Source organism: Carcharodon carcharias, chromosome 5 (genome assembly GCF_017639515.1).
Source record: "Carcharodon carcharias isolate sCarCar2 chromosome 5, sCarCar2.pri, whole genome shotgun sequence".
NCBI classification, from domain to species: Eukaryota; Metazoa; Chordata; class Chondrichthyes; order Lamniformes; family Lamnidae; genus Carcharodon; species Carcharodon carcharias.
In genome coordinates this window covers 172253578-172397756 of record NC_054471.1, presented here as the reverse complement: position 1 = coordinate 172397756, position 144179 = coordinate 172253578, and positions in this window count along the sequence as shown.

Below are 144179 nucleotides of genomic sequence, written 5' to 3'. Positions count from 1 at the left end.
CAGTCAGGCTGCTTTGCTCTGAATGGTGGAAAGCTTATTAAGTGTTGTTGGAGATGCATTCATCCAAAACACGGAGAGTATTCCATCACGCTCCTTACTTATGCCTTGTAGATGGTGGACTGGCTTTGGGAGTCAGAAGGGGAGTTAATCGCCACAGAATTCTTAGCTTCTGACCTGCTCTGGTAGACACAGTATTTATATGGCTGGTCCAGTTATGTTTCTAGTTAATGGTAACTCCAAGGATGTTAACGTGGGGGTTTCAGCAATGGTAATCCCATTGAATGTCAAAGGGAGATGTTTAGATTTTCTTTTGTTGGAGATAATCATGGTCTAGCACTTGGTCGTGCAAATGTTACTTGCTATTTATCACCCCAAGCCTGAATGTTGTTCAGGTCTTGCTGCATGTCTGCTGGAACTGAGGAGATTGACCGACAACCAGGATCATCTTCCTTTGTGCTAGTTCTGGCTCCAACCAATGGAGAGTTTTCCACCTGATTCCCATTGACTCCAGTTTTGCTAGGGCTCCTTGATGCCACACTCAGTCAAATGCAGCCTTGAGTTCAGGAGCAGTCACTCTCACATCACCTTGGGAGTTCAGCTCTTTTGTCCATGTTTGAACCAAGGCTGTAATGAGGTCAGGAGCTGAGTGGCCCTGGCGAAACCCAAACTGGGTGTCAGTGAGCAGGTTATTGCTAAGCAAGTGCCACTCGATAGCACTGTTGATGACCCTTCCATCACTTTACTGATGTTGGAGAGTAGACTGATGGGGCGGTAATTGGCCGGGTTGGATTTGTCCTGCTTTTTGTGTACAGGACATACCTGGGCAATTTTCCACATAGCCAGGTAGATGCCAGTGTTGTAGCTGTACTGGAACAGCCTGGCTAGGGCTTCGACAAGTTCAGGAGCACAAGTTTTCAATACCATTGCTGGAATATTATTAGGGCCCATAGCCTTTGCAGTATCCAGTGTCTTCAGCCATTTCTTGATATCACGTGGAGTGAATCAAATTGGTTGAAGACTTCCATCTGTGATGATGGAGACCTCCAGAGGAGGCTAAGATGGATCATCCACTCAACACTTCTGGTTGAAGGTTGTTGCGAATGCTTCAATCTTATCTTTTGCAATGATCTGCTGGCATCTCCCATCATTGAAGATGGGGATATTTGTGGAGCCGCCTCCTCCTCCAGTGAGTTGTTTAATTGTCCACCACTATTCACGATTGGATGTGTCAGAACTTCAGAGCTTAGATCCGTTGTTTATGGAATCACTAAGTTTTGTCTATCACTTGCTGCTTATGCTGTTTGGCATGCAATTATTCCCATGTTGTGGTTTCACCAGGTTGACACCTCATTTTTAGGTATGCCTGGTGCTGCTCTTAGCATGCTTCATTGATTGAACCAAAGTTGATCCCCTGGCTTGGTGGTAATGATAGAGTCAGGGATATACTGGGCCATGAGGTTGCAGATTGTGGTTAAGTACAATTCTGCTGCTGCTGAGGGCCCACAGTGCTTCATGGCTGCCCAGCCTTGAGTTGCTAGATCTGTTCAAAATCTATCCCATTTAGCATGGTGGTAGTGCCACACAGCACGATGGAGGGTATCTTCAATGTAAAGATGGGACTTTGTCTCCATTAGGGCTGTATGGTGGGCACTCCTACTGATACTATCATGGACAGATGCATCTGCAGCACACAGATTGGTGAGGATGAGGTCAAATGTGTTTTTCCATCTTGTTGGTTCCCTCTCCACCTGCCACAGACCCAATCTAGCAGTTATGTCCTTTAGGGCTCGGCCAGCTCGGCCAATAGTTATGCTCCCGAGCCACTCTTGGTGATGGACATTTAAGTCCCTCACCCAGAATACATTCTGCACTCTTGCCACCCTCAGTGCTTCCAGCAAGTGGTGTTCAACATGGAGAAGTACTGATTCATCAGCTGAGGGTGATGGGGGTGGGGGGTGGTTGGGTGGGCACACGGTATGTGGTGATCAGCAGGATGTTTCCTTGCCCATGTTTGACCTGATGCCATGAGACTTCATGGGGGCCAAGGTGGATGTTGAGGACGCCCAGGATAACTCCCTCCTGACTGTATACCACTGTGCTGCCACCTCTGCTGGATCTGTCCTGTTGGTGGGACAGGATATACCCAGGGACGGTAATGGTGGTGTCTGGGACATTGACTATTCCCCCAATTACACCGAACTACCTCCGTCGACCACCCAACTACCACCCCGATGCAACCCAACTAATCCCAGACCCAACTACCATCTCACCCACCTGTCACCTCATCCACCTGCCACATCACCCAGCTGCCATCTCACTCACTCTATCACCTCACCCACTTATTCCCCTATCCACATACCTACCTCACCCACTTACCTTCACCCACCTACCCATTCACGCATTCACTCACCCACTCACCCATCCATTCATTCACTCACATTCAGATTGGATCTTGAAGCTTCCCATAGAGCAGCTAGTACTGTGAAAAGGGGCTTGTCCTAATACGAACATACGAAACAGGAGTGGAAGGAGGCCATTTGGCCCCTCGAGCCTGCTCCGCCATTCAATAAGATCATGGCTGATTTGTTTGTTTTGAATTCCACATTCCCATCTACCCCCGATAACCTTTGATTCCCTTGCCAGACAAGAACCTATCCACCTCTGCCTTAAAAGTGTTCAATATATATATACTTCAATCAAGTCACCCTTCGCTCTTCTAAACTCTAATGGAAACAAGCCCAGTCTGTCTAACCTTTCCTCATAAGACAACCTACTCATCCCAGATATCAATCTAGTAAACCTCCTCTGAACTGCCTCCAATGCACTTACATCCTTCCTTAAATAAAGAGACCAAAGCTGCATACAGTGTTCAAGGTGCTCCTACATGTTCACATTTTCCTACATTACACTCCTGTCTTCCCCTGACACTACTCTGCTTTGACGGAATTCCCTGAGGGTTGCTGCACTGTGTATTTCTGGGAAGGCTGGGCTCGGAATTTTCTGGCAAGTATGTGCAGGAATTTTCGATCGCAATGGCAATCTGATGATCATTGCTGCTGCTCGGAATTTTCCGGGCCTTTATAATAAGGCCCCCATTCCCACATGTTCCCTGGGATACTCACCTTTCACCTCTGTGGTAGTTGGCGTACATTGGCTCACAGTTTTTTATAATTCTTCCATGGGATGTAAGTGTTGCTGGCCAGGCCAGCATTTGCTCCCTGATTGCCCTTGAGAAGGTGGGGGTGAGTCGCCTTCTGGAACCGCTGTAGTCCATCTGGTGTTGGTATGCCTACAGTGCTGTTAAGAAGGGAGTCCCCAATCTGACAATGCCTCAATGTTCAAAATTCTCATCCTTCTTTCAAATCTCTCCATCATCCTTTCCTAACTCTGTAACCTGCTGGCCCTCCTATCGCCTTCTGAGATCTCTGCACTCCTCCAATTCTGGACTCTTGTGCACCTCGGATTTTCATCACTCTCCCACTGGTGTCCCTGTTTTCACCAGCCTAGGTCCCAAGCTCTGCGATTCATCCTCTAAACATCTCTGCCTCTCTATCTTCTTTAGGAGGCTCCTTAAAGCCTACCTCACTGTCCTAATATCTATTTCCTAATGTGGCTCAGGACCAAGTTTTGTTTGTTAATAGTTCCGTGAAGTATCTTCGGATGTTTTAATACATTAAAAGCGCTGTGTAAATGCAAGCTGTTGTGGGGCAAGGACACAACGATTGTTATTTTTGCTATATGAATCATTGCTCCAGATTGCTGTGATACGATCAGCATTGAGTCTATTAAGACTCCTTGATTCTCACATAGCAATTTCAACACCATTCATGAGGTATGCAAATCATCTATTTTTATTTCCTATCTGTAACCCTTTGTGCTTTTCTGCATTGAGGTCTTCAATTACAATTCAAGAATTTTCATTTCTCTTAACCATTAAGGTAATCAGTTTTATTTCTGCTTTACCTTCTGCTTTACTTCACCAGAAACTTGTCCATGCAAATCATCTTCATTCATAAGTCACAACAAAATGGCCTTAAACCTGTTCCTTCACCATTATCATTCCTATTTTATGACTGACTGATTCATGGATTGACTTAAAGCGGGTGGGTTACCTCTCTCCCGTGAGGTAGAATGCTCTGACATAGTATGGTGCTCCATCTAGTGTACTGAATAGGAACTGCTGAAACCCACTCCCAAACAATAGTAAATCACAACCATCTTGCTGATTTACAGCCTGTGATACTAGGCAGCCATATAAAGTATCATAGATATAATAATTTACATGTAAACTTGTGGAAGTTTTAAGATTTACAACATTTCATGGACCAGAAACTCCAGCAGCAGATTGCTTAGGGGCATATTGGAATGTAGGTATGAATGCAGTATAGGCAGCCTGTCGTAATGGATTTAGCCAGCATAACTGAAAGATCAGATATTGAGCTGTGTTGGAATGGCCACAAGTATGTTCAAGAGTTCCCCCCCTCACTGTGCAGTATCAACACAATACCTAAAAATGAGGTGTCAACCTGGTGAAGCTATAAAACAGGACTACTCATGTGCCAAACAGCATAAGCAACAAGTGATAGACAGAGCAAAGCGATCCCACAACCAATAGATTGGATCTAAACTCTGAGGCCCTGACACATCCAATCGTGAATGATGGAGGACAATTAGACAACTCACTAGAGGAGAAGGCTCCACAAATATCCCCATCCCCAATGAGGGGAGAGCCCAGCACATCAGTGCAAAAGATAAGGCTGAAGCATTTGCAACAATCTTCAGCCAGAAGTGTCAAGTGGATGATCCATCTCGGCCTCCTCCAGAGGTCCCCAGCATCACAGATGCCAGTCTTCAGCCAATTCAATTAACTCCACATGATATCAAGGAGTGCTTGAAGGCACTGGATAGTGGAAAGGCTATGGGCCCTGACAATATTCCAGCAATAGTGCTGAAGACTTGTGTTCCAAGACTTGCCGCAACAATAGCCAAGCTGTTCCAGTACAGCTATAACACTGGCATCTACCTGGCTATGTGGAAAATTGCGCAGGTATGTCCTGTACACAAAAAGCAGGGCAAATCTAATCCGGCCAATTACTGTCCCATCAGTCTACTCTGCATCAACAGTAAAGTAATGAAAGGGGTATACAACAGTGCTGTCAAGTGGCACTTGCTTAGCAATAACCTGCTCACTGACGCCCAGTTTGGGTTCCACCAAGGCCACTTGACCTCATTACAGCCTTGGTTCAAACATGGACAAAAGAGCTGAACTCCAGAGGTGAGGTAAAAGTGACTGCTCTTGTCATCAAAGCCGCATTTGACAAAGTGTGGCATCAAGGAGCCCTAGCAAAACTGGAGTCAATGGGAATCAGGGGGAAAACTCCACTGGTTGGAGTCATACCTAGCACAAAGGAAGATGGTTGTGGTTGTTAGAGGTCAGTCATCTCAGCTCCAGGACATCACTGCAGGAATTCCTCAGGGTAGTGTCCTCAGCCTGACCATCTTCAGCTGCTTCATGAATGACCTCCCTTCCAACATAAGGTCAGAAGTGGGGATGTTTGCTGATGATTGTACAATGTTCAGCACCATTCGTGACCCCTCAGATATTGAAGCAGTCCATGTCCAAATGCAGCAAGACCTGGACAATATCCAGGCTTGGGCTGACAAGTGGCAAGTAACATTTGCGCCACACAAGTGTCAGGCAATTATTATCTCCATCAACAGAGAAGCTAACCATTGCTCCTTGATGGTCAATGGCATTATTATCACTAAATCCCTCACTATCAATATCCTTAGTGTTGACATTGACCAGAAACTGAACAGGGCTAGCCATGTAAATACTATGGCTACAAGACAGGTCAGAGGCTAGGAATCCTGTGATGAGTAACCTACCTCCTGACTCCCCAAAGCCTGTCCACCATCTACAAGGCATAAGTCAGGAGTGTAATAGAAGTCTCTCCACTTGCCTGGATGAGTGCAGCTCCCACAACACTCAAGAAGCTTGATACCATCCAGGACAAAGCAGCTCAATTGATTGGCACACCATTGACAAACAATCGCTTCCTCCTCCACCGACGCACAGTAGCAACAGTGTGTACCATCTGCAAGATGAACTGTAGGAATTCGCCAAGGATCCTTAGACAGCACCTTCCAAACCCACAACCACTGCCATCTAGAAGAACAAGGGTTGCAGATAGATGGGAACACCACCACCTGGAAGCTCCCCTCTAAGTCACTCACCATCCTGACTTGGAAATATATCACTGATCCTTCACTGTCGCTGAGTCAAAATCCTGGAACTGCCTTCCTACCAGCACTGAGGGTGTACCCACACCACATGGACTGCAGTAGTTCAAGAAGGCAGCTCACCACCCCCTTGTCATGAGTAACAAGGGATGGGTAATAAGTGCTGGCCCATGAATGAATAATTTAAAAAACACATATAGTACTGTTAGGAGAGAAATAAAGGAATACAGTAATGGACAAGAGACTTGACTTAAAATATCCCAGCATGCAAAACCACAATTGCTAAGTAGTTAACAGTTAAAGGCCAGGCTAGGACCGAGAGAATGCTGAACCTTGCACATTCTCAGGGCTTGAGTAACAGCAAGGCCATACTGGATGCAAATATGATAGATTGGGTGTTTTGGGAGTCAGTCTGGAGTCTTAGATTGAAAAACAACCAAGATTGGGTCTGTTTATAGTAGACAGGGGAAGAACAGATGGTCCTAGTAGAAATAGGAGGGAAGATCTCTGCCGGGGTGAAGGCAGCCATAGATGATGTAACCTTTGTGACCAGAGATTTGTCTGCTTAACGTAAAACTACATGTTGATGAGATCGGAATCCAAAGGATGTTCTTGTACGTGACCAATAATGTATAAATATGTTGAACACTTGTAGCTAAGCAGAGTGCTGTCTCAGGCTGTATTGAGACAGTGTTCTCTTTGCAATTGCTCGAATAACCAATTGTAACCTGTGCCTGAGTCTCCTGTGGATCATTTGTCAAAGTGACCACAATGAGCACAATGTATTAAATCAGCACTCAAAAAGATGCGAAAGGCCAGGAGAGTGTGGAGTATTATAAATGATTGAGACATACACCAATATTTTCACCTAGATAAAAGCAAAATACTGTAGATGCTGGAAATCTGAATCAAAAACAAAAAATGTTGGAAATTCTCAGCAGGTCTGTGGAGAGAGAAACAAAGTTAACGTTTTGAGTCCATATGACCCTTCTTCAGAGCTGAAGAGAATTGGAAATGTGATGAAATTTATACCTTTACAGGGGGGTGGGACAGATGGAGCTGGATAGAAGGCCAGCGATAGGTGGGCCAAAGGAGGCATTGACAAAGATATCATGAACTAAAGGACAAAGGGATTGTTAATGGCAGTGGGTAGTGCTAAAAAAAGGTGCTGATACTGGCATAAAGTTAAGAAAGGAGAGTGTGATTATAGCAGAACAAGGGTAGCATTGTGTGAATGAACAACATGGAACAAGTGACAGATGGACCTGTGGTGGGTGGGGTGGGGGGAGGGGCCAGTGGTGGGGAAAGAAAAGGATAGAAAATGGGGTAGAAGTTGGGATAAAAATGGTGATAAAACCATGGAAAATGAATAAAAATAAAAATTGAAATGGATAAAAATTAAAAATGAATGTTGAAAAAAGGGGATTAAAAAATGAGGATGAGGATGGAGGCAAGAGTTCATGGTCTGAAGCTGTTGAACTCAATGGTAAGTCTGGAAGGCTGTAAAGTGCCAAATCGGAAGATGAGGTGCTGTTCCTCAAGGTTGCGTTGGGCTTCACTGGAACATGGCAGCAGGCCAAGGATGGACATGTGGGCATGAGAGCAGGATGGTGTGTTGAAATGGAAGGTCTAAGTCATGCTTGCAGACAGACTGTTCTGCAAAGCAGTCACCCAGTCTGCATTTTGTCTCCACAAGATAGCGGAGACCACATTGGGAGCAGTTGATGCAGTAGACCAAATTGAAGTAGGTATAGGTGAAGCGCTGCTTCACCTGAAAGGAGTGATTGGGCCCTTGGATGGTGAGGGGGGAGGAAGTAAAGGGACAGGTGTTGCACCTTCTGCGATTCAATGGGAAAGTGCCATGGGAGGGGGATGACGTGTTGGGGGTGATGGAGGAGTGGATCAAGGCGTCCCAGAGGGAATGGTCTCTATGGAATGCCGACAAGGGGGGGTGAAGGGAAGATGTGTATGGTGGTGGCATCATGCTGGAGTTGTCAGAAATGGTGCTGGATGATCCTTTGAATGCGAAGGCTGGTAGGGTGAAAAGTGAGGACAAGGTGGACCCTATCATGGTTCTGGGAAGGAGGGGAAGGTGTGAGGGCAGAATGTGGGAAATGGGTCGGACATGGCTGAGGGCCCCTGTCAATCACAGTGGGGGGGAAACCTTTGTTAAGGAAGAAGGAAGACATGTCAGCAGGTCAGAAGTGCCGTTTTGGAAAGTGGCATCATTGGAACAGATGCAACGGAGGCGAAGAAACTGAGAGAATGGGATGGAGTCCTTACAGAAAGCAGGGTGTGAGGAGCTGTAGTTGAGGTAGCTGTGGGAGTCGATGGGCTTGTAATGAATATCGGTGGACAGTCTATCACCAGAAATAGAGACACAGTGGTCAAGGAAAGGAAGGGAAGTGTTAGAGATGGACCACGTGCAGGTGATAGAGGGGTGGAAATTGGAAGCAAAATTGATAAATTTTGATGAGAACATGAAGCGGCACCGAAACAGTCATTGATGTACTGATAAAAGAGTTGTGGGAGGGGGCCTGAGTAGGACTGGAACAAGGAATATTCCACATATCGCATGAAAAGACAGGCATAACTGGGGCCCATGCAGGTACCCTTAGCCACACTTTTTATTTGGAGGAAGTGAGACAAGCTTAAGGAGAAATTGTTCAGTGAGAGAACAAGTTTAGCCAGATGGAGGAGAGTGGCGGTGGATGGTGATTGTTCAGGCTTCTGTTCAAGGAAGAAGCGGGAGCCCTCAGACCATCTCTGTGGGGGATGGATGTGTAGAGGATTGGGCGTCCATGGTGAAGAGGAGGCGGTTGGGGCCAGGGAACTGGAAATTGTTGATATGACATAGGACATCAGAGGAATCAGCGGATGTAGGTGGGAAGAGACTTGTCAAGGGGAAACAGAACGTCGTCAAGATAGGAAGAAATGAGTTTCGTGGGGCAGGAACAGGCTGACATGATCGGTCTATTGGGACAGTCCTCTTTGTGGATTTTGGGAAGGAGGTGGAAGTGGGCTGTCCAGGGTTGAGAGCCTATGTGGTTCAAAGCTGTGGAGGGAAGATCTCCAGCGGAGATGAGATCAGTGACAGTCCTGGAAACAATGGCTTGATGTTTGGTGGTGGGGTCATGGTCCAGAGGTATTTTCAGATATTTATAGATATTAGCTATCATGCTGATATCAGATATTAGACACTTTCACTTATCTATTTTAATGTATTTTGAATGTAATTAGCTTTAATTTATCACATTATAGATGTTCAACATAGGAACCGTTTCAACATATCTACTTGGACTGGTTTGAGTCAGTAATAAGTTAATAATGATTGTTTACAAAGGTGGTGTGATTACCTGTACTCGGACTGGTTTTCCTTGTGATAATTGAGCTATTGAGTAAATTCAAGAACTATTTCTCACACTCGTTTGAATCATTTGTTTTGTGCTACAGCTGAAGACTAATTTCATCCAAAAAAGGTTTGGTGCTGCCAAACTCTTTTCATCTCTGTGGGTTAGGGGATAGGCTATTAAAATTCAGAACACAGAAACCGAAAAGACATGCAGCAGCAGCAGGCTGTCAGGAGGGAATATCTACCTTGCTGACAATTGTAGGAAGAATATTCCCATTGCAAATCAAAAAAAATTATTTTTTTAAAAATGCCACAAATTACAACAAAGTATATGTTTCTGCCTTGTCTTAATTATAATTAATATTAATTAGATTTTCTAGTAATACTCTTGTAGAATGACAGAAACATAATGAACTGTAATTACTTCAGGAGGAAGAAATATTTTATTGCATTATCAATGTTATTTAATGTTTATATTTTATGCTTATTTCTACTTGGTGATGCACTTAAAGAGAAGCAACATGGAGAGCCATAAAGATCTAAATGTTACTATTTTGAGATAGATGCAAGAGCAGAGGGACTTGGGGTGCATATTCACAAATCTTTTCTGAAGCCTGCCTGTCTTCCTTTGATTCCTGATCTCTTCCCCAAGCACTGTTCCCAGATTAATTAGTTCCACAATCTCCTTCCTGGAGAGCAGTTCTGACTTTCCCCTACTCCTTGACTAATCTTCTTTATAGATTTCTCAGCACACTTAGTGAAATCAGGATGCAGCTTTGAAGTATGAAGTATCATGGAATTTGTAATTTAGTTTCCAAAATGATTTAGTTTGTCCCGGCTTGCATTTTAAAGTTATATGTTTCACTGACTGGAAGTTGGAAAGATTTTGTACTAGTTATAAATAACTTTGCTGATCATGGAACCACTAAAATAAGTTGTTAATAAAAGCCCATGCAATAGCCTTTGTGCAGAAGCAATTTTTAAAAGTAAGATACATTCCAGTTATAATAACATTCAACTATTTTGTTTACATAAGAAAGATCCTGTAAATGTATCTACACCATAAATAAGCCCAGAAATGCATTTGTGAAAAAAGGTTTTGTAAAGAAACTGTTTCTCATTTAATATTTAGATTTGTAAAAGTTACACCAGTAACCAAGGAAAAATTTGTCCATGACTATTCATATGCTCCTTTACAAATGTCAATTTTTACTGTTCCTCTTTCGTAGGTGCTATCATCTAATAGACAATAGTAATTGCAAATGAACCAATATCATTTCAGAAACCATGGAATACAAATGCTGTAGGAAATAGGAAATAGCCATTGCTCCTAGATTTTTTTATATTAGATTCTTATCAAGTATTTAAGCAGCATGCATTTTTTGATAGAAGGCTCCTCTCAGAGATAAACATGGTTTTTATAGGACATATTACTGTCATTGATTTATTAAGCTCATTAATTTTTATAAGCTTTAACTCAGATCAGTGCACTGGCAGATGTCTCTGAATGCAACCTGAGGAGATTTTTATTTCATCAAACTCAAAATATGGAAAAATTGCATCTTAACTATTGATTTGCTATAAAGGTTCCTGGGGAAGTTTTTAAGAGAAATCAATGAAACACACTGTCTAGGATGTTTTTCTGTTAAAAGCAACATTTGGTAAAATATGAATTACTAAAGCTGTTTGTTCACCAGCATTAACTTCTGATTTCCTAAAGGAAACATTTTTGCTCACCACATGAAGTAGCCCAATTAAAAAATATAACAACCAAAGTTAAAACAGTAAATACTTACAAGAAATATTACTTCAATGGAGGAGAATCTGCAATAAGCTCACTGTTGTTTTTGACCCTATATAGTCTATAGCTTGGATGGTTTGCTGGTACCTATTGCTCATACCATGGTGCAGTGGGTAGTGTCCCTACCTCTGAGCCAAAAGTTCTAGTTTTGAGCCCAATCCCAGGACTTGATAGCCATAATGCAGACAAACAAGTTTGAGTATCAATCTGTAAATAACTTCCAATGCATGCCTAGTGTAGGTGTTAAGAGTGGGAGAGATACCTGGTCAGAGATGCTATCACAGGCACATCAATGCCATCCACACCAAATATATGCACTTGCTTTCAGCAGAGAAAAACTTGTTTTATACTCAAATGTTTTATTTTTTTCCTCACTCATGTTGACAACTAGAGAAAAATATACTGCTTATTGTTTTTATAACCCGGATAACTCCTAGATTCATAAACTATTTGTTAGACAGAAAGATCAAGAGCTGGTAAAGAAATCCATTTTGTAAAAGCTCTATAGTTAAAAGCCAATAGCTAAAAGTCTGCAGTACCATGTCCAAGCAGAAGGTGGGAAGATCATGCTTTCTAGATCAGGTTACACATTGTTTAGATTTGAAATTAATTTATCTGTGTCTAACCATAATAGTACATTCTATACCTTGCTAACCCTAAAAAGCAGCCTACTAAACTTGGGACCATGAAAACCAGAAGTGAAGCCTTGGGTGATACATGCTTTGACGGCTTGGAACTTCTTAATAAAATCGGTGAGGACTGATGTAAACTGCTCCAAGTTCATAGAACATAATGTGGTTAGAAAGATATAAAAATGCTGAAGTTGTAATATGAAATTAGGAGAGTGGAGAGAAGATTGAGTTCAACTGGTTGCAATGTGTATTCATCAACTGCAAAGCATCATTTTTAATTGATTTTGGCTGTGAGCATATATGTTCATTTAACCCTTAATAAACCTGCAAGTGCTTGACTCCTGAATCCAGGCCACTATTTCTCATATGTGATCAAGGACTCCTGGTTTTGTCTATACTATTACAAAAAGAAATATTAACATATTGCTGCATGAAAAACAAAGCTGTGACAGCATTTGAAAGAGAATGGCAGATGAATATCCTTCAACAGAACTAAAGCAGCAAGATTGAAACAGAACATTTTATACATGTACCAGGCAGAAGTCTGGACATCCCAAGGAGATAAGGAAGAAGAGGAAACAGGTTAATGGTCAAAAATATAAGTCTATGTAATGACTTGATGGAGCAGATAGATTTCAACAAGAAACAGAAAAAACATTATTACAGAGGGCTTTACAGGGGCTACAACCTCGATCAATACTCGCGTCAGTAAGCCCCACCCCGGATTACCTGTACCTAGGGTTCATTGGTTGCAGCCTTCAAGAACACCACGTGACCCCTGACAGATAGCAGGAGGGGCTATACCTGCAGTTACTACATTTCCTCGCCCTTTAGTTTTTTACAAAGAACATTTGAATACCCAACAACATATACATATATACAACTTCAGGTGGTTAAAGATTAAATCTCTGAGGTGCTCTCCTAATTCACTTAGAGCGAGGTAGCTCTACTGCTTGAGGTTCCTCCACAGGATCGACATGATCAGAAACTACAGCACGAGTTACACCATTGGAAGGTGGCAGTTCAGGGTTTGGTAACTCTTACAGAGATATCAGGCATGTCTATTCTAGGTCAATCTGTAACCTCAGGAATTGATGGTTCAACATTAATCACAAGCGGAAAAGGCGGTTGTTGGAATGTCTCTTTATCATGAATATGGTCCATGTGTTTTCAAACAATTCAGTCTTCCGCTTCCACCTGGAAGGATAAGAGACCTGTCTCTGAGACAATAGCTCCAGGAACTCAACAAGGTCCACTTCCAAAAATTTGCACAAGTACTGTGCCTCCAACAGTGAATGTGTGAGCTTTGCTGTGAATATCATGATTCAATTTTTGGTTACTCTGATTCCTCTGTACCTTCCCCTCTAAGTTTGGAAACACCAGCCTTAACCTTGTACATAGGTGGCATTTAATCAATAGCTTAGACAGTGTTGAACACATAGTCGAATGTGGCATTGTATGATAACTGAGAAGAAAGTGTGAAAGTCGAGATTCTAGAATATCTTCTGATAAACTCTTCATTCCAGATTTCAAACTTTGCACAGCTCTCTCGGCTAAACCATTTGCTGAGGGCCATTTTAATATGCCTGATTCCATTTAAATTCATGAATCTCTGAAACTGTACTGGTAAAGACTGTACTGTTATCAGAAATATATATGTTAAAACAATGACACAGCTTCTCGATTGTTGCGCTTGATGTTGGTGATTTGACTTTGTAGACATCCATCCATTTAGAATGTACATCTATGATCAACAAAAACATGGCACCTGAGAATGGTCCTACATAATCAATATGTAGTCTAGCCCAAGGTCAACCAGGCCATTTCCACAGATGCAGTGGAACTGAAACAGGCAACTTCTGTTGTTGCTGACAACGAAGACAGTGCTTGACCATGCTTTCAATGTCACTATCAGTGCCTGGCCACCAGACAGTTTCATGCAAGCATTTTCATCTTCGATATGCCTGGATGTGCACTGTTAAGTTCTGTCAAAAGTGGTCCTCTCCCTTGTGAAGGGACAACAACTCTTGATTCCACAACAAAATTCCGTCTTGACTACTAAACTCTGTGTTATGGCATTGAATGGTCTCATCTCTTCAGGTATTGGCGAATTTGACCATCCTTGCAAAACAAGGTCTCTGACTTTTGACAAAATTGGATCTCTGTTTGTCCAATTGCTAATTTGCTTTGCACATACAGGTGAAGAATCCAAGAAATTCTGCACTAGTACAATTTCTTGTGGCACTGGAGCATGTACAATGCTATCTGGTAATGGGAGACGACTGAGTGGGTCCGCATTTGCAATATGTAAGCCAGGAAGGTGCATAAAAATATATTCATACACAGATAATATCAGAATCCAATGTTGTATTCTTGTTGATGCTGTTGGCAGAATGACTTTATCCTCACTGAATAAATCAATTAATGGTTTATGGTCCAACACAATGGTGAAATGTCGTACATGCAGGCACTGGTGGAATTTTTTCACTCTGAATACCATCGATAAACCTTCCTTTTCTGGCTGGGAATAACCCTTCTCAGCTGTGGATAGTGTTCTCGAGCTGTAGCTAATGGGTCTTTCTGATCCATTTTCCATTCAATGTGATAACACAGCTCCTACACCATAAGAAGAAGCATCACATGTTAATGCCAATTCTTTCAATGGGCTGTAGTGTACCAATAAACACAATGAATGCAACAATTTCTTTACTTTCACAAAGGCTTCTTCCTGTTGTGAATTCCACGACCAACGGTGATTCTTTTTTAACAACAAGCGTAATGGTGCCAACACAGTTGATAAATTAGGTGAGAAGCTGCTATAGTAGTTGATCATATCAAGGAAGGATTTGACTTCGGTCACATTGGATGGTGAGGGTACATCTTTTATTGCCCAAACTTTCTCTTCTACCGGAAGTAAACCCATAGCATCCACCCTGTGACTTCTGGCACTTGAAATGTACATTTTTCCTTCTTTAACCATACGCCGGCTTCCATGAACCTTCTTAGCACCTCCTCAGATTGGCCAAGTGTTCGGTCTCACTTGACCCTGTGATCAGAACATCATCCAGGTATACTAGCACTCTAGGAAATCCTTGCATAAGACTCCCGAACGTCCTTTGGAAGATTGTGCATGTAGACGATACTCCAAAGGGTAGGCCAATAAGGACCCCTGTGTGTGTTAATAGTTACATATTCTCTCGATATGCTCTCCAGTTCTAATTGTTGGTAGGCATGGCTCATATCCAATTTGGTATAGGATTTGCCTCCAGCTGGCTTGGCGTGTCTATTCTTGGAATGGGGTACTTATCTAGTTTGGCTGCCTTGTTTACGGTCAATTTATAACCCCACAAATGCATATGGTTTGGTCAGGTTTAACCATTGGAACAATGGGTGCTGCCCATTCCAAGAATTGGACAGGTTGGATGATGCCCAGCTTTTCTAACCAGCACAGTTCTGTATCCACCTTCTCCTTCGATGCATAAGGCACAGGTCTGGCCTTGAAGAAACATGGTGTCACCTGAGGATCCACATATATTTTTGCTTGCAAGCCTTTTAACTTCCCTAATTCATCCCATAATACGCTGTTGTATTTCCTTAGCAGTTCAGGAACTCCTCCTGTTTTCAGATGGAATATTTCAGACCAGTCAATCTTGATTTTCTGTAATCGGTCTTGGCCCAGAAAAGACTAGGTCCTTTTCTTATCACTGTTATCACCAGATGCTGGGCTGTCTGTTGCCTGTAAGACATCGGGACTGTGGCTATGCCCTTTACCTGAATAGATTCTCTGGTGTATGCCTTCAATTTAGTGGTTGTCTGGTCCAGATTTAGTGGCTGGGTACCTTCATTTAGGTATTTAAATGTGTGCTCTCCCACCATTGTAGTTGAGGCTCCCATATCCACCTTCATTATTAGTGGTTTCCCATTAACTTGGATTGTGACAGTGATAGTTTCAGTTCTTACAGCAGTGACATTATACAGGGAATAGATGTCGGTGTTGGCAGCTTCAGGTTCTGCTGTATTTTTTAATTCAGTCATGTTCATAAGCTGCTTTTTGGACTGTCTCGGCTTTGCCCTGCATTACCTTACTACGTGACCTTTCTTATGGCAGTTAAGGCATTTCTCCTCCTTAAATCTGCAGGTGTCCAGTACGTGGTCACCCCCCATATCTCTAACAAATTAAGCTTGGAGTCGCTGCTGAAGTGTTTCTACTCAACCTTTTCATGGTCCTAACAGTGGACATTGCCTCTCATTTCGCTGCTGTGTCTCTGGTTTTCACACACAACTGGTGATAGGTTCGCGACCCACATGAAGAAATGCGTCATGTTGTTTGTGCTGCTAAGCACATGCCATGGCGAGGGATATTTCCAGGGCACGCTTCAAATCGATGTCGACCTCAGTGAGTAAACAGCGCTGAATGGCATCGTCCTGATCTCCACAAACTAATCGGTCCTGCAGCAAATCATTGAGTGTGTCTCCGAAGTCGCAGTGTTCTGTCAACTGCTTCAGCTTTGCTATATGGGTTGCGATAGACTCTCCCAGGGCCTGAACTCTGGAATTAAACTTAAACCTCTGCATTATTATGGATGGCCTCAGCTGGAAATGCGTTTTCACGAGGTCCATTAATTCATTAAAGGACTTAGAATTGGGCGCAATCGGGGCCATCAGGCTGTGGATGAGATTGTCTGTCTTGTTACCACATACACTCAAAAGGATTGCTTTCTGCTTTTTCTCTGCAGTAATTTCATTCACTACGAAATAAAAACCAAGGCAGTCTGTATACTGTCACATCATAGTCGCATCATAAGGATTGATTCTGCTGAAGAGTGACATGGCTGGTGAGTATCCTTTTCTTTTTTCTTAAGGTTTGATGTTCTCACGTTAACAAGGCAAGGTGCAGCATAGGAGTTATCTTATCCTCGTCGCCAAATGTAATGACTTGACAGAGTGGACAGGTTTCAACAAGAAACAGATAAACTTTATCACAGATAGATTTTTAAGTGCTACATGCTCAATCAGGACTCTTGTCAGGGAGCTCTGCCCCCACTCCCCACCCACCCCCCAAACCCCCCACCCCTGGATTACCTGAGCCTAGGGGTCATTGGTCGGAGTCTCCAACAACATCACATGACTCCTGATAGACAGCAGGAGAGGCTTTTCCTTCAGTTGCTACAACCTAGTAACTACTTTTATAAAGAAGTAACTGATTATTTCAACAGCTTATGATTAGATTTTGAAATACTTGAAGTAGATGTAAAGTCCTGAAAAACATTTTGAGACTTTTACCTATCTTGCCTGGAAGGAATTTTAGTTTAATTTAAATATGTTTCTTTGAAGTTAAATCAGTTCCGAAAGGTAAACTCCTAGAGACAAAAAAGTGGCCCAGGATGTTGCTGAGGACAAATTAGCTGGAATACCTGGTGTAACAGCTGCTTTGGGTTTATGTATTCTCAACATACCACATTCTTAGATGAGGGACCATTGAGTACATTCAAGAACTGTTTTCAATTTTAATGTTGAAATGCTCCTCAGTTAATACTACCTGACTGTAGAGAGAAGAGACAATATTATTGCCATAACTCCCACATTAGGGGGAAGGAGGGGTTTTCATTCAAGGTGGTTGTTTTGCTTGTCAGCTGGCAAACACAGTTAAATGAGGAGTCAGAGGTCAGCAATTTCCCCTTGGTCTGACTCTGGAAATGATATTTTGCTGCTTGTATTGGTGAGAGAACTTGGAAGATTTGTTTTCTTTCTGGTTAAAGAGGGACACTGAGAGATTCGAGGCCGAGGCATGGGTGATTTATCAGAGTTAGGTTTGTGTCAGTGAGTTGAAGGACTATTGACAGAAATAAATTCACTATAAAACAAAGGGGAAAATCATGCTTGAGAAATTTGCTGGCTCCTTCTTAGGAATCCAGGGCATGCCTGACATATTCTAAATGGTAATAAAAATATTTAAGTAAGGGCTCGACATTTGTAAGATCCTTTCATGAAATTGGGCCACTTCCCTGCCTAACTTTCCACATGATAAATTTGCTCAATAAGAACCTTTCAGTAGCACTATTTAAAGGACTGCATTGACTTACATGCAGAGTAGTTGTTAGTTTGTCCTTTTTAACCTGCTGGTTTCTGACTTCTGATAAGAAACTTTTGCTGATGCTACACTAGTTTTTGTTTCTTTCAAAGCAGTTTTACTGCAGTCATTGATGGGCTATTAGGGCTGCCTTTCTGACTGAAGGACAAGGGGGAGCAGTTGTGAGAGTAGAAGAGAGCAGGAACACCTGGGACAAGGAGGAGGAGGAGGGCAGTATGCAAACCGTCATACCCCCATCAGGTCTTCAGAGAGCACTTCCCCTACCTGAAGTTCACTGACAAATGATCTTGGGCACCTTTGCTTCTCCAAGGAAGCTGTTATCGATAAACATCAATTGTGCAGCTACAGTTAAGCCTGAACCAGGGCTGTATGGCTGAGAAGGTTAATGTCATTGTAATATGTGTTCTTTCGATGTCTCAACGATGAGATCTTGCGAATTGCATAGTTAAACATGAACCATTTATTATTAGTCTTTAACTATTTACAGATTAATAAATTATGGTATTAATGCATTAGAGAGGGGTGGCCTAGATTCAGGAAACCTGCATGTAGAACAGTTTGGATTGAGACAAGAAATGATAAAGGCAAAAAGTCACTTGTGGGAGTGGTGTACAGGCCCCCTAATTATAACTGCACAGTAGAATAGACTATAAAGGAAGAGCTTGTCAAAGCTTGCCAGAAAGGTATAGCAATAATCATGGGGGATTTTAATCTACAGATAGACTGGAAAAATCAGATGGGGAAAGATAGCCTAGATGAAGAGTTCATAGAATGTTTTCAGGATAGTTTCATGGAACAGCATGTTCTGCAGCCAACCAGAGAAAAGGTTATATTAGGTCTGGTGCTGTGCAATGAGATGGGATTAATTGATAACCTGATAGTAAAGGCACTCCTAGGTAGCAGTGATCATAATATGATTGAATTTTACATTCAGTTTGAAGGAGAGAGGAGTGGGTCCAAGACCAATATTTTAAACTTAAATAAGGGCAATTATGAGGGCATGAAAGCAGAGCTAGCTAGAGTGAACTGGCAAATGAGGTTAAGGGATAGGCCCATAAAGATTCAGTGGCAGACTTTTAAAGGGATGCTTCAGAATACACAGAATAGATACATTCCAATGAGAAAGAAAACTTCCAAGAGGAGAGTCCACAAGCCATGGTTAACTAAAAAAGTTAAAGACAGTATCAAACTTAAAGAAAAAGTATGTACTTGCGTAAAGATGGGTAGCAGGTCAGAAGGTTGGACAGAATATAAACAACAGCAAAGAATGAGATAAGAATAATAAGGAGGGAAAAATTAGAGTATGAGAGAAAGCTAGCTGGAAGCATAAAGATGGATAGTAAGAGTTTCTATAGATATTTAAATAAGAAAAGAGTTAACAAAGAGAGCATTGCTCATATAGAAAATGAGTCTGGGGAATTAATAATGGAAAATAAGGAGATGGCAGATAAATTGAACAGGTATTTTGCATGAGTTTTCACTATTGAGGATTCAAGTCATATCCCAGAAATAGCTGTTAATCAGGTAATGGAAGGGAGGGAGGAACTCAGGAAAATTACAATTACAAAATTACAATAAAAGAGCACAAGGAGAGCAGAGACACAGGGTAAAAGAGCATGAGGAGAGCTGAGACACAGGATAAAAGAGAATGAGGAGAGTGGAGACATAGGATAAAAGAGCACAAGGAGAGCAGAGACACAGGGTAAAAGAGCACAAGGAGAGCAGAGACACAGAGTAAAAGAGCATGAGGAGAGTGGAGACACAGGGTAAAAGAGCACAAGGAGAGCAGAGGCACAGCGTAAAAGAGCATGAGGAGAGTGGAGACATAGGATAAAAGAGCACAAGGAGAGTGGAAACACAGGATAAAAGAACGCGATGAAAGCAGACCTGCATGAGAAGGGCAGTGATGGAGGGAGATAAAAACTATTGGCAGAGAGCCTCTTTAACCTGTTTCTACCTGTCAGAGCCAAAGTGTGGCATCATAGGAAAACAGGTAGCTGATTGGTGGGTATCTCTTCTGTCTTTCTTTTGATTGGCCAAGTGGTCTAAATCAGGACACATTATTACAGCTGAAGAGTACAATCAAGAAATTCATGTTTAAAATATTTAATGCCAAAATTAGTTAATTAAATAGAATCGAGATGGCTGGGCAGGTGAGGTGTTGCAGTGTTGTGGTATGTGGGATTTGGTCGTCGCCAGTGCGATCCACGGTGACCACATCTGCAGCAAGTGTTGGCTGTTCGAGGAACTTGGACTCAGGGTTGATGAGCTGGTGTCAAAGCTGCTGACACTGTGACACATCAGGGAGGGGGAGAGTTACCTGGGCACTGTGTTTCAGGAGACAGTCACACCCCTTAGGTTAATTATATCAAATTTGGACCGTGGTCAGGGATAGGAGGGTGTGACTGCGAGTGACGCAGGTAAGGGGATCCAGAACTTAACTTTGGAGGAGCCTCAGCCAGTGCCCTTGCCCAATAGACATGAGGTTCTTGCTCTCAATGTGGACAATGGCACAGACTGCAGGGAGGATGAGTGAACTGACCACAGCATTGTGGTACAGAACGCTATTCAAGTGGGGGGAGAAAAGAGAAATGTAGTAGTAACAGGGGATAATATAGTTAGGGGAATAGATACTGTTCTCTGCAGCAAAGACAGAAAGTCCCGAAGGCTGTGTTGCCTACCTGGTGCCAAGGTTAAGAACATCCCTTCTGGGCTGGAGGGGAACTTGGAGTGGGAAGGGAAAGATCCAGTTGTCATGGTTCATGTAGGTACCAACGACACAGGTGGAACTAGGAGAGAGGTTCTGCTGAAGGACTACAAGCAGCTCGAGGCAAAATTAAAAAGCAGAACCACAAAGGTAATAATCTCTGGATTACTATCTGAGCCATGTGCAAATTGGCGTGGGGTAAATATGACTGGAGAGGTAAATGTGTGGCTCAAAGATTGGTGTGAGAGAAATGGGTTCCAATTCATGGGGCACTGGCACCAGTATGGGGGAAGGAGAGAGCTGTTCTGTTGGGACAGGCTCCATTTGAACCATGCTGGGACCATTGTCCTAGCGAACCGTGTAACTAGGGTTGTAGATAGGACTTTGTCCTTGTCCTTCATTTTGGTTTCACTATGAGCCAGGTCTGTCTCCAGCGAAGTCTTAACTTGTTTCAGTTCAGTAATTGTGCAATTCATGCCTTCATTATCCACTCGCAGGTTGGAAAGTTCATTGGTTTTTCCTTTCAATACTTCTCTTTTCCATTCAACTGCTTCTTCAGCTCTTTAGCCTGTTTCTTGTAGCTTTTGGCTTTCTCCTGGCATATAGAACATTGATGGGTCGTCTCTGCCAACTGGTCCTTCAGTTTGTTCAGAGTGACATTAAATTTGTTTTCCCTCTCTTCATAATTTTCCAGAAGAATAAACTTTGATCTAAGGGATTCCTGTAGCATGTGAAGGTCTTTAAACAGGTTTTCCTTTTCTTTGCAAAGCTTGCTTGCTTCATCTTGAGCTTTCCTGTAATTCTGCATTGTCTCCTCAAGCTTCTTCTGCTGTGCTTCTATTCTGCCTCCATTAAGACAGTCTTCATTTCTTCATGTTGCTGAATGGTTATGTATTCCTTTTGCGCTCGATCTTGAAGGACAATCAATTGTTTTTTCAACTGTTTACTTTCTTGTTGAATTCTTGACAATTCACTCTGGGCTTCAGTGCATCATTTCGTTGCTACTGATAGTTCCAATGCAGCTTTTTCTGAAGTACTATTCAAAGTCTTTTTTAGCTCCTTGTGTTTTCCCACTGCTACATATTGATTCCTCAAGGAGTCTTTCAGGGTCACAACTTGCCTGCATGTCTTTTCTGCCTGCTGCTTTGCCCAGCTGTGCATCTGGTTGAGTTTTCCCAACTCCTGCTTTGATTTGCCAACTATGGAGTTGGGGGTCATTATCTCCTCCTGACACCTTTATGCTGTCTCTGAAATTTGTTTGTTCAGATCTTGAACAGTTTGGCTCATTGAAGACTTCAGCTTGTCATGTGCTTTCAAAATTTACTCAGTGTGAATCTTGCACTTCGAATCTTCCAGTCTACCTCTGAAGCAAACATTTTCCTGTAGAAAAGCTTAATTTACTTTGTGCACATTTTGCTTCCTTTGAGTTACCTCAGATAGCTTTTCTTCATTCACAGCCATCTGCTCACTCTGCACTGCCATCTGTCTCCTTTACTCTGGGGTCTTTTGGCTCTCTCTCTCTGCAGTTTTCCATTGCCCTCACTCTAGAGTCTTTTGGTTCCCTCACTCTGGGGTCTTTTGCTGCCTTTGCTAGTGAAGATCACTCTGTGATCTATTGTTGCCCTTGGCACTTTATTGGGAATTGCCCTCTCTCTGGAGTCTCTTGTTGCCCTCAGTGGAGTTGCTCTCTCTCTCTGAGGTCTCTTCCAATTTTCTGTCCATGCATGAACCTGGAATTGTATCCCAAGGAATGAAATATTAAAAACAGCTGAAAGCAAACTAGTACTAGCACTAGTTTCTTGTAGTTACAGCTTTAAACGCATTGCCTCTTTAAGACTGTGAGTAACCATTTTTCTTTAACTCTAGCTGCAGTTGCTAGGATACAGTTGACTTTCCCCCATTGTTTTTTTTTAGTCTTGTTGCTGGGGAGATTTTTCGCTCAATTTTTAAACAAAAACTGCTTTGCAGGTATTGCATTTTGCACCAAATCTATCAAACCAGATTCAGAGTGTTCCAGCTAAACCTTTGCTTTTTTTTTACTTGTAGCTCTCTTTCAGCTGCCTTCTGGATGCTGAGCCCTTGGGACTGCCACCTATTCTAAAATGTAAGCGCAGCTATTTTTTTGTATTTTTGCTCACCATCTCATGAACTATGTCACTCAGGTTCTTGCAATTTTCTGTAATGGACCTCCACTCACTCTGGTGGATTCCTCACTTCTAAGTCTGTAGTGAAGCTTCTTCAATTGTTTCTTCAATTTTCTTCTTAGTTGCATGTCTCTCTAGTTTGGTTTCAGCTATTTTTAGTGTTTCGTTTCTTGGGATACTGTTGGGTTCATGTATTTAGCAGCCACCTCATATTACTGTGGATTACCATGTTGGATTGTGGTACAATCTACGATATGGCATCTTGTAGAAATGACCACCGCTGCCAACTATGTTATACTATGCTGATAGCGGGTATCAAGCATGTTGTGCAGTGGTGTCTCAGTGATGAAATTGAAACTTGCATATTTAAACATGAACCATTTATTGTTAGTCTTTAACTATTACAGATCACAGGTTACTGTCATGCAAGTTGGTTCCAGAGTGTTCTTTCTAGACTGTTCTCTCAGTCTATTGCTATGTGACTCTTTACATCATACCATGGGTGGTGCTATACTCAAGTCCCACATTAACCCTTGCTCTGCTGAGCACTTTTACATTACAATGGCAAGCAAGCACATAAAACATCCTGCAACAAATGTGTCCCTTAACTTTTATGCAATAGGTTACATCTATGACATCTCACAGCTTGCAATCCACCATTGTATCAGGAAGATCACCGTGATTCCCTCCACCAGGTGGAGCAGCTAATTTATTTTTCTTCATGGGCATAGCAATGCAGGATGAGATACCATTACCCTTTATCCATATTGCAGGCTTTCCCACGATGAAAATTGCCATAAATGGGAACCATATTGCCTTGTATGCTCCTCATCAGCAGTCCGGTATCTTTCTGAATACAGAGGGATTCCACTCCTGCAATGCCCAGCATGTTTACAACCACATGCCTTGAATCATGTAGGTCTATGCCCAGCCTCCTAGCAGCAGTCATGATTGATTCATCTTGAACGAGTCTACTGTGCTATCTTTATTCCAAGCAGGCTGCCAGGTTACAGGCTGGAAACTGGGCAATAAGGGTTATCCTCATCACACTTTGCCTGTGTCAGAACATAGATGTAACTGCAGAGTTGTCCCACGATGAGAGCTATGCTGCCAGCAGAATCATCATCAAGCAAACAGTAGGTGTGCTCAAGCAGCACTTGGCTGACTATTCCATCCCTAAACAGGGTATTCAAATTTGTGGTCATGTAATTCATGCTGCATAACATTATCATGAGGAACTAGCCCATTGCAATCCTTGGGCAGGAATAGGCGAGCCCAGCACTGACCATCACTGCCCCTTGTTGCCAGAGATCCTAGAGGGCAATTCTCCAAGAACGCTTCCCATGCAAATACACCAAATGTCCCACAAACATTGTCTTTACTACTACAATGCTTCCTTCAATCAGCCTTATGTCTTCCCTTTGCTAAAAATATAAATACCATGCTAAACCCAGAACTAAAAGCAAACTTATCCAACAGTTCAATTCTATCTTGTGTCTAATAGCTAACAGATGGATTAAGAATCACCTTTAGGCAATCCTTTAGGTGTCTGTCGTCTGTGATTGTTTATCTATTTTAGTGCTCATATGAAGTGTTTCCTGATTGGCTCCAGCTCAGATCAGAAGAATGGAAGGCTGCTCAACATCCTTTGAGAACAATTAAATGGGATGATCTTGATCAGCTATGGGTCTTGAGGGTCTCATTGCAAACTGTTGCACTTGTGGGCTGGAGCAGTCTGCCCCAGCTGGCTGTATGGCACTAATGTGCACTGGCAAAGTGGTTGGCAGGGGAGCAGGCATACTGTCATCCTGGAAGAGGACAGCAGGTGCTTCTCCCATGAAGCCAAAGCCATTCTTCTGAGAGCGCACTTCAGCAGTCATTTGACACTGTGCAACAACTGTGTGCAGGGTTGATATGACACTCTGAATGGCCCTTCCAATACTGGTTCCCAAAACCAAGACAGTCGATGTTTAAACTTTGATGGCAGCAGTATTAATTATTATAGAAACTGTCAAATGTTGCATCAGATGCTCCACCATAATCGTGTTCATGGAGTTGTCCATTGGGTCCAAGTTGGACACAACAATCTCCATGCTCTATGAAAAGCCCTGACACAAGTTGGAGCTAGACTCCTTCACGCTCTCTGACACTACGCAAAAGTTTGCTGGCATTTACGTAACATTTCCAAGTCTATGCTCGATAGCCTTCCCTGGTATCCCAAGCCCTAAGCATTTGAATCCTCTGCCAGAGAACTAGCATGTGATCTTGCCCTCCAGTGAACCTGTATCATCCTTTCCCCTACACTTGTGGCCAGTGATACACCACATGTAAATCCATCCCCTAGTATAGCCTCTAAAGTACTGTGGTGCTGGCCTTTGAGCTTTGTTTTTCATTTTTTCATGGGATGTGGGTATTGCTGGCAAGGCAAGCATTTGTCGCCCATCCCTAATTGCCCTTCTGGAAGGTGGTAGTGAGCTGCCTTCTTGACCAACTGCAGTCCATTTGGTGCAGGTACATCCACATTACTATTGGAAAAGGATTTTGACCCAGCGACAATGAAGGAACAGCAATATAGTTCCCAGTCAGGATGGTGTGTGGCTTGGAGGGGAACTTGCAGGTGGCAGTGTTCCATGCATCTGCTGCGCTTGTCTTTCTAGGTGTAGTAGTTGCAGGTTTAGAAGGTGCTGTTGATGGAGCCTTGGTGAGTTGCTGCAGTGCATCTTGGAGATGGTACATAATGCTAACACTGTGCATTGATAGTGGAGGGAATGATTGTTTAAGTTGGTGGATGGAAAGCCAGTCAAGTGAACTGCTTTGTCCTGGATATTGTCAAGCTTCTTGGCTATTGTTAGGGCTGCACTCATCTAGGTAAGCGGAGAGTATTCCATCACATTCCTGACCTGTGCCTTGTAGATCGTGTTTCAGGCTTTGGGATGTCAGGAGGGGAGTTACTCACCTCAGAATTCCCAGCCTCTGGCTTTTGTAGCCGCAGTATTTATTTGGCTGATCCAGTTCAGTTTCTGTTAGTTGCTAGAGTTAGATTGGGTGGCTCTGCATCCTTAGGCAGACTGGTCTTCTCATCCTGAAGAGGGAGAGGTGTCTTGACATTTTCAGCACCTGAGATGAAAAAGGCAGAAAGGTTAGCTTTTAGTAGGATGGGAGAGCAAAGAGAGAAGTGGTTGATGAAAGCAGGTACAGTTTCTCATGTAGAGTGTGTAGGGGGAGATGGAAGTAATCAGGAAAAAAGAGGATAAGGGTGTAAAGACACTCTGGGCTTCTACAAGTTTATCATTTAGACATTTCAAGTCCTCAGTCAAGTGTTCTATTTTCTGACAAATGATTCTCAATTGTTCTCACCAATTCTCATTTTTCATTAGCAAACTCTTCTTTCATACACAAAAGTTAGTTATCTATGTTGATCAGTTTTTTCCTTCAAGTGCTTGCTATCTGCAATAAGTGTTTCATTTTTGGCCACAGTAATTTTCTGAAGTTTGTTAAGATCAGCATAACCAACTGCCTGCTGCAATACAGTCATCACTATATTACTGTCTCCACTAGCCAAATCATTACTGAGAATAAAATCTACCCCTTCAATAAGTGATTTAGGAATAATTCCCACCATGACAATTCCATTTAGAAAGTGACTTTGTAAGTTGACTTCACACAAAACAGGTTCATAAATTCCATTAATACCTCTTATTAGTACTTTTTCCTTTATAAAACTATCCAGAACACAAACTGTATAATCAGTCACCATCAATGATTGATACTTCTCAGTATCTCTCAAAATATTGATCTGTTTACTTATTTTGTTGGAGGAGTAAGGGAACACTGCTTCCTTCGAGACAAAATATCCAGAACCTCTAATAACCTGACTTCCTTTACCAGCAAAGAAAACTCTCTGGACTACCTAGAGTCACATCGTCCTTTCTCATAGATTCTGAGGGAATACATTTCACCTGTACCACTAATACAGTTTTAACAACCATTTCCTTTTCTGATGCAACCTTTCATAGAACCATAGAACCATAGAACACTACAGCACAGAAAACAGGCCATTCGGCCCTTCTAGTCTGTGCCAAAATATTATTCCACTAGTCCCATTGACTTGCACCTAGTCCATAACCCTCCAGAACTCTCCCATCCATGTATCTAATTTATTCTTAAAACTTAAGAGTGAGCCCACATTTACCATGTCAGATGGTAGCTCATTCCACACTCTCACCACTCTCTGAGTGAAGAAGTTCCCCTCAGTGTTCCCCCTAAACCTTTCCCCTTTCACCTTAAAGCCATGTCCTCTCGTATTTATTTCTCCTAATCTAAGTGGAAAGAGCCTACTCGCATTTACTCTGTCTATACCCCTCATAATTTTGTAAACTTCTATCATATCTCCCCTCATTCTTCTACGCTCCAAGGAATAAAGTCCTAACCTGTTTAATCTTTCCCTGTAACTCAACTCCTTAAGACCCAGCAACATCCTAGTAAATTTTTTCTGCACTCTCTCAATCTTACTGATATCCTTCCTGTAGTTAGGCAACCAGAACTGCACACAATACTTTCCTGAGGATTCTTTAGGCGTTCCTAATACTGCAATAGGTCTACCATTTAGCTTCCAGTAATCTGCCAGAACATGTCCAACCTTGTTACAATGGGAGCACTTAGGCCTTTAAATGCCACTGCCACCCTCAACACCTTCCCTTTTGGTCTGAGGAGGAATTTCATGGGACCTCCCAGCTGTCCCTTCTCTTCCCTGGCTACTTGCCTTCCTTTTGCCTGCTCATCTTCTATCCTTCTTGAGTTTGTGGGGGTGATGGAAAAAGGGTTTGGATCTATGAACCAGTTCATAATCATTGGCCATCTCCACTGACTGTCTAGCTGTTTTAACCTTTTGGGCTTCAACATGGGTTCTAACTACAGGAGGAAGTGAATCTTTAAATTCTATCCGGGAATTATTACCCTTAGAGCTTCATACATTGCCTCTACCTTTAATGTTAAAATTACTTTGCTTTACCTTCTCAACCTCAATATAGGCCTGCCCAGGCTGTTTCCTTATATTCCAAAATTTCTGCCTGTATGCCTCAGGGACTAACTCATATGCACCAAGAATAGCCTTTTTCACTGCATCATAATCCACAGAAACCTCTTCTGACAGCGATGCGTAAACCTCATGAGCTCTACCTGACAACCCCCTCTGTAACAGCAATGTCCAGGTTTCTTTTGGCCACTTAATTTGCTTAGCCACATTGTCAAATGCGAGAAAGAAAGCCTCTACATCCCTTTCCTCAAACCTTGGGAGGGCTTGTACAAATTTAAACATCTCTCCACTAGACTTTGGGTTGAAGGTGTTTTTTTTTTCATCATCAGAACCTTTCTCAGCATCTGAGCCCTCTCATTTAAAGTCCAGCCATTTAAGGCCATATTCCCTTTCTTGTTCTTTCTCTCTTCCCTCCATTGCTAACTTCTCTCTCTGGAGGTCAAGTTTTCATATTTCCAATTCCTTTTGAAAAGCTCTCTCTTTTTCCTTTTCCTTTCTTTCTCTTTCCCTTTCTTTCTCTTTTACCTCCAATTCAAGTTTTTTTTAATTTGCAACTGAATCTTGGTCAATTCAATTGACTCAACCCTTGGAGAATGTGGCCTCCGTGGCATCCCTTCCTGTTTCAAATGCTGCACTATTATCTCAGCTTTTTCGCTGCATCATAATCTACAGAAACCTCTTCTGACAGCGATGCGTAAACCTCATGAGCTCTACCTGACAACCTCCTCTGTAACACTTTCCTCTCTCCTATGGGTAAATTCAAACTCCAGTTTATCTGTCAATTCCATTAGTTGACTTTTGGTTAATTTTTGTAAACCAGTCAGGATTACATCTACCATCTGTAAAAAAAAAGCCTTAGGAACCTCCAAAGCCTTTCGAATTCTAACCCGTATCATATACCTCACCACAATTCCAATTCCTATGTCCAATACCTCAATACCTCCACATACTCATTTTTTTTAAGGATTCACAGATCCCACCGAAAGTAAAGGACTTTCAATCCCACGAGAGATCCCACCTTATAACGATAATCTCAGATGAGCTTCCACTTTTTTGTGATCCCAGCTGATGTTACTACTAATAAGTCAAATCCCAAGCTTGGTAGATCCTAACTTTTATTTTTTGTTTAGAAACATGGAGAGCAGCTACTGAATGGAGTCACAGGAGTCAGCTGATGAACTTTTAACAGAAGAATAAAACATTTATTAAACAAGAAAAGGTGAACTATATTGCAACACTCCTTCACCCACAACTATATATTTACAGATATATACGGAATTGTAAGGCTAACACAAGTTACAAAGGCTATTTTATATTCTAATGTACACAGTAAGCACACCATCCATGTAAAAAACAAGCAACCTGTGATCAGGAATACCATACTCTGAAACCAAATGACAGATGCCACACCAAACAGAAATAATGGAGCCCTCATCACTGCCCCCAGACACATGTCACACTGTGAGCCAACCAGTCTCACTGAACTTGTCTTTCACATGAGGGTTTCCAATATCCATTCTTGAAGAACCCACTTTAGAATCTTCGCCCAAAGGACATTTTCTCTTGGATGTCTTCCATAAGGGTCCACCTCCAGGGTTTTGAAATCTGCATTCAAGCCTTGCCTTCCAAGCACTCTCTCTCAGATACACAGCCATGCCAACAGAACACCACTGCTTCACATGCCCTTGGCATGGATTCACCACATTTGGTTGTCTCCTCGGATCTTCTGACTTGTCACAAGCCTATTTTGCTTTAAGTCTGCGTCCTACAGCTTTCTCTCTTTAAACTTGGAACCTTCCTCTGCTCCTCACTCTTAACTTCACTTAACAGGACCTTTTCCAGGTTCCTGTTCTTTTCCTTTGACTAGAAGGTCTTCTTGGGACTCCCCTTTCTTCTGTTCTTTGGGGAAATCTGATTCCTGCAGCCCCCTCCTATCCAGCTTCACCTAGCTCCTGTTTCTAACTGAACTAAAAACAACTGCTGTCCTGACTCTGCCTGTGTCTGTGGCCCCACTGTTATTGGGCAACAGCCCAATTTTTCTACTTTGATATAACTTCCCTAAATCACTTCAAGAGATGTAAAACCTCATTAAAAATGCAGGTATACCAACAAACCCACAGACTTGCAGGCAACATTCTTTGAATTGAAACTAGACCAAGGTTTCACACTTTTAAGTCATAAATAAAATATATAACTTACTTAAAGTTAAAGCTAAAACTTAAACTTAAAATTATTCCTAACACTCACAAATGCATATACAACTTACTAAAACTATATCTAGTTCCCAACAGTGGTGTATTTCCCAGCCCCTCAGTTTTGGTGTGATCCAATTTCTAGTAATAACCCCACAGCAAATTAGAGATTGGGTGAACTCAAGAGGGTTGGCATATTTGCACACACTCAAACGCAGGAGGGGTGTTGCAATGCGCATTAATAGTGTAAGAGAGGGATGGGGAAAAGAAATATTTACAGCATAGAGACCACAGAGGAAAGGAATTGTGTTTCACATGGATCCCAGAGTCTAGAAACAAAGTCCAATGACATATTCCTTCACGGAGGTTGGTGGGATGAAGGCTGATGCTATATAATTCACTTTTTTGGTGGTGTTGACTTCACAAAATGAGATAAGCATACAGAGACAAATAAGTCTTGCAGGTGATGGTACAGAATTCCAAGTAGTAGCAGTATTGATGGGGGCCAGGTGTCCAAACCTGGGCAGAGCTCCCCTCCTGTGATGCTTCTAGTTAGATGGTAAAATAGAAGACTGAGACTTTGAAGTACAGCAAGGTAATATTTTCGGTTCCAAAAGCTAGAGGTTCTTTTCACATGACTCCCACCTCTCCATATTGTCTTTGGCAAAGGGTGTGTATCCCTCATCTGGGTCCCTGAGACTGTTAACTGCCTTAGCCATTGAGAATTGAAAGGAAGGTTGTGGGGCCCTTTGCCCTAGTAGACAAGTAGATTCCATTTGGTCAGCATATATTATGAATTACAGATGATATTTGTGTAGCTCTCTTTGAATTTGGTCTTTGCAGCCCACGGTGGGGGGTCATTATCTCTTCAGAGATAATGAGATACAAGTTTCTTGTATCTGCCATGGTAGCTCCTTTTGTTCAAAGGTCGCAGGCAGACATAGATTCAACCATTTTAGGTCTTTGTCCATTCCAAGGGTATGTGGCCTCTTTGTTCTTCCTACCAAAATGCTCCACCTCACCCTTATCTATATTGAATTAATTTACCAATTACAGGCATATTTTGCTAACTGCAAAATTTGAAACTCCACTTGAGAGTCCAAATCACTTGTGTAAATCGTGAACAACAGTGGTACCAGCACCAGCCCTTGTGGAACACTACTTCCAACCTTTTGCCAATCTGACTAACCACCTTTAATCCCTAATCTCTGTTTTCTGTCTTGTAGCTAGCTTGCCATCCATCTGTTACCTATCCCCTGACTCCACATACTCTGGCCTTAGTCATGAGTCTATCATTTCTTTTTATTCATTCACGGGAATGTGGGCATTGCTGACTAGGCCAGCATTTATTGCCCATCCCTAACTGCCTTTGAGATGGTGAGCTGCCTTCTTAAACCGCTGCAGTCCATGTGGTGTAGGTACACCCACAGTGCTGTTAGGGAGGGAGTTCCAGGATTTTGACCCAACGACAGTGAAGGAACAGCAATATAAGTCAGGATGATGAGTGGATTGGAGGGGAACTTACAGGTCCCATGTGATAAGGTGTGCAGTGCCTTATCAAAGATCTTTAGAAAATCCAAATACTTTACATCTAACACGTTATCCTTGTCCATACTTTGTTACTTCTTCAAAGGATTCAATAAGTTTAGTGAAGCATGAAATTCCATTTTAAAATCTGTGCTGACAACTCTTCATATTTATTGCATCATTGAGTAAACATTCTATTACCTTGCCCACTATTGAAGTTAAGCTAACTGGTTTAGTTTTCTGGAGCTATGTTCTCTCCCTTTATAAATACAGGAATAATGCTAGCTGTCTGTCAGTTCTCTGACAGTATTCCCTTTGATAATATTGCCTCTGTTAGCTCTTTCCTAACTTCTTATAACATGTGTGGAAGCAAACTATCCAGGCTAGACATTTTACCCTCTCCAATTTTGATTGGTTTATCAACTTTCTTCCCTCTCTCTATCTTAAATGCCATTACATAATTTTGATCTCTTCTTCTATTGTCATGTCCATCCTGTTAATTTCCTTGATAATATGGAGACAAAGCAATTATTTAATATTTCTGCCATTTTGCTGCCATTACTCTTAATTAGTAATTTATTTGCTTGTAATATACTTTTATATATATATATATACATATATATATATATCACTTGATATTTTATTTGTTTAAGTTCCTCTTTGCTTTCCTAAATGTTTGGACTTGTTTGCTAATCTCATTTTATCCTATTTTGTCACCCTCTGCTTTATTGTCTGTATATTTATGTATGCCTTTTCATTTCATTTCAATTTTGACCTTGTCTGTTTATTTATCTATGGGGTAGGATTTTATGCATCACGGGCGGGCACGCACCCAGCCTGAATGGACATGGAATCACACGAGATGACACCGGGCAAAGGTCCCGAGGTCATCCCGCACACGAGCAACTTACAGGTCGGGGCGCACGGGCCGGGGGTGTCAGATCCGCGCCGGCCAACAATTAAAAGGCCACTTAAGGCCATTAAAAAAGCAATTGTTAGTGATTTTACATTGCCTATGCGATTTCGGACTCATCACATGGGCAAAACGGGCAGGTGGGCAGCCCATCTTTAACGGAACCTCATCCAAGGGCGGGGTGAAAAGGGTCAGCAGCATTGCCAGTGTGAGTAGTGAGGAGTTTAGGAGATAGTTTGCTGCTGGTTGCTTATTTGACCTTGACAACTTCATCTCTATTCTGAGCTTCAATCTTAACATTTCCAGGCTTTACTTTAGGACTCATTGGTGTCTCCAAGGCCCCCGGAGAATTTTGGCCACATGGACCCTTTTAGGTATCAGACAACCTTCTGTGACCCTGGTAATGTGGATTGTGGTCTCCGCTGGTGGTACCTCCTGTAAGGAGGAAGAGAGGGGCAGAAGAGAGAGTAGGCAGGTGCCCCTATGCAGCTTCCAGGGGAGGGACCTGTGGGACAAGAGGCGCAGGCACAAGGGGCACAGGGACAGCAGGTAGTCCAAGGTGTAAGGGGCCGCAGAAGACACCACTATCCTGCTGCCAGGGTTTACAGGCAATGACACAGCTACCTTAATATGTCTGAGATGCAATGCCGAAGGAGGCCCTGCCCCTCCAGGGAGACTGCAACCTCCAATTGTCAGATGATTGTGCCCGAGATCAGCTCCAACTGTGTGGGTGGACACCCCATGCCAGTGGCTCTAAAGGTCACAGTGGCCCTCAACTTCAATGCCTCTGGTTCATTCCAAGGGTCAGTGGGGGATCTTTGTGCAGTGTTCCAATCAGCTGTCCAAAGTTCCATCAAGCTGGTGACAGAAGCTCTGTTCGGGTGGGTAATGACATTCATTCATTTCCGTACAGACAAAGCCAGCCAGACTGAGTGAGCTGGAGGGTTTGCAGCGATTGCTGGGTTCCCCTGCATCCAGGGTGCAATCGATTGCATACGTGTGGCCATCAAGGCACCAGCGGGTCAGCCGGGCACTTTTGTCAACAGGAAGGGCTTCCACTCGATGAATGTCAAGATAGTGTGTGACCACGAGACGCAGATTCTGCAAGTCTGTGCAATGTACCCTCGCAGCTCCCATGGTGCTTACATCCTCAAACACCCACAGGTGCCAAGGCTCATCAGTGCTCCAGCCTGACTGGATGAATGGCTGCTGGGTGACATGGACTAGCTATTGAAAAGGTGGCTCATGATGTCTCTCAAGCACCCAAGAACAGAGGCAGAGCAACGTTATAATAGGAGTCATGCCTCCACAAGGGTGATGGTAGAAAGGACCATAGGTCTTCTGAAGATGTACTTCCAATGCCTGGACCGTTCAAGGGGAGTACTACAATAGCTCCCAGAGTGGGTGTCACTGATAGTGATTGCATGCTGCGCTCTCCAAAATCTGGTACTGGCAAGTAAGGACCCACTGGAGGAAGAGGATCTTGAGGCAGCTGCACAGGCCACAGAAGGTGAATCCAGTAATGAGTCAGAAGAGGAGAACAGTGAGGAGAACGCTGAGGTCGTGGAGCCAGACCTCTGTATCCTTCAGGGAGGCAGGGGCACCTTTATTTAACGGTCCTTCAGCTAGGCTGCCAAAGACCTGCTTCCGCCTCGTGCCAGGGCTGCCACCTCCATCTAGGATCCTCTGGCGCCAGGGGTGGCTCTTCGGGTTCCTGCGAATGAGTGCCTGCTGGCTAATCTAAGGGAGAACAACGACATGTCATTAGTCTAAGTCACCACATTGTCACTGTGTATGCCAGGCACCCTGGTGACACAATGGAGATCTGCATCATGGTGCCATCATCTTTCCATCATCAATGGGGGCTCCAGGTTTGAGGCTCCTAGTAATGATGAGACTACACTAGAATGTTTGCCAATCCGACACTCTCAATTCTGTGCCCTGCGGTCTTATCTTCATCAGAGACTCCGCCTCTCCACAACCAGCTGACCAACGTGGGTGGTAGTTCTCGAGCTCCAGTGCATCCATTTCAAACCTCGTCAAGATTAGGAGGTTTGGGGAGGACTCCGCATGTCCTCAACCTCTCGATGTTGTTATGAAAGGACAGAGGAGCATTGATTAGTCCACTCTCTACTACAGTGCCATTGCAGCCTGGCCAACCCCACCTGAGTGAAGAGCACCTTGCAGGGCACACCCGAGTCCTGGGCTTCAAACCGCAAGGCACTCAAACTAAACAGCCAGGGCTCACCCCTTGGCCAGCTCTGGCATCATTGGCAGTTGGCACTGAGACTCTAATACCCCTGAGCTGCACGGGGGTGGGGGGTGGGGGTGGGGGTGGGGGGCGGTGGGAGATGACCAGACCTTAACACTTCTCCACACTGATCCATGCCAACACATCACTCACCCTTGCCGAGCACAGCAGATAGTTGAACCATTTGCAGCACTACACCCATGTGTGCCTCAAAACATCATTGCTGCTGACCTTGGCTGCCATCTCCCCCACGCTTTTTTAGTCTGGTGCAGTGGCCTCCTCTTGCTACCCTGGTTATGAGAGTGTCCCGCCTGACACCAACCTCCTCCATGAGGTCCACGAGGCACTCATCCGAGAAACGGGGGGACGGGGGGCTGAGTGCCCACCTGACCTGCCACCCTCCCACCCCCCGGGCTGACATTTCCTGCTGCTGGTGAAGCCACTGTTCCAGTCTCCTGAACTGTTTTAAAATATTTCCCGCTGCTGTTCCCTCTTTGTGTGTCAAGTTTTTCTTCTCATTTATTTTCCTTAGTTTTGTTCTCATCCTCTCAAAATGAACTTTGAGAACCAATCTATTATTTTGGTCTTTTCTGAACATTGTACAGGCTCCTTGTCTTCATAAAAGGCCAGGAGACCTGCACATCAGAACACATTGTGCCTACAGAGTTGCTAACTGACTCATATCTGACCTGGAACTGACCAGGCCCATTTCAAAAGGGACGTCATTTACATCTAACAAGGTCACCTTGCAAGCGGAGTCAGTGAGTCTGCCTAGAAAATGGCTTCCCAAACACCAGGCCCTCAACGTTGATGGTATTTCTTTCAACAACTAATGACAGCGGCATTATCAGCCCTGAATTCCAAGCCAATTCTAGACACTGGATAAACATCTCTTTTGAAGACATTGTGGGAAGGAAAGTTACATGACTCAAGTGACCATTTTGAAATCCCTATATGCTTTTGAGAACTGAGAAATAGCGAGTCTGCTGAATATACAGTTGGAGAACCACCAAGAAGCAGGCCCTTCCAGGCAGAACAACAGCCTGTACCTCAAAACCTGTCTCTGCTGGAAGATTTTGTACCATCGCCTACAGAACTGACCTAGTCGCTACGTACCTACTTCATCTTGAGGTCAGTACCAACTGAAAAGTGAATACTACAATTCTGGTTTTCAGCCAGCTAAACTCAAGCACCTACATGAAAGCTTTCCTCATTGGACTCTGACTTTGAACTCTGGAAATTACATGAACTGATATTCATTTCAGTGGTTATTGTACCATAAAACTCCTTTTCTCTATCCCCCTTTAGTGTGTGTGTGTGTGTGTGTGCATGTGTGTGTGTGTGTGTGCGTGTGTGTGCGTGTTTGTGTGCGTGTGTGTGTGTGCATGTGTGTGTGTGTGTGTGTGTACATGCATGTGTGTGTGTGTTGGAGTGGGACGTTGTGAACGTACTTTCCCCTGGATTTTGAATGTGGAAAATAAACTAACCTTCTGTGTTAATCCTAACTCGAGTTTGCTGTGGATTATTAGTAAATTGGATCACAAAAACCAAGGGATTGGGAAAACATGCCATCATCTATTTTTTAAAATCTAACTCAAAACACCTTCTGCTTATGGACAGGTGGTAAGAGGAAATCAGTGCTGTGTGTCTGCCACACTTTTGTCCATAAATTCTATTCTCTTTTCCCTTTTCCTAACCCTTGTTACTTCTAATTAATATTATTTTCTGTCTCTCACTCATTTCATAAATTTTCTTACATATTTCTTTCCACACTTCCTTTTCACTATATGATCTGTAGAATTTCCCTATTATTGTGATTAATTATTTCTTATCTTCTCCCTCTTCCTCTTCCAATGTGAACTCTTGTTTCAATCTTAATCTTAATTACATCTCCTTTTTCTACCAGCCATTATGTGACACCCCGTTAGTACAGTAACATCCCTTTCTTCCTTCTCTATCCTTTCTATGTACATAATTATATACCATAATTTTAACTGGCAATCTTGTTTCCATTCAGTCTCATTTCAGTTATTTGCAGATAATTGCAGAGAGCGAGCAGAGATTTGTATGGATTTTCATGCTTGATGAACCTGATTGAAATTTTTGAAGATGTGATTAAAGTGGACAGGGAAACATCCCTGGATGGTATTTTTTGTTGGACTTCCAGAAGGAATTCATTAAAGTTCCTTATAGAAGACTATTAGCTAAACTTGAACCTCATGGAAATGGATTCAAATTTTTGATCAGTATAGGAAATTAGCTGAGCTGCAGGAGACAGAGACAATGAGCAAAGAACAGGCATTCTAATTGGCAGGATGTGACTAGTGGTGTCCCATATTGATCTCTGTTGGGGCCTCAGCTACTCTGCATATTTATTAATGGTTAGATGATGGGATGGAGAGCCACATATCCAAGTTTGCTGATGACACAAAGATAGGCAGCATTGTACGTAATGTAGATAGTAGCATAAAATTACAAAGAGATATTAAGAGATTTAGTGAATGGACAAAACTGCGGCAAATGAATTTCAGTGTAGTCAAGTGTGAGGTCACTCACTTTGGTCCGAAGAAAAGGTATCAGAGTACTTCCTCATTGGTGAAAAATTAGAAACAGTTGAAGTCCAAAGCAACTTAGGGGGTCCATGCTTGCAGATCATTAAAATGACATGGGCAAGTACAGAAAAGGAAATTTAGAATGCTGGGTTTTATAGTTAGAGAACTAGAATATAAGGAGGTGGAGGCTATGCTGCAGCTATACAACTTTCTAGTTAGAATGCACCTAGGTTACTGCCAACAAACCTTAACAAAGGATATATTGGCATTGGAAGGAGTGTAACATAGATATACCAATAATACATGTACACTATAGGTTGAATTACAAGGAAACATTCCATAACTAGTGTATATTCCATGGGATTTAGAAAGTTAAGGAATGATTTCATCAAAGTCTTCAAGATAAGGTAGACAGGGAGAGAAACTGGTTCAGCTGGTTGAAGAGTCTAGGACAAGGGGACATAGTCTAAAAATTAGAGCCACATCTTTCAGGAGTGAAGTTCAGAAACACTTCTACACATAAAGGGTGATAGAAGTTTGGAACTCTCTTCAGCAAATAGCAGTTGATGCCATATCATTTGTTAATTTTAAATCTGCGATTGATACATTTTTGTTAAGCAAGAGTATTGTCAGTATGCAGGTACAGCAAGCAATTAGGAAGGCAAATGACATGTTGGCCTTTATTGCAAGGAGATTGGAGTACAGGCCATTTTGCTACAATGGTACAGGATGGTACATCTGGAATACTGTGTGCAATTTTGGTCTCCGTATTTAAGGAAGGATATACTTGGGTTGGAGACAGTACAGTAAAGGTTCACTAAATAGATCCCTTGGATGAAGGGGTTGACCTGTGATGAAAGACTGAGTCAACTGAGCCTATGTTCTGTGGAGTTTAGAAGCATGAGAGATGATCTCATTGAAACATAAAAGATTCTGAAAGGGCTTGATAGGGTAGACACTGTGAGGTTGCTTTCGCTGGTCAGAGAATCTAAAACGCGGTGGCACAGGTTCAGAACAAGGGGCCAATATTTAGGACTGAGATGAGGAGAAATTACTTCATTAAAAGGGCTGTGAATCTTTCAAATTCTCTACCCCAAGTGGGTTGTGGATGCTCCATTGTTGAAAACATTTAAGGCCGGAACAGACAAGTTTTTGGTCTCTCAGGGAATTAAGGGATATGGAGAGCAGGCAGGGAGGTGGAGTGAAGACCAAGATCTACCGTGATCGTATTGAATGGGGGCACTGGTTGGACAGGCCATATGGTCCACTCCTGCTCCTATTTCTTGTGTTCTTGCATTTAAGTTTGGATGGCATACACATTGTTGCACAGGAAATTTAATTGGTTTTTATTAATTATTTCACTCACTTTATTTTTAAGTCATTCTATACTTCTGTTATTTCACTGTATCTGTTCTTTGACCATTTGTATTACCTTTATTCCTTTTCTTATTCTGACCTTTACTTTCATCTCCTATTTCTTTTATCTTCAGGTTAATGCTATTTTCACTAGATCCCACCCCCTACTGCCTTCACTATACTAGGTTAAAGTCTTATCCACAGCCCTATCTATTGGTTCCACTGGGACTCCAGGCCCCTTGAGGTTCAGGTCATGCCCATCCCAGCAATATTGGTTCTTCCAGTCCTAATATTGGTTCCAACATCCCATGAAATAGAATCACTCCTCCCTTTTCAACCACAAACTCACCTTCCTGATTTGTCTATCCCTATGGTAATTAGCAAATGACAATTGCTGGAATCCCAAGATTGCCACCTATGAGGATCTGTTTTTTTTTATTTGTTTCCTATGTTCTAATATTCACTTAGCAGTATATGCTCCCTTTTCTTCCTTGTTATTGGTCCTTCCATGGACCATGACAATTGGATCTTCCTCTTTCCCTTTTTTATTCTTCATAGAATAAATGCTGGTAAGGCCAGCATTTATTACAATTCCTAATTGCCCTTAAGGCTGTGGTGAGCCATCATCTTGAATTGCTACAGTCTGTCTTGCATTTGTATACTCACAGTGCTTTTAGTTAGGGAATTATAGGATTTCAGCTCAGCTAAAATGAAGGAACTGTGATATCTTCCCAAGTCAGGAGGTTGCATGACTTGGAGGGGAATCTGCAGTTCCCATGCACCTGTTGCTCTTGTCATTCAAGGCGGTAGAAGTCATGGGTTTGGAAGGCCCTGTCAAAGAAGCCTTGGTGAGTTGCTGCAGTGCATTTTATAGATCATATAAACTGCAGTCATGATGCACCAGTGCAGGAAGTGAATGCATGAGGTGGTGCATAGGATGCCAATCAAGTGGGCTGCTTTCTCCTGGATGGTGGTGAGCTTCTTGAGTGCTGTTGGAGCTGCACTCATTCAGGTAAGGGGAAATTATTCCATTACAGTCATGACTTGTGCCTCATAGATACTTGGCAGACTTTGGAGAGTCAGGAGGGGACCCAATGGTCATGATTTTACATTCGGCGTGCGGGGGCGGGCCCAACACGCCAGAACATAAAATGATGCATGATGATGTCGGGCGTGCGTCCCAATGTCATCACTCTGTCTCACGATATTTCATTTGGCGGGCGCGCACCTGAGTCGGCTGCGCGCCTGCCTATAATTGAAAGGCCTATTAAGGCCATTAACAAAGTAACTAAGCTCAAGTTTATGCTGCCTGTCCAACCTTATGGTTGGCGGGCAGGCGAAAAGGCCAAACAGCCTTTACATTTTTCAGGAAATTTCATCCACGAGCAGGATGAGGTTTCCTAAAGCTTTTACGAATTAAATAAAAACTTTTTCTGACAAATAAAAACATGTCCCATCTCATGTGACACAGTCACATGAGGGGACATGTTTCATTAAATTTTTATTGCATTTATTTTTTTTTTCAAAAGTGCTTCAATCTCCCTGAGGCAATGGGGCTGCCTCAGGGAGATTGAAGCACTCTTTCGCGTGCTGGACCAGGCTCCCCCTCCTCCCCCCCACCTGCACAGGTAGTGCTCACCACTACTGCTCACATATTACGCTGGGAGGGCCTTAATTGGCCTGCCCGCGTAAAATGGCAGTGCAGAACCGATCACGGGCAGCATCCAGCTCCACAGCCACTTCCGCCAAGCCTGCCTGATGCAGGAAAAATTCAGGCCAATGGCTGCAACATACTTAGCCTCTGCCCTGGTCTGGTTGGTTCAGTTAAGTTTCTGGTCAATGGTGTTAATTGTTGGCAGGTGGTGGGCACAAATTGGTGATTCACTTGTGCCTGTGTAATTAGACACTGATTTTAAACTGTGGTTATTGAGTTAAGGAGGCACTTGCTTGTAATCTGTAACTGTGTAAATAAATTCTTATAAAAATGTATAAATATTGACTCCAGTTATATCCTTCACCAGCTGGCTTTCTGGGATTTAACAAATTATTAGTTCACCCTCTGGCATGTTAAGCAAGTTGCAGATGGTTTCACCATAGACCTTTCACATTCCATCTCAGCTCCCATCCTTCACCCCGGCTTTCCTCTTCTGGAATTTCTGCTTTCAACATACTCAAGAACTGCTGTGTACCTACTCCGGCAGAGGAGGAGGAGATAGCAATAGCATACCCTGATGAGGCCCTGTCATTTGATCTGACATTTGCAACACCCAGCTCAGAAATAAATATTATGCACACCTTAGAGTGGAATGAAGTTGTGATATGCATGTGATGAGTCACTGGACATGAATATGGGCTGCAGTTAGGCCAGAGGGCAAGGGTGGTTTGTGTACTAGCTACGCAGAAGATGAGGTAATAGATGAGTTCTGCTGCGGAGGACTCAGGTGAGGACGTCACTGGGGTGGCATATAAGAGAATGCTGATGGGCACACACACAAATGTTGGGTGCATTGACTGACCTGCCAGATAGCCTCCTCTCACTGTCAAGGAAGACTGAGGAGTTAGACTCTAAATTGGCCGAGGGCACTGTGCAGAGCTTGCCCTCCCTGCAGCCTTTGATCAAGTTCCCTGTCATCCTGTAGACCCAGAGGCACTTTAAATGCCACCGCCATACCTTTTGCAGCCTTTGCATGGGCAAATCACTTAATCTTCTGCCCTGCCTTGGAGAATGCAGCAACACTCCCTGCCAAATCCAGGAACTCACCACAACACCTCCAACAACATTCTGGAGTACTTCTTGAGACGCTGCAGTAACAGAAGTTGTTCATAATCAACTTACTTGCATACTGTGTGCCTGGCCCTTTAAAGAATGGTAGTGCTGGATCCCTCTTGCGGCTGAAAGCATATTCTTTACTGAGTGATGTAGGAATTCGCTGAATGAACCTGCAGGGTCCAAATTTGAAAAAAGGAGCATCACATCAGTCTGTAGGGTTGCGTGACATAATAATTGCACCAATTTAGCTGTCAGGATTTGCCCATGCAAGCATCCTCAGAGGGGTATCGGATCCCTCTGCCATGTTGTAAATGGCAGCAGATGCAGCACACACCAGTAGAAGGGTGTTCAGCATCCAGAGTGCTGTCTCCAGTGAAGTTATTGAGCTGAAACTCACGCCCATTGTGTCTTCATAGTTTTGTTATGCACCATCTCTGGGATCTTCATTAGTCTAATAGATTCCCCTCTTTTAACCTATAACTAATCATCGCTATGACTCTCAATTTTTTTTGCAACCCTCAATTCCTTTCACTCTACCATTGGCAGCTGTACCTCAACTGCCTGGACCCACATTATGGATTTCCCTACCTAAACTAATCTGCTCCTGCGTCTCTCTTGCCTCCTTTTTGACCCCATTTAAAATTCACCTTGTTGACCAAAGGTTGACCTCCTTTGGATTGAATAGTGTTTTTGTTTGAATAAATCTTTGTGAAGCACCTTGCAATATATTAAATATGTTACTTAAATGAAAGTTGTTGTTTTGGTGTTATTATTCTTGTGATCTTGACAGTCCCCATCTTGAAATTTTATCCTGTTTTGATTAGGTGCAGGGATAAGTTCAAGGATTGAAAGTGTGCAGAGAATAGCTTGATTCCAACAACTGATGATAATCTTTTAAATCTTTTAAATCCAACAACTGATGATGAAGCATTGAAGACAGGTGGGAAAAATCAGACCTATTACTCTAAAGTACTACTTTAGTACTACTTCACTAACTAAAGTAGTACTTTACTACTTTAAGTACTACTACTAAAGTACTGAAAGGTGTCCTTATAAAAGTGTATAAAATATTGAATGGGGTAAATTCAAATTTAAAACACTGCATTGACAGTAAGATAAGGTGGTACAGGATAAACTGGTGAAAAACAAATTTAGATCAGATGTCAGAAAGAATCTCTTCACATGTGTAATCATCACTTGGAATAGACTTCCAGTCAGTGTTTTAAAGGAGGAAACGGTTGTTATTTAAGAGTCAATTGAATACTATAATTGGGGACTGCTGATTTTTATTTCTGCATGGTGACTTAAATACGTTAAATCTGTTTTTACTTTGTGGCCTTCAGCAGATATAAAAACTTTTATTGCTGCTCGTGATCTTGAATTTATTCCTTTTCTTCTTGCTGCTTATCTTCATTAGTTTGTTCCTATGATTATATTTTTTTTAATCTGCAAGATTTGTCTGATTATTTGTAACCAATGAATGTTACACTGCATAAAAATAACTTAAATCTAGAATAAAACAGGTTGCCTGAAGGTGATTAATATTCCAGACAGCATATTCTCTGTTTATTTTGTAGTGCTCCACCGATTCACTGGGAGTACGCAGGACTTTTAAGATATTTTGTGCAGCCGTGCAACTCAAAAGAGGTGATGTGTACGGCCTGCGTGGAAGCGGGGAACATTGATCCCAGAGGTTTTTTTGGGAAAAGTAGTAACTCTCAATAAATTACCTGCAAACTGAATCCTGTGCCAACTATTCTGAATCATCTGATTCTGAATTGCCAAGAACTCCAGTCTGTTAACACAACATTTTGTCACCCACCAGATGGATATCATTACTTCTTCATACATTACATTTTGAGACTAATGACATCAGCCTGTAGCTAAACTTTTGGCTGCTAATTAGAACTGATATTTATTATTCTGGGACATGAAACGCTTCTTTAATTATCACACTATTTATTATCTTCCCACGCTTGAGCATGCATGGTGAGGGAGGCTACAGATCAGTCAGTAAAGATTTATTAATAGTGGAATGATTATCATGTTTGATGGTGTTCTGTTAAGCTGGTAACTCAAGAACAATATCTACAGAGCGGTTAATAGTTTGAGGCATTCTGGATGCAGATCCTAGATTTACTGAGAGATATTAAGGAAACCAGAGCTGGGGAAAGATTCTACACACTGGCTCAACTAAAGCCATCTGTTCTGCTTTATTTAAGAATAGTATTGCCTGTGGTTTTCTGAACATCCCAATTTACTTTTGCATAACTTCTTCTGATGGTGAGGACATCACTGCAGGAGTTCCTCAGGGTAGTTTCCTCGGCCCAACCATCTTCAGCTGCTTCATCAATGACCTTCCTTCCATCATAAGGTCAGAAATGGGGATGCTCGCTGATGATTGCACAATGTTAAACACCAGTTGTGACTCCCCAGATATTGAAGTAATCCACGTCCAAATGCAGCAGAACTGGACAATATCCAAGCTTGGGTTTACAAGTGGCAAGTAACACTTGCACCACACAAATGCCAGGCAATGACCATCTCCAACAAGAGACAATCTAACCATCATCTCTTGACGTTCAATGGCATTACCACCACTGAATCCCCCACTATCAACATCCTGGGGGTTACCGTTGACCAGAAACTGAATTGGATTAGCCATATGAATATTGTGGCTACAAAAGCAGTTCAGAGGCTAGGAATCCTGCAACAAGTAACTCACCTCCTGACTTCCCAATGCCTGTCTACCATCCTACAAGGCACAAGGCAGGATTATGATGGAATATTCCCCACTTGCCTGGATGAGTGCAGCTCACACAACACTCAAGAAGCTTGACACAGTCCAAGACAATTACTTGATTGTCACCATATCCACAAACTTTCAACACCTCCACCACTGACGCACAGTAGCAGCAGTGTATACCATCTACAAGATTCACTGCAGGAATTCACCAAGGCTCCCTCAAAAGCAACTTCCAAACACACGACCACTACCCATCTAGAAGGACAAGGGCAACAGATAGATGGGAACATCACCAGCTGCAAGTTCCCCTCCAAGCCGCTCACCATCCTGACTTAGAAAAAAGATTGCCGTTCCTTCACTGTCGCTGGGTCAAAATCCAGAAACTCTCTCCCTAAAAGCACTGTGGGTGTACCTACACCACATGGACTGCAGCTGTTCAAGAAAGCAGCTCACCACCACCTTCTCAAGGGGACTAGGGATGGGCAATAAATGCTGGCCCAGCCAGTAAAGCCCACATCCCATGAATGAATATATTTTTAAAAATTCCTATTGGCCAACAAGGGGGCAAAGGAAAATTAACCTATTTCTCTCTTCTAGCCCTCACTTCTCATGCAGTTGGAATGGACAGGCCCCTGCTGGTCTCAGGTTAAAATTGCACTTGGGCCCTGTTACTGCCCTAATCAACATATAAAAAGGATCCCTTTAACTGCTGCAAGGTGTCTTTCTTGCTTGCTCAAGAGAGCAGGTTAAGGTTGCCATCCATGGGAAGACAGTGGGTTTGATTTGGGTAAGCTGTCTTCCTGGATTCCACTCAGAAAGCTGTATTAAAATGGGCCCTTTAATTTGAATCAGAAACAACTTTTGGCAGTATTTCATTTGTAAGATATCTCTTCCTGCAACATAAATTTTGACTAAAATTTTAAGATTTGTTATAACTTGCAGTTTTGTTCCAAGAACCAAAGTAGGTTTCTGGTAAAACTTCAATATGTGGCTCATCCACCTGTATTCTTTACCAAAGAGGTCTACAGGCTGAGTCTTGTAGTTTCACTTGATTTGTATCATTACATGCAGTTAACACATTTTAGAAAGTGGCAAAACAATGTTTTAAACAGTATAATGGGAAGGAAACCAAGACCATGTAGCCAATAACTTACAAAATAGGATTCAGACAAACAAATTGTACGTAGCATCTACATTGTTGACACTCTCTGTCAGTACTCACATACAAATAAAAGTGATGGGGGTAAAATAACAGAGGTGACTGGTTCCTCAGAAGCATTATCCAGCAATGAGTAAATGCATTCAGGGTAGAAAGGCAAGAAAAAAAATGGGCGGGAAAGGAAATGAAAAAAAAATGTTGCCATAAAATCAAGCAAAACAAGATTCGACCCAGTTTATTTTTTGTAGACGTCACATGAAGCATTTACCTGAAAATAGCCTCTTTATTTTTAATTTAAGGCAAAATTTTGACAGATACTGGGCCATAGACTACAAAGATTTCAAAATTCCACCTCCAGTCACAAGTTTCCAAAATGAAATTTCATGCTTTATTATCAAATCAGAGGCTAATTTGAATTTCTGACAGCTTGTAAACAGGTAAAGTAAAAAAAAAAATGTTGACAATGAGTTTTATACCAGAGCCTGAAGAATTCAGTAGTTCTGACGTTAATTTGCAGCACGAATCACTTGGGCAGAAGCCTCATGAAATGTAAGCATGAGATCTGGAAGATTTTAACTCTTGATGCTCGTTTTAATTTGGATGTCAGGCCAAGCTCTGTATCGCATTGGGAAATGGCCGGCAGGCAGCATGATCTGCAAAGCCTATTGAAAGGGAGATTGATCTCATAAAGTAAGGCTGCAAGTGACCCCTGCTTAACAACTCTGCAAAATATCTTGGCTGAAATGAGTAGAACGGCTTTCCCCAGTTTTTCTGGTAACTACCTGGATGTCCTAAGATAAAGTCAGGATAAGGAAGGAACTGCTCTTCCTCAGCAACTTCAGGAACATTCCCAGGATCACTATCTAGCAGGCTTGGACAGGAGTGGTTGATAGGGTCAGTGCCACCAGCAATATCCCTCAGGATCTGGATTCATTGTAGAAAGATGTTATGCCCTCATGAGCATCAAAAGTGAGTACAGTTCTTTATCTCTCCCAATGTCACCTATCAACATATCTTGCACCCCTTCTCAACCACTCTCAACATCTCCATCACATACTTTAGCATAAAATCAAAATGATATAATGCCATAACACTTTTTGTAATTTCTTCTTTCCTCTCTTCACATCACAAACTGGCACTAACCTCATTCAGCATTCTACCATTTGCAAATCTATTAACTACCTTCAGCATTGCTTCCTCAGTGTACAATCCACTCATGGCTTTATATTCATCACCTTCCCATCCTCATTATATCTTGTTTCATCTACATTGCTCAACATATGCATTATATACACAGGCCAGAATTTTTTGCTCATTCAGCGGGCGTGTACGCGACCTGAACGACTGTAAAATGATGTGCAATGATGTCGGGCGAGCATCCCGATTTCATCACGATATTTCAGTCGGCAGGCATGTGCAAGAGTCGGCAGTGCGCCTGCTGACAATTAACAGGCCTATTAAGACCATTAAAATCCCAATTGAATTACATTTTTGCTGCCCGTTCAACCTTACGGTTGGCAGGCAGGTGAAAAGGCCAAGCAGCCTTTGCACTTTTTAGGATAACTTATCCACGGGTGGGATGAGGTTTCCAACAGCTATTAAAAATTAAATAAAAATGTTAACATTTCATTAATAACATGTCCCTGCTCATGTGACAGTCACATGAGGGGATGTGTTTTTCAACATTTCAAAATCCTTTATTTTTAATATTTAAAATCTTCGTCTCCCTAAGGCAGCTCTCAGGGAGCTTTTTGTGCCTGCACCCGCGCGTATGCGCAAAGTTCCTCCCCCTACCACGCAGACAGCGCTGAGCGCTACAGCAAACATTTCCCACTGGACGGGCCTTAATTGGCCAGCCAGCATGAAATTGCGGTCGGGCCCCGATCGCGGGTAGCGGTCAGCTTCCTGAACACCCCTGTCAAGCCCGCCCAACGAGGGCTAAATCCTGGCCACAAGACCTGCACGTTTCCACTGATAATTTCAGCAAACAATCACTTCTTCTTTCTGCAGGATAAGACCATCCATAATGCCAAGAAAATAACCAAGACCAATGAGGAGTCACCAACTTCATCGGCCTCACACAAGCAGAGCAGGAGGCCTTGGAGATCAGCGGCCAGGTAGAACTTTGAGCGTTAATGTAGGGGAAGCAGAAAGCTTACCTCAGCAGACTAGATCATCCAGAAATCACTGGCCATGGGCATCCCAAGGAAAAGGACATAAGAATTAGGAGCAGGAGCACACCTTGATCCTGCTCTGCCATTCAATAGGATCATGGCTAATCTGCGAACTGAACGCTATTTCCTGCCTGATCCTCATATCCCTTGATTCCCTTATAGTACAAAAATCTATTGATCCCATCCTTTGAATACATTCAACAACTGAGCATCCACAGCCCTCTGCGATAGAGAATTACAAAGATTCACAACCCTTTGATGAAGGAATCTCTCACCTCAGTCATAAGTTGACAATTATTGCCATCCCTAAATACCTTGAATAGGTGGTGATGAGCTACCTTCTTGACTGCTGCAGTCCATGTGATGTTAGTACATTCACAGTGCTGTTAGGAAGGAAGTTCCAGGATTCTGACTCAGTGACAGGCAAGGAATGGTGACATATTTCCAAGTCAGGATGGTGTGTGACTTGGAGAGGAACTTGCAGGTAGTGTTCCCAAGATATCATTTGTCTTTCTAATTGGTTGTTGTACCTGCTGTTAACATTCTATGTTTCGTGTACAAGGGGACCCAAATCCCTCTGAACATTAACATTTAATAGTTTTTCACCATTTAATAAAATTCAGTATTTCTATAATTCTCACTAAAGTGCCTCACATTTCCTCATCGTATACTCTGTCTACTACCTTCTTGCCCACTCACTAAACCTGCATATGATCCTTTGTAGACCCTTTGTGTCTTCTTATAGCTTACTTTTCACATAGCTTTCTATCATCAACAAACTTGCATACATTACACCTGGTCCCTTCAGCTAAATCATAACATGGATTGTATATTGTTGAGGCACTGATCCTTGTAACACTCCACTAGTAATTGCCTGCCAATCTGACAATGACACATTTATTCATGTTTTTTGTTCTTTAATCAATCCACTATCAATTCTAATATATTACCCCCAACTCCCTGAGGCCTTATCTTCTGTAGCAACCTTTCATGTGGCACCTTATTGAATGCCTTTTGAAAATCCAAATTTACTACATGCAGGTTTCCCCTTATCTGTCTGTTCAGTACATCCTCAAAAAATTTTAATAGCTTTGTCAAACATGATTTCCCTTTCATAAAATCAAATTGATTCTGCCTAGTCACATTGTGAGTTTCTAAGTATCCTGTCACCATTTCCTTAAGAAGGAATTTCAGAATTTTCTAACATTTTCTGAACCAGAATCCAGACGCAGAATTTTTCCCTCGTTGGGCTGGTGTGTGCTCAGGCTCGAACGGGAGCAAAATAGTGCGCGATGACGTCGGGCAAGCGTCCTAACTTCATCACGCACTCTCACGATATTTTACTCGGTAGGCGCATGCGAGAGGCAGAGGCGTGCCTGACCACAATTAGGAGGCCTTATTAAGGCCCTTAATCAGTTAACTAAATGGAATTTTTTGCTGCCCATCCAACCATTGGGTTGGCGGGAGGGCGAATAGGTCTAGCGGCCTTTCCATATTTTGTGAGACCTCATCCACAGGCGGGATGAGATTTCGATCAGTGATTTCTAAAAAAAAATCTTTTAAAACTCATTTGCAACATGTCCCTGCTCATGCGACACAGTCACATGAGGGGACATGTTTTCCATCATTTTTAAAGCTTTATTTTTAATGTGGAAAATCTTCAGCTCCCTGAGGCAGCTCTATGCCTTCAGGGAGCTTCCTGTGAGGGCACCCGCGCGCATGTGCTGATTTCCGCTCTCGTCTTCTTCCCCTCCCCTCCCACCCACACCCAGGCAGCACTGAGCATTTAAGTGCGATTCACGCTGGCCCGCTGCTAATTGGCCAGCCAGTGTGAATTCCCGGTCAGGGCCCGATCATGGGCCGCAGACTGTTGCATGGCCATTCCTCGGCCCACCAGCCACCCCCACCCAACACGGGGAAAATCCTCCTCCAGGCAATTTTGGAAGATTCAAGTCCCCCCACGATTATTTCATTACCTTTGTTACAAGTTCCTCTTATTTATTAATACTCTGTTCTACAGTATAGCCACTGATCGGGGACCTATAAACTATTCTCACCAGAGTTTCCTGGCCCCTGTTATTTCTTGTCTCCACTCATACTGATTCTACTTCCTGATTCTGAGCCAAGATTCTTCTGCACTATGTCATCCTTTTTTAGCATGGCTACCCCTCCTCCTTTTCCATTTTGACTGTCTATGCAAATATCAAGTATCCTGGCATTTTTAGTTCACAACTTTGGTCACCATTCAACCATGTTTTTGTAATGGTTATTATATCAAACCCATTTATCTCTATCTCTGCCATTAGTTTATCTATCTTGGTACGAGCGCTGCATGCACTCAGATAAAGCACCCTTAATGTTAGCTTTTAACCGTTTTTTCCTGATTTGTGGGGCATATGGTGGGGAGCCCCAGGACCTCTCAAGACACCTGAATCTCCGCTTCACATCCATATTGTTTGCTCAGCAATGATCCTGTGGTTCTCCTGGTTTTGATTATGGCTTGTATTGCTCAAGCGCAGTGTGAAATTAGTATGTTGTCAGGTGTAAGGGGTATGCTTTATCCCCCAGCAGCAATCCTGCCATGTTCCTGGGATAGTTGTATATTGGGGGATGACGGACTGGCACAGGATAAATAAGTCATGACAACTGCCTGGATATCTTGCAGAAGCTTGAATGATCCTGTTCATTTGATTGGCCATTGGATGCACGTTCATCAAGTGGTAGCTTTATCTATATATGAATGGTGCTGGTCAGTTTTCTAGTGCCTTGATGATAACATGTCTGTAATCAATAAAGTCCTGCACACAAGGGAATCCAGCCACTGCTGAAAACCCCTTAGCTCTCTCCTGTTGACTGGTAAAGACATTTGGAAAGGTGGCATAATGCTCATTTTTGAAGAAAGTGGGATTGGTGCCCTGCTTAATTCAGCGGTGTACTACAGACTGAAAGACGTGGCTGTCACCCCTGTAGCCGGCTGACAGGAGCCAATGGCAAGGATATTAAGCGGGATGCCTGTGGTGCAGCTGACAACAGGCCCTGTTGCTGAGGCTGCAGACACCTTCAGCAGCCTGCTTGTTAAATAGGTCCAAGAAAGTGACTACTGACCTGTACACCTTGTTGTCCTTGGCATGGCCTCCCAGGAGCAGCCTTCCTCATATGATGTCTCCTGACCTGTGGTACTGAGACTGCTGCAGACCCTCTTTTTCCATCAAGTGAAAAACTGACAGTAATAGCAGAAAGTCTTCTGAGAGTGATAAAAGCTGAAAAGGTAGGAAGGAAGTGATCTCCAAGCTGGAAACAGGAAACTCTCCCAGAAAACCAGACAGCAAAATGATTTTTTTGATTCATTGACCTGCAGCTGAGTGTTTTTAATTTTTATGTACAGCTACAGTGGCTCTGAGACATCAATCTTGAGACATTTTACTGGTGGTAAGGCACTAAGTGGGTCTTTTGTGACTTAGAATTAAATTGCTATTGGCATCCTAATTGCGTCATAGGATCCTGCCTTAAATATAGTCATGAGGCCAAAGCCTCCATGTGGAAAGCTCCTTTCCTGAAATTAAATACTGCATGGTTATAATGTGGTTATAATGGTAGGCGAGCTGGGGGGTTGGGGGAGGCGGGCAGGCAGTTGCACATGAGGAAAACAGTAGGACACATGTGACCCCATTTTAATTATTCATCTGCCCTATTTCTGATGGTTAGGCAGAGTTAAAATTGGGCCTAGTGAATTAGTACACTTGGTCAAAATTAGCAAAATGGTTTAATATATATCCTTAAGATGCTTAGTCTGACCTTCATGTGTTAGCCACTGCCGATATTGATTTGCTTTGTATTTTATAAATTTAAATCGCAAAGCCTTACGATTCCTAAAGCGATGTTCTTTCAAACCAAGATGACTGTAATTTGCTCTCCATGGCCATGCTAGAAATGATGGTCAAAACAGTTCTTAGATATTTTGATTGACTAAAAGTGTACTGAAACTGCATCATAAGTGCCACCTTTGGACTAGGTGACAATTGCATGAATTTATAGTTCATAGAAATGAAAGCTATGAAAAATGTAATAACCCTTTTCTAATTTATAGACCGACATTTACATGGTGAAATGTGTTGGCTTCAATTAATCTGTCTTTTCAACAGCATAACCTTTAAGCCACATCAGTGAGATGAATTGTATTTGTAACAATCAAGCAAGGTGAGCAAAAATAGGGACAGTTTGACTAATTGCTTCACTGTACAGTAATAAGATAATTCTATTAATTCTAATAATTTCTGATATAAGAAAGGTTTTGAAGACCATTGGAATGTGACTGATGCACAGTAGAATTGCCCTTTGGCAACTCCACTATAAGTATAACAATTTAAAATGTTATTTAACAGCAATGTGGCTTATACAATGATTTTTACCATTAATTTATTCAGTGATATGTGTATAACTGCTTGTTATAAGCAAATAGGAATTATTGTATTCACTGATGATAATTGTCGATTTGTGTTATTGTGGAGAAAAATGTTACTTCAAATTATACATATACTTCAATCATTTCTTCATCCTTTGTTATGATTAAAGGCAATGCTTCATCTCATTTATTACCTAACTCATAACAGCATTGTGGGAGTGCCATCACCTTACGGACTGCAGTAGTTCAAGAAGAAAGCCTATCACCACCTTCATGAGGATAATTTGGGTTGGATCATAAATGCTAGTCTTGCCAGTGATGCTCACATCCCACAAATAAATAAGAGAAGTGACTGATCCACATTCTTCTTAGGAAAGGCTAAGTGGGCAGCATATTACGGGGCCGCAGATGGCTGGTCTCGCAGCCCCCCTCCCCTCCCCCACCACCAACCGAACCGGTAGCAAAGATGGCATGGAGCTGTTTCACTCCACTCCAGCCCACCCTGCGGCCAGAACGCACTGCAGGTGCCAATGAGACTTCTGCCCCTCAATGGAGAGGGAGTCCCACCCTTGGGAGCTGCCAGCCAATCCGATTGGCCAGCAGGTCCAGCAGTTCTGACAGCGCCAAGAGTGTATTATTGAGTGCTGCTGAGACTGCAAACAGTCCCAAGAAGAAGGACCATGGATCTGGGAGCAAGGTAAGTCCGGGGTCTTGGGCAGGGAGGATTTGGGTAGTTTAGGGAGGGGTGTGGGGGTTGGGGGTGGTGTGTTTTACTGAGCGGGCAGGTAGGAAGAAAGGGGGTGAGGTGGGTGTTGGATCCAGTGTCCTGGTTTGCTGGGGCTAAAGGATCTAGGTTGCACGCTTGTTTTGGGGTAACCGAGTTGGTACCAAGATAGAAAAGATCAGTAGACCGCTCTTAGAAGAAACACATTCTGTTTGGGCAGGATCTTCCCACCGTCAGGGGGGTTGTGCGGGAGCGGGTGCAAGCGGAGTGGTTCCCGATTGGAGCCCCCATTTGGGGGCGCGCTACCATTTTACGTGGGCCGGCCAATTAAGGCCAGCCCAGCGTGACATTCACTGGGAAGTGCCCCCTGTGCGGGCGGGTGGGGGGGATTCCCTGAGCCGGGAGTGCACTCTTTCACGCATGCATGTGAAAGAGCACACAGATCTTCCTGAGGCAAAGTGCCACCTGAGGGAGATCAGCTCAGGTTTGAAACATTGAATAAAGATTAGAAAAGAATTTACTGACGTGTCCCCTTGTGCTACTGTCACATGAGCTGGGACATGTCAATTTCTTTTATTTAGACATTTAGTACAAATTTTAATACCCTCATGAAAACTCATCCCGCCCGTGGATGAGGTTTCATGTTTTTCCAGAAGCCCGCCTGGGCTCCCAGCCTGCCCACCAACCTTAAGGTTGGACAGGCAGGTCCATTGATTGATTCAATTACTTTATTAATGGTCCTAAGTGGCCTTTGACAGGTCGGCACCCGCCAACCTGAAAATATAAATGACACGGGATGACGTCGGGACACCTGCCTCATATCACCCCTTGTAATTTTACGTATCAGCGAGCGGTCCCTGCCCCCTGCTCACCGACCGGAAGATGCAGCCCTTTATTTACAAATGGAACTCAGCAGCTACACTTGTGTGCTTACAGCTCAAACCTCTGTCTTTACTCTTCAGACTCTAACCCAAGACTACTGACTACAAAGGTAGCCCGCGCTAGTCTGCTATTGGGTATCAAGATCATGTGATCTTGCATTACAACATTTGTCTTAAAGGTATATTACACATCAGATAACTACATCCCTCCTCCTTTACTCAGAAATACATTTTACAATTTTTCTCAAAACATCAAATTAGTCACACAGATCAATAATGTACAAAGTCAGTTTTATGGGGGTTTCCTTAAGCGTGTGGAATGTCTCAGCTCTACAGCTTCGGATGTTTGATCCAGAACCTCCCTCATTGTAGTTGTCTGAGCATCTGGTTCTTCAGCAGGTACCCACAAATCTGTTTCTTCGACTCTTTCAGGCACAGTCAGCCCTGCAAACACATCTGTACTTAGTTGAGTTTTTTCGACGGGAGGCATTGATTCAGTCATGAACGCTGGTGGAATCATTTCTTCTCTTATGTAATCCACATGTCTCCGTATGACTCGATTTTCCACTTTCATGTGGTAGGAAAGAGGTCCTGTTATGGCACTTATTTCACCAAACAACCATGTTGGTCCTTCTCTAAAATTCTTCACAAATACTTTCTCTCCTATATTAAACATCCTGTCATGACTGTGATGGTCATGTCCAATTTTCTGACTTCCCTGACACCTTTCCACCTTCCCCACCAAGTTTGGTATAATTAGGCTCAATCTTGGTCGAAGACAGCGCTTCATCAACAATTCCACAGGTATGACACCTGTTGTCGTATGAGGGGTGGTTCTATAATGGAAAAGAAATCGTGCTAATTTAGTCGCTATAGAATCTCCAGACAATTTCTTCATACCAGATTTGAATGTCTGAACTGCTCTCTCGGCCAGTCCATTCAAAGAAGGGTGGTATGATGACGTTTTCACATGAATAATACTGTTGAGGCTTATAAATCTGTGAAATTCAGCATGCATGAATACTGTTCCACTGTCTGATACGAACACTTCAGGTAGTCCGTTGATTGCAAAACTTTGTTATAGCTTGTCTATTGTAGCAGAAGATGTCGGCTACTTTGCTTCATATATGTCCATCCATTTTAATTGAGCATTGACGATAAGTAGAAAAGTCCCCTTAAAAGGTCTGACATAGTCGATGTGTACTCACACCCATGGCCTTCCTGGCCAATCCCGGGGTGTAACAGAGCTGTTGCAGGTAATTTTTGCACTTGCTGACACAGCATACAACTTCTCACTAAGTTTTCTATTTCTGCAACCATCCCAGACCACCATAAATAACTGCATGCTATTGCCTTCATTTCAGAAATTCTGGGATGTACACTCTAAAGTTCAGATAACAATGGTTTTTGTCCTTTTGGAGAAACAATCACTCGTGCTCCTCACACTAGCTGCCTTCTTGGCTGGTTATTTCGTATCTTCTCTGGAAATAGGGTTTCATTTAATCAGATTCTTATTTTTGTGACCAACCATGAAGAACTTGATCTCGCACTTTGGATAAGACTGAGTCTTGATTTGTCCAATCTTTAATCTGTCTAGCACACATCGGTGATGAGTCCAGGAAGCTCAATAACAAAATGAATTCTTGAGGAATTGGAACATTCTCATCTTCTACTTGCATGGGCAAACAGAGTGCATCTGCATATGCAATTTGACTTCCAGGTCTATGAATGAAAGTGTACTCATCCGCTGCCAAGACCAATGCCCATCTTTGTACCCTTGCTGAGGATATAGGGGGTATAGCCTTGTCTCCGCTGAATAATCCTAATAATGGCTTGTAATCCGATATGATACTAAAATGACAACCGTGTACATATTGGTGAAACTTCTTAACACCGAAAATGATTGACAAGCCTTCTTGTTCTATTTGAGAGTACACTTTCTATGCTGTATTGAGTATTCTCGATACACATCCTATAGGTCATTCTGATCTGTCATCTATTCGATGGGAAATCACTGCTCTCACTCCATAGTTAATAACAACTCTTCTTTGGGGGTCAAAATGTACTAGATGTGTAAATGATTGTAACAACTGTTTCACTTCAGTGAAAGCTTCTTCCTGTGGTGTTCGTCAAGACCACCGCTGGTTTTTCTTGACCAAATAATACAGTTGTGGCAGTTTTGTCGTCAAATTAAGGCAAGAAGCATCCAAGCTTCCAAGTTCATCAAACGTTCCTTTTCAGTGAGTCCAGTCACGAGAACGCCATCCATATAAACTGTCCCTGTTGTAAACTTTCCATAGTTCTCTGGAATATGGCGCAAGCTGAAGATACGCCAAAAGGTAAATGGGCGTATTCACCCATCTTCAATTGAAAGTCTTCAATTTTAGATTGTTTGTCCAACTTTGCCACTTTATTGACTGTTAATTTGTAGTCCCCATAAATTCAAATGCTTCAGTCAGGTTTGAGAACAAATACAATTGGTGCTGCCCACTCTGAAAACTGCACTGGTTGTATCCCTCCCAGTTTTTCTAATCTGTCCAGTTTGGCATCTACCTTTTCCTGCATTGCATAAGGTACTAGTCTTGCCTTCATGAATCTTGGTGTTGCCTCTGGATCTACATGAATTTTTGCTTGTAACCACTTAATTTTTCCAAGTTTGCTCTTGAAAACTGAGGCATATTTTTGTAGTAGCTCTGATAGCCCATTAGTTATCAATTGGAAGATTTCAGTCCATTCCCATTTAATTTCTTTCAGCCAATTTCATCTGAGGTGACTAGGTCCCTTGCCTGCTACTACCATCAAGGGTAATCTCACTGTTTAAACTCCATGGTATACAATGACTTTACATATGCCCTTGACTTGTATGTCTTCTCGCATGTAAGTTTTCAACTTTGCATCTGTTGCTTCCAAATTTAGTTTATGTTCCCCATGATTCACGTATTTAAAAGTATGCTCACCTATCACTGTAGTGGCTGTTCTGGTATCCACCTTCATTCTGTTAGGCCTCTCATTCACTCTCATGGTTACATAGATAGGTTGTGTTCTTCCTACCTTTAAATTATATAACAAATACATATCTGAAACTAATATTTCAGGCTTTTCAATGCTGTTAATCTCATTGGGTTTTTGCTTTTGTCTAAAGTCTGCCTGATTCCATCTTTACAATGTCTCATGAGGTATCCATTACAATGACAGAAAAGATATTCAATCTTTTTAAACTGCAATTCATTACAAGGTTATCTGCTTCCAACTCTGTTACCATTTTGTCACGTTTTTGCTGTTAAGTTATCTCTTTTAATATGTCTGCTCATGGTGGCTGCTTCCCACTTCAGGGTAAAGTTTTGCAATTTCACACTTTTTTTTGCTGAATCTTCCCACCTGATATGGAGGACGGCGCTATTTTGTACTCTCTGAATGGCTTTTGAGTGTCGCACTGCATCTTCCATTGCCAGAGCGATTTCCAATGCCTTCTGAAAAGTTAAATTTGTTTCAGACAGTAATCCCTTCTGAATCGCATCTTCATTTGTACAGCACACCAAATGATCTCTAAGTATTGATAGATGTACCAAACTCACAATATTCAGTTAATTGTTTCAGACTTGCCACATAACAAGCAGCTGTCTCCCCCGCGGCTCTATTCCTTAAGTTAAATTTGAACTGTTGCATTGTCACCGGAGGCTTGGGCTGGTAGTGATTCTTTCCGAGGTTCACTAAGTCATCGAAACTTTTCGAATCTGGAGCACTGAGTACCAACAAATTTTAAATTAATCCATATGTCTTACTCCCACACGTGGATAAGACGATCCCGCGCTTCTTCTCCTCACCCGCGATGTTGTTCACCTGGAAGAAGAACGCAAGGCATTCAACATGATGAGGCCAGTCATCCAAGGTTGGGTCGAAAGGCTTCACTTTTCCAAATTGCTTCATGCTCTGAGGGGATTCCTTCAACAATCAGAAAAGAAATGTTTCTTTCCTGATAACTACCCTGAGAGGCACGGCCCGATTTTGGTTCTTCTGATTTCCTTCATTCTTTCTTGCTTTTTACCTCATCCTTTAGTGTCTTTTCTTGCTTTTTACTCTCGTTGCCAATTTGTTGGATCCAGTGCCCTGGTTTGTTGGGGCTAAAGGGCCCGGGTTGCACGCTTGTTTCAGGGTGACCGAGTTGGTACCAAGACAGATAAGATCTGTAGACCGTTCTTAGAAGAAACACACTCTGTTTATTTATAAAAGGAATTCAGAAGCTACACTTGTGCGCTTACAACACAAAATTCTGTCTTTTCTCTTCAGACTCTAACTCAAGACTACTGACTAAAGAGGTAGCCCATGCTACTCTGCTATTGGACACCAAGATCATGTGATCTTACATTACAACATATGTCTTAAAGGTATATTACACATCAGATTACTACAGGGGGCTGCCCCCAGTGCACAAAGGGGATCCTCTGAAGATAGTAACCCCCTTCCGACCTGCCCTTTTAAAAGGTTTTTTCAAAAAACGGCCTGCTCACCTGCACCTGACTGCTCATGCCTGGCATATTAAGACATGGGCAGCATATTATCGGGGTCAATTGGCTTATTAATTTGTTCAATTGACCCTTGATTATGATTTAAATATGGCTGACAATTTAGCACCTGCCCACCACGTCCCCCTCGCCCCATATTATGGGGGTGGGCTGGACAGGAAGCTGGTGGCGTTGGCACCGCCCTATTTTATGTGCCACCCTACCGAAAACACACCCAGTGGGGGCACATAAAATCCAGCCCTGTGTCTCCTCCTACCACCATTTTTGAAAACCACCTATGAATTAAAGCCATTCAGCTTGAAATTTGAAATGGTAACACCTGTCGTTTTCATACTACAAGTAATGTTTGATGCCCAAAATGGCATCCACACTGCACATATACACTTTTGTTGCCAGCAGTGCCATTTTGGGGCTGAAGTTAATGGCCTCTCTTAGCCTCGCACAAAAGAAAAAAAGTTCAACAGCAGGATGGACCCTTCCCCAGTGCTATATAAAGGGATCATCATCTACTTACAGGTTGCTTGCTGGTTGATTTCTTCTGGCTGTACCTTACTTTCTACAAATGTTTGGTAATTCCTATGTTTGTTCAAAGTTGCAAAAGTCTATAAGGAGTGATGTTGCAGGTGCTGAAGGAGTTTTTGCTGAATTCAAGGCTTCTGTGTAAACTTGTGGCTCCCAGAGATGTGGGCATTAGTAGCCATGCCCCTTGGAATACAGCATGGCTTGAACAGAGGTCATGGAGAGCATGACAGGCTGCTGGAATAGGGAGGAGGAGAACAGGGCAAAAGATTCTCAGCAGGAAACCATGTCTACTGTTGCATAAGCGATATCACTAACATTCTCTATTCATTAAGAGATAACTGCATTTCATTCTCTACTGCCAGACATTAGTAGATGGAGTGAGCACATGGCTTTGTTAGGATTACAGGCTTTTCCATGGTGCAGGGTGTTATTGACTGCGCATACATCACTCTGCAGGTGCTGCAAGTCAATTTTGCCCTTTGCTGCAGTGGAAAGAGATTCGATTCCCTCAAGTTTGAGCTGCTGTGACACGGCCATTAGATGCTGCATTGGATCCAGAAGTGTGATAATGGAGTTGGTCACCAGTTCCATGCTGAAAATTATGAACTTCAAGCTCTGCACAAAGCTCTGTCTGATGTTGGTGCTAGGTTCATCTATGCTCCTTGATATTCACTGCAGGTTTTCTAGCAAGCTTCCCTATACACCAAGAACTTGTTGGGCATACCCATCTCTGTTATAAAAACAGAAAATGCTGGAAAAAATCAGCAGGTCTGTCAGCATCTGTGGAGAGAGAAACAGGGTTAACATTTTGAGCCTATATGATTCTTCCTCAGAGCTAAAGAGGGGTAGAAATGTAATGGATTTATACTGTCTAAGAGGGGGTAGAACAGGTTGAGTAAAATAGAAGGTATGGGATAGGTGGGAGTTAAGGGGAAATTTGACAAAGATGTCATGGTCACAGGGCAAAGGGAGTGTTAATGGTAGTGTTAAAGACTAAAGAATGTGCTGATTGTGGCATAAAGGTAAATTAGCTCCACCCCCTCTGAAGCAGTAAAAATTTCATCACATTTCTACTTCTCTTCTGCTCTGAAGAAGGGTCATGCAGACTCGAAATGTTAACTCTGTTTCTCTCTCCACAGATGCTGCCAGACCTGCTGAGTTTTTCCAGTTTTTTCTGTTTCTATTTCAGGTTTTGACCATCTGCGGTACCTTGTTTCAATGCTTTCTCCTGATATTGCCCAAACAAAGTGCTCTGCAGAAAATCTTATGCGTGACCTTTTTCTCTGGTAAACTGGACCTGACAGGCCCCCTGCCCTGTCTCACCATGCACAACTTGTGCCTCTATGTTGTCCTCTAAAGCACATGCAGTGTCAATATGTGAGCTGATGGCTGTGAATGTAAAATCGAGTGAAGGTGCTGTGTCTTCATCATCGCTATTCTTTTGCTGTTCCTCCACTGCTTAGCCAAGCTGCACTTCTTGGGTATCTTTTTTTTAATTTATTCATGGCATGTGGGCTTCACTGGCAGGCCAGCATTTATTGCCCATCCGTAATTGCCCTTGAGAAGGTGGTGGTGAGCTGCCTTCTTGAACTGCTGCAGTCCATCTGGTGTACATCCACAGTACTTTTAGGGAGAGAGTTCCAGGGTTTTGACCCAGTAACAGTAAAGGAACAGCAATATTTCCAAGTCAGGATGGTGAGTCGCTGAAGAGTACTTGCAGGTGGTGGTGTTCCCACATGCCTGCTGCCCTTGTCCTTCTAGTGGTAGTGGTTGTGAGTTTGGAAGGTGCTGTCTAAGGAGATTGGTGAGTTTCTGCAGTGCATCTTGTAGATGGTACACACTGGTGTCACTGTGCGTTGGGGGTAGAGGGAATGAATGTTTATGGATGTGGTGGCAATCAAATGGGCAGCTTTGGCCTGGACAGCATTGAATTTTTTGAATGTTGTTGGAACTGCACTCATCCAGGCAAGTGGAGAGCATTCCATCACACTCCTGACTTGTGCCTTGCAGATGATGGACAGGCTTTGGAGATGCTGGCCTGCCAGTGGTGCCCACATGCCATGAATGAATTTAAAAGATACCCAAGAAGTGCAACTTGGCTCCTAGCCTCTGACCTGCTCTTGTAGTTACAGTATTTATATGGCTAGTCCAATTCAGTTTCTGGTCAATGGTAACCCTCAGGATGCTGATAGTGGGGGATTCAGTGATGGTAATGCTATTGAATGTCAAGGGGCAATGGTTAGGTTCTCTCTTGATGGAGATGGTCATTGCCTGGCAATTGTGTGGCACGAATGGTATTTGCCACTTGTCGGCCAAAGCCTGGATATTGTCCAAGTCTTGCTGCATTTGGACGTGGACTGCTTCAGTACCTGAGGAGTCGCAAATGGTGCTGAACATTGTGCAATCATGAGCGAACATCCCCACTTCTGACCTTATGATGGAAGGGAAGTCATTGATAAGCAGCTGAAGATGGTTGGGCTTAGGATGCTACCTGGAGCTGAGATGACTGACCTCCGACAACAACCATCTTCCTTTGTGCTACATATGACTCCAACCAGCAGAGAGTTTTCCCCCTGATCCCCAGTGACTTCAGTTTTGCTAAGACTCCTTGATGCCACAGTTGGTCAAATGCTGCCTTGATGTTGAGGGCAGTCACTCTCACCTCACCTGAGGAATTCAGCCCTTTTGTCCATGTTTCAACCAAGGCTGTAATGAGGCCAAGAGCTGAGTGGCCCTGGCGGAACCCAAATTGAGCATCAGTGAGAGGTTATTGCTAAGCAAGTGCTGCTTGATAGCACTGTTGATGACCCCTTTCATCATTTTACTGATGATCGAGAGTAAGCTGATGGGGTGGTAGTTGGCCGGGTTGGATTTGTCCTGCTTTTTTGTGTACAGGACATACCTGGGCAATTTTCCACATAGCCAGGTAGATGCCAGTGTTGTAGCTGTACTGGAACAGCTTGGCCAGGGGCATGACAAATTCTGGAACACAGGTCATCACTACTATTGCCGGAATGTTGTCAGGACCCAAAGTCTTTACAGTATCCAATGCCTTCAGTCATTTCTTGATATGGAGTGAATCGATTGGGCTGAAGACTGGCATCTGTGATGCCGGGGACCTCAGGAGGAGGTCGCGATGGATCACCCACTTATCGCTTCTGGCTGAAGATTGCAGCAAATGCTTCAGCCTTATCATTTGCACTGATGTGCTGGGCTCCCCCATCAACGAGGATGGGGATATTTGCAGAGCCTTCTCCTCCAGTGAGTTGCTTAATTGTCCACCACTATCCATGACTGGATGTGGCAGGACTGCAGAGCTTAGATCTGATCCATTGGTTATGCAAATGCTTAGCTCTGTCTATTGCTTACTGCTTATGTTGTTTGGCATGCAAGTAGTCCTGTTCTGTAGCTTCCACAGGCTGACACCTCATTTTTAGGTATGCCTGGTACTGCTCCTGGCATGCACTCTTCGTTGAATCGGGGTTGATCGCTTGGCTTGATGGTAATGATAGAGTGGGGGATATTCTGGGCCATGGGGTTACAGATTGTAGTTGAATACAGTTCTGCTGCTGCCAGTGCCTCATGAATGTCTAATCTTGAGCAGTTAGATTTGTTCAAAATCTATCCCATTTAGCATGGTGATACTGCCACACAACATGGAAGGTATCTTCAATGTTAAGATGGGATGTCGTCTCCACAAGGACTGTGAATGTCACTCCTACCGATACTGTCATGGACAGATGCATCTGCAGCAGGCAGGCTGGTGAGGATGAGATCAAGTATGTTTTTCCATCTGATTGGTTCCCTCACCACCTGCCACAGACCCAGTCTAGCAGCTAAGTCCGTTAGGACTCGGCCAGTAGTTTTGCTACTGAGCCACTCTTGGCGATGAACATTGAAGTCCCCCACCCAGATCACCTTCTGCACCTTTGCCACCCTCACTGCTTTCTCCAAGTGGTGTTCAGCATGGAGGAGTACTGATTCATCAGCTGAGGTGGGGAGGCAGTGTATGGTAAACAGTAGGTTTCCTTGCCCATGTTTGACCTGATGCCATGAGATTTGGGGTCTGGAGTTGATGTTGAGTAATCCCAGGGCAATTCCCTCCTGACTGTATACCACTGTGCAGCCACCTCCCAGGGATGATGCTTGACTAGTCTGTGAGACAGCTCTCCCAATTTAGCATTAGCTCCCAGATATTAGTATAGAGGACTTTGTAAGGTTGACATTGCCGTTGTCTGGTGCCAGGTGGTCCATCTAGTTTCATTTGTTTTAGAGGTTTGATGCAACTGAGTGGCTCGCCAGAGGGCATTTAAGAATCAACCACATTGCGTTTAGCCTGGAGTCATATGTAGGTCAGGCAAGGAAGGCAGAATTCCTTAAGTGCATTAGTGAAGCAGATGGTTCTATACAACGATCATGGTCCTCATTAGACTTTTAATTCCAGATTTTTTTTTTAATTGAAATCAAATTCCACCATTTGTCACGGTGGGATTTGAACCTGGGTCCCCAGAGCATTACAAAAACAGAATTACCTGGAAAAGCTCAGCAGGTCTGGCAGCATCGGCGGAGAAGAAAAGAGTTGACGTTTTGAGTCCTCATGACCCTTCCACAGAACTGAGCGAATATAAGGAGAGGGGTGAAATATAAGCTGGTTTAAGGTGGGGTGGATGGGGGGGGAGGGGGCAGAGAGAAGTTGGGGGGGGTGGTGTGGTTGTAGGGACAAGCAATCAGTGATAGGAGCAGATAATCAAAAGATGTCACAGACAAAAGAACAAAAGAACACAGAGGTGTTGAAGGTGGTGATATATCTAAACGAATGTGCTAATTAAGAATGGATGGTAGGGCACTCAAGGTACAGCTCTGTTGGGGGTGGGGTGGAAAGGCTAGCAGGGCATAAAAGATTTAAAAATAATGGAAATAGGTGGGAAAAGAGAAATCTATATAAATTATTGGAAAAAAACAAAAGGAAGGGGGAAGAAACAGAAAGGGTTGGGGATGGAGGAGGGAGTTCAAGATCTAAAGTTATTGAATTCAATAATCAGTCCGGAAGGCTGTAATGTGCCTAGTCGGAAGATGAGGTGCTGTTCCTCCAGTTTGCGTTGGGCTTCACTGGAACAATGCAGCAAGCCAAGGACAGACATGTGGGCAAGAGAGCAGGGTGGAGTGTTAAAATGGCAAGCGACAGGGATATTTGGGTCATTCTTGCAGACAGACCGCAGGTGTTCTGCAAAGCGGTTGTCCAGTTTACGTTTGGTCTCTCCAATGTAAAGGAGACCGCATTGGGAGCAACGAATGCAGTAGACTAAGTTGGGGGAAATGCAAGTGAAATGCTGCTTCACTTGAAAGGAGTGTTTGGGCCCTTGGACGGTGAGGAGAGAGGAAGTAAAGGGGCAGGTGTTGCATCTTCTGCGTGGGCATGGGGAGGTGCCACAGGTGGGGGTTGAGGAGTAGGCAGTTAACTGCCAAGCTTTTGTTTATATTCAAATCAGGCAGGCTTACTCTGATTGGTCAAGGCATTGCCATGAGGAATGAACCAGGGAATAGCTGTCCCCTAAGCTTTTGTTTAGTTGAAAAAGTGCAATGCATGGATATTAAAAATCAAATGTGATGTGTTTTAAAACATTGAACCAGTGAAAAGAACATCAAAAGTTCTCTTCAATCAAGCTGCAAAATGCATTGGCATATTAATGTGTGGTGTACAACAGAAAGATTCAACTTTGATTTGCACTAATTTCCATGAGAATTATATGGAAAATGAAACCAAGAATACATAATGCAAAATCAGAATAGAGCAATCTTTCACAGCAATAAAAAAAGACTCTTATGGGCATTGCTGCGATTGGACTAGCATGTTCTGAAATAATGACAGATACCACATAAATTACAAACTCTCTGTGAACATTTCTATCAAGTACGAAAATAGATCGAGCTCTTTTCAACATCATTTCCAATTACTAAAATATATTTAATCAGGAAGCTTTGCTACATATGGAGACTTTAGATATGATTTTCTTATGGTAATTAAGGTATTCCAAAAGGATGGCTGTGGGCGTTAATTAATACAGTACCTGTTGCCAGGGGTTATCAGGCTTACAGCACGAATGTTTTTTCTCAGTTTAGTAACCTTTGTATGGCCTGTGTATAACATTTACGTGACAGACAAAGTTGGCTCGCAACAGACTACAATTTATAAAATAAAAAAAAAGGCTGCACAAAAACACAAGGGAGGATTAAGTGATTGAGGCAAAGAAACATCAAAGACAATGTACCCAAGTACCAACTGTAGCCTGGCTGATAGAATTCCCTTTTTAATGCAAAATTATTTCAGCTTCAAAGAGACCTTTCAACTTGAAAGAAAAAGACTATTGCAAATTATTTTTCTAGGTGTTCAGAAATGTGTTGCTAGTTGACTGGTAATGGTGTGTTACACAACAATGTCACTAAATACGAAAGCTCCGCAGTTCTTAGGTTTTCCTATTTTTATGATTCTGTTAAAGTTACAGTGACCTTTATTGCCATGATTAGCTGCTGAAATAAATAATGCACATCAGCTTTAGGCTGTGAGAACTTGGCTAGTAGGTGTTTTAAGATTACTAATGCTGAAGCTGATAGATGGAGGCTTCTAGCTATGCTTCATGATATAAACATGCATTGAAGTGTGGGTCTTGATTCTGCCATGGGATCAGTGAGCTGATTGTGGCAACATAAAAACAGGAAGCTGATGCATGGAGTGTGCTCCCCAGTGGCCTGAACTGTAGAAGTTCCAAAACAAAGAGCACCTTAGTAGGCAAAGAGAGGCCCTTCTACTCTCAGACATCTCCAGTATGCTTTAGGCAATAGAATTTACACAAAGGCATTTACTAGCTATCTTTTAGTTTTATATGCAAAATTATAAGATTTTACATGATTTTTAATTCCAATTTCCTCACTATTCCTATCAATTTGTCTTCTGAAGACATTTGGTATTTCAGCTAAGTTGGCTAAGATGCTTTCCACAATTAAATAGCCTTCTTGTACCCATAGATAAGCATGTTGACTATGAATGACATCATAGTCAAGCCCAATTCTGTCTTGCCTACATTTTTCAGCAGGAACTACAATAAATGACCTTGGGGAGGAGTGGGGGTGAAATCCACTTCCCTAGCTCAATAGTGCTGAAGCATCATAGTTGCTGCCCTTCCAGTGTGTTCAGTCATTTCTTGATATCGCATGGATTGATTTGAATTGGCTGAAGACTGGCATCAGTGATGATAGGGGTGTCAGGAGGAGGCTGAGATGGATCGTCCGCTCGATACTCCTGGACGATGATAGTTGCAAGGTTTGCAGACCTTGTCTTTTGCATTCATGTAGTGCGTTTTGCCATCATTGAGTGAAGATGGAGATGTTCATGGAGTCTCCTCCTCTCATTAGTTGTTCAATAGTTTATGATTGTACAGTGATCCATCAAGTATGGATGATGGCATTATGAGCTCTCCTCAAGGCAACCCCAGGCTTTAGCTGCCCCCTCAGCCCCCCTGACAGAAATACAAACATTGTGTCCTGCCCCCATGACTGAGGCTGGCTCTGCATTGATACAAATGGGCCAGTCTGAGGGCACTGCAAATCAGAGAACACGCGCCACAGGCATCTGTCACCGGAACAAGGAAGTGAGTAGGCTGTCTCCACATCAGCTCCAACCACAGTGGGGAGCACCCACACAGAAATACGAGGAAGAGAACACAAAACAGTCCTAGTTGCACAATGGCATTCACATTCTTTTATATTACCTTCATGTTGATGTATTTTATTGCAATGTAATTGTTTGTTTTGGCTAACTGATAAATGCCATGTAGTTCTTTGTGCCTCATTACATATTAACCATGAGGAGCAACGTGGATGTGGAAGCAAATAATATCACAGGCCGCAGTGTTACATTGGAAGGGGTAGCAGCAAGAGATCTGTATCTTGTGATGGGCTTGTGATTGCAGCCAGAACTAATGCCACAGGGTGCCATGACAGCAACATAGCAAGACCCACACGTAGGTGAATTTTGACTGAAGGCTCCATGGGCTTCCCTGGCCTGTAAATCAATGTGCATAGGAATGAGTGGGATTTCTGAATGGGTTTGCTCCATCGATCATAATCATCCTCCTCTGAGGAAGCTGAGGGGTCATTACCCTCTTCTGGCACGAGCTCCACTCCTCTGTGTAGCACCAAGATGTCCAGAGTGCAGCACACCCCCACTATACACGAGATCCTTGAAGGGTTCTCTTGGAATGTGTCCCTGGAGCAGTCAAGGCACTGGAATTCATTTTCAGAAAGCCAACAGCCTGTTCGATGGTTTCCCTGGCCATTAAATGGCTACAGTTTAACTATCATGTGCATCTATATATTTTTTTATTCATTCACGGGATGTTGGCTTTGCTGGCTGGGCCAACATTTAGTGCCCATCCCTAACTGCCCTTGAGAAGATGGCGGTGAGCTGCCTTCTTGAACTGCTGCAGTCCATCTGTTGTAGGTACACTCATAGTCCTGTTAGGGAGGGAGTTCCAGGATTTTGACCCAGCAACAGTGAAGGAACAGAGATATATTTCCAGGTCAAGATGTTGGATGACTTGGAGGGGAACTTCCAGGTGGTGGTGCTCCCATCTATCTGTTGCCCATGTTCTTCTAGATGGTTGCGGGTTTGGAAGGTGCTGTCTAAGGAGCCTTGTTGAATTCCTGCAGTGCATCTTGTAGATGGTAAACACTGCTGCTATTGTGTGTCAGTGGTGGAGGGAGTGAATGTTTGTGGATAGCATGTCAATCAAGATGGCTGCTTTGTCCTGGACGGTGTCAAGCTTCTTGAGTGTTGTGGGAGCTGAACTCATCCACGCCAGTGGGGAATATTCAATTACACTCCTGACTTGTGCCTTGTAGATGGTGGACAGGCTTTGGGGAGTCAGAAGGTGAGTTATTCATCACAGGATTCCTAGCCTCTGACCTAATCTTGGAGCCACAGTTTTTATATGGCTAGTCCAGCTCAGTTTCTGGTCAATGGTAACCACCAGGATGTTGGTAGTCAGGGATTCAGTGATTGTAATCCCATTGAATGTCAAGGGGCAATGTTTAGATTCTCTCTTGTTGGAGATAGTCATTGCCTGGCACTTGAGTGGCGTGAATGTTACTTGCCACTTGTCAGCCCAAGCCTGGATATTGTCCAGGTCGTGCTGCATTTGGACATGGACTGCTTCAGTATCTGAGGAGTCATGAATGGTGCTGAACATTGTGCAATCATCAGGGAACATCTCCACTTCTGACCTTATGATGGAAGGAAGGTCATTGATTAAGCAGCTGAAGCTGGTTGGGCCGAGGAACTCCTGCAGTGATGTCCTGAAGCTGAGATGATTGACCTCCAACAATCACAACCATCTTCCTTTGTGCTAGGTATGACTCCAGCCAGCGGAGAGTTTTCCTCCTGATTCCCATTAACTCCAGTTTTGCTAGGGCTCCTTGATGCCACCCTTGATCAAATGTGGCCTTGATGCTAAAGTCAGTTACTCTCGCCTCACCTTTGGAGTTCAGCTCTTTTGTCCATGTTTGAACCAAGGTGTAATGAGGTCAGAAGCTGAGTGGCCCTGCCGGAACCCAAACTGAGCATCAGTGAGCAGGTTATTGCTAAGCAAGTGCCGCTTGCTGTTGAAGACCCTTTCCATTACTTTACTGGATGTTACTTGCCACATAAGTAAACTTATGGGGTGGTATTGACCGGGTTGGATTTGTCCTGCTTTTTGTGTACAGGACATATCTGGGCAATTTTATACCTTGCCAGGTATATGCCAGTGTTATAGCTGTACCGGAAGAGCTTAGCTAAGGGCATGCCAAGTTCTGGAGCACAAGTCTTCAGGACTGTTGCCAGAATATTGTCAAGGTCCATAGTCTTTTCAGTATCCAGTGCCTTCAACCATTTCTTGATATCACGTGGAGTAAATCGAATTGGCTTTTGTTTTGCTGGGGACCTCTGGCGGAGGCCAAGATAAGTCATCCACTTGGCACTTCTGGCTAAAGATTGTTGCGCATGCATTAGCCTTATCTTTTGCACTGATGTGCTGGGTTCCTCCATCATTGAGGATGGGGATATTTATGGAGCCTCCTCCTCCAGTGAGTTGTTTAATTGTCCACCACTATTTATCACAGGATGTGGCAGGACTGCAGAGCTTAGACCTGATCCATTGGTTGTGGAATCACTTAGCTTTGACTATCACTTGCTGCTTGTGGTGTTTGGCATGCAAGTAGTTCTTTGTTTTAGCTTCAGCGGGTTGACATCTCATTTTTAGGTATGAATGGTGCTGCTCCTGGCATGCCCTCCTGCACTCTTCATTGAATCATGGTTGATCTCCTGGCTTGATGGTAATGGTAGAGTGGAGGATATCCCAGGCCATGAGGTTACAGGTTGTGGTTGAATACAATTCTGCTGCTGCTGATGGCCCACAGCGCCTCATGGATGTCCAGTCTTGAGTTGCCAAATCTGTTTGAAATCTATCCCATTTAGCACGATGGTAGTGCTGCTCAACACGATGGAAGATGCGACTTTGTCTCCACAAAGACTGTATGGTGGTCACTCCTACCAATACTGTCATGGACAGATGCATCAGCGGCAGATAGGTTTGTGAAGATGAGGTCAAGTATTTCCCTCTTACTGGTTCCCTTCCATCTGCCACTGACCCAGTCTAGCAGCTATGTACTTTAGGACTTGACCAACACGGTCTGTGGTGGTGCTACCAAGCCATTCTTGGTGACAGAGATTGAAGTCCTCCACCCAGAGTATATTCTGCACCCTTGCCACCCCCAGTGCTTCCTCATCAACATGGAGGAGCACTGATTCATCAGCTGATGGGTCACAGTATGTGGTAATCAGCAGGAGATTTCCTTGCCCATGTTTGACCTGATGCCATGAGACTTCATGGGGCCCAGAGTCAATGTTGAGGACTCCCAGGGCAACTCCCTCCTGATTGTATACCACTGTGCCGCCACCTCTGCTGGGTCTGTCCTGCCTGTGAGACAGGACATACCCAGGGATGGTGATGGTGGTGCCTGGGACATTTTCTGTAAGGTATAATTCTGTGAGAATGACTATGTCAGGCTGTTGCTTGACTAGTCTGAGACAGCTCTCCCAATTTTGGCACAAGCCCCCAGATGTTAGTAAGGAGGACTTTGCAGGGTCAATAGGGCTGGGTTTGCCGCTGTCGTTTCCAGTGCCTAGGTCAATGCCAGGTGGTCCATCCAGTTTAATTCCTTTTTATTGGCTTTGTCGCGATTTGATACAACTGACTGGCTTGCTAGGCCATTTCAGAGGTCAGTTAAGAGTCAACCACATTGCTGTGGGTCCGGAAGCACATGTAGGCCAGAATAGGTAAGGACACCAGATTTCCTTCCCTAAAGGGCATTAGTGAACCAGATGGGTTTTTAAGACAATTGACAATGGTTTCATGGTCAACATTAGACTTCTAATTCCAGATTTTTATTGAATTCAAATTCCACCATCTGCCATGATGGGATTTGAAGCCAGGTCCCCAGACCATCACCCTAGGTCTCTGGATTACCGGCTCAGTGACAATACCATTACATCACTGCCTCCCCCAATCTGGGCAGCTGCCATACACATTAAGCCTGATGCAGTCTCAAGCCCCCCAATGCTTCAGCCTCTGTGGATGGCTCCTGGGTAACAAGAGGCATCTGCTGAAGACATGGCTGATGACACCAGTGCAAAACATCAGTAGAGTGGGTCCCCAGCATCACAGATGCCAGTCTTCAGCCAGTTCGATTCATTCCATGTGATAACAAGGAATGGCTGAAGGCATTGGACACTGCAAAGGCTATGGGCCCTCACAATATTCCAGCAATAGTGCTGAAGACTTGTACTCCAGAACTTGCCACACCCCTAGCCAAGCTGTTCCAGTACAGCTGGCATCTACCCGGCTATATGGAAAATTGCCCTGGGGTATGTCCTGTACAGAAAAAGTAGGATGAACCCAACCCGGCCAATTACTGCCCCATCAGTCTACTCTTGATCATCAGTATAGTAATGGAAAGGGTCAACAACAGTGCTATCAAGCAGCACTTACTTAGCAATAACCTGCTCACTGACAATGCTGTTGTACCCATTAATTTATTAGTTCATTAGGTTACATCGGGTGCAACTCAGAAGGTCAGTAAGGAGGTCATTTAAAAAGCCCAGTTGGGAGATAATAAGTACATGAATGAGCTTTCAGAGAAAGTAGGGTGAAACATGGTAAAGGGATAGAGGTCGATGATAGTTTGGAGTTGGAGATGGACAGACTAGGTTATGAAGTAAATAACTCAGGTCAGCTGAGTAAAGCAATACCCTTTTAATTTGGCAGTGTTGCAAAGGTAAGTTTTGTAACTTAGAGCTGCATGCATGCCTCTCTGAAGTAAAAATGGTTTGGGAACCAATGGAACAAGTGTTAAGTTCTTTTAGGGCTTTGCATGGGTCAGAATAAATCCATAGGTTGATGGGTAACACTTTATATCAAACATATGTGGATCACCTACCTGGAATAGAGTACTGTTGGACAGCTATACTTCGGCAGTTTTGTTTAGGTCATCCATCTTCTACTTTATTTTCCACATCCTATTGAGTACAGCATACAACTGTACTTCTTGTGTCCTGAAGGAGAGTACTCTGGAGTTCCACACAAGGTAACCCCCTCATTCACCTCATGAAAGAGAAGCACACATGGAGAAGAATCAGTAGTTTGAGGCATCTTTGTATTTCCATCTGCCTTTTTAAAAAATTCATTCGCGGGATGTGGGCTTCGCTGACTGCGCCAGCATTTATTGCCCATCCCTAATTGCCCTTGAGAAGGTGCTGTTGAGCTGCCTTCTTGAACTGCTGCAGTCCATGTGTTGTGGGTACACCTACAGTGCTGTTAGGAAGGGAGTTCCAGGATTTTGAACCAGCGACAGTGAAGGAACGGCGATATATTTCCAAGTCAGGATGGTGACTGACTTAGGGGGAACTTCCAGATGGTGGTATTTCCCAGTTGATAGAGTTCATCTATCATAATGAGGCAGTCCAAAAATATTCTTTCAAATCACCACCAAGACTCATAAGACCCTAATTTATCTATTTTGTTTAGTGCTTGCATAGTCACAGCGCCAGTCAATAACCTTGCCAGTGGCTAGATGGAGTTCTTTAAGCTTGCCTTCAAGTTTAGTCAGCGGACAATCTTCAACAATGTGAGTCATTGTTTGGATTGCAGCACAGCTGCAGCCTAGCTGGTCCTGGTGACCGCATTGGTGTTGGGTGGCTGCACAGAGGCTTTGGCCAGTCCGGAAACAGATTAAAAGGGCCCACTGTCACTGTGGCAATTTATCAGTGTTCTTGCTGCACCATCTGTCAATACCCAATCTACACTGGGGAAGCCAATGATTCTCCTAGCAAACAGAATTCAATAGCCTGTACTTGAAGAATCCTGGTATCAAGGAGTCAAAAACCGCCAGCAATATGAAAAATACATTGATGGTAAAATGTGATTTTCTCTGCTGGTATTTAACTATTTTACTGCATATTCCACAATGAGATTAATTAATTTTTGAGACTTATATCAGTTAAGTGACTTGCTAGCAGTTTGAGACTAGTTGAAGGATGGCTTTTGCTAGTGAACTGTGAATGCTGCCTTTCTTTTCATTATTCTCAGGAATTGTACTTCACTCTTTGACAAAACAATGAATACTGAACTCATAAGAGCATAAAAAAATAGGAGCATGACTAGGCCATTTGGCCTACACTGGAGAACTGCAGTGACATGTCAATTTGGACTGGTAAGACTCAAGGCATGAGCGATTTGAAAATTATTGCATTCTCACAGAACATTAAATACTACTTTGATTCAAAGTTTTGCTAATTTTTTTGTAAGACTCCTGGTGGAGAATGCTTAGAAATGTTGCATTTTCAGAGAGAAGGGTATAGATTGCCACAAAAATATCAATTGTTATAGCTTAATTACAGTTACGTTGTGTATGCATTCGTGAAACAATTTCTTTGTGCGAATCTACAGAAGATATTCTTCCATTATAAAATCTTCTCTGTTAGTTCACCTAGCTCTAAGCCAAAAAGCAAAATAATCATAATGTAGCTTCTGTCTATTCTTTATAAGCACTCCATTAAATATGCCACAGGGAGAACGGGTTTGAAATATTTCTTTGGTCCAGATTTCTTACATGTAATATGATTGCTTTCCCTGTCACCATGACTGGTTATTTCTAGTGTGGAAAAGGGTGAGGAGGAAGTCAATGACTGGGAAATCAGGTATCAACAACTCTTGTCACCCATTGTGTACAGTGCAATCATTTTAATAGTCTCACTTAAAATCTCTTAAACAAAACACAGGGACATCACTTCAATATTGCAATCAATGTAATGAGATGGAAATCAGCATAGGCACGATTCCCCAGTTTCCTTTCTGTGCACCCAAATCATTTGCATAAAATGGATGATCAGACTGAGGAACATTGTGGGGGGACCATTAAATAGTATTTAAATAGAGACCAGCTGAAATTGTATTTGGAGTGCCTATGAAAATGAACTTTAACTTTGGGTTTGTAAGAGAAAAATTGTCAGTTTTCCCCAGTTTCTATCATCACAAACAATGGTATTAAGATTTATCATTGCTGCAATCAAAATCCTGCATATGGGGATCCAAAGAGTGATGGGGGGGATGAGAAACAGGTTCAATTCCATGATGGGGAGACTGCCAAAGCTTCTTGTACCAAGCAATTGGGTCTAAAAATCCAAGTATAATTCCTCAAATGTTACAAGGAAAACTGCTTTTAAAAGCTTCACCTCATCAGGGAGGCAGTGCCAGCATGTCATTGGTTTGAATCTGACCTGTAAGGAACCTTCACATTTCAAGATCTCACATCCATAACCTCTTTATGCTTCAGAACCGATCCAAGGGATGACAGGGAACATTAGGGGTATTAATCCGTACAGATATAAATCAATCAGCCAGGAATGTCTTCGTAACCTAGTAGCCATACTTGCTGCCTTCTATAGAGCCATAGAACCATAGAAGAGTTACAGCACAGAAGGAGGACATTTAGTCCATCTTGTCCATGCCAGCCCGAGGACACCCAGGTGCCCTTTCTAATCCCACCTTCCTGCACCCGGCCCATAGCCCTTCAGCTTGCAGCACTTAAGGTGCCGATCCAGCTACTTTATTAAAAGATGAAAACAAAAAACTGCAGATGCTGGAAATCCAAAATAAAAACAGAAATACCTGGAAAAACTCAGCAGGTCTGGCAGCAGCGGCGGAGAAGAACAAAGTTGACGTTTCGAGTCCTCATGACCCTTCAACATAACTAAATAAAAATAGGTGGGGGATGAAATATAAGCTGGTTTAAGGTGGTGGGGGGGTGGTTGTAGGGACAAGCAAACAGTGATAGGAGCAGATAATCAAAAGATGTCACAGACAAAAGAACAAAGAGGTGTTGAAGGTGGTGATATTATCTAAAAGAATATGCTAATTAAGAATGGATAGCAGGACACGCAAGGTACAGATAGCTCTAGCGAGGGTGGGGTGAAATAAGACTAAAAGGGCATAAAAGGTATAGATTTAAAAATAAAGGAAATAGGTGAGAAAAGAAAAATCTATATAAATTACTGGAAAAAACAAAAGGGAGGGGGAAGATACGGAAAGGGGGTGGGGATGGAGGAGGGAAGAGTTTAGAGTTTCTGCCTCTACCACCAACTTGGCAGCAAATTCCAGATACCCACTACCCTCTACATAAAAAAGTTCTTCCTCATGTCCTCCCTATGCCTTCTGCCACTTATATTGAATCTATGTCCCTTGGTTCTAGAATTCTCACCAAGGGAAACAATTTTATCCTGTCCACTCTATCTATTCCCGTCTTAATTTTGTACACCTCAATCAAGTCAGCTCTCAGCCTTCTTTGTTCTGAGGAAAATAACCCCAACTTATACAATCTCTCCTCGTAGCTACACTTTTCTAACCCTGGCAACATTCTTGTAAACCTCCTGTGCACTCTCTCCAGAGCTATTACATCCTTCCTGTAATGTGGTGACCAGAACTGCACACAATACTGCAGTTGTGGCCTCACCAGTGTTTTACACAATTCCAACATTATATCCTTACTTTTATATTCTATACCTCTGCCAATGAAGGAGAGCATTCCATATGCCTTCCTTACAACTTTGTCTACTTGAACTACTGCCTTCAGGGACCTGTGTACTTGTACGACAAGATCTCTCATTTCATCTACCCCTCTTAGTATATTCCCATTTATAATCCCTATAACTGTTTGACCTCCCCAAATGTATGACCTCACACTTCTCCACGTTAAAATCCATCTGCCACTTTACCGCCCACTCCACCAACCCATCTATATAATTTTGCAGATTATGGCTATCCTCTACACTATCCACTACTCAGCCAATCTTTGTTTCATCTGCAAATTTCCAAATCGTGCCCTCCATGATCACGTCCGAATCGTTAATATATAACACAAACAGCACGTTAATATATAACACAAACAGCAAGGGTCCCAACACCGAGCCCTGTGGAACACCACTTGAGACAACTTTCCATTCGCAAGGGCATCCATCAACCATTACCCTTTGTTTCCTGTTACAAAGCCAACCTTTTATCCAGTTTGCCACATTACTCTGAATCGCATGGGCTTTTACTTTCCTGACCAATCTGCCATGTGGGACCTTGTCAAATGCCTTGCTAAAATCCATGTACACAACATCCACTGCACTTCCTTCTCCAAAGAGTCATTTACAGAGGACTATCTTAATATGAAGGTACCATGATCGCTGTCGGAATTAGATGAAAGCTGACTGATGCTCTGGCAAAAAGCACAACCTTCTCATTTTTCCCTGGAAAGACAGCAACAAGATGAGAAGAAACTGCAATTTTTTTCAAATTTCCAGATCCCCCAAAGTCTAGACTATTACCGATACAAAGAAGAAAAACCAAATTTATATTTGTAGTCTTTCAACAAATTACTTATGAACTGTAATTATTGTTTCTTAGGATAAAGCAGCAATTAACCTTTACAAAGTAAGGGCTTACAAAATAAGGTAAATGGGCAGTTCACCGGCTTTGGTGGTATTGGTTGAGAGAGGAAAATTGGCATTCAGGCCCTTACACATGGGGGAGAATTTTCCGGTTGGCGAGCAGGATGTGTAAAATGATGTGCGGTGACATCCCGACTTCACCATGCGTCATTTAGATTTTCAGTTCGGCGGGCATGCAGCCATATTAAGGCCTGTTTAAAACTAATTAAATCAATTAAATGAGTTGCCCATTGAACCTTAAGGTTGGCGGGCAGGTGAAGAGCCCAGGCGGCCTTCGCATTTTTCATGGAACCTCATCCACAGGCAGGATGAGGTTTCATGAAGTGTTTATAAATTAAATAAATTTTTAAATTAATATTCCTTGATATATCCCAGCTCATGCAACACTGTCACATGAGGGGACGTGTCTTAAAATATTTTCAATTCTTTATTTAAATGTTTGAGCCTTAAACAAATCTCCCTGAGGCACCTCATGTGCAAAGGAGCGCAGGTCCAGACGCAGGGGATTCCGCCCCACCGCCCACACAGGGAGCGTTCAGCGCTTCCAGATGCGCGTCACATAAAATGGTGGCGCGCACCTGATAGGGGCCGCCGATAGGGCTCGCGCTGGCTACTGCCCACCCCTGCACAACCCTCCCACCAGTTGCAAGGAATTCCAATCGATCAACATGCAACCATGTAGGATCATGCAGATAAACGGGCTGCATCAGTGTAAAGGAGAATTGGATGTACAATGGATTTGCCGATTCACTATCGCCCATTTTAAGCCCTTGCTGAAATTCAAAGCCCTGCCCAGTTTGTTGCATTTTTTTCAATGTTCCAACATTTTCCTTATTTCAGATTAAATCATAGGATTCACCCATGTTTACATAGACTTCTGAGGAGGTCCACATGGATGTTAGTACCTGGCTTGAAACATGGAGGTGGAATTCGGACCTTCCTGACCTCTTGCGAACGATTTCTCACCACTTCGCTGTGGATGACACAGCTGACACAGTAATGCAATTTCACATACAGCTTGGGCAACACATATGCAAAAAAATCACTGGCCCCCGAAATATCTCAGACTGCTGCAGCCTCCGCAATTATGTGGATGACAAACTTCTTAATGGCTTTGTTTTTGAAGAGGCGGCTGGCACAGTTTGCACATCTAATGGGCTGGATGTGGCCATAACCTTTCTGGGCACATCTGTTATTCCTTTGTTTCTTAGTCACCTTCAGCACAAGTCACAAAGAGCTAAAGGAAGGAATGGTGAGCAGCGCAGTTGGCAGGAACATTGTCCTGTAGAGCCTGATAATGGTGCAGGTGATGAAGGTGGAAGACCAGCTACAAGCATGTTGGTCAGCTGAAAGCTATCCCTGTTGAAATCCTATTACAGGCTGCCACAAACAGTAGTGATTATACTGCTTAACAGTTCAGACAGCATGAGCTCAAATTCCACCCTGACAAATTGAATTCAGTTTAAAAATCTAATTACCAATGAAAGTGATCATGAAGCTGTTAACAACTGATTCAGTAATGCCTTTCAGTTAAATACCATATTAGACTAATGAATTGACAAACTTCTTCATGTGAGCTCAGTGCAATGGCCCAATACAGCTTCACCAACATTGGTCCCTGCACTAGCTTAGTGCCTTAGTCCTATTCCTTTCAGCCGCTAATTATATACTCTCAGACAAAGACTCTCTCGACCAACTGAAATAACATGAACCTAAATTTATTTCCCTGACAGTGTGATGAATGATTTTTTTGCCCACTTTCTTCCCCTTGGGGATAATATAAGCCAGAAATTTGATTCTGTAGCACTGCTTCGATTGATGATATGGAGGCCTACTGCCAGTTCCTGGGGGGTGCGATGTGCCACCAGCTGCTTCCCGAGCAGCCTGTGTGGCATCAAAGCAGAAGAACTATGGCATTAATTCAAACTAGGTGTCAGGAAATTAAAAAATATTCAATCGGCTTAGGTAAAGCAGTAAGTGAATTAATAATGAGCATTAGCACAAAGCAGGTCTGGAGACCATTTATTAAAATTAATAGTTTAAACAAGATGCTAAATGCATTCGAAATGAGAAAATAGAGCTATTTTAGATCATGGATAGGCAGCTGAGACTTGATACCTGCAATCCTACACCATGTGGGAATTTCAGGACGCTTCATGAGTTTGGGACTATGCGTAAAGGGAGTCTCTCCGGCTGCATGGGCTTGATATCAGGAGTTTTGAGCTTGAGGGGCAGCTCGAGTCACAGCCGAGCATCAGGGAGGATAAGGTTTCTGGACTATATGTTTCCAGGCTGTGGTCACCCCATAGTTCAGTATAGAAGATGGGTGGCCATCAGAAAGAGTAGGAAGAGGCAGGAAATGCGAGAGTCTTTGCGCTATGTGCCACTTTCAAACCAGCACTCAGCATTGGAGATTGCTGAGAATATTGACACATTATAGTATTAAGAAAGAGAATGTTCTTGAGGGGGCAAGGACAGAATCTATTTTGTTCTATAGGTCTCCAAATAGTGTAAGAAATAGGTGAGCAAAGGTTTGCCTGGAAGTGTGGTAGAGGCAGTTTCAATTGAGGCATTCAAGAGGGCATTGGATGATTATTTAAATAGAAACAATGTGCAGGGTTATAGGGAAAAGGCAGGAGATTGGCACTAATTAAAATACTCAGGGAGCGAGTGCAGGCACGATGGGCCGAATGGCCTCCTTCTCCATCGTAACAATTCTGTGATTCTGTGATTTAGACTTGTAATGGAGAAGAGCATGGAACAACCTAAAGTAAGGCTTCTAATTTGGAAGCAGGCATACTTCAATAGGATGAGAGGGGAACTAATCAGAGTAAAGTGGAACCAAAGACTGATAGGAAAAACCATAATGGAGCAACAGGTGATCTTTAAGAAGGAAATGTTTCAGGTACAGGTTGAAAGCCAGGGCGCTTGGCCTAAATAGCCAAGTGGTTATGGTAGTGGGTTTGGAACCCTAAGATCAAGAGTTCAAATCCCACAATGACCAACTATGAAACAATGTAACTTCACCTGAAACAGGTGGAAATGGGTTTGTACTCGAAAGAGTTGAAAGCCAGGGCTGCTTGAATGAACAGTGAGATAGAGAACACGCTGAAACAAAAAAAAGGGCGGTGTATCATGCATGGCAGCCGAATCCTTTAAATGAGAAGCAGGCTAAATACGGTTAGTTGACAGTTAGCAGCGGGGAGGAAAGTAAGACTGACAAAGAGAGAATATAAGAATAGAATGGCAGTTAATATTAAAGGTAACACAAAAATACCCTCGGGCAGAATCTTTTGCTCAGCAAGTGTCACGTGTAAAATAGCGTGCGATGAAGTGGGGTGAGTGTCCCGACATCATCACGCTCTAGCCCAATATTCAGTCAGCGGGTGCGCACGGGCGCTGGAGCCACACCCGCCATTAATTAAGAGACCATTAAAAAGTCAATTGGCGCTGATTTTTCATCGCCTGTGCAATTTTGCACCAGCAAAACAAGCAGGCAGCCAGCCGACAATTTCAAAAACCTCATCCACGGATGGGTAAAAAAGGTCAGCAGCATTGCCAGTGTGAGCAGTGAGGAGTTTGATAGATAGTTTGCGGCTAGAGATTTATTGGTACATGATAGATTCATCTCTGTTGAGGGCTTCATTGTTAGCATTTCCAGACTTCATTTCAGGACTCCATGGTGTCTCCAAGGATCCTGGAGAATTCAGACTGTGTGGACCCTCCCAGGTATCAGACAGCCTTCTGTGGCCCTGGTAATGGGGATTGTGGTCTCCTCTGGAGGCACCTCCTCTGAAGAGGAAGAGAGGGGCAGAAGGGAGAGGAGGCCAGGTGTCCCTATGCAGCTTCCAGGGGAGCAACCTGTGGGAGAAGAGACACAGCAGGCCCAGCTGAAAGCGCAAGGTAGAAGGGGCTGCAGAAGACACCATTATCCTGCTACCAGGGTTTATAGGCAGCGATGCAGCTACTTCAATATGTTCGAGGTGCAATGCCGAAGGAGGCTCCGCCTCTCAAGGGAGAGTGACCTCCATTTGTTTAGATGATCGGGCACCGGCTGTGGGGATGGACACCCTATTCCAGTGGCTCTGAAGGTCACAGTGGCCGCCCTCAACTTCTATGCATCCGGATCTTTCCAGGGGTCAGTGGGGGAGCTGTGTGGAGTCTCCCAATCAGCAGTCCACAGTTGCATCAAGCTGGTGACAGAAGCTCTGTTCAGGCAGATATTGACTTTCATTCATTTCCATATGGACAAGGCCAGGGACAGCGAGCCAGATGCTTTGTAGTGATTGCTGGCTTCCCCATGTCCTAGTGCTATCGACTGCACACGTGGCCATCAAGGCGCCAACGGGTCAGCCAGGTGCCTTTGTCAACAGGAAGGTGTTCCATTCCATGAATGTGCAGATAGTGTGTGACCACAGGGTGCAGATTCTGCAAGTCCGTGCAAGATACCCAGGCAGATCACATGTGCCGAGGCTCTTCAGTGCTCCAGCCCGACTGGATGGATGGCTGCTGGGTGACAAGGGCTTTCCCTTGAAAAGGTGGCTTATGATGCCTCTCTGCCACCCAAGAACAGAGGCAGAGCAACGGTACAAAGGAGCCACGTCTGCACAAGGGAGGTGATAGAGAGGCTCATAGGTCTTCTGAAGATGCGCTTCTGATGTCTGAACCATTCGGGGGAGCACTACAATATCTCCCAGAGCAATTGTCACTAATTGTGGTCGCATGTTCCACAATCTGACACTGGTAAGGAGGGACCCATTGGAGGAAGAGGATGTTGACGCAGCTGCATAGGCCAGAGAGGATGAATGCAGTAGTGAGTCAGAAGAGGAGCACGGTGAGGAGAATGCTGAGGACGTGGAGGCAGACCTCTGTAAAGAAGGCATGGACACCAGGGATGCCTTGATTCAACACTCCTTCAGCTAGGCTGCCAAATAAGCACCGCCATCTCACGCAGGGGCTGCCGCTTCCATCCTGGATGTCTGAAATGACCCTTTCCTTTGAACCCAAAGTCCACTCAGCGCCTGTGCAATAAAGTTTCGAGCCACCCACGTCCAGTATCACATACTGGTGTACCCTGCATCACATTAAATAAAAAAGGTGATAATACTCAGGACATTACGACTAAAGAATTTTATCTCATGCTGACAGTCAAAACAAATTAACAGAACCTTCTCTGGTCTTCAACCCCAGACCAGTTAAAATAAATAAAACATTGCACAACAGAAGATCACCCGTGACTAGTCCCTCTTGTGCTCATGGTGCCTTAAACGTACATTTGCGAGTTCTATGTCTTGGTGCCCCCCCATCGCTGACACCAGCATTAGGGGCAGTCTGCTGACTCCGGTGTCTTATTGGCCTTGATGACTTTGGCAGTTGGCCTCTGGCCAGTGGAGCCTGTGCTGGCCTGCCTGAGAGGGATCGACTAGTTCCACAGCTGCTATCTCCCCAGCTGCCACAACCTCATCAGATGCTACAGTCAGTGGCAGGAGAGCAAAGGAGCTGCTGCCGTCATCTAGAGCGCTTTGAGAGGAGCCCACAGAGACGACAAGCAGCTCGTGCGGCAACCTGAGGTCGCTCTGGACCACCCTGCTCACCAATGATGGACGGGCACCTAGCTGGCATACTGGGTGCCTCATCCACCTCCCACATGGACACTGACCACCTGAGGTCAGTGCTCGTGTGAGTGCTTGCAGGTCTGAGCACAACCCCAGGAACCCCTCATTCTGTCCCTGGGGCTGCCTCTCCATGAGAGTCGCCTCTCTCTCAATGGAGGAGGCAGTGTGCATGGCCATGAGGGTCAACGCAATGCCCATGTTCCTCCATAATGGAGGCCGTGTTACATTTAACCTCATAGATCTCCGCCAGATCCTCCTGCACATCTTGCTGGGCATACAGCATCTGCTGCCTAATGGACGACTCCTGAGGCTCATCACCTGCCTTTGACTGAGCATCGCCCTGGTCTCTGGCAATCCTCCGACTGCCGGCGCCCTGGGCACTCTCTGCCTCAGCCTGCTCCTCAAGCAAGTGTGAAGTGCCCGCATCGTTGTGCACCAACATTCGAATCGAATATCTAACGCCCACTGAGGTGCTGGTATCTGCACTGGTGCCTGGTTCAGAGAGTGGGTATGACGCAGAAACATGTGGAGCCTGGCGGTCCTCTGGCATCAAGGGTGGGTCTTCATGGTCCTGCAATTGGGTGCGTGGTGGCAAACCTAAGGGAGAACAACGACATGTCATTGTGCTTGCTAGGAACCCTGGTGAGACAATGGAGATCTGCATCGTGGTGCCATCGTCTTTCAATGATCAATGGGAAATCCAGTTTTGAGGCTCCCATCAATGATAAGACTACACAAGAATGTTTGCACCATCCGAAACTCTCCCTCCCTGCACCACACTCTTATCCTCGCCTGACATCCCAGCCTCTCCACAGCCGGCTAAACGAGGTGCGTGGCGCCTCTCCAGCTCCAAGGCATCATACTCGTACATGGTTACGATTAGAAGGTTAGTGGAGTCTTTGCCTGTCCGCGACCTTCCAATGTTGTTATGGGTCCATCTTCTCCTGAAAGGACAGAGGAGCATTGATTAGTCCACTCTCTATCTGCAGCGCCATTGCAGCCTGGCCAACCCCACCTGAGGAGCACCTTGCAGGGCACATCCGAGTCGTGGCCCTTGAGCCGCAAGGCACTCAGTCCAAGCAGCCAGGGCTCATCCCCTTGGCCAACTCCGGTGTCATTGACAGTTGGCACTCAGACTCTAACAGTCCTGAGCTCCACCGAGGGGTGGGGGGCAGGGGGCCAGCCCTTAACATCTCAACACACGGATCCATGCCAACATGGTACTCACCCTTCCAGAGTGCAGCAGTTCATTAAACTTCTTGCATCACTGAACCCAGGTGTGCAGCGTAACATCATGGCTGCTGACCAACACTGCCACTTCCTCCCATGCCCTTTTGGTGAGGTACAGTGCCCTCCTCCTCCCATCCCTAGGGAGAAGAGTGTCCCTCCTGGCAGCCACCTCCTCCAGGAGGACTGCGAGGCGTTCATCAGAAAACCGGGTTGGGGGGGGGCGCGGTGGGGAGGCGTGTGCCAAGTGCCCACCCGGCCCGGCCTGCCCTCTCACCCGATGTCTGCAGTCGCATTTGAATCCATAATTTTTAATCTCCTGTTGGCAACACCGAAGATGTCTTCATTGCCGGCAGCCTTCCAGGGCCTGACCGTCAATTTCAAACCGGCCGCTGGGTCGCCATTGGACCCAGCAGCTGACAGGGCCCCGCCCCCGCCCCCACAGCCGCCCCTTCCCAACCATTGGGGAGCCACTGTTCACGCTCGGCGGGCCTTACTTGGCCTGCCAGCTTGAAATCGTGATTGAGGGGCAATCGCGGGTGGCGACCTGTTTCCTGGCCGCTCCCAGGCCCGCCGACTGCGCCTGCAAGCCAAACTCAAAATCCTGCCCCTGGAGTTGGCCACCACTTCCATGCTGGAACAAATGGGTTCCAAGCTCTTCACAATGCCTTCTGCCATGTTGGAGCCTGGCTCCTCTATGCTCCAGACAGTGACAGAAGGCTGCCTGTCAGGCATGCCAGTGCCTCAAGGATCGCAGTGCGCATCATCATCTGCATTCTCCGGCAGACACTCCATCAAAATCCTCATCCGTGTTCCCTGCAGCAAAACTTATCTGTGAACTTGCCCTCCAGAGAGATGGCACACGAGGCATAATTTCCCCCAGCCTGGGTGAAGCCCATACCCGGTGATTCACTACGTGCTGATCCCAGCTCTATACTAGCCTCCAAAAGTCACAGAGGAACATAACCCCTCTTATCTGAGCTGGTGGCTGGGATTGTAAGATCACATGATGGTGCCTTGTCATAATTACTGTGGGGTAGCTGCTGCCTTTCATCTCGTTTCTGTTGAGGCTGCGTAGACTGCAGATTTTGCATAGAGGCATAATGGGAAGGCTATGGTGAGGGAAAGGTTGATGGGGTGGAAAGCAGGAAATCCATGGTCATACAATTTGTAGGGTGAGAATGAGCACAGAACTGAGAATGATCACTTACCACTATTTTGGACAGCCTAAGTGGCGCCAGATTCCATGGGCTGTGCCACCTCTGGACCCATGATCTGGAGCTTTTCCTCCTCAGTGAGGCTCAGGGGAAAGAGTTGTGCAGTCTCGCTCCGGTTATCTGGATCTTGCTGGTGTTGTGCACGACTTTCTCCTGCAAGAGAGAGGGCAGACTGTCAGTGATTGAATGGCATGTGCTTGAATGACATTCTGCTGTAGCTGAATAGATGGTGGTCTGTGGAGGCAGTGAGAGGTGGGTGTGGTGCAGTGTGTGAATGTTTGGCATGAGTCCTGAGTACCAGGGCTGCTGCTGGGTGAGTGATAGGGGATGCTGCACTGAGCAAAGTGAGAGGTTGGTGATGTGGTGGGCATGAGGCGTAATGTGAGGATACATTTACTCAGGCTGTTCATCCTGGGAGGTCATGGTACTTCTTTTTGGTGTTGCTGCCATGTCCTTGGGTGCCAGACTCCAGGTATTGACCCCCCTCTGCCCCCCCGGGCAACTTACCCCCATTCCCTCTTGAGGCTGATGCTTGAGGGCTTCCTGCTAACCCAGGAAACACAGCCTCCCTCCTGAGCTTGACCTCGATCACCAGAAACTGCAAAGCAGTGTTGTTAAACCTGTGCTATTCTGCTTGCTGAATTCCCAGTTGATTGACCAGCAACCTTCACTTCAGCAGTGGGGAAGCGACTTTTATAAAGGGAAGGCTAGATCACCTGGCTTTGTAACAACATTGCCCGGGTACCCTGCACAGTGCTGAGGGCACAGGCAGCAGTTAGGAGAGAAGACCATCGAAGAAGCTGCTTGGGTCAATGCTGCAATCATTCAGATCAGTGGTTACGCCAAATTTGCATGTTGGCAACCGCAATCTGAATGGGCAGGTCATGAGTTACAAACCCTGCGCTCCAAAAACTGGAGCTATCCAATCTCTAGCCCTATATGTTTGTTTGGTGCCCTAAGTTTGTGTTCCTCCTAGTGGCAGAGGTATATGAGGTGACTTAACTGCTGGGATTCGGAAGTAATCTCTAGGAGTTGAGATGGTTCTGTACCTCTTTGTGCTAGGTCAGAGGATGGCCCTGGAAGTGTTCCCCATTCAATACTGAATGAGTATGTAGTTGTTGTAGGGTGGCTGAGTTGTACTGTTAGTGATAGAGTTGATCTGCAGACACTTCTTGGGTGGAAACATTAAGTCTATTTACAACATACTCAGCAGCAACTACACGTGTGCTTTCAACTCCAACTCTATCTCTACACTGTCTACTGAGGTAGCCCATGCTACTCTCCTATTGGTTACTAAAGATCATGTGATCTTCCTTAACACATATTCTTAAAGGTACATTACACACTAAATAAAATCTAAATAACTACTACATACCTCCCCCTTTAACTCGGCTATACATAATATATTCACAAGTACGTATTTTTCAAGACAATATAATATTTAAACTGGGTAAGGAATTTACAAGTTCAGAATTTCAGATGGTTTCCTGGTATGTATGGAATGTCGCAGTTCCACAACTTCAGATTCTTTGTCAGGAACCACCTATTCCGGAGTAGCCTGAACATCAGGTACTTCGGTGGGTACTTGCAATTCTGTATCCTCAACTCTTACAGGAACATCAGACATGTCAGTCCTGGGTTGAGTATCCTCAACAAGAAATATAGACCCGGCTATGGCCAATGGTGTAACCAAATCTTGGTGATTTGTCTCTCTCTTCCTTAAATGGTCCATACATGAATGGATGATCTGGCCTTTCACCTCCACGTGGTAAGATAGAGGTCCAGTCACCACACTTTCTTCACCCAGTAACCATTTTGGTCCTTCCCCGAAATTTTTCACACATATGGGCTCTCCCAAGGTAAATTTCCTCTTGCACCTATACCAGTCATGTCTAGTTTTCTGGCTTCCCTGACTCCTTTCCACATTCCCCTCTAATTTCGGCATTATTAAGCTCAATCTCATCCTGAGAAGACATTTCAACAATAACTCCGCAGGTGTGGCACCTGTTGTTGTGTGAGAGGTAGTCCTGTAATGAAAAAGTTTGAACCGCCCTCTCAGCCAGTCTATTTGAGGAAGGGTGGTATGGTGCAGTTTTCACATGAGCGATACCATTGAGGCTGATAAACCGTTGAAACTCAACACTCGTAAATGCCGTGTCATTATCGGAAATGACTTCTTCTGGTAGTCCATGAATGGCAAACCTCTGACGTAGTTTCTCAATTGTAGCGGCCAACGTTGGTGACTTCACCTCATAAACATCCAACCATTTTGAATGGACATTGACAATGAGCAGAAGCATTGTTCCCAGGAAAGATCCAACGTGGCCAATGTGTAACCACACCCAGGGTCTACCTGGCCACTCCCATGGGTGTAATGGAACTGTCACTGGCAACTTTTGCAGTTGCTGACATTGCACACAGTGCTTTACTAAACTCTCTATTTCGCCATCCATCCCAGGCCACCGAAGATAGCTGTGTGCTATGGCCTTCATTCGGGAAATTCCTGGATGGGCACTGTGTAGTTCAATTAAAAGTGGCTCCCTTCCCTTCGGAGGAACTATCACTCATGCTCCCCACAATAAGATGACATCCTAGCTGGTTATTTCATGTCTTCTGTTGAAGTACGGTTTCATTTTATCGGATAGGGGTTCCTGTGACCAACCATGTAGCACTTCCTCTTGTACCTAGGACTGGGTCCCGACTTGTCCAGTCTCTGATCTGTTGAGCACATACCAGTCAGGAATCTAAGAAATTTAACAGTAAAACAAGTTCCTGTGGAACTGGGACGTGCTCATCATTTTCTTGTAAAGGCAAATGATTAAGGGCATCGGCGTTTGCAATCTGATTGCAAGGTATATGTACGAAAGCGTATTCATATGCTTTTAACAGAATTAAAGCCCATTGTTGTATTCTTGCTGAGGCTATGAGTGGTATAGCCTTGTCCTCACTTAGCAAAGCTAGCAGTGGTTTATGTCTGAAACGATTGTAAAATGATGGCTGTGTACATACTGGTGAAATTTCTTGACACCAAAGATGATGGACAAGCCTTTTTTTTCTATCTGCGAGTATCCCTTTTCTGCTGTGGTGAGCATTCTTGACACGTAACTTATTGGCTGTTTTGTGCTGTCGTTCATCTGATGAGAGAGCACTGCTCACACCCCGGGGGGAGATGCTTTACATGTAAGTACCGATTCTTTCATCTGATCATAATGCACTAATTGATTGTACGAGTGCAACAATTGTTTCACCTTTATGAAAGCTTCTTTCTGGGGTGCCTCCCAAGACCAATGTTGGTTCTTTTTAAGTAGAGAATGCAGGGGGGCCAGTACTGTAGACAAATTGGGTAAGAGCCGCCCATAATAGTTTATCATTCTTAGGAATGATTTGAGCTCTGAGGTGTTCTTTGGTGCAGGTGCCTCTCTTATGGCTCTCACTTTCTCCTCAACCAGGTGGAAGCCCTGTAAATCTACTCGGTGACCCAAATAGATTACCTCCCTCGCTTGGAATGTGCACTTTTCTTTTTTTTAGCACAGACTTTAATCTCGGCCTCATTTTTGGCTTCACTATTGGCCAGACTTCTCTCAGATGCAAGCTCAACTTGTCTGACCTCAGTGGCTGAGACTCCCAAAATTTCATTATCTGTCTGTTTCTTGGAAAACTCTGTGACTTTTGCTTCCAAAGCCTCTTTGGCTTCATTTAGCTGATTCTTCTGCTCTTCCATCTCTTTTTTGTATTTGTTTGCTGCCGCCTGGAAAATTGAACATTATTGTGTCTTCTCTGCCAACTCATTCTTCAGTTTGTTCAGACAGGTGCTGAATTATTTCTGTTTCTCCTCATATTTTTCCAGAGGTACAAACTTTGACCTGAGGGAATCTTGTTGCATGTGAAGGTCTTTCAAAAGGTTTTCTTTTGCCCTGCAAAGGTTGCTCACCTCGTTTCGAACTCATCGAGTTCCTTCTGCTGTTCTTCCAGGTTTTGACTTAAAACAGCCTGCGTTTCTTCAGGTTGTTGAGTCCACACACACTCCTTATTCAAGACAGCAATTCTTTCATCTTCTTTTTGGAAACCCAGCAGCCAATCAAGGTTGATTTCCCTTAGCCAATTTTGCCCGAGATGTCTTGGTCTTCTGCCTCTCAGTACTAACACTGGTAGCTTTGCTGATTGGTTTCCATAATGGACTTTTACTTGGATGTCTTCACCCATATGTGTTTTTGGCTTGGTTGCTGTTTCTTCTAAACTTAATTGATGTTCACCATAATTCAGATATCTGAAGGTATGTTCCCCAATTACTGTAGTGGAAGCTCCTGTGTCCACTTCCATTCTAACAGGTTTGCCATTTACTTTCACTGTGACAAATATTGATCCTGTCTTTCCAAAGTATCTGAATTTGTTGTTTTAGGCTCTTCTACATTGTAGATTTCATTGGGCTTCTTCTTTTGTTCACATTCCTGCTTCAATCTTTCTTTGCATTTCCTTATCATATGTCCATTTCTGTGACAATAGCAGTATTCAATTTTTTAAACTGCCGATAGCTAAATTTTTAAAAATTCATTCCTGGGATGTGGGCCTCGCTGGCTAGGCCAGCATCTATTGTCCATCCCTAGTTGCCTGTGAGAAGGTAGTGGTTAGCTGCCTTCTTAAACTGCTGCAGTCCATGTGGTGTAGGTACACCCACAGTGCTATTAGGAAGGGGGTTCCAGGATTTTGACCCAGTGACTGTGAAGGAATGGCGATATATTTCCAAGTCAGGATGGTGAGTGACTTGGAGGGGATCTTCCAGGTGGTGATGTTCCCATGTATCTGCTGCCCCTATCCGTCTAGATGGTAGCGGTCGTGGGTTTAGAAGGTGCTGTTGAAGGAGCCTTGGTGAATTCCTGCAGTGCATCTTGTAGATGGCACACACTGCTGCTACTGTGCGTCGGTGGTGGAGGGAGTGAATGTCTGTGGATGTGATGCCAATCAAGCGGGCTGCTTTGTCCTGGATGGTGTCAAGCTTCTTGAGTGTTGTGGGAGCTGCACCCATCTAGGGAAGTGGGGAATATTCCATCACACACCTTGAATTGTGCCTTGTAGATGGTGGACAGGCTTTGGAGAGTCAGGAGGTGAGTTACTTGTCGCAGGATTCCTAGCCTTGACCTGCTCTTGCAGCTACAGTTTTTAAACGGCTAGTCCAGTTCAGTTTCTGGTCAATGGTAACCCCCAGGATGTTGACAGTGGGTGATTCAGTGATGGTGACTGTCAAGGGGCGATGGTTGGATTCCCTCTTGTTGGAGATGGTCATTGCCTGGTACTTGTGTTGCGTGAATGTTACTTGCCACTTGTCAGCCCAAGCCTGGATATTCTTCAGGTCTTCCTGCATTTGGACAAGGACTGTTTCAGTACCTGAGGAGTCGCAAATGGTGCTGAACATTGTGTAATCATCAATGAACATCCCCATTTCTGATCTTATGATGGAAGGTAGGTCATTGATGAAGCAGCTGAAGAAGTCTAAAAGACTGATTGCTTCCACCTCTATTAAAATTATTCTTCAATTTCGCTGCTAAGTTATTTTTCTTTTTGGCGAAGTCTTGCTTTATCGCGCCTCTTTTGGCTGAGATCTCCCACCCGATGTGGAAGGCAGCGCCATTTTGCGCACCCTGCATTGCTTTTGAATCTCTTACAGCGCCTGCCATGGCCAGCACTATCTCCAGTGCCTTCTTGAAATCCAGATTCACTTCGGACTCTAATCTTTTCTGAATAGTGTCCTCTTTCACACCATGTACTAAATGATCTCTAAGCATGTTATTCCGAGTCGTACCGAACATGCAATGTTCCGTTAGTTGCTTCAAATTTGCCACATAGCATGCAATTGTCTCCCTTGGGGCTCTGTTACACGAATTAAGCCTGAACCTCTGCATTGTGACCGGGGGCTTGGGTTAAAAGTGTCCCTTCATGAGGTCCAACAATTCATCAAAATTCGTCGAATCTAGGGCACTGGGTGCTGTCAAACTTCAAATCAAGCTGTAGGTTTTGTTCCCACGCGAGGACCACTAGCCTCTTCTTTACCCCCATTAGCTCATTCACTTGAAAAAAGAATGTGAGGCATTCTTTGTATTTAGACCAATTGGTCTGAGGGCCTGCCACTGAGAGTTCTGCAAGAAATCCCCCTGGAGTTGCTACATGGTGATCATAGTGCACATATGGGGGTGATGGTCTTCTTAACAGTTATCACTGGACCGTGCATAAGAACATAAGAATGTCAGAAATAGGAGCAGGAGGCCATTCAGCCCCTCGAGCCTGCATTCAATGAGATAACGGCTGATCTGTTTGTGTTTCAAATTGTATTTCCCATCTACCCCGATAACCTTTGATTCCCTTGCCCAATAAGATTCTATCCATTTCCGCCTTAAAAATATTCAATGATCCTGCCTCCACGCCTTTTGAGGCAGAGTTCCAAAGTCGCACAACCCTCTGAGAGAAAAATATGATCCTCATCTCTGTCCTAAATGGACGAGCCCTAATTTTAAAACAGTGACCCCTAGTTCTGTACTCAACCACAAGAGGAAAAATCCTTTCCACGTCCACCTTGTCAAGGCCATTCAGGATCTTGTACACTTCAATCAAATCACCCCTCACTCTTCTAAACTCCAGTGGAAACAAGCCTACTCTGTCCAACCTTTCCTCATAAGACAACCCGCTCACTCCAGTTACCAATCTAGTAAAACTCCTCTGAACTGCCTCCAATACATTTACAATCTTCCTTAAATAAGGAGACCAAAACTGCACACACTATTCGAGGTGTGGTCTCACCAGTGCCCTGTATAACTGAAGCATAACATCCTTATTTTTATGTTCAATCCCTTTCGTAATAAAGGGTAGCATTCCATTAACCTTCTTAATTACTTGCTGTACCTGCATACTAACTTTTTGTGACCCATGTATTAAAGCACCTAGATCCCTCTGCACCTCAGAATTATGCAGCCATTCTCCATTTAAGTAATACTCTGCTTTGTTATTCTTCCTGCCAAAGTGAACAACTTCAGTTTTCCACATTAAACTCCATTTGCCAGATCCTTGCCCACTCACTCAACCTATCTATAGCCATCTGCAACCTCCTTATGTCCTCAACACAACATATTTTTCTACCTATCTTTGTGTCACCAGCAAATTTAGGCCATTGCTCCCCTCATCTAAGTCATAGATGTAAATTGTAAAAAAGTTGGGGCCCCAGCAGACTCCTGTGGGACTCCATTCATCACATCCTACCAATCAGAAAGAGATCCATTCATGCATATGCTCTGTTTTCTGCCAGCCAGCCAATCTTCTATGCAGTTACCCTCTGCACCATGAGCTTTTATTTTTTTGCAATAACCTTTGATGTGGCACCTTATCAAATGTCTTCTGGAAATCCAAGTATGGCATGTCCAAGTACAGTCTCCCCTTTATCCACCGCGCATGTTACTCCTTCAAAAAACTCTAATAAATTGGTTAAACATGATTTCCCTTTCACAAAACCATGCTGACTCTTCCCGATTACCTTGAGTTTCTCTAAGTGCCCAGCTACAACCTCCTTACTAATCGATTCTAACAACTTGCCCATGACAGACGTCAAGCTAACTGTTTTCTGCCTCCATCCCTTCTTGAATATTGAATAGAGAGGTTGTGTTTACCACATTCCAGTCTGATGGAGCCTTTCCAGAATCTATCGAATTTTGGAAAATTAACACCAGTGCATCTACTACCTTATTAGCCACCTCTTTTAAGACCCTAGGATGTAGTCCATCAGAACCTGGAGACCTGTCAGCCTACAACTCCATCAGTTTGCTCAGTACTGCTTCCCTAGTGATTGTGATTTCACCAAGGGGAGAATTTCCTCCGTCGGGTGGACGGTTCGAGAGCGGGTGGGGGGCGGACGTGGAGCCGATCGCTGCCCACAATCAGCTGTGCGCTGCCATTTTGCATGGGCAGGCCAATTAAGCATGATAGGCACCTGGAAGCTCTCAAGGCTACCTGTGCGGGCAGGGAGAGGAGAGGGAATCTCCCTGAGGCACGGAGCAGCCTCAGGGAGATTAATTTAAGAATCAAACATTGCAAAAAAGAAAAAAAAAACTCAGACATGTCTCCTCATGTGACAGTGTCACATGTGCTGGGACATGTTTGTGTACTGTAATAAAAATTTTAATTTAATTTATAAACCCTTAATGAAACCTCCTCCCACCTGTGAATGAGGTTTTATGAGAAATGCAAAGACCTCCTAGGCTTTTCACCTACCCGCCAACATTAAGGTTAGAGAGGCAGCCCAGACAATCAGTTTAATTAGGTGATAAATGGCCTTAATAGGCCTTTGACAGTTCAGCAGGCACGCAGCCGACTCCGGTGCATGCCTGCCGACTGAAGATCGGAATGACGTGCGATGACATCGGGACGCATGTCCAATGTCACTGTGCGTCATTTTATGCCCAAGTTCCTCTCTCCCATCCACCTCCTGATTTATAGCTATTACTGTAATGTTTTTTGTATCCTCTATAGTGAGCACAGAACCAAATTATTTGTTAATTTCTTCTGCTGTATTGTTATTATCTACTATTAATTCCCCACTGTCACTTTTTAGAGGACCAACACTCAATTTATTCACACTTTTCCTTTTTAAGCACCTGTAGAATCTCTTGCTATAAGTTTCCACAGTTCTAGCTAGTTTCCTCTCATACTCTACTTTATTTCTTCTGATTAACCTTTTAGCCATTCTCCGCAACTCTTTATATTTTGACCAACTATCTGTCCTGCCACTCAACTTTGCACAGCTTTTTCCTTAAGTTTGATGTTTTCCTTAACTTCTTTAGTTAACCACAGATGGTGGGTCCTCCACTTAGAATTTTTCTTTATGGTAGGAGTATTCTCATTTTGAATATTCTGAAATATCCCCTTAAATGTCTGCCACTGCTTCTCTATTGACCTACCTTCTAGCCTAGTGTTATAGAGTTGATCTTCAAACAACTTTTCTTAGTGGAAACATTTAACGTTATTTACAGACAACAGCAGCAACTACCCTTGCGCATTATATCCCATAACTAAAGAAGAAGTCTCCCGCAGAGGTTCCCTGCACTGTTAACACATATTTGTTTACACAGATCATGCGATCTTCCAACACAGGATTTTTCTTAAAGCTACAGTCCTACATTTCCCAAAACTATAATTACTACATTCCTCCCCCTTTTAACTTTTCTGTACATTTTGTATTTACAAGGATATTTATTTCATGACATTACAATATTTACACAGGTCATGAAATTACAAGTTCACTCTTTCAGGTGGTTTCCTGATGCATGTGGAACGTCGTAGCTCCATGACTTCAGATTCTTTTGTAGGAAATGCATTGTCTGGAACCGTATTAATATCAGGTACCTCATTAGGCACACTAAATTCAGTGTCATCCTCTCTGACAGAGACATTGGGCATGTCTGTCCTTGGTAAAGCAACTTCAACAGGAACCATTGGTTCAGCAATGGTTACAGATGGAACATCATTTTGTTGGGGTATCTCTCTTTCTCTTAAATGATCCACATGTTTGCCGGTGATACAGCCCTCCACTTCCACGTGATACGATAATGGTCTGGTCACAGAACATACTTTACCAGGTAGCCACTTCGGTCCTCCATCAGAATTCTTTACATATACTGCTTCTCCAACAGTAAATTGTCGCTCACGACTATGCAAATCATGAGTCGCTTTTTGGCTCCCTTGACTTTTCTCCACCTCCCCCTCCAAATTGGGAAGTATAGGCCTCAGTACCGAAGACAGCGTCTCATCAGTAATTCTGCAGGTGTTGCTCCTGTCGTAGTGTGGGGGGGGGGGGGCATTGTTCTGTAGTGAAATAGAAAACAAGCAAGTTTGGTCTCCAATGAATCACCTATTAACTTTTTCATTCCTTAAAAGTTTGTACTGCTCTTTCCGCTAGTCCGCTTGATGATGGATGGTACGGTGCAGTCTTCACGTGGTTGATACCATTGAGGCTGATAAATTGTTGGAACTCGGTGCTCGTGAATGCAGCACCATTGAGACAATTACCTCTGGTAATCCGTGGATGGCAAAGCCCTGGCGTAGTTTTTCTATAGTAGTGCCTGATGTTAACGACTTTACCTCATAAATGTCTAGCCTCTTGGAATGTGCATCTATAATCAGTAGAATCATGGTTCTAAGGAAATGATCTACGTAATCAATGTAATCACACCCAGGGTCTACCAGGCCACCACAAGGGGTGTAATGGGGCTGCCACTGGCTACTTTTGTCGCTGTTGACATTGCATACCGTGCTTTACCATATTTGCAATATCGCCATTCATCCCCGTCCACTAAAGATAACTCCATGCTATTGTCTTCATTCGGGAGCTCCCTGGATGGGCACTGTGTAGCTCTACTAAAAGTGGTTCCCTTCCTTGTGAAGGATCTACTACATATGCACCCCATAATACAATACCATCTTGACTGCTTATCTAGTGACTTTGGTTGTAAAACGGCTTCAATTCGTCAGAGACTGGTTCCTGGGACCAACCAAATAACACTTGGGGCAAAATTTTCTGCCTACCGGGCGGGCGGGCCCAACCCAATCTCTGACGGGCAGGGAGCTGTTCCCCGCCAGAGAAGCGGGCCCCACCGCCATTTTAAGTGGGTGGGCCAATTAAGGCTCGCTAGTGTGACACCTGGCGGGAAGCGCTATGCGCTCCCTGTGTAGGCAGTGGGGGATTCCCCAAATGCGAGAGTGCGCTCTTTCGTGCTTGCGCACAAAAGAGCGCACATCTCCCTGAGGCTAAGTGCTTGCTCAGGGAGATCGCTGAAAGTTGTACAAACATTAAAAATAGAAAAGAAAAATCCATATCATGTGCCCCTCATGTGAAAATGTCACACGATATGGGACATGTTAATAAATTTCACAAAAACTTTGTTACACTTTTTTAAACCCAACATGAAACCTCATCCCGCCGGTGGATGAGGTTTCATGTTTTTTCTAGTCCCCGCCGGGGCTCCTGGCCTGCTCACCAACATTAAGGTTGGACGGGCAGGTCCTTTAATTGTTTTAATGATCTTGTCAATGGCCTCAATTGGCCATTGACAGGTTGGCGGCGCACAGCTGATTTGGCTGTGCCCCCGTCTTCCTGAAAATGTTAATGGGGCGGGATGACGTCGGAGGTTCTGCCCAACGTCATCCCGTGTCATTTTGCGTGTCAGCGAGTGGGCCCCGCCCCCACTCACTGATGGCAGAATTCAGCCCTTGGTCTCTCATTCGAGACAGGCTGAATCACGATTCATTCAGTTTCTTATCTGCCTGGCACAGACTGGTGAGGAATCTAGAAAATTTATCCTGTGGGATTGGAACATGTTCATAATTCTCTTGCAAAGGAAGGCAACTTAGGGCATTGGCATTTGCTATATGAATCCCTGGCCTATGTACAATGGTTTATTCATATGCCATCAAAATTAGGGCCCATCTTTGTATTCTTGAGGTTATGGGAGGTATAGCCTTTTCCTTGCTAAACAGACCCAAAAGTGGTTTGTGGTCTGATACTATCATGAAATATTGCCCATGCACATATTGATGGAATTTTTTTACACCAGAAATAATCAATAGACCTTCCTTTTCGATCTGAGAATATCCTTTTTCAGCTGTGGTAAGTGTCTTGGAGACATAGCCTATTGGCCTCTCTGTGCCGTCATCCATTTTGTGAGATCGTACTGCTCCCACTCCAAAGGGGAACGCATCGTACATTAGCACCAATTCCTTCATCTGATCATAATGCACTCACAAATTTGAAGAGCATAAGAACTGTTTTACTTTCATAAAGGTTTCTTATTGGGGTGTCTCCCAAAACCACGCTGATTTTTTCCTAGCAGTGAATGTAGAAGGGCTAAAACTGTGGATAAATTTGGTAGAAATCTCCCATAATAATTTATCATCCCTAAAAATGGTTTAAGTTCAAAGGTGTCTTTGGGTGCAGGTGCCTCTCTTATTGCTTTAACCTTCTCTTCAACCAGGTGTAACTCTTGGGCATCTACCCAGTGGCCCAAATAAATGACTTCATTTGCTTGAAAAGTGCATTTTTCCTTCTTCAGGCACACCCCTGCTTCTAAAAATTGTTTCAGGACTTCCTCTAGGCTAGCCAATTGTTCCTTTTCTGTGAATCCAAATATCAATACATCATCCAGATAGACCATGACCTGAGGTAGTCCTTGTAGTAAGCTCTCCATTGTCCTCTGAAAAATGGCACAGGCTGTGGAAACACCGAAGGACAGGTGTGTATATTGGTATTAGTCTTTGTGTGTATTTATGGTTACGAATTCCCGGGAGGCGTCATCCAGTTCCAGTTTTTGATATGTGTGACTCTTGTCAAGCTTTGTACACATTGTCCCTCCTGCTTATTTGGGATATCGGTCTTCAACCTTGGGAATAGGGTATCTGTCCAGTTTGGCTGCTCTGTTGACCGTTAGATTATAGTTCCCACAGATCCAGATGGTCTGGTCTGCTTTAAGGACAGGGACTATGGGTGCTGCCCGCTCTGAGAACTGAACTGCTTTTGTGACACGTGGCATCTCTAGCTGGTTCAACTCAGTGTCAACCTTCAATCTCAGGGCGTATGGCACCAGTCTTGCTTTCAAGAAGTGAGGGGTAGTTTCTGGGTCTACGTAAATCTTGGGCTGTAGGCCTTGGATTTTTCCCAGTTCATCCTTGAAGACAGTGTCATATTTTTTTAGCAGCTCAGGTAGTCCTCCTGCTCACAGCTGGAAGATTTCAGACCAGCTTAATTTAATCTCCTTCAACCAATCTTGCCCTAGAAGGCTTGGCCCTTTACCTTCTACCACCATCACTGGTAGCTGTGCCCTTTGATGTATATAATGAACAGTTGCTCAGATGGTAACTTTTACTTGGATTTCTTCGCATGTGTACATTTTCAACTTGGCAGATGTTTGTTCCAAATTTAATTGTTGATCACCTTTATTTAAATATCTGAAAGTGTGTTCTCCTATTACAGCGGTAATGTATACTTATCTATGTCTACTTCCATTTTTGATGGTTTACCATTCTCCTGCACTGTACCAAATATTGGCTCTGTCTTCCCAACTTTCATGTTGGATAATGAATAAATGTCAGAATTGTTTGTTTCTGGCTCTTCTGCACTATAGACGTCAATGGGCTTTGATTGTTGTTTGGAGGCCTGTTTAAATCTCGCTTTGTACTGTTTCATTATATGTCCACTTCTGTGTCAAAAATAGCATCCTACTTTTTTAAATTGCCAATTGCTAGATGACTGATTTTTTCCACATTGATGAAAGTTATTTTTCGATCTAATTGCTAAGCTGTTTCCTCATTTTTTTGGTTAGCGGGAGCTGTTTCCTACTTCGTGGCAGAGTCCCAGCTTTCTGTGCCACTTTTGGCTGACTGTTCCTGCCTGACTAGGAGAATGGCACCATTTTGCACCCCTTGAATCACTTGTGAATCCTTTACAACACTTTCCATCGCAAGCGCTATTTCTAATGCTTTCCTAAAGTCAAGATTCACTTTAGCCAGCAACCTTCGCTGAATAGTGTCATCCCGGATGCCACATACAACGATCTCTGAGCATATCATTCAGGGTTTCACCGAAATCACAATTTCCATTAGTTGTTTTAATTTCACCACATAAGTGGCAATTGTCTCCCCCAGGGCTCTATTCCGTGAATTAAACCTGAATCTCTGCATTGTGACTGAGGGCTTGGGTTGAAAATGTCCTTTAACAAGGCCTACTAATTCAATGAAAGTCTTTGAATTTGGGGCACAGAGGGCCATCAAGCTTTGAATTAAACTGTAGGTTTTGCTCCCACAAATACTCAGGAGAATCGCTCTTCTCTTTTTCTCCCCCATGATTTTGTTGGCTTGAAAGAAGAACGCAAGACGTTCTATATATTGAGATCAATCATCTGTGGCTGATTCAAAGGGATTGATTCTGCCAAACTCTGGCACCTCAGATGAGTATATCTTCTTTTCTTTTTAATGGACTTAGATACTCACAATCGCTGGGCAAGGAACAGCACCAACTCTGATTTATCCTCATTGTTATAGAGTTGATTTACAGACAACTTTTCTTAGTGGAAACATTTACCTTGATTTATAAGACAGGAGGAGCAACTACACATGTGCATCAAACCCAATAACTAAAGAAGAGCTCCCTCTGTAGAGGTTCCCTGTGCTGTTAACACATTGTTTTACAAAGATCATGTGATACTACAACACAGGATTATTCTTAAAGCTACAGCCCTACATTTCCCAAAATTCTAATTATTACACCTAGTATCCCAGTTCACTTCAGCTAGCTCAGCTTTAATGCCCACATAGTTGCCCTTATTTAAGTTTAAGATACTAGTCTTAGACCCACTCTTCTCCCATTCAAACTGAATATAAAATTCAATCATATTCTGCTCGCTGCTACCTAGATGTGCCTTCACTTTGAGGTCATTAATTAATCCTGTCACATTACACAATACCAAGTCTAATATAACCTGATCTCTGGTTGGTTCCAGAACATGCTGCTGTGAGAAACTATCTTGGAAACATTCTAAGAATTCGTCATCCAGGCTGCTATGTCAATTTGATTTTTCCAGTTTATATGTGGATTAAAATCACCCATGATTATTGCAGTTCCTTTATCACACGCACCCAATATTTCTTCTTTTATACTTTTATCTACATAGTGGTTACTGTTAGGGGGCCTGGAGACCACTCCCACTAGTGACTCATTTCCCTTATTATTCCTCATCTCCACATAAACTGATTCTACATCCTGATCTCCTGAACGAAGGTTTCTAACTATTGCAATAATGCCATCTTTGATTAACAGTGCTACCCCTCCATCTTTACCTAGCTTCCTATTCTTCTTGAATATCATGTGCCCCTCAACATTCGGGACCCAATCCTTGTTGTCCAGCAGCCACGTCTCCATAATTGCTATCAGAACATATTTATTTACTTTAATGTGCACTATCAATTCATTTACTTTGTTATGAATGCTACCCGCGTTCAGATACAAATCCTTCAGTTTTATCTTTTTGTTATCTTTGTAACATCTAGTCTTGGCTCTTGGTGCATTCATAGGATTTTTCTCTCTGTCCCTTCCTCTGACCCTCATTTCCCCTCAAACCTGTTTGACAATTGCAAAGTCTGAGGCTCCTCCACTACTTTCAGCTCAATCCCTTAACCTGCTTCACTCATGGTCACAGTCACAGACACTCTAGAGTGGAGAAAATATTGCATCCATAACTTAAGCTTGAAATCCAAATCCTTACACTCTGCAGCTGAAGAAGGATACATTGTATTTGCTATCAGGTTAATGTTTTTGCTGCTGTCAACTCCTGTTTAACTCTTGCTTTGTGTATCACCTGGTATAGCCTCTTCTAATTGGCTCTAATTATGTACCTTTGCTGGTACTTGTTTTGGATCAGGTCAATGATGCTATAAAACATCAGTTTACTGGACACTGCTGTGACCTGTGAGCAGTTCCTGAAGTTCACTTTTGGAAGTAGATGAAGCCTATAAGCCAGAATTCTAGTTATAAGACATTGTTCAAACAGAGCTTACATAGCTAATAGTATGTGTTATGGCGGTGCACTGAAATGTATCCATGTGAATGATTGAGCAGAGGAGGAGTAGGAAAGCACGGTACTAGGCCCTGAGTTTCATCTATCTTCACCATGATCCATACACTCTCAGACCCGAGGATGCTGGGCACAGCCCATTTAAATTAGCTCAATGGCTTAAAAACAAGACAGCTTTCTCCCATTCATGTTTGCTTCCTCCTCTACCGCATTTCATCGGCTTTTATGCAAACAAACAGTGTTGAGAAAGTTTGAAAAACAGAGTGATACTCAATTATCAACCTTAAATCCTAGCTAGTGTCTGAGTAAATGCTCATCTATCATGCAGATAGATTGTGTTCTCAAGTTGTTTTATGGGTGCATTTTCCAGATTATACACAATGGTTCCATATCTAGGTAGCAATAATAAAATGTCTGGACATGGATGTCAAGCTAGAAGAGAACTCTTCCCTAAGGGTTTGGTGTAGTAATTATGGTTTTATTTAGTGTCTAATGTACCTTTAAGAATAATACTTGTTAAGGAAGGTCACCTGATCTGTAGTAACCAGAAGGAGAATAGTGTGGGCTACCCCAGCAGTCAGTGTAGTCAGAGTTGGAGTTGAAAGCACACGTGTAGTTGCTGCTGAGTATAAAGTTTCCACCCAAGAAGTGTCTGCAGATCAACTCCATGATCAATAGTACAACTTGGCCACCTTGCAACCCTTGGCATGCCAACTGTTATTTTTAAAAGTGAGAGGAAATTATGTTGAATGTATAATTTGCTTATCTACTTAGTATAGCAAAATATCAGCTAGCCTTTCCTTGGGAAACATATTGACGCTATTATCCATTTTTCCTCATTACCTTCCTAATTTTTTGGCCATTCAACATTGCATTTATAAGCCAAGAAATTCTGGCCCCTAGAATGCTGCAATTCCAACATAGATCTGGCAGAAAGTTAGTTAGGATGGAATCCTTATCTGCTGGGTTTTCATCCCATTTAAATTTTTGGCTCTTGCTTTGCCTGATGACTTGCTCCTAGTATTGTACTGCAATGTCTATGAGCACTTAAGTTCTAATTAGAACATACTGCAGATGCTGCTACAAGAAGTTTATATGTGATCAAACTTTTCAATCTTATTATCCCTCTACAAACGTAACATAACTTCTCTTTTTCTTGGAATGGTCAAGGTTAAAGAAGAACTGTGGTTAATTTTATCCATAATTCAAGTATCCTTGATGCCAATGTTGCTCTGCTGTAAAGCAGTTAATATTTACTGACTGTTTGAAATGTAGCATCTTCTGTGTGGATGTATAATAAATAATTTGTCTTCTTGTCGCTTGAGGACATTTTGTTTGTATGAAATGAATATCTTTCCATTATATTTTACTTTTCTAAAGCATGACTGCAGAACAGTGATTATGAATAAAACAGAAAATACTGGAAATACTCAGCATGTCAGGCAACATCTGTAAAGAGAGAAACAATATTAATGTTTATTGGATGACCTTTGGTCAAAGTGACAAAAAGGCATTGACCTGAAACATTGTACAGAATTTTGCCCTTGGCATGCAGGCTTGGTGGGGCCAGGTGGGGCTGGTTGGGAAGCTGACTGCTGCCCGCAATCAGGCCTGGAAGGCAATTTCACGCTGGCGGGTCAATTAAGGCCCGCCCAGCATGAAAGGTGAGCAGCAGCGCTCAGCATTGCCTGTGAGGGTGGGGGACGCCTGTGTGAGCTGGGCAAGTGCAACCTCCACTCATGCACGCAAGTACGCGCTATATAATCTCCCTGAGGCAGAGAGCTGCCTCAGGGAGATGAAGATATATGGAAAAAAAAGTTAAAAAATGAAAATGTAATGAAGCGTGTCCCCTCATGTGACTCTGTCACATGAGCAGGGACATGTTATTAATGAAAAATTAAAGTTTTTATTTTATTTTTATTTGCTTTTGGAAACCTCATGCCTCCTGTCGATGAAGTTTCCAAAAAGGTGCAAAGGCTGCTTGGCCTTTTTGTCTGCCTGGCAAACGTAAGGCTGGACGGGCAGTGAAAAAGTTATTTGAATTAACTTTTTAATGGCCTTAATAGGCTCTTTAATTGTCAGCAGACGCGCTGCCAACTCTGCTGGGCGCCTGCTGACCGAAATGCGATGCTTTGGAAAACACACCCGACGTCATTACACGTCATTTTACGCTCGGCCGGGTCAGGCGTGCGTCTGCCAAGTGAAAAATTTTACCCATTGGCCCTGATATGACCTCAGAATTGGGGATAGAGTGGTTGAGGTGGGAGGGGTGTGGAATTCACGCAAGGATTGGGGGCGTGGTGTTGCAGTTGTTTTGCAGATGGGAAACCAGGTAGAAATGGTTTCCCTCAGCCTCTAGCTGGCCCGATCGGAGGCTGTAATCATGGAGTGATGAGAAGGGAAGGAGTGATTGGAAGGATGGGCATGGAGAGTGGTGGGAGATCATGGCTTAGAGAATTATTTACCAGCTGGACTCAGCAGTCTTGCCTCCTTTTTAGTTGTCAGTTTTCCTGCAGCTGAGGAGACTTGGTCAGCCAGGGTTAAATTTAAAATGGAGATTAAATTAGGGCGTGCAGCTTCATTATTATATTTAAATGAAAAGCATGGCTTCTGGGGGCAGATTGGTGGTCTGCCCTAATTCCTGTCTCCATTGAAACTGAAAGTAGTTGGGTTCATGGTGGGTTGGAATCAGGCTGAGAATTTTTAAGTTTTAACATCTCACTGACCCAAACCCACATTTTTGAGGGGGTTAAAATTCCCCTTGTTAACTCAGTTTCTCTCTTCACAGATGCTGCCTGACTTGCTGAGCATTTCCAGCATTTTCTGTTTATATTCCAGGGTCCCAGCATCTGCAGTGTCTTGTTTTTCTGATTATGAAATGTAGAAAACAATTGACATATTGGGATAACCGTTAAAGCTACTTTTTAAAATCATGAAATGTCCAGAATTATGGATAGTGATCGACTATCTATCATTTAAATTTGGTGTTGACAGATCATGAAAATCTTCTAATCTGGCACTATGTCATGCCTAGCTTTTGATCTGTCAATTTCCTGCCTGATTCTGCTGCTATATCAGACTGCTGTTGCTTATGCTCCAATTTTACATACCACTTGTGTGTTATTTGTGAGTTAAATCTGTGATGGAAGATTGAAGAGTTTAGCAAGTGTTGTGGATTTTCAGAATTTCCCTCAATAGATCAATCTGAATTCACAAATCCACAAGGTTGAAAAAACAGGCAATGAATTTCCACAGGATTCTCCTCATCTGCTGTTATAACTTAGATGAGAAGTTAAGAGAACACTTGCAGGTACGGTGTAAAGATGGCCATTTTTACTCATTTGCACTATTTCTCTGAAGGTTCTCCCGATCTCCCACCAGAGAATTAAAGGCAAGTTATAGGCACAGAAGCTTATGAAGTATCAGGAATCAAAGATACAGATAGGGTTGCCAATAGTTGGTTACAAGCACTGATGAGAGCCAGCAGTGGGGATAGTGGGTGGATTAAGGTTGTTAAAATTACCAACAGCCTGCAAAGCTACTCAAGGGATTATAATAGCATACAGACAGCAGACTCTGATCATCAATGCACAAAGAAACAAGACAGAACTTTCAACTGATGCAAAAAGATGTCACTGCCTAGTAGATTTAAAGCTGCACCTGTTCAATTTTGAACAGCAATTAACAAAGCTTATAGAATATTGAACCAGATAGCTGAAATACTAGAAATCACGATCAAATTATAGAGTTCTCTGATCAAATTAACGTCAGAGGTCTGAGCTATGAGGAAAGATTGGAAAAACTGAACTTTTTCAGCCTGTGTCTGAGAGGTGATCTTATAAGAACATATAGGCCAGGATCTTTAGGTCGGCAAGCGGGGGGTGGGACCCGCTTGCTGATGTGTAAAATGATGTCAGGCAGAACTCCCGATGTCACCCCGTGTCATTTAAATTTTCATGTCAGCAGGGTCGCAGCCGAATCAACTGTGCGCCTGCCGACCTGTCAACGGCCTATTGAGGCCATGTAAAAAGTCATTAAGCTCATTAATGGACCTGCCCATTCAACCTTAAAGTTGGCGGGCAGGCCAGGAGTCCTGGCAGGCTTCAGAAAAAGCATGAAACCTCATCCACGGGCGGGATGAGGTTTCACGAGGGTTTTTAAAAATTTAATAAATGTTTGATTAAAAGTGATGTACATGTCCCAACTCATGTGATAGTGTCACATGACGGGACATGTCAGGGAAATTTATATTTTTGCCCCTTCACCATTTTTAAATTTGATGCCGATCTCCCTGAGACAGCACTTAGCCTCTCTCGGCTGAGGGAATCCCCCCTGCCCGCACAGGGAGCGCATAGTGCTTCCTGGCGGACGTCACTCTGGGCAGGTCTTAATTAGCCTGCCCATGTAAAATGGCGGCACGGCCCCCGGGGACACTGATCGGAGGCAGGCCCGCTCCTGTACTTACCCCCCCAACGGGGTGAAAATTCTTCCCATGGGATATTTAATGGGATAGAAAGGTAAATCTAGAATATTAATTTAAATTGTTATGAGAGGGCATAGGATTAAACTAGTGAAAGGTAATTTTAGGACCCGTATCTGAAAATTATTTTCCATACTAAGAGTGGTCAATGCATGCAATAGACTTCCAGATACAGTCAAAGCAAAAAAGACTTAGAAGAATTTAAGAAATAGTTGTTAACACTGTAACAGGGAGTGAATGGTCTTCCTCATCAATTATCTTCTGGCTCTGTGATAAAAAGAATAAAGAAAAGATTGACATTTTGATCAAAACTGAGATTCAACTTCAATTTGGCTGTTCTGCTCAAATTTTTCACTTTTTATAGTTGTGGATCAAGGATGGCAGCTGGTTATCATTGTAGTCATTTAGCAGAGATGATAAGAACTTTTATTTTATATCAAGATAGTTGACTACAGTTAGGTGGTATCTGGATCACATTTGTATCTTCCAGTTGGTGAGCAGGGGGCAGGGCCCACTCGACAATGCGTAAAATAATGCAGGGTGACGTCAGGCATGCGTCCCGATGTCGCCCCGTGTCATTTAGATTTTCAGTTTGGCGGGCGTGCAGCCAAATCGGCTACGCACCTGCCGAACTGTCAAAGGCCTAATAAGGCCATTAAAAAAATAATTAAAGTGATTAATGGACCTGCCGTCCAACCTTAAGGTTGGCGGGCAGGCCAGGAGCCCTGGCGGGCTTCAGAAAAAGCATGAAACCTCATCCACGTGCAGGATGAGGTTTCATGAGGTTATTAAAATTTGTATGAAATCTCTAAATAAAAGAAATTGACATGTCCCAGCTCATGTGACAGTGGCACATGAGGGGACATGTCAGTAATTTCTTTTCTCATCTTTATTCAATGTTTCAAACCTGAGCCGATCTCTCCCTGAGACAGCACTCCCCGGCTCAGAGAACCCACCCGCCCCCCCCCAAACCCCGCCTGCATAAGGGCGCTTCCCAGCGGACGTACACTGGGTGGGCCTTAATTGGCCCACCCATGTAAAATGGCAGCGCGCCCCCAACCTGGGTTGCCGATCGGGAACCCACACACCCAAGCCCGCTCCCGCACATCCCCCTGATGGGGGGAAAATGTTGCCCATATTCCAAATAAGTGATATTGTAAGAGTGCAATATTATAAAGAGCATAAAGAGCAATCCACACGTTACTCTGAGCATACTTCTGTTTTAATTTTACTGAGCACATTGTATGCAGAAAGAAAACTATGTTTCAGCGGATGAACCAAGGGTTAAATGTCTGTCTACGGTAATAGTATGGTTTCAGGAATGTTTAGGAGTCAAAGAGATTTTGTTCCATTTAAGAAGTGTTGAATTTGTCTTTTAATTATAGGTTTCTTTTTGAAATCAGTTTTGCATAATTGACAAAATTCAATCATTGCAAAGTGTGGTAAATGGCTACTCCTTGAAGCAGGCTATAGCAAATTGTACTAAGCCACACTCAATGTATGAAAATAAATTGGAAAGACAAATTAAGCAACCTGCAATACTATGCAGGGGACATAGTCCTTGCTTAAACTATACAGCTTTCATTTTCAGAGTACTCATAAATTTGAAATGTGAGGGTAAGTTTCATAACTAGTGGCATCAGATTGTAAACCAGGTCAGAAAATTGGCAGAGATCTATATTGCTACCAGCAGAAGAAACAGTCAGTATCCAGTTTACTGCTATATCACTAGAAATCCTTTTTGCCAAACGTCTGTACAGAGACATATACAGCAATGAAAGGGAGACTCAATTTTTGGATTTATGTGGCAGTCCATTAGTACAAGGCACAAATGATTTTTATCCCTGTCCCCATTTAGCACCTGTTGGACAAATCCATAGAAGAAGTTACTACTTGCTGTACAGATGATATGTGAGCACTGGCAAGGAGTTATGGTTTAAGGTTAGTGCTTACATGCACACGTATTGATGTAATTAAGGTATCACTAACTGGGAGAAATGAGTTTTACACAGCCTCCAATTGTGGCTGATGACACCTTATGAGAAAGCCTACAGCTTGAGCCCTGCTAAAACAAAGTTTCTAATAATTAGTGCCTTGCAGTATCACCAACATTGACTTTGCAGCATTAATTGTAATATGTTGCATGCTGTAAAATATTACTGCTGAAAGAGTGAATGGGTTCTTAACAAAGAGAAGCAGCACCAATCAGGCAGCAGGAAGAGGATAGGTATATTTTTTGTTTTTCTTACACAATGCTTACAAATTATAACAAAGTTTACAGTATTCCACACTTGCTTTTATTAAGTTTGTATATGCAATATGTTTAATGTGCTATCCCCATGTATTATGTGTACTAGGATGCCATGTTTTTCACTATGTAAACTCCTAAGTGTGTTCTAATGGAAGGAGTATGTGTAGGTTTTAGGTGAATCTGCCAACATAATGGGCAGAATTTTACAGTTGGCATTTGGGGGATGGGCCCGACACACATGCGGGTAAAATGATGCGCAATGATGTCGGGTGTGCGTCCTGATGTTATTACACGCCATCAGAATATTTCAGAAGGCGGGTGCACTTCGAGTTCGGAGGCGTGCCCGCCATTAATTAACAGACCAGTTAAGGCCCTTGAGGCAGCAATTGAAATCGATTTTTCGCAGCCCGTGTGATTTTCATGGCATTGCACGGGCACAATGGGCAGGCGGGTAGGCCACATTTTCAAAAACCTCATCCATGGGTGGGATAAGAGGGTTAACGCGAGTTGTTAGAACTTTAGTTTATTACTTACTGCTACTTGCTTGTGTGAACAGGACAACTTCATTTCGCTTCAGGGCTGCTTTGACAGAAATAACAGGCTTCAGTCCAGGACTCCGGAGAAGTCATAACACTTGGGACCTTCCGGGTATCAGACAGCCTTCCCTTACTCTGGAAATGGGGATTGTGGACTCTGCTGGAGGCACCTCCGCTGAGGAGAGAGGGCCAGAAGGGTGGAGGAGGCCAGGTGTCCATATTCAGCCTCCAGGTGAGTGACTCGTGGGAGGACAGGCGCAAGCACAAGGGTGCCAACAGCAAGTCCAAGGCAGAAGGGGCCACAGAAGACACCACTATCCTGCTGCCAGGGTTTATAAGTGGCAATGCAGCTGCCTCAATATGTCTGAGATGCAATGCCGAAGGAGGCTCTGCTTCTCATGGGAGACTGTGACCTCCACCTGTCAGTTGATCGGCCCTGAGATCATCTCCAACAGTGGAGGCAGACATCTTATGCCAGTGGCACTGAAGGTCACAATGACCCTCAACTTCCATGCCTCCGGCTCTTTCCAGGGATTGGTGGGCGATCTTTGTGGAGTCTCCAAGTCAGCAGTCCACAGTTGTGTCAAGCTGGTGACAGACGCTCTGTTCAGGTGTGCATTGATTTTCATTCACTACTGCACAGATGAGGCCAGGCAGGCAGATCGAGCCACAGGCTTTGCAGCGATTGCTGGGTTCCCCTGCAACAGAAGATGGTTGGAACTAAGGCACTCCTGCATCAATGTCCTGGGGCTGAGATCTTTGATCTCCAACAGCCACAACCTCTCTCTTTTGTGCTGGTATATATCCAACCAGTGGAGAATTTTCACCCTGATTTCCATTGGCTTCAATTTTGCTAGGGTCCTTGATTCTACATTTGGCCAAATGCTGCCACGTCAAGGGCAATCATTCTTACCTCACCTCGAGAATTTAGCTCTTCTGTTTACGTTTGATTGAAGGCTGTAATGAGGTCTGGAGCCAAGTGGTCCTGATGGAATCAAAAAAGGTCATTAGTGAGCAAGGTACTGGTAAGTACTGCTTGATAGTACTGTTAATGACACCTTCCATCACTTTGCTGATGATTGAGAGTAGGCTGATCAGGCAGTAGTTGATCAGGTTGGTTTTGTCCTGCTTTTTGTGGTCTGAACATACCTGGGCAATTTTCCACTTTGGCAGGTTGATGCCAGCATTGTAGTTGCACCGGCGTGGCTAGTTCTGGAGTGCAGTTCTGTAGCACTACACCTGAGATGTTGTTGAGGCCCATATGCAAGGTGCTCACTATTTCTTTATCTCAAATGTATGAATCAGCTTGTAGGAAGCTGGCATCGGCGGTAATGAGGAACTCAGGAAGATGCTGAATTGGGTCACTGGACAGAATTTTAATTGCCGAGGCTGAGGGGTTGGTGAATGTTCAGGGGGTGGGGGATTCTATGGGGAGGTAAGCCCACAAAAAATGTCAGTGGGTTGGAAATCCAGCACCTCCGGGTTTTACTGGAGCACATTATCAGGTGAGAGGGAAACCCCCAAGGAGCTGTCAGATCAGTGGTTTAAATGTATGAACAAGCATTAATTGTGACTTTAGCTCAGGATTATGGCTTCCTGAACTATGTGGAACTTGCCAGGATTAACAAGGTAAGAGCACACGGGAGCATTATTGCTCAGTGCAACTGACAGTCCTGAAAATCTTTAGACAGTTAAACAGCACAGATGCCGGCTTGATGTGAAACTTGTATTCACAGCACTTGTCTTGTGTGTGTGCTTTCCCTGCTTCACAGGTGATTTCCAATTTAATGTAGAAGTTATTTCATCTACCTTGGACTTTACTTACCATGATCTGATCTTCCTTCTTTTCAGCCTTTGTTTCAGCATGGGAGCAGCTAATTCAACTCTACCTTAGACCTTTGATGAGCAACAAGAGGATCAGCAATGCCAACACCAACAGCACGAGGAGCAGTAGGGGCAACACCAGCAGCAGCTGCCTTCTCCTCAGCCACATGTTACTCCATAGGGCAGAAGGGGGGGGGCGGAAGGAGGCAATGCCCGTCCTCCTCCTCTTCCTTAGCTGATCACAAGGGCTGGGCCCTAATGATGGCAAGGTTGTGAAGCATGCAGCAAACCACCATGAGTATTGACATGTGCTTTGCTGAGTACAGCAGGACTCCTTCAGAGGGGTCCAGGCTGTGGAAACATTTGTTGAGCTCCCCAATGGTCTGTTCAATGATATTTTATATGACAGCATGGCTTTTCTTATGTGTATGCTGTCCACATGTGCCTGGATTGCACAATGAAGTTATCAGCCATGTAGTTGGCAGATAGCCCTTGTCACCCAGTAGTCACTCTCTGATCTATCATGGTGGCCCAATTGTAGACGGTATGTGCATGTCAAGCCATATCGTGGTCTGCTGTTTGGTGCACAACTTTGCCGTCATGAGGACACAACCAGCTGAGGAGGAGGAGAGGAGGCGTATTGCCTCCTTCAAAAGATGAAGGCATCATGATTATTGGCAGGATACAGGGCACTTACCTGCATGATTCATAGCCTATTATCGCACACTAGCTTGGTATTGATGGAGTGGAATCCCTTCTAGTTGTGGTACATTTCAGAATTGACATACAGTCTCCACAAAGCAATGTGTGTGCAGTCAATGACACCAAAACCATGGGGGAGCCTACAATCCTTGCAAAGTCACACGCCCATGCTGCCTCCTCCTCTTTGGTAAGAGGGAATGAAGTATATTTGGCTCTCTTAGAATACAGAACTTCAATGAATATCCTTATGCAACAGTGCATAACAAACTGAGAGGAGTTGCAAATAGTGCTTGGTCTAGCTTAGATGGAGTCAGTTGGATAAACGCTCATGACTGGCAATGCCGTTCTCACCTTGCTCTGAAGCTGCAGTTGTGGCTACAGCAGATTTCAGTGAAGATATCTTGAGTAAAGAAGAGACATCTGGACATCTGACACAATGTTCCTTGCTGTGATTCAGGTAGGTGAATTGATTCTTGAGCAATCCGTGAAAATGGCCTCCAGCTGAGAACCCTTCTCCCACTCATCCTTCTCCCCATTCCAGCATCTTGTCTTGCACTATATTACCTCTGCTCATTCTCTCTATTATGCTGTAGCCTGCCAGGATGCAACCTCATACACCCATCCCTGGGAGCATGTGGTCTGTACAAAATTCATGAAGTCAAGGCAAGGTCCTTCAACATGCGCCACACGCCACTCCTTGTAGACTCCAACAACTGTGCACAAATTTGGAAACCACCAAACACTTCTACAGCTGTGGCAGGAGTGAGTATAAATCAATCACAAATAACGTAAAAGTAGTTAATTATTCCTATATACTGCATAGGGTTGTGTGTGTTTGCGTGTGTGTGCATGCGTGTGTGCGTGTGTATGTGTGCGTGTGTGTGTGTGTGTGCATGTGTGTGGGCATGCATGTGTGTGTTGGGGGTGGTGTTGGGGGGTAGGGGTGAGTTGGTCCTTCCTTCTGCTCAATGCATGTTCGGCTGTGCATGTTTAAGAAAAAAAGTTAGTTGAAGCATTGAGCTCCAAAATGGCACCGCTGGTACCGTACAACAGGTTGGTTCAATCAAGCCTCTAGGCAACAAATGGTTCGTGACTGTTACCATGATGACTGCAGAGGGAGAGTATCAGATGAACAAGAAATGCCAAATAGACACTGGTTCATCATGTAACAGTGACCATCACAGATCTTTGTGAAGTGGCTCAACATGGCGATCCAAAAATGAAGCCCTTGAAAGTAAGATTGAGGCTATATAATGGCACGATACTCATGCACAGAGGACAAATTAGTCTGACAACGCAATGCAATAGCGAAAAGGAAGATCTAGAGTTCCAGATCATAGATGGGGCACGACGGCTGCTCATTTCAGCTGATGTATGTCTAAAGCTTGGACTGGTAACCCTGAACATGCCAACAGGGACTCACAACATGTCACAGCACACAAAACCATTGACGGCAGAACAGATTCTAGAGGAGTACAAAGATGTGTTTACAGAGTTGGGATGTCTAGCAGGAGAATATCATGAGTGTAAGACCAATTCAACATCTGCTGAGAAGAGTTCCAGCTGCCCTTAAGTCAAGTCTAAAAGACAAGATAAAAGAACTAGAAAAGAGGGGAGTAATCAAGAAACTGACAACTCTCATAGACTGGATTAGCAGCATGGTGGCAGTGAAACAACCTGGAAAGCTGTAGTTTAGACCCAAAGGATCTAAATAAAGCGCTGAAGAGATCTCACTACCCTGTGCCAATCATCGAAGGAATTTTGCCACAATTTGCCAAAGCAAGGGTATTCACTAGATGCAATGGATGGTTACTGGCAAGTAAAGCTGGATGAAAGCAGTAGCTTTCTAACCACATTTTGGATGCCGTTCTGGAGACACAGATGATTGTGCATGCCATTTGGCACCTTCACAGCCCCAGATGGATATCAACACAGACAACATGAGATAGTCAGTGATCTTCAAGGAGTGGAAGCCATAGTGGATGATCTACTAGTCTATGGATGAGGACACACAATGGAAGAAGCCATAGCGGACCATAACCAGAATGTAATATGACTGCATGTGAGAGCTCGCCAGATGAATCTGAAGCTGAACAAGAACAAATTGCAACTGTGGATGCCTAAAGTCAAGTACATGGGTCACATATTGATGGTAAAAGGTCTTCGCCTGGATGCTGACAAGGTGAGTGTTGTACCAGCGATGCAGTGACCAACAGACATGAAAACAGTACAATGATTTGTTGGATTCGTGAACTATTTAGCAAAATTTTTGCCTAACTTGTTAGCTGAGTGTGAACCATTACACAAGCTCACTGTTAAGGATGTGCTGAGGCACTGGGGAACAGAACAAGAAGCGGCATTCACTAAAATCAAACAACTAGTGCTGACAGTGCCAGTGCTGAAATACTGTGATGTCAGTGATGAAATTGCCTTGCAGTGTGACGCCAGCGAGATGGGTCTGGGAGCAACTCTGATGCAGCAAGAGCAACCGATCACATTTGCATCCAGGGCACTAACGCAAATGGAATGACACTATGTTCAGAGTGAGAAAGACTGCCTGGCTATTGTTTTTCCTGTAGGTATTTTTATCAGTACCAGCTTGGGAGTATCAGTGGAGTCTGACCATAAGCCCCTTCAAAGCATTTTTTGCAAACTACTACTACCTGGTCCAAAGCAACTGCAAAGAACATTACTTTACTTACAAAGATATTAACTGGATGTAACATACAGGCAAGGAAAACAGATGTACGTTGCTAACATGCTGTCAAGAGCAGTGCTCCCCATGAAGAAAGTTGAGGATGCTACAACAGAATATGACATCTTCCAGATTCAACATGAATCAGCAGCAAGACATGGTCTGGAAGCCATCAACCCAGCAGAGACATTGAAACTGACAGATAAGCACCTTGCTCAAATCAAGTGAACTATCCAGCAAGATGCAACTTTACAAGCACTACAAGAAGTAATGATGAAAGGACGGCCTGAGAGCATCAAGGACACACCTGTGGTCACAAGAGCATACTGGGCATACTGAGATGAATTGACAGCCCAAGATGGCATCTTGTACAAAGGAAATAGAGTCATCATCCCTAAGGGGATGAGAGGAGAGATGCTGAAGCATATCCATGCAAGGCATCAAGAAATTGAACTGACTCCGAGAAAGACATGGGATGTTCTTTACTAGCCAAACGTAAGTGATGAAAATTAAAAACCACATTGGCCAGTCTGGTGCATGTAATGAATGCCAAGCTAAACAAGCTAGAGAGCTGTTGATGATGTATGGTATCCCAGACAGATCATGGGTGCAGCTGGGAGTAGACCTTGGAATTCGCTACCACAGCAAGTAGTTGAGGCCAAAACATTGTATGTTTTCACGAAGGAGTTAGATATAACTCTTGGGGCGAAAGGGATCAAAGGATATGGGGAGAAAGCGGAACAGGCTATTGAGTTTGATGATCAGCCATGATCATAATGAATGGTAGAGCAGGCTCGAAGGGCCGAATGGCCTACTCCTGTACCTATTTTCTATGTTTCTATGTCCTTCTCACTTTGGAGGAACTGATTATCTTGTTACTGTAGACTATTATTCTGACTACAGAGAGTTAGGCCAGCTAATTTCAATGACAATGAGAGAAATAATAGAATGCCTGAAAGCTCGATTCAGTCGGTACAACATTCCAGACATTGTGATGAGCGACAATGGCCTTCAGTTCACAAGTGAAGAATTCAACTGATTCATAAAGGATCAGGACATTCAGCACTGCACATCATTTCTGCACTATCCCCAGTCGAATGGAAAGGCTGTGGCGGCAGTGAAAATCACCAATGGACTCATCAAGAAATCATGCAAATCTAACACAGATGTATACAAGGTGATCCTCGAGCGGAGAAACACACTGAATGAAGGCATGGAAAGTAGCCCTGTCCAGAGACTGATGTCATGCCACACGCAAACTACTCTTCCAATAGCAAAACAGCTACTGAAACCAGAAGTAGGAACAGGCATGAGTGGAAAAGATCAAGGTGAAATGACAGAAAGCCAAATTTCAGTTTGACAAGACTGCCAAATCATTACCAGAGCTGAACATTGGAGAGCCAATCAGGGTGCAGACATTCAATGCTCTCAACAGCCCATGTGGAAACTTGGCACATGCATAGAGAAATTGTCACTTTGATCGTACACAGTGGAAGTGAAAGACTTATAACAGGCATATCCAAATATAGCAGCACAACCACAGGCATATGCAAACAACTAGCGAAGCTGTTCCTTCACAGCAATTGGGCGGTCAGGGAGATGGGATCTCACCAGCTATATTGAGTACAGAACTACCATCAATCCCAGAGGTCCACATGTCCCTAACAACCACAATGTAACAACAAACAGTCACCACGACAACAAGAGCCTTAGGAACGACACTGTCCAGACAAGGAACATCACCCAGATGAACAGCCAACGTCAATGTGCATTAAGAGACTTGCACAGTTTAAAAACTATGGCCTCAATTTCACCCTTGGCGGGCGGGCGCGATCGGCGGCCCGCGACTGGTCGGGAAATGAGCCACCACCCACAATTGGCCCCTGACCGCGATTTTACACTGGCTGGCCAATTAAGGCCCGCCCAGGGTGAAACGCATCCTCCCAATGCTCAGGGAGGGGCGAGCTGGGGCTGGGTCCTGTCAGGCGCCAGGTCCAATGGTAATCTAGTGGGCGGTTTAAGAACGGCACAGGCAGCACCTTGAAGGCTGCCAGGGAAGAACATCTCTTCTGCGTTGTGAACACTGAAGTTATGGCATCTTGCGGCTGGAGACGCCAGGTGGGTGGGCAGGTCAAGTGGGCACTTGGCCCCCGCGCCCCCCCGGTTTTCAGATGATTATCTCACAGCCCTCTGGAGGGGGTGGCTGCCAGGAGAGACACCTTTGTCCCCAGAGATGGAAGGAGGAGGCCACACCACCTAACAAAAAATGCTTGGGAGGAGATGGCAACGCAGGTCAGCAGCCATAACATTGTGCAGTGCACATGATTGCAGTGCCACAAAAGGTTAACGACCTGCTGCACTCAGGAAGGGGGAGTACCATGTTGGCATGGATCAGTGTGTTGAAGTGTTAAGGTCTGGCCGTCATCCCATGGAGCTCAGGGCTGTTAGAGTCTGATTGTCAGCTGTCAATGACGCCGGAGCTGGGCAAAGGGATGAGCCTTGGTTGCTTGGACTGAGTGCCTTGTGGCTCAAGGGCCACGACTTGGATGTGCCTGCGAGGTGCTCCTCAGGTGGGGTTGGCCAGGCTGCAATGGTGCTGCAGGTAGAGAGTGGACTAATCCATGCTCCTCTGTTCCTTCAGGAGAAGGCGACCCATAACAACAGTGAAACGTCGCAGACAGGCGGAGGCCCCCCAAACCTCCTAGTCCTATCCAGATTTAAACAGGACACCTTGGAGCTAGAGAGGCACCATGCACCTCGGTCAACAAGCCAAGGAGAGGCTGGAATGTCAGACGAAGGTAAGAGTGCAGTGCACAGAGGTGGAACTTTTGGATTGTGAAAACATTCTTGTGTAGTCTCTTCATTGATGGGAGCCTCAAAACTGGAGTCCACATTGATTATTGAAAGATGAGGACACCATGATGCAGATCTCCATTGTGTCACCAGGGTGCCTGGCATGCACAGTGACATTGTGATGACTTAAACTAATGACATGTCGTTGTTCTCTCTTAGATTCACCAGCACACACTAAATCGCAGGACCCCAAAGAGCCACCCCTGACGCCTGAGGGTCGCCAAGCTTCAGATGCACTTGCATCACAGCCGCTCTCTGAAACAGCATCTCAGTGGCATTAGATGCTCGGCTAGAATGTCAGAGCACTGCAGTGAGGGCACTTCACACTCACTTGAGGAGCAGGCTGAGGCAGAGAGTGCCCAGGGCGCTGGCAGTTGGAGGATTACAGGAGATCAGGCCGATGCTCAGCCGAAGGCTGATGATGAGCCTCTGGAGTCAGCCATTAGACGGCAGATGCTGGATGTCCAGCGGGATGTGTGGGAAGATGTGCTGGAGATCCATGAGGATATGTGTGCCATGGTCTCTATTGTGGAGGAGTCCATGAGGAGAATGAGCGCTGTGTTGATCCTAATGGCCAAGCACACTGCCTTCTCCATTGAGAGAGTAGCAACTCTCATGGAGAGGCAGCTCCAGGAATAGAATCAGGGGTTCCTGGAATTGCGCTTGGACCTGCAAGCCCACATACAGGCACTGACCTCAGGTGATCAGTGCCAGTGTGGGAGATGGATGAGGCACCCAGTATCCCAGCTAGGTACCCGTCCATCACTGGCGAGCAGGGAGGTCCAGAGTGACCTTATGATGGCACATGAGCTGCTTGCTGTCTCTGCGGGCTCCTCTTAGGGCTTTCTGGATGACGGCAGCAGCTCCTCCGCTCCTCCACCAGTGACCGTCACATCCGATGAGGCTGCAGCGACTGGGGAGATGCCAGCCGTGGCACCGTCCGCTCCCTACCAGGCGGGGCCAGCACAGGTTCCACTGGCCAGAGGACGATCGCCAAGGTCATCAAGGCCAACAAGACAGCACAGTCAACAGACTGCCTCCAATGCCACTGCTAGCGATGGGAGTGGGAGGGGTGGTGGGGGTGGGGGTGGTGGGGTCGGCAACCAAGACGTAGCATTCGTAAAGGTAAGTTTAAGGCACCATGCACACAAGAGGGACCGTTAACAGGTGATTTTCTGTTTTGTTTATGTTTTCTGGTCTGGGAATTAAGACCAGAGAAGCTGATGTTAATTTTTTTCGATTGTCAAACTGAGGTAAATCTTGTTTTTGTCTTAACGGCCTGAGTATGCTTCACCTTTGTATTTTCTTGGTGCAGGGTACACCAGCATGTAATGCTGGACGTGAATGGCTCTAAACGTTATTGCACAGGCACTGAGTGGACTTTGGGTTAAAATGAAAGTGTCATTACAGACATCATAGGGGGAGGCGATGGTGTGGTGTGATAGTGTTACTGCACTAGTAATCCAGAAGCCCAGTGTAATGCTGTGGGGACCCGGATTTGAATCCCACCATGGCAGGAAAAGAAATCTGGAATTAAAAGTCTGAAGATGACCTTGAAACCGTTGTAGATTGTTGTAAAAACTCATCTGGTTCACTAATATCCCTTTAGGGAAGGAAATCTACCATCCTTACCTGGTCTGGCCTACAGCAATGTGATTGACTCTTAAATGCCCTCTGAACAAGGGTAAAAGGGTAATTAGGGGTGGGCAATAAATGCTGGCCTAGCCAGCGACACCCACATCTCATGAATGAATATTAAGAAAAAAATCTGAGATGGAGGTGGCAGTCCTGGCATGAGGTGGAAGCAGATCTTTGGCAACCTAGTTGAAGGAGCATTGGATCAAGGCATCCCTGGTGTCCCTGCCGCCCTGAAGGATCCAGAGGTCTGCCTCCCTGCCCTTAGTGTGCTCTTCTTCTGATTCATTACTGAATTCATCCTCTGGGCCTGTGGAGCTGTGTCAAGACCCTCTTCCTCCATGGGTTTCCCCTTGCCAGTGCCAGATTGTGGAGAACGTAGCATGCAACCACTGTTGGTGACACTGTTGGGGGTTATTGTAGTGCTCCCCGTGAATGGTCCAAGCATCAGAAGCGCCTCTTCAGAAGACCTATGGTCCTCTGTATCACTGCACTTCTGGAGCCATGACTCCTATTATAACGCTGCTCTGCCTCTGTGCTTGGGTGGCAGAGAGGCGTCATAAGCCACCTTGTCAATGGATAGCCCTTGTCACCCAGCAGCCACCCATCCAGTTGAGCTGGAGCACTGAAGAGCCTCGGCACCTGGGAGTGTCTCAGGATGTAGGCGTCAGGGGAGCTGCCAGGGTACCTTGCACAGACTTGCAGAATCTGTGTCCTGTGATCACACACTATCAGGACGCTCATCGAGTGGAATCCCTTCCTGTTGACGAAGGCACCTGACTGACCCACTGGCACCTTGATGGCCACATGTGTGCAGTCAATTATACCCTGGATGCGGGGGAACCCAGCAATCACTGCAAACCCTCTGGCTCGCTCAGCCTGGCTGGCCTCATCTGTACAGAAATGAATAAATGTCATTACCCACCTGAACAGAGCTTCTGTCACCAGCTTGACGCAACCGTGGACAGCTGATTGGGACACTCCACAAAAATCCCCTACTGACTCCTATAAAGAACCAGAGGCATAGAAGTTGAGGGCCACCGTGACCTTCAGAGCCACTGGCATGGGGTGTCCACCTATACAGTTGGAGCTGATCTCAGGCCCAATCACCTGACAAACGGAGGTCACAGTCTCCCTGGAGAGGCGGAGCCTCCTTCAGCACTGCACCTCAGACATATTGAGGTAGCTGCATTGCTGCCTGTAAACCCTGGCAGCAGGATAGTGGCATCTTGTGCGGTCCCTTCAGCCTTGGGCTACCTGCTGGCCCTGCACCTCTCCTCGCACAGGTCGTCCACTGGAAGCTGCATTGGGACTCCTGGCCTCCTCTCCTTTTGACCCCTCTCTTCCTCCTCAGAAGAGGTGTCTCCAGCGGAGACCACAATCCCCATTACCAGGTCACAGAAAGCTGTCTGGTACCTGGAAGTGTCCACGTGGCCAAAATCCCCCGGGGGCCTTGGAGACACCAATGAGTCCTGTAATGAAGCCTAGAAGTGCTCAGAATGAAGCTCAGAACAGAGGTGAAGCTGTCAAGTTCAAATAAGCAACCAGCAGTAAACTGTCTCCTCAATACTCACACTGGCAATGCTGCTGAACCTTTTTATCCCACCCTTGGATGAGGTTTTGGAAAAAGTTGCCCTGCCCGTTTTGCCTGTGTAACGAGCACAAAATTGCACGGGCAACCAAAAATTGGCTTCAATTGAGTTTTTAATGGCCTTAAGAGGCCTCTTAATTGATAGTGGGTGTGGCTCCAGCTCCCGTGCACGCCCGTGGGGTGTAAAACTCTGACCTATATTTGCAATGCATATGCAGTGGTGAGTGACTAATAGAACAAACAGTTGTTATTGCATGAGAACAGTGGGTGTACAGTGCATACCTTCGGTAGCTGACTATCATACAGGATTGTGCTGCATGAAAATGTGTTTTATGTTTGCTAGGAAAAGGAAGATGTTTTGTTCGATATGAAAAGGGGGATGTTTGGGGTTTTGAAAATGCAATCTTACTAAGTGTAATCTTTCTAGTTCATCATGGTCATGTGACTCTGCCATGAGGCAAGCTGACTGGAGGCTGCCATTTCTAACTAGTTCAGCAAAAGCCTCCCACAGAGAAAGACACTGATGAAGAATGCTGTCCTTGTACATGAAACAGCAGTGGACGTTGGTGGTGTCTCTCAAGCGGCAGCATATCATTACATCTCACAGATCATAAGTGCCCTTTTTGTGAGAGCTGGATAGTACATGCAAATTCAAACATATGGGCCCGAGCAAATACAGAAGGTAGTGGGATTCAGTTCCAATGTTGGATTCCTGCAGATGAAGGCTACCCATGTGGTCCTCAGGGCACCAAGTGAACAGACAGGGAGATTCATCATTAGGAGGAGATTCCAGCCGCTTAATGTTCAGCTGGTCTGCAACCACAAGTAGAGCTTTATACACATGTGTGTTCACTATCAAGACAGATGCCATGACTCCTTCATCCTCCGGCAGCCCAGGGTACCGTAGCTCTTCATGCCACCATTCAAACTTTGTGGATAGGTTCCAGGGGACAAGGTATATCCCTTGAAGCCTTGGCTACTCACCCTTTACGTGACCCCAAAACAGAAGCACAGAGGCACTATCTGCTCACTGATGTAACATCAGAAATGGACCCAGGGTGTGTTTAACAGAGACTATTGGAAACAAGGCATCCAGGAGCTTCCAAACATTTATTAATTATATCCAACTATGTGCAGGGACAGATAAGCATGAGGCTCCTTCCACAGGCACCTCTCTCTAAGTTCTAAAGACACATGATCTGACATCACTGAAGATGAATAATAGCTGTAAGCATAATAGCTATGAACCCTGTGGGCTACATCACCCCACCCCCAAGAGTTTCATTGTGCTCATTAAACTACTCATTAACTATTTACACATCCTACTTCCCCCTGCCCCCTCCCCCCACCCCACCAACCACCACCACCACCCCGCCACAATCCTGAAGTCACTGTCACCACCCCTGAGTCATAGGGAAAGATGCTGCAGCGGTTAGATTAGTCTGTCAGCTCGTGTTCTTGTTTCCTCCAGGAGAGGGTTAGGAGTACAATGTTCTTGTGGAGGGGCCTGTGAACCATCCAGTAAGTTGGCCGGGTTGTCCTCTTGGTCATCCAGGCTGTCAATCCAATTCTGCTGGTGGATACCAATCCGGATCTGTTCCGCTGGAGGATGTCGTGGTCAATGTGTACAAAATCGGAACATGGATGAATGGGATTAACTCAAATCCTGGCCCGACCTGTTCTGGTCTCAGACCCAGACAGGCTGTCCTGGTGAGAGTGTTGGTAAGTCCTGCGCTTTGTGGCAACGGATGTACGTGAGTGCCTGGTGCACCCTGTATTGGTCCTTTATTTTCCTGCACCTTTTCGATTTCTGTCACTTTGAGGCATGGTCAGAGGGTACATGAGCAATTGGGGAGCTTTGTGCATAATCTCCTATCCATTAAGAGTTCTGATGAAGCCAGACCATTCTGCAGTGGCGTAGACCGGTAGCTCAGTAAGGACCAGTCTACATCGTCATTTTTCTTCAACAAGGATTTGACAGAATGGGCCACTCTTTCGGCTTCACTGTTTGCCTGCGGGTACCTGGGCAAGCTGATGATGTGAACAAAGCAGAAAAAAAAGGTGCCCAGGCTATGCAGGAAAGTGGCTGGGGTCAGCACAGGATTCAAGAGTCTCCTCAGGGTGGAGTCAATGCCAGGGAACATCAGAGCCAGACATATTTCACCTGAGCACTGCTAACCCAGCAGGAATGCATGCTCTGGAACTTGTTTTGAGTTGCTTATGGGAACGCTTCCATCGAAGACACGATCCTGAATAATAAACTTTTCCTGTCAATGTATGATGTACATCTGTCCAACAGTCTCACTATTCCTTTTCAAAGACTATTGCTTACCTTTACTACTTCATCCCTCTCTTCGAATTTTGTCATTAAAGAATGGAAGCTCACAAGTATGGAGTCATGTGTTAAGATTTAGTGTTGGCAAAAGGTAATAAAGTGCACATTAACAAGTGAAATATAGCTCAGTGAACCACTCAATGCTCCAACCAACACAGTGGCCTCTGCTCTCGACCACTTCTACACAGGGCTCCCCTTGTGACCTCAAACAAGATAGGGGCACCCTGCACCATCGTGCCTGCTTGTGGCTGAGATGCTCATGGTGGTTGACCTTGTTGTGGAGGTTTTCTGCGCAAGATTTCTTCCAGGTTTCATCAGTGTTATTGAGTTGGAGATGTTCAATTTGTGTTCAAAGGGGGTTTCGTAGGGTCAAGTGGCGAGTTGGGGGGTATTGAAGATCTCTATGGATGGGGAGGCCCAAGCTGCTGCTGATCCAAGTTATTTCCCTGCTTGTTTCTGCATCCCGTTGAATGGAGAGAGGGGCAATATTTGAGAGGACTTGTAACCACTGGAGTTGATCTCAAGAGTTCCAGAGATTATTACTGAGTGAAGTTGTGTGTCAGTGAATTTGGTGTGACGAATTGAGGCCCATACGCATGCACAGTACTCAGTTGTCGAGAAGACCAGAGCTACGGCAGAAGTATGAACAACTGTGGTTTTTCAAGTGCAGGTGCTCAACAATGACTGCCTGGATCGACTGCTTGCAGAGTTCTCTTGCTCAGTGTTCTTCTTTAAAGTTGTGAATTTGTTGAATCCTGGCTTTTACTTGCCTTTAGCTGGGTTTAAAAAGTCATAATTCTCCCAGAGTATTCAATTAATTATTTATAAAAAGTTTGGAGCGAGCTCAGACACCACATGTTAAGATGTCAACTTGGGAATCAGATTTTTAGCGATGGCTTTTTTCAAACTGCACTTCTGACTGGACTTTTTAAAGATTTCTCAGGACTTGCTGTAGCCTGGAATTTTAAAAGATTTAGTTTACTCTTGCTAGATCTGCTGATTCTGTACTCTGAGATCTGAAGCTGGACTTCCAAAGGAGATGTAATGGAGACTTCTGCTGCAGTAAGAGATTTTAAATCTCTGCCTTCAGATTCCAAGCCTTTCTTTGGAGCTTTTTCTTGGTGCCTTTTCCTTTGTGCCGGGAAAGACTGTTTTGCTGAATTTTTTCTCAGTCTTCCAGCATTTTAGTTTTTCTCCACATTTCCTGCGAGGTTTAAGTTCTACCACAAGCTGCCACCACGTTTTAAGGTATTGGTTACAGTTCGGTAGGTCTGAAGAAGTCTTTGTAGTCATACATAGGTTTACTGTAAGTCTTTATTGACTTTTAGGACTATTTACAAATATACAATAAGGGTATGAGCTAGGAGATATCTCCATATTTGCTGGTACACACGTCTCTGTCCAGCACTAGACTGACTCTGGATTTGGGTCATTTGTCCTCTTACATCACTGTGTGGGTGGTACTGTACTCAGTCCCACATTAACTTTATGGACAGGATTTTATGCACCGGCGAGCGGGGGCGGGGCCCGCTTGCCGACACATAAAATGACGCGTGGTGATGTCAGGGGGAACTCCCAATGTCACCGCGCCCCATTTAAATTTTCAGGAAGGTGGGGGCGCAGCGAAAACAGCTGCATGCCCACCGACCTGTCAATGGCTATTTGAGACCATTGACAGAGGCAATTAAGTAATTAAAGGACCTGCCCTTCCAACTGTAAGGTTGGTGGGCAGGCCAGGAGCCCCGGCGGGAAGTAGAAAAAGCATGAAACCTCATCCACGGGCAGGATGAGGTTTCATGTAGGTTTTTTAAAATTTTAATAAAGGTTTTATGAAAATTATAGACGTATCCCAACTCATGTGACATTGTCACATGAGGGGACATGTTAGGGAAATTTTATTTTTCTATTTTGAGGTTTTTAACATTTACAGCCGATCTCCCTGAGGCTGCACTTAGCCTCAGGGAGATGAGTGCGCTCTTTCATGCGCATGCACAAAAGAGTGCACTATCGAGTTTGGGAATCCCTCACTGCCTGCACAGGGAGCGCATAGCGCTTCTGTGCGGATGTCAGGCTGGGCGGGCCTTAATTGGCCTGCCCATGTAAAATGGCGCCATGCCCCTGATTCCCAATCACCGATCAAAAGTGCACCTGTGCGCGCCCGCCACTCAACTTCACTCCTGATGGGGGCAAAATTCAGCCCTATATGTGCCAGACCCTTATGTTACATTAATAAGCACCATCTTGTTATTCAGTCTTTATTAAAGCCTTCAGGGAGCTTTTTGACACTCCCCAAGAAATGTAATTTCCTGTGTAACACCAAATAATGAGATATATGTTTTTCATTCTGAGCAAACTCTTGGCACTGCCTTTTTCACACAAATCTCTTTTTTTGCTGACGAGCTTAAATCTCTTCGGGCCAAGAGACATCCAATTTTATTATAACGTTGGAATGTAGAGATAGCCTATTACCAAAATGTGATAAGTTTTTTAACCTTGAAAGGCACAAACTTAATTTTAATATGTAGCTGACAACAACATAAATCTGAAATGGTCATTTGGAATTTATAGTTGAACAGTTATTGGAGAAAATGGAGAAAAGTTGTTACATAAAAAGAAACTGCACAAAAAGCCACAGCTGAAATAAAATTAATGTCTGTTCTACAAAATGTAAAGCTTTTATAGATATATTCAATGTACTACAGGTATAAAAGGCAGAATCAGGTCATTTTAACCCAACTTGCCCTGTGGGAAACTGACACAACTGACTATCCATTTTACACATGGTTCAATTTTAAGTCAATGGAAAGCAAAATTGGGTGGCATGTACAGCAGGCAGTTAAGCAGAGTTCCCACAAGGCAAGTTGGATTCAAATTACTCCAAATGTGAGTCATTGTATATTTAGAAGCAATGTCGAATTGTCTTTACAATATTAGTCTATTTTTTTCTGATATACCTGCACTTGAAATGAAATAGTCAATCCTCAATTGAAATTCTGAATCTATATCATTTGTATGACATTTCCAGTTTATCAGCATAACCAAAAAATGTTTTATGCCAATTTATGTGCTTAAGAAATATGAAAGCAACATTGTTACAGATGAGTCTGATTATTATTATTAATGAAAGGTACATTGCCAATGTGCATTTATATAGTGTCTGTATTGTTGTAAAACATCCCAAGGTGGCACATGGGAGCAATTATCAAACACATTTTGAGACTGAGCCACATAAAGAGATAATAGGACAGACGACCCAAAGCTTGGTCAAAGAGATAGAGTTAAAGGAACATCTTAAAGGAAGGAGGGAAGTAGAGAGGCAGAGAAATTTAGATTTGATTTTTTGGCCACGCCTGGACTGGAATCAGAGGTGGGTAGGGCTTAAAATAGACTTCTGACCAGCGTGTGGGTTCCCTGGCTCCAGCCTGCCCCCAGGCTATTTTGCAGAGGCGAATGGAGGATGGTGCGGCAGGACTACCTGACCACACACAGCTGGTAGCCCACTCGGTTTGTTAAGGACCATTTTTCCAGTCAGCCTCTAGGTTCCTGCAAGAGACAGGAATCAGTTAGGTGTGTGGAGCTCCTGGCAGCATTAAGGAGGGCCAGTGCTCCAGACAGATTGGGAGGACCTCCCAGCCTGCGTGGGTTCTGCAGCAGCCGCAATCTGCCCCGTAAAGGAGTTCCTCCCCACCAAAGACCATTTTCTCATTAAAACTTTTAAAAAGTTCAAGAGGGGGCAGCTCCATTTGAATTGTATTCTCCTTTACCTGTCTTGCATTGCAGCCAGCTGCTCCTTTCAAACTGGAAGGCCACTGATTGGCTCCCCAGCTTCAAGTGTCTCCCGCCATCCTTAATTGGGTAGTGAGTCCACCCTCTGGTCATTAATTGGCCACCCCAGGGAAAGTCAGAAAGAGTGACTCTTTCCCACATAGTCCAGACTTCTGACGCATGTTTCAGCCTGATGGTGGGATTCAGAAGCCTGTGGGTAAAATCCTACCCTCAGGGAGGGATTTTCAGAGCTTAGTACATGTTCAGCTGAAAGCATGGCTGCTAGTACACTACAGTGCTCAAAAAACAGGGATGCACATGAAGCTGGAATTGGATAATCCCAAAGATCTTCTGTTGTAGAGATAGAAAAGTTACAGAGATAAGGAGCAGCAAGGTCATGGATTTGAATTCAACCAAAACCTCAGCAGCAAAATCTAATTTTCTGGCTTCTTGCTTTGGGTTTGTTATTTTCTATCAAAAAAGAGTTGATTTTAAGCTATGCGCAACATGCGTAATTAAATAATCTGCCTCATCAGTAAATTAAGTGAAATACCCTCTTTTCTTGTAATTTAACAAATAACTCTTGCTTGTTTCACAACTGTGTAGTTTTGTATCATGTTCTCCAATCTAACTTTTGGACTAGTCCCTTGCAACTATGATGAATACATTCTCAACTGAAATGTTGAAGCTTCTCTAACTTCAAGATATTGGCCGGGATTTTGCCGGCACATCATGGGTTCTACCACTGCGACCAAATGTGGGTCCCAAGCTCTCGCAGGTGAATGGCAGAACCGCAGAGGCCACGCTGGGTCTACCGTCTCATTAAGGATGGCGTGCCACCTGTCTGAGCTGCCAGCCTAATCAGAGTGCCAGAGCTCAGCTGCCTTGGCACGCCACCGACAGAGGTGGCTACTGCTGAGGCTGCAGAGAGAAGGAGAAGGTGCCTCGATAAGCCCTTGATGAGCTGGAGAATTCTTAAACATGTGTCAGGGCCAAGCAGGCAGGTCCTGGTGATCGGAGAGGTGAACCCTCCAGCAGTGACATTGAGATCGCAGGGGCAACCATTGCTGCCAGGGGTGAGGGAGGTGGGGGCCCTCTGTGAGATAAGGAGTCCCTGGCAAGGAAGACCTCCCAGGAAGGTGGCAAAATGGCAGCAGGGGCATAAAATAGCCATTAATAAACCAATTAATTATCTTAATTGCCCGCCTGCCTCCAGTACAATATTATAGTGTCAGCCTTGATTTCTGAGCTCAAGCCCTGTAGTGGAACATGAACCCGTACCTTCTGATTTAGAGACGAGTGTGCCATAAGCTGAGCCACAGCTGACACTGCTCTTTCATACTGCCGCTGCCTTTTCACTGGGAAAGTGAAAATAATTTAATCGTTGGTAATTATGTCCCATTGCCACGGGCAAGAAAATCATCCCCTGAATGAAAAAAATTAATTATAAGGAAGGTAGTGATATTTTAATCATGACTGAATGGCAGCATTCTTGTGTCCTGAGGGAGCTGCACTGTCAGAAGTGTCACCTTTTGAATAAGATGTTAAACAATGGCCCCTCTTAGGAGGACATAAAAGATCCCATAGCACTATGTTGAAGAGCAGGGAATTTCTCCCCAATGCCCTGGCCATCATTCATCCCTTAACCAATATCATTTCAACAGATTATCGCTCAACAGATTATCTAGTCACTATCACATTGCTGTTTTTTTAGGACCTTGCTGTGTGTAAATTGGTTGCCACATTTCCTACATTCCTACAGTGACTTCACATCAAAGAGTACAGTACTTCATTGACTATAAAATGTTCTGAAGTCATTAAAAGGTACTAAATGAATGTATTTTTTCTTTCATTATTTCTTTAGTTAATTGGCTCAAAAAGATTGTAAAATACCTCTGCAGTCTTATTTTAATTTAATTTTAATTTAAAAGCAAGTAACATATATTTTTGAAAACTGGAAGATAACTGAATAGCACAAGTTTTAAAATAAATTATGAAGCATTTAAGACGAAATATATACTTTATTAAAAAATCTCAACTTTAGAAATCACAGTGAACCTGAATTTCTAACCATCATTTCCATTGTACTTAGCTGTTGCTAAGGTAACAACAAGCTTAATTGTTTGAAGCTTTTAGCAATATTGTGTGCTTTGCCACCCTCATAAAACCTTTACATCTCTGTTTCTTTTAAGAATTTAAATTAACATTTTCTCCTGAGAAACAGTGTAAGGTAGCTGTGACAAATGTGTTAGAAAATTATCCATGATGATATTTCAGTTTAAAATTAGTATGGCTCATTTCATCTGTACCTTTCTGGTTGATTAGTGATAAGTTTTTATTAAAAATGATTAGATAGGTTTAGAATGATTAGAATAGTGCATAATATGTTAACAATTCAAATATCTAGCATTTCAGTGAAATTGGAATAAGTACATTGTATCAGATACAATAAATGGAAAGTATTTCTAAATGAGAACTACTAAGTAATATCAAAGTGACAAGCAACACAGGCACAAGGTCAAGTTGGGTGTAGTTGGTTCAGCTCTGCAATTATATAAGCTGCTGATTTTAAATCACAGTGATAATTACCCTGCCATATGTAATTAACACAATTTTTTGAAACTACTATATTGTATGCATAGTCAGTTTAATCAAAACTACATCAATTAAAAATAGTATTCTACTATGCATAAATTATGACTTAATTTTTAACATTTAAAATATGGCAATTATCAGTTTGTTTAAATAATCTAGACCTTTATGTTCTTCAATAGACTCCCTAAATCTAATACAGATTACCTGCAGCCGTTTGTAGGTTTTTTTATTCATTCAGTGGATGTAGACATCGCTGGCTAGGCCAGCATTTATTGCCCATTCCTAATTGCCCTTTAGAAGGTGGTGCTAAGCTGCCTTCCTGAACTGCTGTAGTCCATGTGGTGTAGGTACACTCACAGTGCTGTTAGGGAGGGAGTTCCAGGGTTTTGGCCCAGCAACAGTGAAGGAACGGCAATATATTTCCAAGTCAGGATGGTGAGTGGCTTGGAGGGGAACTTCCATGTGTTGGTGTTCCCATGTATCTGCTGCCCTTGTCCTTCTAAATGGTAGTAGTTGTGGTTTGGAAGAAGCTGTCTAAAGAACCTTGGTGAGTTTCTGCAGTGTATCTTGTAGATGGTACACACTGCTGCCACTGTGCATTGGTGGTGGAGGGAATAACTGTTTGAGGATGGGTGCCAATCAAATGGGCTGCTTTGTCCTGGATGGTGTCAAGCTTCTTGAGTGTTGTTGGAACTGCGCTCATCCAGGCAAGTGGGGAGTATTCCATCGCACTCCTGACTTGTGCCCTATAGATGGTGGACAGGCTTTGGGTCATCAGAAGATGAGTTACTCACTGCTGGATCCCTAGCCTCTGACCTGCTCTGGTAGCCACAGTATTTATATGACTAGTCCAGTTCAGTTTCTGGTCAACAGTAACATCCAGGATGTTAATAGTGGGGGATTCAGCGATGGAAATGCCATTGACTATCAAGGGTCGATGGTTCGATTCTCTTTTATTGGAGATGGTCATTGCCTGGCACTTGTGTGGCACGAATGTTACTTGCCAATTGTTAGCCCAAGCCTGGATATTGTCCAGGTCTTTCTGCATTTGGACATGGACTGCTTCAGTATCTGAGGAGTCGTGAATGGTGCAGAACATTATGCAATCATCAGTGAACATCCTCACTTCTGATCTTAAGATGGAAGGAAGGTCGTTGGTGAAGCAGCTGAAGATGGTTGGACCTAGGACACTACCCTAAGGGGCTCCTGCAGTGATGTCCTGGAACTGAGATGACTGACCTCCAACAACCACAAGCATCTTCCTTTATGCCAGGTATGACTCCAACCAGGGGAAAGTTTTCCTCTTGGTTCCCATTGACTCTAATTTTGCTAGGGATCCTTGATGCCACACTTGGCCAAATGCTGCCTTGATGTCAAGGGGAGTCACTTTCACTTCAATCCTGGAGTTCAGCTCTTTTGTCCATGTTTGAACCAAGGTGGAACCCAGGCTGAGCATCAGTGAGCAGGGTACTGCTAAGCAAGTGCCACTTGATAGCACTGTTGATAACCCCTTCCATCACTTAACTGATGATTGAGAGTAGACTGATGGGGTGGTAATTGGCCAGGATTGATTTGTCCTGCTTTTTGTGTACAGGACATACCTGGGCAGGTAGATGCCAACATTGTAGCTGTACTGGAGCAGCTGGTTTAGGGCCAAGGCAAGTTCTGGAGCATAAGTCTTCAGTACTATTGCTGGAATGTTGTCAGGGCCCATAGCCTTTGCAGTCTCCAGTGCCTTCAGTCATTTCTTGATATCACGTGGAGGGAATCAAATTGGCTGAAGATTGGCATCTGTGGTGCGGACCTCGGGAGGAGCTGAGATATATAATTTACTCGACTAGCTGAAAGTTGTTGCAAATGTTTCAGCCTTACCTTTTCACTGGTGTATGGGACTCCCCCATCATTGAGGATGGGACATTTGTGGAGCCTCCTCCTCCAGTGAGTTGTTTAATTGTCCACCATCATTCATGACTGCATGTGGCAGGACTGCAGAGCTTAGATCTGATCCATTGGTTGTGGAATTGCTTAGCTTTGTCTATCACTCGCTGCTTATACTGTTTGGCATGTAAGTAGTCCTGAATTGTAGCTTCACCAGGTTGACACCTCATTTTCAGGTATGCCTGGTGCTGCTCCGAGCATGTCCTCCTGCACTCTTCATTGAACCAGGGTTGATCCCCTGGCTTGATGGTAATGGTAGAGTGGGAGAGCCTTACCCTGAGTCTTTGGATTACTAGTCCAGTGACAATACCACTACGCCATCACCTCCCCAAATGTACTGAAGTACATTTTCAAATACAACAATTAATAATGAATCATATGAAAGAGAAGTGGATACATAATTGTATTTATTGCTGGAGTGTGAAACATCATGTGAGCAGAATGAAGAAAGGAAAATCTTGGACAGATCATCATACATCCTTAACAAAACCACCTGATTTTCCTTCCATTTCTGCTTGTGTCTTGGTGTCATACTTAGTTTTATAAAGCTCCTGTGAAGTGCCTTGGGGTGTTCTATTAGGTTAAAGGTGTAATATAAATATAAGTTGTTGTTGCTCCATTTAAATTAATGCAAGCAAAAGTGGCTTGTGTGATAAGCTTGTGATCCAAAATTACCTCTCAAAGTTCTGTCTAGGAAATAAAGATGAAAATCTACCCTGAAATCTCCTAAAATATATTGGGCTGAATTTTATGTCCCACGGGCGGGTGCGCACCTAACCTGAGTAAGCGTAAAATAGCTTGCGTTGACATTGGGCGAGCGCCTCAACGTCATCGCGCACTTGCCCGATATTTTGCTCGGTGGGCGTGAACAGGTGCCGGAGCCGCGCCCCCATCAATTAACAAGCCACTTAAAGCCATTAAAAAGCCAATTGATGGCGATTTTTCGTTGCCCGTGCAATTTCGCGCTCGTCACAAGGGCAAAACTGGTAGGCGGGGAGCCCACAATTTCAAAAACCTCATCCAAGGGCGGGATAAAAAGGATCAGCAGCATTGCCAGAGTGAATGTTGAGGAGATTGGTAGATACTTTGCTGCTAGTGAATTATTGCTACTTGGCAGCTTCATCTCTGTTCAGAGCTTCAGTATTAGCATTTCCAGGCTTCACTTCAGGACTCATTGCGGCCTGCCAGGCCCCCGGAGGATTTGGACCATGTGGACCCTTTCAGGGATCAGACAGCCTTCCCTTACCCTGGTAATGGGGATTGTGTTCTCCGCTGGACGCATCTCCTCTGAGGAGCAAGAGAGGGACAGAAGTGAGGGGAGGCCAGGTGTCCCAGTGCAGCTTCCAGGGGAGGGACCTGAGGGAGGAGAGGTGCAGGCACAAGGAGCACAGGGTCAGCAGGAGGTCCAAGGCATAAGGGGCCGCAGAAGACTCCACTATCCTGCTGCCAGGGTTTACAGATGGTAATGTAGCTACCTCAATATATCTGAGGTGCAATACGAAGGAGGCTCACCCTCTCCAAGGAGACAGTGACCTCCATTTGTCAGATGATTGGGCCTGAGATCAGCTCCAACTGTATGGGTGCACACACAATGCCAGTGGCTCCGAATGTCACAGTGGCCCTCAAGTTCTATGCCCCGGCTCTTTCCAGGTGTCAGTGGGGGATCTGTGTGGAGTCTCACAATCAGCTGTCCACAGTTGCGTCAAGCTGGTGACAGAAGCTCTGTTCAGATGGGTACTGACCGTGTTTCTTTACTGTACAGATGAGGCCAGCTAAACTGAGTGAGCCAGATGCTTTCCAGCAATTGCTGGGTTCCCCCACATCCAGGGTGCAATAGACTGCACACACGTGGCCTTCAAAGCGCCAGCCAGTGAGCCCGGTGCCTTCGTCAACAGGAAGGGCTTCCACTCCATGAATGTACAGATAGTGTGTGATCACAGGATGCAGATTCTGCAAGTCTGTGCAAGGCACCCAGGCAGCTCCCACGACGCCTACATCCTCAGACACTCCCAGGTGCTGGGGCGCTTCAGTGCTCCCGCCCGACTTGATGGATGGCTGCTGGGTGATTAGGGCTATCCCTTGAAGAGGTGGTGCATGATGCCTCTCTGCCACCCAAAAACAGAGGCAGAGAAGTGTTACAACAGGAGTCATGCCTCCACAAAGGCAGTGGTAGAGAGGACCATAGGTTGTCTCAAGATGCATTTCCGATGCCTGGACCATTCAGGGGGAGCACTACAACGCCCACCAGGCTGGGTGTCACTGGTAGTGGTTGCATTCTGCGCTCTCCACAATCTGGAACTGGCAAGGGGGTACCCACTGGAGGAAGAAGATCTTGATGCAGCTCCACAGGCCACAGAGGATGAGTCCAGTAGTGAGTCAGAAGAGGAGCACAGTGAGGAGAACGCTGAGGATGTGGAACCAGGCCTCAGTAACCTGTAGGGAGACAGGGACACTAGGGACACCTGGATCCAATGCTCCTTCTGCTAGGCTACCAAAGATCAGCTTTAACCGCACGCCAGGGCTGCCGCCTCCATCCCAGATGTCTGAAAGGACCTGTTGGCTACAGTGCCATGGTTTGTTGGGGCTAAAGGATCCGGATTGCACGCTAGTTTTTGGGTGTCTGAGTTGGTACCAAGGCAAAGATCTGTAGACCGTTCTTAGAAAAAACGCATTCTGTTTATTTACAAAAGGAACTTAGCAGCTACACTTGCATGCTTACAACTCAAAACTCTGTATTTACATTTCAGACTCTAACTCAAGACTACTGACTACAGAGGTAGCCTACATGGGTCTGCTATTGGGTATCAAGATCATGTGATCTTACATTGCAACATTTGTCTTAAAGATATATTATACATTAGATCACTACATCCCTCCCTCTTTACTCAGAAATACATTTTACAATTTTTCTCAAAATATCAAATTACACACAAAGATCAATAATTTACAAAGTCATTCTTTCTGGGGATTTCCTAATGCATGTAGAACATCTCAGCTCTACAGCTTCGGATGTTTGGTCTGGAACCTCCCTCTCTGCAAAATCTGTTTCTTTGACTCTTTCAGGTACAGTCGACCCTTCAAACACATCTGTACTTAGTTGAGTTTTTTTAACAGGAGGCATTGATTCAGTCACAAACGCTGGTGGAATCATTTCTGGGTATTTTGTTTGTCCTCTTATATGATCTACATGTCCCCGTATGACTTGATCTTCCACTTTCAAGTGGTAGGAAAGAGGTCCTGTTGCTGTACCTATTTCACCAAACAACCATGTTGGTCCTTCTCTAAAATTTTTCACAAAGACTTTCTCTCCTACATTAACCGTCCTGTCATGACTGTGACGGTCATGTCCAATTTTCTGACTTCCTTGACTCTTTTCCACCTATGCCTCTTCCCCCCAAGTTTGGCATAATTAGGCTCAATCTTGATCGAAGACGGTACTTCATCAACAATTCCACAGGTGTGACACCTGTTGTTGTATGAAGTGTTATTTTATAATGGAAAAGAGACGTGCTAATTTAGTCGCTTTAGAATCTCCAGACAATTTCTTCATACCAGATTTGAACGTCTGAACTGCACTCTCAGCCAGTCCATTTTAAGAAGGGTGGTACGGTGAAGTTCTCACATGAGTAATACCGTTGAGGCTGATAAATCACTGAAATTCAGCACTCATGAATACCGTTCCATTGTCTGATACGAGCACTTCAGATAGTCCATTGACTGTGAAACTTGTCCATTGTAGCAGAAGATGTCGGTGACTTCACTTCATATATTCCCATCCATTTTGAATGTGCATCAACGATAAGTAGAAACATTGATCCCATGAAAGGTCCCACATGGTCGATGTGTATTTGCACCCATGGCCTTCCTGGCCACTCCCAGGAGTGTAACGGAACTGTTGCAGGTAATTGATGGGCATTGATCTTGGCAGTGTATGAGTATACTTTCATTCATAGACCAGGAAGTCAAACTGCACATGCAGATGCACTCAGTTGTTTGGCCATGCAAGTAAAATGTGAGAATGTTCCAATTCCTCAAGAATTAATTTCACCTTAGCCAGCTCTGATGTTATTGACAGTTGGCACTCAGACTCTAGTGCCCCTGAGGTTCACAGGGGGACAGCCACACCTTAACACTTCTGCACACTAACCCATGCCAACATGGTACTCACCTTTCCTGAGCACAGCAGGTCATTGAAGCGCTTCCGGCACTGGCACCATGTCATGGCTGCTCACCAGCGATGCCACCTCCTCCCATGCCCTCTTTGTGAGGTACGGTGGCCTCTTCCTCCCATCCCTTGGACAAGGGTGCCCTTCCTGACAGCACCTCCTCCAAGAGGGCAGCAAGGCATTCATCAGAAAAGCGGGGGCCCGAGTGCCCATCTGAGCTGCTCTCCTGCCTGCCGTGTCCAGCCGCACTTGGCTCCATTGTGAACTCACAGGGACAGCCTTCCAGGGGCTGCCTGAGCTGTTTTTAAACCAGCCGCCGACAGGCCCCTGCCCCCGCTTGGCCCTTCCTGGCCAGTGTGGAATGGCGTTTCACCAGCGTGAAATCACAGTCAGGGCCCGATCGCGGGCGGCAGTCCATTTCGCGGCCACTCCCAGGCCTGCCCACCGCACCTGCCCAACAACTGCAAAATTCATAAAAACAAAAAACTGTGGATGCTGGGAATCCAAAACAAAAACAGAATTACCTGGAAAAACTCAGCAGGTCTGGCAGCATCGGCGGAGAAGAAAAGAGTTGACGTTTCGAGTCCTCATGACCCTTCAACAGACTGCAGCCCATTGACTCTTCTATAGGCAGGAGAGGCCCATGCAATAAATAATACTTGAGGACAAAAGACAGTCGTCTCATGAATTATAGTAAAAAAATTAACTAGGCAATTTTTTTGCAGCAGACAAAATGAATCTGAAGGAGCCATGTGAATTTAAAGATTTTCATAGGGTTCAATAGTCCCTTGGATCGTTTTACCGCTTCTTTCAAAATAAATTAAGCTGCAATCATTTGAGATGCTGAAGCTCATGTTTCAGTTGATCAGTTGAATTCAAGATCCAGCGATGATGCTGTAGTTGCAGTTATCTGCTGGACTGGGCCACCACAGGAAGCTACAGACCAATCGTCCAGGTTTTGCATGGACAGTCAGAGTTTGGGCCCCATTTTTGTGCAGTCCAGGGTAGTGTCTTGAAGTCAGCGAGAATTAAAGTTCCCCGCACTCCTGCCAAGATCCCGTCTTTCTAGCTCATCACTGAATCCAGCTGCAAGGCACCACATTCCTACTGCTTACTTCTTCAGCTGCTTCCAGCCCCACACTTGTTTAGTTTGCGAGGCTAGTCTCTTCCTCCAATCCATGGAAAACAATTTAATGTCAGTGGCATGGGTCTAGGTGGTGGTCACAGAAGCGAATGACGTTGTCATTTGGGGCGGAAGCAGCCAGCTGAACGCAATTATGCGGCAGCGGGTCAATTACTAAATCAAAATACTGCAGATGCTGGAAATCTGAAATAAGAACAGAAAATGCTGGAAAAACTCAGCAAATCTGACAGCACCTGTGGAGAGAGAAACACAGTTAACGTTTCGAGTCCGTATGACTCTTCTTCAGAGCTAAAGGGAAGTAGAAATGTGATGGAATTTAAACTGTTTAACGGGGGGTGGAGCTGGTAAAGCAGGATAGAAGGTCAGCGATAGGTGGGGGCAAAGGAGAGATTGACAAAGATATCATGGGCACAAGACAAAGGGAGTGTTAATGGTAGTGGTGACGACTAAAGAAGGTGCTGATAGTGGCATAAAGGTAAGAAAGCAGAATGTGTTAATAGCAAAACAAGGGTCAGCTCTCTGTGAAAGAACAACATAAAACAAGTGACAGATGGCCCTGGCAGGATGGCCTGAGGGCTCTCTGCTTCTTCTTTGAATAGAGACCCAAACAATCCCCATCCACCACCACTCTCCTCCGTCTGGCTGCACTTGTTCTCTCACTGAACAATTTCTCCTTTAACTTGTCTCACATACTCCAAATAAAAGGTGTGGTCATGAGTAATCGCATGGGCCCCAGTTATGTCTCTCTCTTTGTGGGGTTTATGGAACATTCCTTGTTCCAGTACTACTGAGGCCCTCTCCCACAACTCTTTTTTTGGTACATTGATGACTGTTTCGGTGCTGCTTCATGCTCTGGTCTGAACCTGGAAGTGTTTATCAACTTTGCTTCCAATTTCTACCCCTCTATCACCTCCACATGGTCCATCTCCGACACTTCCCTTCCCTTCCTTGACCTCTCTGTCTCCAATTCTGGTGATAAGACTGTCCACCAATATTCATTATAAGCCCACCAACTCCCACAGCTACCTCGACTACAGCTCCTCACATCCTGCTTCCTGTAAGGGCTCCAGCCTATTCTCTCAGTTCCTCTGGATCTGTTCTGATGATGCCACTTTCCAAAACGGAGCTTATGATGTCTTCCTTCTTCCTTAACTGAGGTTTACCCTCGACTGTCGTTGATAGGGCCCTCAACCAAGTCCTATCCATCTCCTACAACTCCCCCCAGAATCATGATACGGTCCCCTTGTCCTCATTTATCACCCCACTAGCCTCCGCATTCAAAGGATCATCCTTCACCATTTCCGCCAACTCCAAGAAGATGCCTTCACCAAACACATCCTCCCCTCACCCCCCTGTCAGTATTCGGTAGGGACCGTTCCCTCTGGGACATCCTGGTCCACTCCTCCATTACCCCCAACACCTCATCCCCTTCCCACAGCACCTTCCCATCCAACCGCAGAAGGTGCAACACCTGCCCCTTTGCCTCCTCCCTCCTCACCGTCAAAGTGCCCAAACACTCCTTTCAAGGGAAGCAGCTCTTCACTTGCACCTCCTTCAATTTAGTCTACTGCATTCGCTGTTCCCAATGCAGTCTCCTCTAAACTGGGGAGACCAAATGCAGACTAGGTGACACTTTGCGGAACACCTTCAGTCTGTCTGCAAGCATGACCCACACCTTCTTGTCGCTTGCCATTTCACCACATCATCCTGTTCTCATGCCTATGTATCTGTCCTTGGCCTGCTGCAATGTTCCAGTGAAGCTCAACACAAACTGGAGGAACAATACCTCATCTTCCGACTAGGCACTTTACAGCCTTCTGGACTTAACATTGAGTTCAAAAACTTCAGAACTCTCTCCTCTATCTTCACCTCTTTTTTAATCTTTTTTTTGTGTATTTTTATTTTTTATTTACTTATTTTTATTTTTATTCATTTTTGTCTCTTTTTTATCCCTTTAAACCCTTTTTCTATCCTTTTTCCCCAACCACCGCACCTCCCCCGACCCCACCCCCCCCAAAAAGGCCATCTGTTACTTGTTCCATATTGTTCTTTCACAGAGTGCTAACCCTTGTTCTGCTATTAACACATTCTGCTTTCTTACCTTTATGCCACTATCAGCACCTTCTTTAGTCGTCACCACTACCATTAACATTCCTTTTGTCTGGCGTCCATGACAGCTTTGTCAATCTCCCTTTAGCCCCCACCTATTGCTGACCTCCTAACCTGCTTTAACTGCTTGACCCCCCCTCCCCTCCCCGCCCCCTCCCCGCCCCACCCTTAAACAGCATAAATTCCATCACATTTCTACTTCTCTTTAGCTCTGAAGATGAGTCATCCTGACTCGAAACATTAACTCTGTTTCTCTCTCCACAGATGCTGTCAGATCTGCTGGGTTTTTCCAACATTTTTTGTTTTTATGGCCAATCACTGAGGTGTGGGCATGGGCCCTGGCCAATCACGTGTTAGGGGTGGGTGGGGAGTAGGGGGTGGTAGGGGCAGGAAGGCGCTGATCCTGGCATCAGGTGATGGGTGCACAGATGCAAGCACAATTTTTAAGCAGCAGCCAGACATGACTGCAGTGCTTCTAAGCTTTCCACATCATCATACCAGCCATTGTGAGGACCCACCTTCTTGTAAAGGGCAGGAGCCATCAATTCCCAGACCAAGGGCCACCAACCTCAGCAGAGAATTAAGCTGTGAACAGGGAAAAGTTGCAGGGCAGGCTAATGGTGGCCCCATAGTTTAGTGATGCCTCCCTGAAGGTTCTGCTCCAAGCTGCATGGAAATAGCAGGAGGTGCAGTTCCCTATGGAAGGCAAGAAGAGACCCTCTTGCCTAACAAAGGAAGCCTGGACAGAGAAAGCAAGGGAGGTTAACAGCTGTGGGAGCCAGCAGCACACCTGGGTACAGTGCAATGGCTTCCTCCACATTGTCAGGGTGAGTATAACTGAATGCTGAGAGTGCTGTGGCTTTCATGTGGGCAATACGGAATCATCCTCAACATGAAGAAGGGTCGTCCAGGTGGGTGAAAGAATATCTTGCCCTAGCATCAGCTGCATAACGAGAAATGGCTCCATGTGGGTGACAGGCATCTGCCTCTCAGTGTCGTCAGCACCCTCCAAGTCCCATGAGAGTGGACATAGGGATGAGACATCCAGGAGCCCCCATCATGTGTTTAGGGGATCAGTTGATCATTGTGTGGAGACTAACTTGGGATCCCAGCAAGAGAAAGGGGCCCAAAACAGCAGAGAGATGGGTGGAAGTGTGCCGGGCGTCCATGCACTGCCTGGAGAGGATGAGACTCTACCTGACTAAAGAGTAGGGGGGCTGAACTATAGCAGATGGTAAGGTCTGAGTGCAGTGCGAAGAGAGCGAAGAGGCCTCAAGGTTAGTGTCCACCGCTGGGCAAAAAGGAAATGCATGTCTGGCATGGATGAGAAGTGAGAATACGAACATATGAAATAGGAGTAGGGCTAGGCCATTCGGCCCCTCAAGCCTGCTCTGTTATTCAGTAAGATCATGACTTATCTGAGGTGGCCTCAACTCCACATTACTGCCTAGCCCCAATAACCTTTGACGCCCTTATTAGTCAAGAGTCTATCCACTTCTGCCTTTAAAATATTCAATGACCTGCCTCCACTGCTCTCAGGGGAAAAGAGAAAAATTTTCTCCTCATCTCCATCTTAAACAGAAAAACCCTTTATTTTTAAACTGTGGCCCCTAGTCTCTCCCACAAGGGAAACATCCTTTCAACATGCACCCTTTCAAGTCCTCTCAGGATCTTACATGTTTCAATAAGATCGCCTCTCATTCTTCTGAACTATAACGAATACAGGCCAGCTTGTCGAACCTTTCCTCATAAGATAACACCCCCAACTCCTTACCCAGGAATCAGTCGAGTGAACCTTCTCTGAACTGCTTCTAACTCATTCAGATATTTTCTTAAATAAGGAGACCAAAACTGTATACAATACTCCAGATACGGTCTCACCAATACCCTGTACAACTATAGCAAAACATCCCTATTTTTATATTCCATTCCCCTCTCAATGAACAACAACATTCCATTTGCCTTCCTAAATACTTGCTGTATCTGCATGCTAACATTTTGTGATTCATGTACCAGGACACCCAGATTCCTCTGTACCTCAGAGTTCAGCAATCTCTCTCCATTTAAGTAATATGCTGCTTTTCTATTCTTCCTGCCAAAGTGGACAAGTTCATGGTTTCCTACAATATACTCCATCTGCAAATTTTTTGCCCACTCATTTAACCTATCTATATTCCTTTGCAGGTTCCTTTTGTCCTCTTCACAACTTACTTTCCTACCTATCTTTGTGTCATCAGCATATTTAGCAACCATACATTTTATCCAAGTCATTGATATAAATTGTAAATAGTTGAGGCCCCAGCACTGATCCATGCGGCACTCTATTTGTCACATCTTGCCAACCTGAAAATGACCCTCTCTGTTTCCTGTTAGCTAACCAATCCTCTATCCATGCCAATATGTTCCCCCACAATAAGAGTTCTTATTTTGCATAGTAACCTTTGATGTGACACCTTGTCAAGTGTCTTCTGGAAATCTAAGTAAAACACATCCACAGGTTCTCCTTGATCCATGTTGCTGTTATTTCTTCAAAGAGCTGCTATAAATTAGTCAAACATGGAGTGGAGCAGGTTTGAGGGGCCAAAATGGCTTACTCCAGCTCCTAATTCAAATGTTCATATGATTTCCCATTCCCAAACTATGCTGAATGAATAGGAAGGCCTTTGCCTGAATCGCCTGTGCTCTTCATTGAAGGTTTTCGTACTCCAGAGGGATTGGCTGCTGCCTCGGCAGGGGTCCTGCAGTCTACCTCAGAGGATGCTGCGTCACATCATTCCCTGCACCCTACACCAGCACACTCTCAACTGGATTTTGAGTCACAAAAGCTGACAGAGGCAGTGATAGTCGTGGGTCCTGGCAGTTGGAGGACTGCTGGAGGCCAGGCCTAGGCTGAGTCCTAGGCTGAAGACAGGCCTCTGGTGTCAGCCATATGAAACCTGCAAGGGTTGCAGCAACAGACAGGGGAACAATGATTACTCATGACAGATCTCCTCTTAGCCTCATCAATGAAGAGATGAACTTTATCCCCTACTTTCAGCCCTCCAAATACCATTCCGATATGGAGGACTTAGCCACCTCGTACCTGCACATTTTTCACAGTGAACTCAGTCTTATCTTCACTGAAGTTGTCCTCTTTTATCAAGAAGCCTTCATCATAAATCTGACCACCTTGTTCGGTGTAGAAGCATGTACTATCTAGCAGCCATGCACAACTGATGAAGGAGTCCAAGCCATAAGTTCTGCCATGACTCAGGTATGTGAGTGCATGGCTTTTTTCCCTCAAGAGGTTGTTGATGCTCTTGGAGAGCCACATTCAACAGACAACTCAGTGGCGTGTAGACCTGAATACCATCGCTATGGTCATGATATCTTTGCAGCAGTGGCCAAGCTAGAGGGGAACAAGGCGTCTGAACTTCCCTCCAGGTGCCCATTCATCTCTGGTAGACAGGGAGGTGTCATTATGCACCAAGAAGGAAGAGGAATGAGCCTGTAGCATTTGAGATCTCATCTGAAGGTGTCATGATGGTGCACTGACGCCCTTCAGCCCCTCTGAAGCTTGACACCATCAAGGACAAAGCAGCCAGCTTGATTGGCACCACAACCATAAACATTCACTTCCTCCACCACCGACAACAGTAGCAGCAGTGTGCACCAACTACAAGATGCACTGCAGGAATTCATCAAGGCTCCTTAGACAGTATCTTTCAAAACCACGACCACAACCATCTAGAAGGACAAGGGCAACAGATACATGGGAACACCGCCACCTGGAAGTTCCCCTCCAAGTCACTCAATCATCCTGACTTGGAAATAAATCACTGTTCCTTCACTGTCGCTGGGTCAAAATCCTGGAATTCCCTTCCTATACCACATGGACTGCAGCAGTTCAAGAAAGCAGCTCACGGCCACCTTCTCAAGGGCAACTAGGGATGGGCAATAAATGCTGACCCAGCCAGCGAAGTCCAAAACCCCTAAATGAATTTTTTAAAAATCCAACCACCTTCAGTGATAGAGGAGGCAGCTGCACCTGAGCCAGAGCACCTCAGTATGCCAAGACTCTCCAGGCCTCGAGTCCCTGGGGACAGCTGTCCAGATCTTCTCAGGCCACAAGGCATCACCATCAGCAACTGCCTCCACCTCAGCTGCAAATGCCTGGGCCGCACTTCATCAGAGCACATGGAAGCACAGTCGAAAGAACAATGAGATGCACCAGAGTGGCACAAGTGATTACACTTTACATATTATTGAGTGGTGTTTGTATTTCATTAAACAGTGTTGGTGCATTTTTTCCTCCATCCTTTATTCAGTGAATGTCGTATTCTCACTTGCACCCTGCCACCCTCATCTGCCTGTGTGTAGGGGAGAAGTCAGAATCTGGCCATCTCCATGGATGGGGCAATGTGCATGGAGAGGCTGGACGATGGATGCTGGGAAGTAATAAGTAGAAGCAACATGGATTGGAGGTCTGATGCGAGAGGCATCTCCAGGGGTGAAAGTGACCAAAGACAAAAAGAGCTGAAAGTTAATGGCCAATGTCAAAATGGTCTAAAAATGTTTGGTGTTAAAGAATCATGTGATTATAACATTTTTATGATCTGTAGTGAAATGCAAATGCTTCTGGGCCATTTCAAATGGAAGGAATTATTAGACTTCAATTTTGTAGAAACATCAGTTTTCTCTTTGTTTACCTTCTATTACTGTATAAACTGTGGACCAATGCATTTGTATGAAATCACCAAAGTGACCTCAGCATTTCAGCATTCAATGCAGTTAGTGTATGTAATACAGAATGGAGCCTATACTAACAACAGAACATTACCTTGCTGGATTATGTACATGTGGAAAGAAGCAAAGGACTATGGCAGTGCTTCACAAACTATTTTCCCATCTGACCCCATTTTAACTCACCACCAAGTGGCATAGTGGTATTACCACTGGACTAGTAACCCAGGGTAATGCTCTGGGGACCTGGGTTTGAATCCCACCATGGCAGATGGTGAAATTTGAATTCATTAATGATGACCATAAAACCATTGCTGTAAAAACCCATCTGGTTCACTAATGCCCTTTAGCGAAGCAAATCTGCAGTCCTACATGTGACTCTAGACCACAGCAATGTGGTTGACTCTTAAAAGTCCTCTGCACAAGAGCAATTAGGGATGGCAATAAATTGCCTAGCCGGTGATGCCTGCATCCCATGAGCGAATAATAATGTACACATTGGTACAAATGACGGAGGTAAAAAAAAGGGATGAGGGCCTAAAGGCAGAGTATAGGGAGTTAGGAAGTAAGCTGAGAATTGGGACCTCAAAAGTAGTGATCTCAGGATTACTACCAGTGCCATGTGCCAATCAGAGTAGAAATAGCAGGGTATATCGGATGAATATGTGGCTAAGGGGAGAGTTTCAGATTCCTGGGGTATTGGGACTGGGTCGGGGAGAGGTGGGACCAGTACAAACTGGATGGGTTACACCTGGGCAGGACTGGAACCGATGCCCTAGGGGGAACATTTGCTTGAGTGGTTGGGGAGGGCTTAAACTAAGGTGGCAGGGGGATGGGAACCTATGCAAGGAGTCAGAGGAAAGGGAATCCAAGAAAAGACAAAAAGCAGAATAAGAAAAGTGATAGTCAGAGAAATCCAGGGCAAGAGTCAAAGAGGGCCTCAGTGAAAAATAGTGGGAATGGGACAGGTAAAAAGACAAGCCTTTGTGCCTTAACATGAGGAGCATATGCATAAAGTGGATGAATTAACTGCGTAAACAGGTATGATACAGTCAGGATTATGGAGACATGCCTGCAGGGTGACCAGGGATGGGAACTGAACATCCAGGGGTATTTAGGAAGGACAGACAAAAAGGAAAAGGTGGTGGAGTTGCATTGCTAGTTAAAGAGGAAATTAACGCAATAGTGAGGAAAGATATTAGCTCTGATGATGTGCAATCTGTATGGGTAGAGCTGAGAAACACTAAGGGGCAAAAAACGTTAGTGGGAGTTTTATTTAGACCCCCAAACCGTAGTGATGATTTTGGGAATGGCATTAAACAGGAAATTAGAGGTGCATGCAATTAAGGAACATCCGTAATTATGGAAGACTTTAATCTGCATTTAGATTGGGCAAATCAAACTAGTAACAATACCGTAGAGGAGGAATTCCTGGAGTGTATACGGGATGTTTTTCTGGACCAATACATTGAGGAACCAACGAGAGAAGAAGACATCCTCAACTGGGTATTGTGTAATGAGAAAGGAATAATTGGCAATCTAGTTGTGCGAGGCCCCTTGGGAATGAGCAACCATAATATGATAGAGTTCTTCATCAAGATGGAGAGTGACGTAGTTGATTCTGAGACTTGGGTCCAGAATCTTAATAAAAGAAACTACGATGGTATGAGGCGCGAGTTGGCTATGATGGATTGGGAAACATTACTTAAAGGAATGACGGTGGATAGGTAATGGCAAACATTCAAAGAATGCATGGGTGAACTGCAACAATTGTTTATTCCTGTCTGGCACAAAAGTAAAACAGGAAAGGTGGCCAAACTATGGCTTACAAAGGAAGTTAGAGCTAGTATTAGATACAAGGAAGAGGCATACAAATTGGCCAGAAAAAACAACAGACCTGAGGATTGGGAGCAGTTTATAATTCAGAAAAGGAGGACCAAGGGTTTGATAAAGAAGGGTAAAATAGAGTACGAGAGTAAGCTTGCAGGGAACATAAAAACTGACTGTAAAAGTTTCTATAGGTATGTGAAGAGAAAAAGATTGGTGAAGACAAATGTAGGTCGCTTACAGTCAGAAACAGGGGAATTTATAAACTGTCTTCACAAAGGAGGACACAAATAACAGGGAACACAGGGTTTAGTGAGAGGGAGCAACTGAAAGAAATCAGAATTAGTAAAGAAATGGTGTTAGGGAAATTGATGGGATTGAAGGCTGATAAATCCCTACAGCCTGATAATCTACATCCCAGAGTACTTAAGGAAGTGGCCCTAGAAATAGTGGATGCATTGGTGGTCATCTTCTGAGATTCTATAGACTCTGGAACAATTCCTGTAGATTGGAGGTTAGCTAACGTAACCCCATTATTTAAAAAGGGAGGCAGAGCGAAGACAGGGAATTACAGACCAGTCAGCCGGACGTCGGTTGTGGGGAAAATTCTAGAGTCCATTATAAAAGATTTAATAGCTGAGCACGTGGAAAACAGTAGCAGAATTGGACAAAGTCAGCATGGATTTATGAAATCATTCTTGACAAATCTACTGGAATTTTTCAAGGATGTAACTCATAGAGTTGATGAGGGGGAGCCAGTGGATGATTTATTTGAACTTTCAGAAGGCTTTCGACAAAGTCCCACATAAGAGATTGGTGTGTAAAATTAAAGCGCATGGGATTGGGTGTAGTGTATTGAGATGGATAGAAAACTGGTTGGCAGACAGGAAACAAAGAATAGGAATAAACAGGTCTTTTTCCGAATGGCAGGCAGTGACTAATGGGGTACCGCAGGGATCGGTGCTGGGACCCCAGTTATTCACAATATATATTAATGATTTAGATGAGGGAATTAAATGTAATATCTCCAAATTTACAGATGACACAAAGCTGGGTGGGAGGGTGAGCTGTGAGGAGGATGCAGAGATGCTTCAGTATGATTTGGACAAGCTGAGTGAGTGGGAAAATGCATGGCAGATGCATTATAATGTGGATAAATGTGAGGTTATCCACTTTGGTAGCAAAAACAGAAAGGCAGATTATTATCTGAGTGGCTATAAATTGAGAGAGGGGAATGTGCAACGAGACCTGGGTGTCCTCGTACACCAGTCGCTGAAGGTAAGCATGCAAGTGCAGCAGGCGGTAAAGAAGGCAAATGGTATGTTGGCCTTCCTAGCCAGAGGATTCGAGTATAGGAACAGGGATGTCTTGCTGCAATTGTACAGGGCCTTGATGAGACCACACCTGGAATATTGTGTGCAGTTTTGGTCTCCTTATCTGAGGAAGAATGTACTTGCTACAGAAGGAGTGCAGCGAAGGTTTACCCGACTGATTCCTGGGATGGCATATGAGGAGAGATTGAGTCGGTTAGGATTATATTCGCTGGAGTTCAGAAGAATGAGGGGGGATTTCATAG